General features: G+C 36.6%; 2 protein-coding genes across 3 annotated transcripts; one reads left to right on the forward strand and one right to left on the reverse strand.

Moving 5' to 3' along the window:
- Positions 1 to 336: 336 nt before the first annotated feature.
- ghrhrb (growth hormone releasing hormone receptor b) lies at positions 337 to 38,544 on the forward strand. Of its 2 annotated transcripts, XM_051897082.1 has the most exons (13): positions 337 to 1,004; positions 7,603 to 7,711; positions 15,781 to 15,888; positions 23,263 to 23,363; positions 25,631 to 25,728; positions 25,853 to 25,985; positions 26,794 to 26,947; positions 28,375 to 28,435; positions 28,513 to 28,582; positions 28,885 to 28,976; positions 29,251 to 29,380; positions 31,404 to 31,445; positions 31,535 to 38,544. In XM_051897082.1, the coding sequence occupies exons 1-13, from the start codon at positions 921 to 923 to the stop codon at positions 31,715 to 31,717; spliced, it is 1,365 nt and encodes a 454-aa protein (XP_051753042.1). In that variant the 5' UTR covers positions 337 to 920; the 3' UTR covers positions 31,718 to 38,544. The 2 variants fall into 2 exon arrangements, with proteins under 2 accessions (XP_051753042.1, XP_051753043.1); XM_051897083.1 differs by lacking the exon at positions 15,781 to 15,888.
- Positions 38,545 to 38,605: 61 nt separating this feature from the next.
- On the reverse strand, positions 38,606 to 75,498 carry adcyap1r1b (adenylate cyclase activating polypeptide 1b (pituitary) receptor type I). The gene is made up of 14 exons (XM_051897084.1): positions 75,138 to 75,498; positions 67,282 to 67,461; positions 56,639 to 56,735; positions 51,187 to 51,297; positions 50,106 to 50,206; positions 49,855 to 49,952; positions 48,899 to 49,031; positions 48,350 to 48,503; positions 48,197 to 48,257; positions 48,022 to 48,091; positions 47,819 to 47,910; positions 47,606 to 47,735; positions 47,261 to 47,302; positions 38,606 to 43,229 (listed from the first exon to the last, which is right to left on the reverse strand). Exons 2-14 carry the CDS (start codon positions 67,339 to 67,341, stop codon positions 43,041 to 43,043), a joined length of 1,338 nt encoding a protein of 445 aa, XP_051753044.1. The 5' UTR covers positions 67,342 to 67,461; positions 75,138 to 75,498; the 3' UTR covers positions 38,606 to 43,040.
- Positions 75,499 to 104,277: the final 28,779 nt, after the last annotated feature.

Raw genomic sequence — 104,277 nt, forward strand, 5'->3', positions numbered from 1 at the left:
GGTTTAGGGCAGTGGATATGGTTAGGATTAAATTTTCGATGGGATGTTGTTCCAGAATGAACAAAATATGTTGACCCAGGAACGCGTCTAACTCAGCAAAATCAGTAATAAATGACCTGTAGAAAATCAATAAATTGCATAAATGTCTAGAGCAGAGGTTCTCAAACCTGTTCTGGAGTATCAACAGCCCTGCACATTTTGTGTCCCCTCTAATCTATCACACCTGATTCAACTCATGAACTCATTAGTAGAGACTGCAAAACCTGAAACGGGAGTGTCAGATATAGGGAGACATACAAAATGTGCAGGGCTGGTGGTACTCCAGGACAGGTTTGAGAAACACTGGTCTAGGAAATATATATTTAACAATAGGCTATAATTAATCATATTTTACTCAGTTTAACTGTATTTGAGGAATTCATCATTTTAATTAGAGCTAGGCTACCTGCTGTAAGGTAACAGTTGGTCTACGCTCATTCTCTCGCGACCAGTTTGGCTGGTATTCGGTTAAAGACCTTTTGTTTCCTCTCAAACAGTTGTAATAAAAACCACTGGAAATCAAAGATTATCTAATGAGTTTAGTCACTGGCAGTTTAGCAAGCTGGCGAACTAATTTTTAGCGTAAAGGGGAGGCGCACCATGCCTTCATTTCGCCACGCGCGCCACTCTCCTGCCCAGTGTGTGCTGGGAAGTCACAGCGACAGGTTGTTTACGGGCTGTTATGAGGAAGAGACACATGATTCAATTACAATTATTGCGAGCTTTATAAGACATGTAGGACTGAGCGTTTGAGCTGAACGACAGCGCACAGTATGGTTGGAGACATCGAGACTTCTGGAAAACATCTAACAGAAGCTTCTGCGTTATTTGGTTAGACAGTAACAAACTTCATTCTTTCCCATTATACCGGAGTCCTAATTATGTTTCCCTTCAGAACTTGGTCAACCATAAGACTGGTCGCGGTTTTACTGAGTTTGGGGATTCACCAGAGCATCTGGAAAGCAGTAAGTTATCTATATGAGATCCTGTGCTTTGTACATTTAGCCTATACCAAATATTGTAATATTTTGCTATTGTTATTGTTACCGTGCACAATATACATTGTGCTTTTTAAATTGAGATTCCACAGTTCCAAAATCTTGTTGTTCTGTGCAGTGGTCGTGATTTTCTCATCTTTGATTATAGACTTGATTTTGAAATCGAGAAGTCAGTGCAGTTTGATTAGCCTTTATACAATGTGGCCAGTGGATTCTGTTTTGGGCTAGAATAGAAATAAAAATTTTTTTAAAAAAATTCTAAATGTCAGAAATGAAACGATAGATGTTAAAAGTGTTTTGGCTAGTAGTTGCATAACATGTCCATGGGCTTTTTGTGGTTAATCAATCTCATTGTTGATTAAAATATATGTATAGGGTATAATGTTATAAGTTTTTCACCATCTTTATTCACCTTTTGTGTGACAAATTAATCTTAAAACTACAAATATTCCTAATATGAGGTCTTAAATGCTGTATGCATAACTGTAAGATAATTAAAACATATTGTTTTAATAGCATGTCGACTTTCCTAAAGTATTCCATGGCAAATTTTAGCATTTGCCTCCAGATTCAGGTGAGATTTCCTTGAGATATTTGCATATTTATTTTAGAAGGCACCACTGATGTAGACTGTGTATGCTGTTTGAATGACACTTCACGTTAAAAGTGTTTTATAATGGCCCTGACATTAAAGTTTATTGATATTTGCCTCCAGATTTATGTGAGATTTTATTTTGAGAGAGATTGACTTATTTTAAAAGGCATGGCACTGCACCACTGAATCAGACATCGTATGCTGTTTGAGTTGTGTGTTATAAAAGTTAAGAGTTTATAATACCACTGCTTCCAGATTTAGTTGAGATTTCCTTGAGAAAGAATAAATATAAATAGATATGCACCAAAGATATTTATTTTAAAAGGCATCATACTGAGCTAATGATGTAGATGAAGTGTAATCCATGTCGTTTGATTGCCACTATTTTCTCTTGGGATCAGTCCAGTGCTATATTTAATGTGCTGATGTGTCACAGATGTTGATTTGATTAGCTGTACTGACCTGAGATCCTGGTCTCCTTTTAATGATGTTTTGATGACCATTTCCAGTACAGGAACATTGACATATTTTAACTCAAGTGGCCAAATCAGGTTCCCGTCATGAAAATTAAGCATGCAATTTATGCAACTTATTGACCTTCCAAAAAAAAAAGAAAAAAAAAGTCAAAGTTGGATTGCATTCCAGTTTCCGAGGAGCACAGACCACAAAGAAGAACGCAAATCAATGTTGTAATTAAATGTAGTTGTTGTTGTTTGGTACTCCCTCTAATGATATGGCTTTCCTTCCCTGAATGGATATTCATTTCCTATAATAATGATTCCATGTGTTCATGAGCCTCTTCCTGGGGGCCACTGGATGCTATTTGACTGATAACAGGATCCTTATCGGTCAGTTATTTTTCTTTATTTGTCCTCTCAACATGTTTAACATTTCTGATTAGGTCACCAGAGCATTTTAGTGCAGAGGTTAGAGCGATTGAAGACAACAGGTGTCTGTTTACTTAAGATATTTAGATATGCAGCTATAAAGACCGTGAGAACAAAAAGGGATTTTTAGCTTGTTGCAGCATTTTTGGGTCAATAATATACACTTTATCAGTGCAATGTAATGTAAATTTGTGGGGAGACATATGGGGGTGACCTTGAACAGCCTTTATCAGCAGATGTGCCGTAATTCTTTTTGGCAAGATAGGAGACTTGACTTTATGGGGACCTTTAGTGCCACATGGATGCAATCAAAAGTCCCATGGATAGTAGTTTAATTGAAGTTCTTTATTGCCCAGGTGTGTCACCAGTAGGGTTAGGTATCTTATTTTAACGATTCTGATTCTGCTTATCGATTCAGATTCTTATCAGTTCCTAATTTCGATTCCAATAAGGTTAAAAAAACAAACAAACAAACAAAGATATAATTCACATTTATTCTAAGTCTTATTGCAAAACATTTCATTTATTGCTGAATACCATGATCAAAAATCAACAGGCTAAAGAACACTTACAATTTTGCCTATGGTTTAAAAATACCATGTCAAAAACGACTAGCCTAACTAGCTATTATAAATTTCAAGCAAAGTTAAAGACAAGTAAACACTCAGTAATTAAAAAAGAACAAATTAGCAATCACACAAATAAATACAACTGAACAAAGATACGATTGAAATGGTGTTTTAAGGTATTCAGGTACAGAAACTGTAATCAAATGTAAAATAACACTGCACTTTATAAAGTATACATTACAAATATTACAAAAGTTATTCAGTCAAAATCAGCGAGTGAATTTTCTCTTTTCCTTTGTTTAACGTTATTATAGAGACGGCAACAGGAATATTAGGCTGCTGTCACTTTAAGAGCTGCACGGATCCAATATACTGTTGCACATGTGTTTTCTTTGTCAACTGTTTGTTCACTTAAGACCTAACCGACTGTTAACGAGGATATTTTGACCTTTTTGTGTCTATTTGTCCGTTCAAGTGCAAAAAGACATGGAAGAGAAGTCCGATCAGTATCTTGGGAGGATTGCCTTCTGCTACTTGTACTGAAATTAATACAGATACCTGCGTACCGTTTTGTTTTTGCTTTGAATTTAAATATTCACATTCTTCATCTTATCGCTTGCAGGAAAGAGAAGGTATTTTATCACATTGCTTGATAATTTTACATTATGTTGTCACTGAAGTTTTTTAGACTTCTGTTCACAGTATATCTGGTTACCATGTAAACTGTCACACTGTCCATTTCGATCCAACGTTTAAATGTAACTGAAGTTTTATTGTTGTCATTGTCAGTATTCATTTTCCCATGGCCATGGAGGGGAATCAGAGATTGTGAGACACGTGTTCCGTGGACAGACACTGATACACTATTTTTATATGTATTTATTTCAACAAATGACAACCAAAATCAATTCACTAGAAGTTTGTGAACCATTTAGCAGTTGCTGCATGCAAGTTATGCTAATTCACAAGCTGAGTGAGAGTTGTACTCGGCTCGCAAAGGTAATGTTATTTATTAAACCAAACAATACAAAACCTTCAAGAACTCTCCGCAGTGTGATTACACCCACTGCCTATCACTCAATAAAATAATCAGTGACATTATTAATAGATTTGCTACCCAGCGTCTTCTTTTTACCTCCTCAACCTGCTTTCCTTGGTGTTTTTACATGTAGAAGGGAGGGAAAAAAACAATAAAAACGTCCAGTTTTCTCCTTGAACGATGATGTGAGTTATGGTAATTCTCAATGCAGCAGGAATGACCTACAATGCCCTACAACAGAAAATCAAAATACTGCCCTAAATTCACTAGCAGAAAGGCAGTGGAATCCTCCCAATAAGGCGTCTACACAAATTACCCAGAACTCAACATATGACGTTAACTTCATGTTCTCTATACAGTGTTAGAGGTGGCTTTCTGTGCACACGCTTTGGATGTGTGAGCAGTACAGAAAACAGCATGCAAGTCTTTTTGCGCTTCAAAGTTTAAAATCACAATAAAGTTAAGATGAACGAAGGTCTTACGGGGTTTGGAATGACATGAGGGTGAGTACTTAATGACAGAAATTTCATTTTTGGGTGAACTAACCCTTTAAAATCACTTTCTGTGCATTCACTTTGGATGTGTGTGCAGCACAGAAAACAGCGCATGGGTCTTTTTGCGCTTGAATGGTTTAGTCATTAAAATGCACACAAAGGAATCGATAAGAGGAATCAAAATTTTAATTTTATAACAAGTATCCTGACCTCAAGTAGCCGATTTCAGAATTGGAATCAATATTCGATTCCCAACCCTAGTGACCAGTGCTTCACTCTCACCCACCCTGACACTCAAATGAAATTTGTTGTAGTGCATAGAGGTCTTTCCTCATTATTATTCCCCTCACAGTTTGTGTATGTCCAAGATGAGCCTTGGCCTTGGCTTGAGAAAATGCCACGGAGATTTGTAGTATCTGCTTGGGTTTAATATGTAGATTACGTGCAACTCTTATACATGTGTAGGCAAAGAGGTTATTGTGCATTCATTGGCGTAAAATTTCACTAACCGCAGCAGTTTATCTTGCCAAATTTTCCCACACACATCTCCATTAGTCTTTTGAATATTCAGTCTCTTTTTATAGATACTCACACATGCATAGGCAAACTTGAAAACACGATGCGTTTTTTTTTTTTTTTTCCCAAACCATTTCTTTTTTTCCAATTTCTTCTTTTACACAAATACTTAATTGCACAAATATACAGACAACCAGTCTCATTTTAAAATAATAATAAAAAAAATGTTTTAGGAGAGATTTGAGAATTTATAAAATGTGTGGTGTTTCAATGCAAAAACTTGCATTTTATTCCCTAATAGCCAAAAAGTACTTTACCAAGTACTTTTTTTATGCAAATGTACGAATATAAAAGTAAATTTTATACATTCAAAATAATTTTCTGTTTTATATCTGAGCAATACATCTCAATCTAGCTATTTTTATCCTATACAGTACCACCAAAATGTTACTCTAGTGCCATATTCAGCTCATTTCAGAGTAATCGATTCGTTTACCCACGGATAAACCTTTTTGGGTTTATCATTAGCCAAGAATGAACTTTTAGGGTTTATGATTTACCTCATGTTGGTCAAACCCTGTCTTCTGTCTTCTATGGAACACAAAAGGATCTAATAACAAAAGCAGTCCATTCTAATCTGCACCGCATTTCAAGAATTCCCAAGCCTTATGATACGTTTGTGAGGAACAAATCTAAGTTGTTAATCCTTGAAAATGTTCCTTTTTGACACAGCATTCAAATCTCATTCACATTTAAAAACTTTCTCCAAGTTTGATGTGAATGACATAATTTCTTTGACACTCACGTACAATGTCTTGTGACCAATAGCAACACGTTTCAATGTACTTTCATTGTGCCTTCACATGATTTGGAATAGGAGTGGAATGGACTGCTTTTACTTTGCTTTTTTTTTTTTTTTTTTTTATCATTATTTGTTTAAATGATTATGACCGTATACATTAATCTATGTTAGATATTTATATTGTGTACAATGGTTCAATGCTGAAAAATCCATAATATAATTGGTGGAAAATCACCCCCGCAGTGTTTTGGTGTTTTGCATAGATAAAAATAAATATTTTAATTTTTATTTTCATTTTATTTAAATAATTTTTCTGCTTTATAAGATTGGTGTTTTGGGCTAGGTATTTGAAAGCCGTTTTCCATCCTGAAGATTCAAATTCAGCTTGAGATATGCAAGACATGTTTGAGTCTTTTCTTTTGTTGTACAAATGCACTCTAACTAAACCTGACAAAACTTCCCAAACACATCCACGATGCCTCCTCCCTTATCTTGCCTGCCAGCAGGCGACAGAGGTCACCGAAACCAACAGCGCAACCATCTGTTCTGGTTTTGAATTTGGAGAGAACATAAGCACTAACAAGCACTTGCAGGCAAATAGACAAGCAAACACGCAGATTTTTCTAAACACACTCACACTAGCGTTCTCACTCATTGCATCAACTCATGTCCTGATAACATTCACTTCTGCCTATTAGCCCAGTGAAATGGACATGCACGACGTCAACCACTGGATAAATAATAGTCAACATAGCTGGAATGTTTACCTTGATTTCCATACTGACGTCATACTATTCATTTGATTTACACATAGAGGATGACTGATATGACACACAGACCCCTGAGGCGTCCCTCTAGAATAAATACAACAATTCACGTTTTCTAGTGTTGTTGTGATTCACCATCTCTATTTTCCTTTGGAGATGCGTAGTCTGTTTCAGGAACTTCTGAATCTGTTTCTACTGCTCGTTCCACTGTAACCTCAGGCTTAATCGGATCATTAGCATTCACCCACCTCTGACTCTCTCTCATTCCTCTCAGGAATAAGTGGGTGGCCATTACAGGTCTTTTTTATGCAGCAAAGAGGTGAAACAGAAGCAACTTTTCCTTTTTATGTTGTCGATAAGACAACATCCCACACCTCTTGTAATATAGTTATTCGCTCTTTATTTCTCTATCTCTAATGCATTTAATTGTAGTAAATTATGGTAAGAGAGGCTCAAATTGGTTCAATGGCTGCTTTAGAGATAATGAGATTTTATAGACATTTTGGAGTGTTGCTGGGGCTGATTGACGAGATGTTTCTAAGTCGCAGTGTGATATATATTTAGGTCCTTTAAATAGTTAGCGTATACAATGTATTTTGAATGTTAACCCCATAAATAACTTTCCTCCTTTTGTCTTTTCAAACGTATCTTTATTCTGTGGAACACAAATGGAGTTTAAACAAACGTCCAAGCTGTTAGCAAATAATGTTTGAAAAGAAAGATTTTTCCTGATTTCATTGCCAATTTGACTTAATGGCAAGTGACTTATATTATGAAATTGCTTTTTCACCATCTTTCTGTAATGGGCTCAGCATGTTTATGCGGTTTCCTAATATGTACTGCAGTTAGCGATTTTATTTGTCTCACACATTTTTTTCTTTTATCATCATTTACAGGTGGAAACGATTCATCCAGCATGTGCTCTGGTGGCTGAGCATATGAAGGCTCAAGAGCAATGCATTCGCACACAAAGACAAGAGGCCCACAACAGCAACAATTTCACAGGTGAGCTCACCCATCTGAACTACTTCATTCCTTACTACTTTACATCTCTTTATGTCCTTAATATCTGCTTATTCACTGATTGGTAATAAGACACTTTTCGAGGTGAACATGATTTACAAGAATCTCAGACTAAGAGTGTTTCTGATTCAATGGCGTGCTGAAAACTAGGTTTACAATTTTAAGCATTACACTTTACTATATGGGTCAGGTCAGGCAAGGTAATTATAGGATGCAATCAAGTGTAGAGATTTAGGAGATTAAAGGCAGTAATTCAAACAGAAGCTGTTCGATTCTGGCTGCTGATGAAGGGTGAGGTTCAGCAGAAGGAATAAATAAAACTCCTTTCATTGTACTTTCATTGTCAGTGATCAAAGGATAATGAATCATATTTTAAGCATAATTCTATTCACTAAGGTTTTGAGATACATCATATGTAATATTTGTAGACAGAGGCTTACTGTTTTTCAGAGGTATTGAGTTTTTGTCTTTTCCTAACAGCCTAGTCAACTTTGTCATTTTTCAGGTTCTTCATGGATAAGCATAATATATATATATATATATATATATATATATATATATATATATATATAAATAAGTAGTTTATCAGATTAACGTAGAAGTTGTTTATGATTTAGCCTCTTTGTTAATCTTATTTTGGTGAATGACCACTGTATTCTTGCACTTGACTGTTACAAGATTTATTTTTATTTTTTTATTTTTATTTTTTTTATTTTTTTCTTCCAGCATGTAGTTTTTCCCATTTAAAAAAAAAAAAAAAATTGGTTTTCATTGTTTGACAGAACAAAAATTAAGTATAATCTGTTACGAAACAAATAATGTTAGAAAAACAGAAAATCAATCAATCAATCTATCAATCAATCAGAAAAGGTAGGTAGAAACATCAAACAGTCATGGGTGTAGTACAGATTTTTAAAGTAACATTATCAATTTAATTATCTCAAATTTTCTAAATATTTAGACTTTCCAGTCACATTTGAAAACCTTATGAATTTAGCCCTTACTTTGTTGTACCTTCCATTGTTAAACTGATAAGAGTACAAAGAATATTTATTTCATTCCAAGACACTTCCACCATTTTAAGTTATTCCATATGGACTTCCTCAGAGTATTATGTTGTCTTGTCATCTGTACCACCCTTAGTAAACTTATGAAATTATTTCTATAGACTAGTTTGGACACCCAAATTCTCTTAACTACTAAACGCACACATCAAAACAGCTGGAAAGCTGAGGCGCATTAATATATTCGATGCTGCTTGATATTTAGATTTGTTTATTAAATATAAAAACTGTAAACCCACTGGACATAGCCTTCTGTTGTATAAAACTCTTGTCCGCTGAGTGGCTTTAAAGTCTGAAAGGATTTGAGACTAACAATAACTTATTGTGCTAAACCATTATAAATCCTCATATTAGCCACATGCTGCGTTTGTATGCTCTGAGTAACCTAATTGTGTAGACTTCAAGCAGAATTTCATTATCATTTTTCTCTGTTGGCATTGAAACTATATTTAGCATATATAGTCTCATATAAGATATTCTGAATTGCTCTGAAAACTGATGTGCCTGCATAGGGAATGTCTTTCCAGTAATTTTCACTACCACAATCTGTCTATAAAGATCTGTGATTTTAATGCAACAAAATGATTTTTCTAAAAAGTCAACTGTGTATCTTACAGTTTCGCAAAAGACTCTATTTGGCAGAGTAAGATGTGACTCAGTCGCTGTCTCATACCTGCAAATAAAAGTGAACAAATGGGAATGCAGTCTCTGGTCATGACAAATGTCGATGAGATGAATTCCTTTCTTATATTATGTTTGCTCCACTAACTTAAACTAAGAAATTTAATGGAAATCATTATGAATTTCCAATATAATACTCTGTCAATAAAATAAACCGAATATTTGAACATATATTATATACAGTATTTTATAACAATATTTAAAGTGATACAAATGGTGTAACAGTTCCTGTGGTAATACTGGTAGAATATTGCATGGCTGGAAAGACCTCTCAGCCAATCATTGAGGATCAGAAGTAACTGTTGTAAGAAAATGTAAATGTATATATTGCTGTTTTGTTTATATATAAAAAAAAAAAAAAAAAGCATACTTTCCATTGATGATCATTACAACAGTATCTGTGTATTCTAAAGAAATAAATGATTTAATGATTTAAATAATCATTTTTCATTTCATACATTCAATATCTTATATAACATTAAAATAGACCTATTATGACCCTTTTCCCAAGATGTAATATAAGTCTCTGGTCTTCCTGTTTTTGTGTGTGTCCCTTTAAATGCAAATGAGCTGCTGCTCCCGGCCCCCTTTCCAGAAGAGGGTGGAGCTTTAACAGCTCATGCTTCAGATACTCAACAACAACAAAACTAGAGTATTTCATGCAGCCAAAATGTCAGAAATTGTCAGTAGCGGTATTCAGCTTTACGTTGTCTGAACCAGGGTCGGACACTGATGGAGAGACTCAGGAAGAAGTTACAATTATTTTAGAATGCAACTGGATGTTTCTGTTAGGCTGGCCATACACTTGAAGATTTTAAGCCCGATTTGCACCCCCGAACAATCTGGGGTGCGTTTCCCGAAAGCATTGTTAGTCAACTATGGTCGTAAGTCCCATTGAACTCTATTGGTAACGACCTGTTGGAACTTGCGACCATTGTTCGCTTTGGAAAATGCACCCCTGGATCCAAAAAATCCTCTATTGTATGGTGTCATTACAATTAGTTAACTGCTGCCGATCGAGACAGAGCATCCCCGATCTCAAATCATAAATATCAAACAAGTTTGTAATTTACAACTCTTGATCGGGCTGCCTCTGAAGTGATACCCACAATAGCCAATGAGAGTGAGCAAGCGTCACTTACCGGATGGTTCGTGCTTCTTTAGCTGAAACTTGACAGCCACAAACATGCCACGAAAGTGATTGAGAAAGATCACCCATATTCATTTTTTTTTTTTTTTTTTTTTCTATTTTGTTTTTCACCGTAAAGCAGAATGTGTGGCAGGAAAGCCTGCTGACAATGTCGATTGTCCTCCATTTGTTTTTCTTAAGTCACATTTGATCTCGTGAGTCTCCATGAGATCTTGTGTCACTGTGAATTTGGTGGGTAGATTTTTACCATTATAGGTTGGTTGTTTACCCATACTGTGGACAAACATCTGTGGATTTTATAAATGAATTTTGCATAATAGGTCCCCTTTAACATTAGTTGTTATAATATTTTATAAGTATATAATTTGTTTTAGAGGGCTCTTAAAAGTGTAAAATGGACTTATATTTTCCCTGTCTCCTGCTGGACTAGGCACTTTCTTGTGGTGCCATCAGCCAATTAATGTTGTGATTACTTAATTTCCTGCGGTGGAGTAATTAATCAAATCAATGTTTCAGACGATTGGCTCAAAACAAGCTGGGTGAAGAACTGATAGGGATGAGATGAATGTGAATACTAGTGGATAGCTTTCTTCAGGTATTAGACCTCCCTGGGCTGATAAGCCAGTATTGGCATCTTGTTTCCATCTTGACTGAGTTTGTAGAGCATTGGCGAGTAGGGTTCAGACATATTGAGAGGTTTTCCGGAAGTCAGTACCGGAATCAGTGCAGGTGTAAATGTTGTCCTTGAGTTCCTAATAGAAACCCACGTTGCTCTACTTCCTGCTCCACATAGACTTTAATTAACACTGAGTTTACAGAGGGGAGGAGGGCAGGCGCCATGTCCCTCTTTTGATGTATTACAGAGCGGACTGAGCTTGACACTAAGTTAGAGAAGGCGGCGGCAGGGCAGGACTCAATGGCCACTGCTTAAGGGTCAGGTGGGTGTTCAGTACAATATGTTCCCCTGTATGAATTTACTGTCTATAAAGAATAAGACAGAATAAAAAAAATGAATAAATTATACCAAGAAAATGTTTGTGAAACAGAGAAAAAAAATGTAAACTGTAAAATTTCAGATCCGTCTAACTCAATTTTCTACACAAAGGTTTTATATAGAACCTTAAAGGGTTCTGTCAGATGCTTCCGATAGAACCTTTCAGGGGTTTCCATCATGTCATAATTTTATGGATTTAGTTTCCTTTTTAAATTAGAATTTTGACGCTGCGTCATGGAGTTGATGCTATGGGGAACGGCATCAGCAAGACAGGTGTCTGAAGCATGTGTGCTTGAGTATAAAAGGGTGCCTGCAATACACATCTTCATCTTTTTTTTGTCTTCTCTGCTTTTGTGGCCGTATAGGGCTGAGGCCTGGCCCACAAGGGAGAAAAGGCATAACAGCCGAGACTTCCCTTGCTTTAGGGCAGTGGTTCCCAACCTGTGGGCCGTGGCCCACCAGGGGTCCTCAGTGATCCTCCAGGTGGGCCGCGAGATAAATTAAAATTAATTTAAATATATTAATATAATTCATTAATTTAATTATTAATACATTGCATTTAAATTAAATTCAATTAATTAAAAAATACATTTAAAACAAGGCACCACCTTTCTCGTACGTATTCTGTGATTGTTTCGGTTCAGCCCAGTCTGTTTCTCATCGTGCTGCTGTGAAATACAGACTGAATGGTGGCTCAAAACGCAAACTCTCTCAGTTGGAAAAAGAAAACCAGTGTTGCTAAAAAGGTTTTGATGGATGACGATTGTAATGAAGGTAAAGACGATTACAGTGACATACAGGAGTTGTACATAAGGTATGCGCGAGTCCGCAATTATTGATGCGCAAACAAACTGTGCATGTGCACTCGATTCACTGATCGCTATAACATCGTGTTTCTGCATGAACACAGTTCAATATATATATATTTGCGTAGTTGTCAAAATCAATGTACTGCGAGTGTTTTATAATGGATGCTCGGCGGACAAGCGTGTTTTGGAGAAGTTTGAGAGATGTTATGTGTTATACGTCAATAATTTTGAATGGATCCACATATTTTTTAAATTCAGTCCTTTGGTATCTCCCTGTGTCTTATTTGGTATGGCAGGTTGACTTGTGCTTATTTAAGTTACTGTATTACTGAGCAGAGTAAGTACTTTTAAGTTGTGTGCCGTATTGATTCAGAGAGGAGGTGGGCCTTGGTGTAAAAAAGGTTGGGAACCACTGCTTTAGGGCATAGAAGCTCAGGGATCTTTTCTATTGGAATTATTGGCTTAGGGAGTAGTGCCACTATATGACTCACATGGGATGCACCCATGGAGTTGACACGCTTCTGACTCCGGTTGACTCCACTATGTTTGTGGATATAGCATACACAATTGACTTGACTATCAATTGTGGTAACAGTCTGTTAACTTTGGCTCAATCAGAAATTATATTTTGAGAATTTAATTGACCAAACTGTTGGTGCAATTAAATATTTTAAATTGTAGTAGCAATCATTTGTTTTTCACTGTCTCAAAAGATAAAATGTATTAATAAACAGAAATACATTAAACAAAATATAGACCACATTGAGTTGACATATCACATAACTTTATTAACACAGAAACTCCAACACATGATATTTGATAAATACTTTATTTAAATAAAGGAGGATTTGAATACATTCAAAAAGTTCTCTAAATGTAGAGGGAACTCCTTCAGAGAGAAAAATAAAATAGAAAGACCAGCACTTTGAAAGTATTTTGATATAAAATACCAAAAATTATTCTGCTGATTGATGTAACAGCTAGTGATTGGTTCAGTGATCTGTTGTAGTATATTTCTCCAAATATCCCATGCTTCTCCTTGATTTATCATTCATATTTGAATATTACACTTTTGTGACTTTGCAAAAGGCCATGTTCATTGCTAATATCATTCTTTCAAGCTTTTAAAGACAAGAATGCTTGTTGATTTGAGTGAAGGTAATATGAGAGTTCAGTGGAAATGGCATATTTCATAAAGATCAATACAGTATACTGCAGATTTAGAGTCTGTGCCAGTGCACTGAATGCACACACATTTATCCTTGAAATTATGTTATATTGATTTGTAGTTCTGTTACATAGATAAGTTTGATTGAGTTCCAATAATGACAGCTGACATTCATAAGCATGCATCCAATCTGTACCTGTTGGAGTTTTAGATATACAGTATAGATACCCAGAACCTTCTATAACAGCAGAATCTATATTAAAGGGTGTTTTTATTTATTTTTTATAAAAGTCTTCATATACTTACAACTGTACTCAAAGTCTATATAAAATGTTCATATTTCATAAATCATATTTCATAAATCTCTACTTGTCCTGTCAGGCAACACAGGCAGTCAGATGGCCTGCCCATAAAAAATAAATGTGTAGCTTTTTTCAATGGTGCTTTGAAGGCCTGATGCCACCTCATTAAATGTAAGTATTATCAAAGTCTTTCTCATTCCTGTGGGGACCAGCCCAAGATTCCATAAATGTCTGTGTATGCCAGAGAGTTTCACACTCATTCTCCTATACTTTCCCAGCTCTCACTATGATGTTCAGTCTTATCTCTCTCTCTCTCTCTCTCAAATATTTCTCCATTACTTCATAGGATGTTGTTGGCTGATTGATGTCAGGTGTTGTTATGGACTGATTGTGATCTTTTTTTTTTTTCTTGAATGTGATCAATAAATTATTTTAATAACAGTAAGAAATTTTTACACTATAACAGTTTTCCAGATTAATTTAGATTATCTGGAAGCAACAGTTTTTATTGAGCTTGAATCTGTTTTCCAATGAAATATGTCAGCAGGTATACAGTAGGTCAGTGTTATTTTAGTATTATTTATATACTATTATAGTACATATTTAAATGTTTTATTTTTATATTTTCATTTTAAGTTTTAGTAACTGTATGTGATACTAACTTTGTGATACTTGAGGTTTTTTTTTTAATATTTCAGTATTAGTGATTTTATTGTTTCAATTCATTCCTGTTGTTTTTTTTTTTTTTTTTTTTTTTTGTTAATAACACTGGTGTATGTGTGTATGTACTGAGTATATAGATCTACGAGCAGTGAAAATAAGATCCGTGGCTTAGATATGGCAGTCATATTTATGACCAAATATGATCCCTGTGGCTCTCATTATGCTCAAAGTCCTCTTCGTTCATTCAGCTTCGGTTTCCACTGTTCTCTTAGATTCCTCAGACAGATGCTCACCCGTGAACAGTGGAGATGCTTATCTAACCCTTTTTATAAATTCTATGCGAGAGTGTCTATGCCCTATGTCTGTCTGTCTGTCTAACAGGGAACATTCTCACAATTCTGGAAAGGTTATTTATACACAATTCATGGGACTTTTTTCTTGAAACATTTCAGTTGGACATTCATTTAAGGTTTTTTTTTTTTTAAATGTTATTCGGTTGTTTCCGAATTTTCAGAGAACATTCAAAAGTAACGTTCCAATTGTCATATTTAGTTTATAGACTTGTTTCAAGGACTCTTATTTTGATTTTCTTTTCGCTCTTTGGTTCCTGTGTTCTTTGGGTACACTTACACAACACATGGCGTTACATGATAACGGTATCATTTTCAAAAACTTGCACTTTAAAACCGTTTTTTAGAAGCTTGCGTTTTCAGGCCCCCAAAATGGCATTGTTGTGTAAATGAATGGCCAAAACGTTTTCAGTTTTAGTTGAAAATGGTGTCGTGTAAATGTCCCCGAGTTTCTGTGTTTAGTTCCTGTTTTGTTATATGTGCCCATTTGTTGCTATAGTTACCATTTTAGTTCACCTGTGTCTTATTTAGTTGCTTGTTTACATATAGCCCTCTGTTCTTTGAGTTGTCGGTTGTCTATGTGCTAGCTGTTTCATTTACTTTGACTTTTTTTCAAGAAGAAAATGTTTTTAAAACATTTAATAAACTGGACATTTTGAACATTCAGAGAATATTCGGAAATAACGTTTTCATAACTTAATGGGAATGGTAGCAAAACATTCTTAATTTTTTTTTTTTTTTTTTTTTTTTTGTCCATCCATCTTCCTCATCATTACAAAAGTATCTCCCAGAACACCATTTTGTGATTACTATGTTTTGACAAATATTTTATGTATCTGCTTATTAGTTATTTATTGTTGTGTATCTCAGGGTGTAATACCAACTGGGATGAACTTTGGTGCTGGTACAGGGCAGAAGTTGGACAGGTAGTCAACGTCTCCTGTTCCGAAGTGTCTCAGCTGTTTTCACCCAATCATGGTAAGCTACTCTTATCCCAGGCAGCTACTTTTATCCCCTTTTATTATTATTTGGTATGGCTGTTACCAAATATCAATGAGAAACACAATTTTAGATGAACAAAGCTAATTATTAATCAGATGCAGCTTTATTTTTAGTAACAGTAATACAGAATTTTCTCCATCATACAATACGTTTTAAAATGAATTGTATGCCATTTATCAACACAAGCCATCCAGCATTTAATATTCTAAAATCAATCTAGTTTACTGCAGTGTGCAACAAGTGTCTCACAGCAGCCACCGAGCGAACGCACAGAGTAACGTTATAACATTTTCAACACACTCAAATGTATCTAATATGATAAACAGCGCTGCGTTACCTCATTCTTATGACCGGAAAAGCGGCAGCGGCGCCAGCAACTGTGGCATAATAGAAGTTCCGCTGCTCGCGGCGTGTTGTGCTCGTCTCTCATTAACAATCGCTCCAGCGGCCTCGTTCAGCTCCCACAACACTGGGTTCTGCTCTGCTTCATACTACAGTAACGTTAATAATCGCATCCATGAACGTGATTTCTTCCTGAGTCCTGTCCCGATTATTTTCCACCGGCTGTGAGGTGAAGACCGCATGTCCCAAGATTCTGCGCTCAAACTTGGCGTCATCAAGCTACGCCTTTGTTTTGAATAGGCCTTTTTAGATATAGGGCTGGGACAATACTATTGATGCATCCTGATTTGTGGATCACTTCTGATATTTTCCAAATGCATCGGAAATTGATTCCGAGCTTAGTTATTAACAGCAGATGGCGCTCTAGGCTATTTTTTAACCGCATGCTCAAATGCTCACAAAGAAGACTGCTCGTGCGTTCTACTGAGTCTGACAATGTATTTGCACCTCAGAATTCTTTTATGATGCAAGAGTAATGTAAACAGCCCACTGCAAACACCCTTGTAATTCGCTTCAACCTTTTCGAACTTTAAGAATGATTATTTTATAGAAGGTTCAAGTAGTGTGTGTATGGAATTGGATGGAAGCAGAGTATGTCTGTTTCTAAAGCACGCAGTGCCATCTGCTGTTGAAAACTAAGCTCAGAATTTATTCGACAGAGAATTGCAATGCATAAGAAAAATATCAGAATTGATCCAGAATCATTTCTCGATTCGCGATGCATCGATGTATTGTCCCAGCCTTTTTTTATTACATAGTGAACCTTTACAATCAAAATGTAAGGTTTAAACCAAACCATAAGGAAAAACTAATACATTTGGCTGTAACATATTAGAGTAATTTTTTTTCAGTGCACCATAGGAAATGGGAGATACACATAAGTTACACACATTGGCACTGAAAAACATTTAAAAATCATGAACCCAGAAAAACTACTCCAGGGCTTTTGAGAAATCAATGTAGAGGCTAAAAAAAATCAACACACTCGTGACACAACGGCTATCTGCATCATGCTGTTTTTCCATCCCCCCACACACCTCTGTGAATACATAAGTACACAATGGACCTGAAGATATCTACAGTGCTCTGCTCCAAATCTTGCTGAAAATTTGCCAAGGAAATAATAAAAATATTAAAAATCAAAGAGGGTTAAAGCAGGCATTATAGCAGTAGCTGTTAGCGCTGGTTGTTCCATCTCTTCAATCCCCCTAGGCCAGTGCCTGACATCTCCACCACAGAAAGCAGCAGCGGTCAGGTCCTCACTACTCTGTCTTCCCCCACTGTGGCTTCAGGGAGAGAGACTTGCAGTACATGGTGAACTCTGCTTTATGGTAATGCTAGAAACAGCGGGTGGAAAGAAATCCCATTGGAAAGCTAGCACTGAACCACCCACTTAGCAGGCCTTCAGAATGGCCAAGATAAGTGTAGGTGAGAAGACAGAAGGTTATAGGTTAGCTGTAATGTCAAGTCTTACGGAGGCTTAGTCTAAATGAAGTGCATCATGCAAATGCATACAGAAATATGAGCTTATTTTTAGGCTATTTTATTCATTTTTCTATATTTTCTATCAATCCTCATTAATCTTTTCTTCTTTTTCTTGCAAACATTTTTAAATGGACAGCTCACCCAAAAAATAATCATGATGTATATGATTTTCTTTCTTCAGATAAATACAAACAAAGATTTTATCTGAGTCCATATAATGCTGTTTAATGTCTGCTGCTTTGCTGATGTTTGGAAAAACCACACAGCAACATGATGGTATAACCCTGGTGGATGAATCAATGTCTTTTGAAGCATAACAATAGGTGTGTGTAAGAAAGCGTTCATGAGAGGGATGTTGTGATGTGAGTGCAAGGTGAAGTTCGTGTGAGAAGTGGTGCTCCTTTGTTCTTCTGCATTACATTAGTGCAATGCGCTTATCACGTGTCACAACGTCCTTCTCATGAATGCTCATATGACAGAAGACCGTAAGTAGTGATTTATGGGTTTAATTTATTTTTTTTAAAGCAAGAAGATGAAGTATATTACTTCAAAACGGGAGAAATGTCTTGCAGGGCAGTTGGTCCATATCATATTAGTGTCATCCTTAATTTAGGATCTTTCATAGTTAACTGATAAAATAAATGCAAATTCTATAAAATAACAATAAAAATACTGTACCTGTATAGATTCATTCAGTTTACAGTTAGAATGCTTAGCAACACAACTAATTAAATTACTTGCAGGCCAAAGTTTTAGGCCGAATGTCTTCTGAATAAATGAGGCAAAAACCAAAATGTGTTTTGATTATTCCTGCTCTTTTCTACTATGTAAAAAATGTCTTATTCTTTTCAAATGTGCCCTGAGTGCAAATATGATCAGCATTGTTTGATTTAACCTTGTTGGCAACAGTAAATCAATATTGCATTTGTTTGACATTTTTCCAACTTGCGTAGCTGGCACGAGACATGGAGGTGATTAAATTATAACAGAATATTCATTTTTGGGTTATTTTAAGGTGCACTTTGTAATTGCTCTCTCATTTAAAAAGTTTTATTTTTAAAGAAATAAATAGCATTTTTGAAAAATGTTTAAAATTATGTATGCTCAAAAATCAGTAATCACTTCATGTTTGCTGATGAGTTGAGATTGCATGACCAATACTTTTTTCACTTCTCTCAGCAACCCCTCTGTAATTGGACACTGCACTCACTGAATAAATGAATCATGGATGACTGGGCATTTCTACAACTTAAACAATGACATAACCTCCTTGTTCACAAGGACTCAGTGTAATCAGATTTATATGGTTGACCAGTTTTTTACAGTATGTGTGTCCTAGTGGCAGGTGGCCTCACTACTTCAAGTCCTGTTTTAAAGGGGACCTATTATGCCCCTTTTTACAAGATGTAATATCACCAAAGTCTCTGGTGTCCCCAGAATGTTTCTGTGAAGTTTCAGCTCAAGTTTTGCCCCTATTTGGGTGTGAGCATAAACATGCTGTTTTCGTGTGTGTACCTTTTAAATGCAAATTATCTGCTGCTCCCTGCCTGCTTTCCAGAAGAGGGCAGAGCCTTTACAGCTTCTGCTTTGGATACTCCAGTAACAACGTCTCAGGTTACACATGTAACCATGGTTCTCTGAGAGGGGAACGAGACGCTGCATCCAATGACAACGCTTTGGGGAATGCCTCTGCGTGACTGTGTCTGAAGCATGTGTGCAACTAGCCCAACTTGATTGGTGCTGCGTCACCTTGTGACTTGTGATGGCGTAAGGCAGAAGCTACAAAGGGAAGCCTGCAAAACAGCAGTGTCAGCTTCTGATAGGCTAAAGCAATCCGCTCCCAGGCATGCAGGAAGTATGGCAAGGGGACGCAGCACCTTGTTCCCCTCTCAGGGAACATCTAGGTTACTAATGTAACCCCATTCCCTGAAGGAGGGAACGGAGACGTTACGTTGGACTGACATCATGAGGTCTCGCCTGGGAGCCTAATCACTTCCAAGTGGTAACAAAACAAGCCAATGAACATTGGGCAGTGAGATTTGCATGCCGAGTCACACCTACCCGTACATATAGGTATAAATATGACGTTACTCACCTTATTCATGCTTTGCTGAGGAGCCGAGACAGAATCCCGGCCATTCAGCTGTATGTCAGGGCTATGGTAGGGGGGATGTAACATCTCCGTTCCCTCCATCAGGGAACAGGGATTACATTAGTAACCTAAACGTTCCCATTCAGTCAGTCACGTCTGACGTTACGTCGGACTGACGTCATGGAGACCCTATTGAACGTGCCATAGCCACTGAACTGTTACGATTGAGATGCAGATGCTGGCAAGCTATGGAGTGCTTCTTTACAACTGCTCTCACAAATGTTGTAACCTACCCAGCACCCCAAGTAAGCCAGAGGTGAAGTCCTCCATGCCGAAAGGGATGGAAGGGACAGGGTTTACTGTGGGAGTGGTCGAAGCTGCAGTTCCTACCCCAGGGGAAGAGTCCTGTTCTGAAGCTGAATCTCCTCAGAGAACAGTTCAAGTGACGCAGATCTATAATGTGACGCAACCCCCCCCCATCCTTTTTCTGAAACATGACGTACCAGCTGTAGAACCCGGCATGTCTCTCTGGAGGAGGAATACATTCTATGGCCTCCTTCACAAGTAGACACTGAACTTCTTGTTCCATCACCCAAGCCTGCTCAGGGCCCACCACTGTGGATAACACCGTGTTGAACCTGGGTGGATGACACCTAAATTCTGTATTTCTGAATTCTGTACCCCTTGTGTACTGTACACAGGACCCACTGAGATATGTTTGGTAGCGCTTTCCATGCTGCCAGATAATATACTAGAGGAATCAGCCTTTCGAGGCTCCATGGGCGGCGGGGTTGACCAATCGGTTTCCTGAGGCTCCGTGGAGGAGCAGATGTATCTCGCTCCTTCTGAGAAGGGGGCGCCCTCAGAAGCCTGACCCTGATGTCAGGACCTCTTTCCAGAAGCCTTTTTGGAGAGAAAAACAGTCCTCAGATCAGATATATTTATTTATTTATTTATTTATTTATTTATTTATTTTTTGCCTGTATGAGGAGTTAGGTGTAGATGGCTGGGGCTGCCCCCTGGCAGCAGCCCTCAGGGATCGATGACAGCAAGGGATAAACCTCTGAAAGGCTGCTGCTTGTTTCTTTGCCTCCTGAAACCTCTCTGACTGAGCTTACCCCTCGGTTCATCCACTGTATCCCCAGTGGCTCAGATGCCGGGAGTCTGCGGAGACTCTTATGTTCATTGGTACATCCAAACAAAAAAACAAACAAAAAAAAACAGAACACTTGTAATGTTTATGTGGTGCAGATCCACAGACATTATATCAATAGGTGCTATAGCGAGGATATAATATGGCTAACTGTGTGTGCTTCACTCATTGCGGGATCTGTGCTAATAGGGCAGATCGTCACCAGTCATGGGTGGGGCTTGCCCTTACTGTGATGTCACATTAGGGGGAAGTCTGGAACAGAGCATTTTCAGACACTGCTTCTGATTTAAGGAGATTATAAAAAAGGAGTGGGTGGATTTTTACCATTATAGGCTGGTTGTTTGTACACATTGTGGACACACATCAATGTTCAAACACCATGTAAAAGTGAATTTTGCATAATAAGTCCCCTTTAATACTCTGAACACTGCTTGATAGTCCAGTCAAAAGTCCAAAAAATTCCTCATGCTAGAGTATTTTGCAATCAGAGAGGAAACAACTGATTCTCAGTAATGCTCAATGCTCAAATGGATCATTTTGCACAAATTGACCATCTCCTCCTGAGAATGATAGAAAAGAAGAGAGCATTCGTCTTTAGAGCACATGATTAACTCCCTCGGCACACAGTGTATTAGGGTTTGAGTGGGCTTTAGAACCCAGAAGCTGTAATGTGCAATCACAAGGTTCTCAAGAGAAAGAGGTCTTTGCTGCTTACATTGAACCCTTTTGAAACCTTTTGTTTTTCTGAACAAACAAATTAGTGCTCCCTTACCGATTTTGGTTTAAGTCAGGCTGGCGCGTGTTCTCCTCTTTGTGTAAATATTCAGCGTGTGCCTGTGTTAACGTCCTTTTCATAGACATCGTAAATATTTACACACAAATGAAATTTTGGGAAATTATTACAAAGCACTTTGTTTGCAAGCCCGGAATAAAGATTGACAAATAAAATTAAAAAAATGTTTGGATTTATGACCAGTGGACTAGTGCATCTCTATTTTTTTTATTTATTTTTTTTATTATAGTTCAAATCATTCCGCGGGCCGGATTGGACGCCTTTTGTGGGCCGTATTCGGCCCGCAGGCCGTATGTTTGACACCCCTGGTTTAAGTGCTTTAGTCAAAGAGAGTGCTGTTTTTCAGTGATGATATTCAGTCAGACTAATAACACAACTGTGAATGTGATGTTGTTTTTTGTATAAATAATATATTAAATAATATTTAGTACCTTACATGTTTTATTTTACATAATAGGCCTAATGCAGTTAGTTCTCCGTAAACCGAAACAGTACCAAACATTAGTGAGGTTTTGTTCCTGAACAAATCAGCGTTTTTGAATTAATCGTTTGTGAATGATTTGTTGACTCATTAAAAAAAGACAACCACTTGTTTTGTTGCTGAATGAATCAATGTTTTGAATGAATCGTTTCAGTGAATTACTCAATAATGACTGGATCATAAAGGCCTGCGGTCTAAAACCTACTGCCTTCTCATTTTTTTTTCTTATTTTATCTCTTCTTTTTTCACTTGTTTTTCTTTATGCATATTTAAAAGAAAACCTCTATAGCTTTTTAGTTTCCTAGAAAAAAAGCACATTTCATTTAAATGTCAGGGACTAAATTATCACAGCTGTATTGTTGATTCTTATTGCAGTTTCAAATACTGATTTTGTAGCTGTCTATTACTGTCTCCATAGACTTAGGGGACAATCTCATCTCTTTTTAATATGGCGTGTGTGTCATACAGTAAACCCCATGCTGGAGCAAGCTGATAAAAACATTGTGTATAAACCTGACTGATTTGAGAAATCCATCTGAGCTCTCAATCCACACATCTATATATCATAAAATATAACAAAGGGTATAAGCAGACTAATAAAAACATAATCCCTTTATTGTCAAATGCTACAGAGAAGGAGGACCTGTGGATTGTAGCATAGACCGTGTCATCCTGGTATTTAAGGTTATTTGAGTTGAGCTTATACTGTAGCTTCATAGAACATTTCATATAATTTGGGTTAAAATCTAGGATAAATGAAACATCTGTTTTGATTTTGTGAATAATTCCACTGAAAAGTACTAGGTGTATCTGTCACAGGGAATATAATGAGCAGCTGTTGGTACTTGGAGTTTTCTCAGTTTCTTTTTGCCAAATGATGTATTAAGATGTTGCCTATACAATGTCACAAACTGATCATTATGTTTAACATTATTTTAATGCAGGTTTCATACTTAGGAATTGCACCAAGAATGGCTGGACAGATATCTACCCATCCTATGGGAATGCTTGTGAGATTGTGGAGGACGTGGAATCTGAAACAGAGGTGAAAACTTCATCATTATTATTATTATTATTATTATTATTATTATTATTATTATATATTTTTTATTTTATTTTTTTCCAAAATTCCTTATTTAATTCAATGTGTTACTTGCCTTTTTTTTTTTTTTTTTTCTTTTTTTTTTTTTTTTGTAATTGTTTGTGAAATTTACTATCAATTTCTGAGTGAAAATTATGTCTATACCAATTTTTCTTTTTCAGTGTTAGACATCCTCAAAGAATCTTCCCCATAACCATTCTGTATTTGTACTTGTTAAAGTACTTGTTAAAGTAGAAATACAAAACAAATGCTGTGATCTTATTGTTCCAAAAAATGGAGCTTCTGGGTTTTGGTTTGCTCAAGTTTTCCATCAAATGTAGTTATATACAGTATGTAGTTATTTTTACCCTAATTTCAGTTGGTGTTCACTGGCACGGAAGCAAACGGGCATTGTTACATTTCCAAGATCCTGTCCTGGATTTTTCGCCTCTTATTTGCATAATGTTGAGTGTTTCTTAGCTTTTAAAAACATTGTCTAAAAGGGGCTTTGCACTGTCATGGCTTCACATTCTTCCACGCAAGCGTTTACGCAGCTCCCATAGAGAATGAATCGAAAACGCCTGCTCACCTCGCACCATACATGTACACGTTCAGTCAAGCTTATTTGTTGATCTCTTTAGCAACTCGAAAGACCACTTTGCTTTTGTTAAAGAGTTGATGGGAGCGAATTAAAAATGATTTACTCACCTCAAAGCATAAATATCCTTTCTTCTGCCTGGCAATTCCTTTGTATTATATCTTTCTCTTTTTGTGCCAGAAGACAACAGTGAAATGGTAATGAGAATAGAGACACTACTTGTTCCTAATGTGAACAAACTAATTAACAGAAGTTGAATAAGTCAGATAAGAACATAATACTCTCTCTCTACTGAGTGCTAAATTTAATCTCTACTACTTTAACTCTATATTCATAATGACTTTCAGCTTTGCCTGCATCAGGGGAAGTAGCAATGGGGTTATAGATGCACCTGAAGTATAATTAGTTGCAGATGCTCTAATCCCAGAACAAGCTGACCTGCTTTTAATATTGGCTTTGTCTCAAGACTAAAAAATGCAGGATTCAGAGGTAGGAATGTTTGCATATCATGTTGTCTATTAAGATGCCTTTTATCTGTTTTTGAATTTTGAAGACAGCATTATAAGCATTTCCCCAGTGAACAAATTTTTTTTGAGAACATTTTGCTAACATTCCTATTTAAGTTATAAAAACATTTCTGAATGTTCGCTCAACATTCAAAACATCCAGTTTTTTAATGTTTTGAAAATTCCATTTTATCATTTTGTATTATAGGAACGTTACTATTAAATGTTCTCTGAATGTTCTGAAACAATTAGTAACATCTAAGATAAACATCCAACGAAAACGTTTAAAAAAAAAAATAACTCTGAAAGAAAGCTAGATTAATGTTAATGGAAGAATGTTCGCTCATAACTTTGAGAGAACCTTCCCAGAACGTTAGCCAAAGTTCTGGGAATGTTCTTTGTTAGCAGGGCTTTTTCTGCCTACGATATCCCACAATCTACTGCGTGCAGTTCACAGGTTGGTAACAATAAAAATGGCCTCTGATGGAGCGTTACATTTATTCATAGGTTTCCATTTTTCCATGAATATGTTTAAATAATTTAAAATAATAATACATTTGACATATTTTTATATATATATATATATATATATATATATATATATATATAATATAATATATATACACACACACACTTTTTTTCAACATAACTATTTATATTTGATTGGCAGCTGTATTGAGGTTGTGGCATAAATAACAAACAACAGAATGAAGAAATGCTATTATTTTATCATTAATTTTTAATTCATTTTGCTGCACACTATCATTGGTTGAATATAATCTATTATAACATCCATATTTCAGACCTTATGGTGAGACTCTTCTTTTCCTCATTCAGCCTCATACCCTCTATGATTCATGAAATCTACACATTTAGAATTATTAAAATTGAATTATCAAATTGTCACATTCAGTACAGTGGGACAGTGTATGTAAGAATAGATTTACAAACAATGTACACTGAAATTTGTTCTAATTGTGTGTCAATAAGGCACAATAACAACAAAAATTAACTTTGTGAAAGAAAAATGTTGAAGTGCACCAATCAAATTGAAAAGACTTTGAGAAGACTTTTTCATAATTTTAAAATTGTTCTTTTTATGTTTTATTTTTTCCCCTCTTTTCCAGACCACATATTACTCTACTTTCAGGCAGGTGTACACTGCGGGCTACGCTACCTCTCTGATTTCCCTCATCTCTGCCATCTTTGTGTTTACAGCCTTCAGGTACTGTAAGAATCCTCACTAAACTCATGTAGCCTCACAAAGATCAATAGCAATTTTAATCAGTAAGATTTTTGTGACAATTTGTTGAATAATCTGGCAATCAATTTTACCCTGCCCAAAACAGGAAGTTCCACTGCACCAGAAACTACATTCACATCAATCTGTTCGCCTCCTTTATCCTGCGAGCCAGTGCGATCTTCATCAAAGATGCAGTTCTCTTTGCTGACGAGAATCTGGACCACTGCTTCATGTCAACAGTGAGATTCTCCAACTGTCACAGGCTCATGAAGATTTTATTTTATTTATTTATTTATATATATATTATATAATATATTATTTATATATATATATATATATATATATAATATATAATATATACACGTCATTCAAATGAATGAGCTAATTGCATATATATATATATATATATATATATATAATATATACACGTCATTCAAATGAATGAGCTAATTGCATGCTATTCAACATTTCAAAGCTTATGTTCCCCGTCAGCATTGCGGTCAGTGAACACATTAGGTCACAATGCATGTTGCTGCAGCATCCATCTGGAACAGGTAGAGAACTTACAAAGCTTTATGCCAGTTTCTGTCAGCATAGTGACACTAACTTCCAAAGACGAATGCTCTCTTCTTTTCTATCATTCATTTTTTGCATCCATTTTTCCGCCCGTCAGTATCAGCCGACTCATCGGTGCCTTAAAGGCACACTTTTCAAGATCTGCCTCCGCTAGAACTCAAACACCTTCTTTGAAGTATAAAAAACACTTCTTGCATAGCTAACACATTTCTTCCCCTTGCTCTACGATGGTATTTGTGCTGTTTCTTATCAGAACTACTTAATTTCTCATCCCTAACATTATGCTGTGTTGAAATGTCTGAGCACTGCAACAATATCATACTTTAATTTGCAATGCAGAGGTTTTGAAATTTGCTACATGCTGTGTACATTTTATGGTCTTATATCTTCTGTGGAAAGATATGTCTTCTAAGAACATACAGTACATCTTGACAGAACAATTACAATCTCTAATCCTGTCTTCCTCTTCAGAGCTCTTGCAAGGCAGCGGTGGCTTTCTTCCAGTTCAGTATCCTGGCTAACTACTTTTGGCTGCTGGTAGAGGGAATGTATCTACAGACTCTTCTAGCTTTAACATTTGTTTCACAGAAGAAGTATTTCTGGTGGTACATACTTATTGGCTGGGGTAAGTGGGTACTATAGCAGGTACTTCAGAACATATTGTTATGTTATATGATTAAATATTACTAATTTAGACTACTGGTTTTGGACAAAAGTTTGGAATAATTAAAATTTTTTAATATATTTGAAAGAAGTCTCTTATGCTCACCAATACTGTATTTGTTTAATCAAAAGTACAGTAAAAACTAAATTTAACAAAGCTACATTTTCAGTCATTGCTCCAGTCAACAGTGTCACATGATCCTTCAGAAATCATTCTAATATGCTGATTTTGTGCTAAAAACATTATTATCAGTGTTGAAAACACTGTTTTTTGCTGCTTAATGTTGAATGTACCATTCAAAATTTGGGTAAGTAAGATTTAAAATAATAATAATAATAATAATAATAATAATACTTATTATTATACAAGGATGCATTAAATTGATAAAAAGTGACAAAGTCATTTATAATGTTACAAAAGATTTCTATTTCAAATAAATTTTGTTCTTTTGAACAGCACCAAATCCACATATTAGAATGATTTCTGAAGGATCATGTGACACTCAAAACTGGAATAATTGCTGCTGAAAATTGCCATAATGTAATAAATTATATTTAAAAATATATTAAAATAGAAAAGTTATTTTAAATTGTAGTAATATTTCACAACATCACTGCTTTTACTGTATTATAATCAAATAAATACAGACTTGGTGAGCATAAGATTCTTAATAATTCCAAACTTTTGAATGGTAGTGTATATTATTATATGTGACCCTGGACCACAAAACCAGTCATAAGTTGCACAGGAATAGTTGTAGCAATAGCCAACAATACATTGTATGGGTCAAAATTATCGATTTTTCTTTTATGCCAAAAATCATTAGGATATTAAGTAAAGATTATGTTCCATGAAGATATTTTGTAAATTTCCTACCGTAAATATATCAAAAATTATTTTTTGTAAGTGGGTACACATCGCTAAGGACTTCATTTGGACAACTTTAAAGGTGATTTCCTCAATATTTTGATTTTTTTTTTTTTTTTTTTTTTTGCACCCTCAGATTCCAGATTTTCAAGTAGTTGTATCTTGGCCAAATATTTTCCTATCTTAACAAACCATACATCAATGGAAATCTTATTTATTCAGCTTTTAGATTTCAAAAATTTTTTTTTTTTTTTTTTTTTCCTTCTCTTCTGTAGTGTAGTGTAGTTGCATGATAGTGTGGCCTTGTGTATTATGTTCCATTGATGACACCTGTAGGCATCAGATGGAGAAAAAAAAGGAAAAAAGGAAATTCTGGTATTTTCCCAAGAAATCTCAATCACAAAATTACTGCTCTTACAGAAGATACGAAACCTACTCTTGATAACGTTTCAGCAGAGTAACAAACGTTTTACAATTTGATGACATTTTATTTGTTTAATTCCTCTGTCTGTATCCTCCAGGTCTGCCAACAATAATACTGACCATCTGGGTTCTAGCAAGGAATTTTTTTGATAATAGAGGGTAAGTCCAGATTTATCTGAGTGCTGATTGTGAAAGTGCAGATTCCATACAGATGTACTCATAAATAATCATTGCAGGTGCTGGGATGACACAGATGTTGCTTACTTTTGGTGGATTATCAAAGGACCGATCACCGTATCTCTCCTGGTATGAGTAACCATAAAACACAGCTGATTTGATCATATATATGAGGCCACATCTGGAATACAGTGGAAAACATTGGTTGCAATACTATATTATGAATGTATTTTTCATGTGCCATGAGCACTACACTAAAATTACATATAATATCAAAATGACACACTTTTTCTTTTGCCCTAGTCATCGTGATTGTTTCTTGGATACAAGTATCTATTTGAACATAGTGTGTTGATGTGTGCTGTATATGATCTTTTTATACATCTATTATACAGAGATGCATTCTTGCTTTTTTTTTTTTTTTTATCTAGATCAATTTCTTCATCTTCATAAATGTGATCCGGATTCTTGTGCAGAAGCTGAAGTCTCCAGGAATGGGTGGCAATGATACAAACCACTTCATGTAAGGCCTGAAATGCACACTCAAAGCAATGAGCAGCAATTTAATATAAAAGTGTCAATGTTTGATTCACAAACAATTGTCCAATACTTGTGGATCAGTTGTGCACATGCTACTAAAATAATGCATTATTGTCATGTTGAAATTCATGAGTTGCAAGTATCTGTTTTTTTTTTTTTTTTTTGTTTTTTTACATCATGAACAATTTTTTACTCGCACACGCATGCTGCTTTTATTTACAGCCATCACAGTTGATGAACTTTATGTATACATGTAGGAGACTGGCCAAGTCTACTCTTTTCCTGATTCCTCTGTTTGGCATGCACTACATGGTATTTGCCTTCCTCCCAGAGAACACTGGAGAAAATGCTCGTCACTTTCTTGAACTTGGCCTGGGCCCGTTTCAGGTGCGCACAACCAGCCATCTATGAAATTCACATACCAATGCTCATCACTTGTGGAACTGTCTGATGTACGATGTTATGTGATTACATTATATACATTAATTATATATTAAAGTGCACCTATAATGCGGTTCAATAAAGCAGAGGTTTCCAACCCTGCTCCCTCTCCCATTATTCGCATTAACTCTTTTTCACACAAGTCAAAAAACCACCTCAAGCGAGCGTAAAAACTTTTTTGCAAATTAAGGGATTTTTAATAGAAATTTCCATCACTCGTCTCTGATGCGATGCTTCAAAATACGCATAAAAGCAGGGTGATGGAAACAGCTACTGTTGTATGTGGCCCAAATGAGACACAGCTTCTCTCTTTCCAAGAGCCTAATCTGCTTTGATTGGTCAGATGGCCCAGTCTGTTGTGAATGGTCTACTGCTTACATTGTGTGTTCGAAAACGAAATGCCCATTTCCTTAATTTCAGCTCTGGAGGCTTCCTCAGCACTTGTAGACGCAGTGATAAAGAACAGTAACAATGTCATTGGTTTTACTGTATCAATTTCGAGCCTCAGTCCTCATCCTTTGGAAGTGCATGCAAAGTGGATTTGCTTTGGCAGCACTGAAAACAGCGCCTGCTTGACATGTCAACAAAACGAACCAAATTCTTCCAGGCCTCAGCTACAACTACAGTGTTTGAAGGCAGGTAAAAATTTCACGTTGTTCGCTTACAGCCAATGAAGATCATATGTAGATTCAAACAGAAAGTAATGCTGGGGGACATGCTAAAAGATATTTTTTAAATCTTATAAGATTTTCATAATGTGAGAGACCACAAACATGACGATAAGAAGTCAGATTTAACTGTTTTGTTCCTCTAGTGCAGGGGTCTCCAAACTCGATCCTGAAGGGCCACTGTCCTGCAGAGTTTATTACCCTAATTAAACACACCTGAAGCAGCTAATCAAGGTCTAATTAGGCATTCTAGAAACTTCCAGGCAGGTGTTTTGAGGCAAGTTGGAGCTAAGCTCTGCAGGACCGAGTTTGGAGACCCCTGCTCTAGTGATTGGAGTGCCACGATGTGACTAGGAAAGCACACCACACACTAACAGATTCCATTCACAAACAACCAGAGTCCCAACTGTGAACACATGAAATCTTGCAAAATCTCTCACAGTCAAACGTGACTTTAGAGTAAACAAACATGGCGGATTACGAGCAAGAAGAATTGGTGATATTAGTGTTTAGACTGCTTTTTACAGAAAATTTGCGAAAATAAAAAGAAGGTTTGAATGAAGTTGTGTTATACTTCCGTCAGCTTGCTTTTTGAATTGGTATCATTTCTTCTGTAGAGTGCGTGCGCATTTGTCCTCTGGGTTCCCCCCACACAACAGGATTTCTGATCATTCAACATGTTGAATATTTACGATGTGAGATAGGTGCGGCCCCGACGTTCTTCCGAGCAGATTCAATCACTCTTAACACGCATCACACCACATGAAAATCTGATAAAATAATCTGTAGAACCATAATCGGGAAAGATTTTTGGAAGGGGAGAATTGGGCCCAAAACTGGTCCAATTATCTTGTAGTGTGTGGCTATCTTAAGGCTGGAATTATGGATGACTTGTTTCAGGCAGTTCAGAATCGGTTCTTTCTTTTGGGAGACAATAACTCCATTTATCGTGCACTTTGATCTTTGGAACTTTGCAGACCTTTTAGATTCACAAACAGATATATTACACACCAGATGCAAGGTAATATCCGAAAAAGCATAATAAGGGCACTTTAACATATATTAGCAGCGCATATAATGTATATCACATAATATTGTTTCATAAATTATATTTGGTAAACAATATAAAATATTGGAAATAAATATTGAATGATATAATGTCAACTTATAGCTGCAAAGGTTTTTATTTTATGTTATTATTATTATTATTATTATTATTATTATTTTAAATTGAGCTGTTCTGTGATTTGCTAATGCACCCTTACTGACTGACTGTAATATTGTGTTTCTGTATATCTCAGGGTTTTGTTGTGGCTCTGTTATATTGTTTTCTCAATGGAGAGGTAAGCCACAAGTTTTTCCTAATTGTAAATGTGTGTAAAACAGGAAACATGCTGATTTTAAAATGTTCTTTAATTTGTTTCCATTTCAGGTACAAGCAGAAATAAAGAAGAGACTGTGGAAGTGGCAGACACAAAATTATTTGAGATACAGTAAGAGAAGACGAACCCTCTTCACTGAGAGCAGCACAGTCACACAAATCTCAGTTTTAGAGAAATCCAGCCCTAAGGAGCTGCCCTTAACCGAGTCCCACAACAGTGTGTCAACCGTCTGAAAACAAATCTTTACAATTTCACCTCATTCCCTTTTTCTCTTTCTCTTTCATGAAACCTTTTAACCAGGGTTCTTCAGCTCTGGTCCTTGATGTTCACTGTCTTGCAGGTGTTAGTTTTTAAACCTGATCAAACTCACCTGGCTGTAATTTTCCAGTAATCCTGAAGATCTTGATTAGCAGGTGTGTTTGATTAAGGTTGGAGCTAAAGGACAGGAGGGCCAGATTTGAAGAACCCTGCTCTATGCCATAAGACACAAGGTAAAATTGATTGAAAATGTTAAAATCCATGCAAATTCAAGCATTGTGATAAGGTTATAAAGTGTTGCTAAAATAATCCAAAGATATATTTCTTTTTTTTTCTGCACATTGAGGCAAGCATTCAGCTCTATACTGATAAAAATATTATTTATTCATAACCCAAAAAGCCTTTTCCCTACTACTCATTTAAATAAGATGGTTGGCACTGACTATTTACAGAGCAAATTCCAATGCAGGACAGTTCCCCCAAAATCTCATTTTGTGATTCCCCAACAACTTTCATATATGGAAAAGAGCAGCTTGCTTTTTGTGGAAAATGATGATTGTGTTTTAAATGTGTAGCTCTGTAATTTGTATTTATCACTCCATCGTTTGTCATTTGAGACTTTTGGTCTGCCTGCCTTGAAAGTTGAGATTGCATAATGTGTAGATGTTGAATACAGCTATTTGCCTTACAGTAAACAGACCTCATTTTAGAATCTTCACAAATAATAGCTATCAATTAAAAAAAGAAGGTATTTTTATATTCATAAAGGCATTCTTAATCTTTTATTTTGTAAATTGTGTTTTAAGGCACCATATTGCACAGTGCGCTGGCCCTGTATGTGTAAAGAAATATAACATTTCTACAGGGCTTACAAAGTATTTTTCTTATAGCAGGTATTTTCAAAATATTTTATTCATTATAAATCAAACTGATTTGTTTTAATTAAATAAACCATTGGGATTTGAGAAGGAAAAAAATATTCATAAAACACTAATCAATCTTAGTACAAGGAGACCTTACAATGTAGATACAAATTATAAAAATGATTAATAATCATGATATGAGTATTATGAGCAGTTATAAGTATTACAATGAATAATACTATTTTGAAAATGGCCTATTTAAGAATCCTTTGCAGGGCACACATCTGGAGCACTAGACTGTAAAGTTTCTTGTTTGGTAGAAATGTTATCTGGTTTCATTGTGGTGTTGTTGCTGAATGGATTTGTAAATATCCTTGCTGTATGTAGTAGATTTTACGTGATGTATACTATGTTTGCAGACATTTGTGCTCAGTTATTTGGTGGATTGATTTATAAATATAGTTTCATTAATATTAGTGTTTATTACCATTAATAATAATAATAATAACATCATTAGTGCTTTTATCACAATATGATATATTTTATTTTGCAACATTAGTTTATGTGAAAGTTAAAGGGTTAGTTCACCCAAAAATGAAAATTATCCCATGATTTACTCACCCTCAAACCATCCTAGGTGTATGATCATCTTCTTTCAGACGAACAGATGATTGGTTTTTGTAAGAAAAATATCCATATTTAAAACTTTATAAAGTAAAATAACTAGCTTACGGCCGACGACCATACGCATCATTTTGCGGCGGAGTGAACTCTGACCTGACGCGTGCGCAAGATGAGAGGTGCCGCACGTGATTAAGTTAGCCGTTACGCTTTCTCCAATGGTAAGAGATACATCTCCCTCTCATCTCCCTATAATATACAATCTCTGGTCATACATCGCGTCGGGTTTATTCATTTGACACAAGTCGACTTGGGCAGTATGCGTAAGGTCGTTTGGCGGAAGCTAGTTATTTTAGATCATAAAGTTTTAAATATGGATATTTTTTTTCACAAAAACCCATCGCCGTAAGCCGTATGGATTATATTTATGAGGGATGGATGCATTTATTTTGGGCTTCAATACACGCCCCCCCCCATTCACTACCTTTATAAATCTTTAGAGAGCAAGGATATTTTTGAATATATCTCCGATTGTGTTCGTCTGAAAGAAGATAGTCATATACACCTCGGATGGCTTGAGGGTGAGTAAATCATGGGTAATTTTCATTTTTGGGTAAACTAATGTTCATTTTCAGTCTTTTGTGAGTCTGGAAAGAACATATGTAGGGTATACATGCACACATACGGTATATAGGCTGTATAAAGTTTGAATATACTACAGTAATGTCAGTGCCATAGTGCAATAGTGTTAGTTTTTTTTAAATTGCTAACATACTTTTATCTGTTTGAATCTGTAATCACATTTTCAAAACTCTAAACACATTAGCACAACATCCGTCTGTTGTGACCATACCATTAAAGGTGCAGCATGTAGGATTTCTGTCCGCTAGAGGTCGCTAGAGGCCTATTCAAAACAAAGGCGTAGCTTGATGACGGCAAGTTTGAGCGCGGAATCTTGGGACATGTGGTCTTCACCTCAACGGACGGTGCAAAAGAATAGGGATAGGACTCGGGAAGAAATCATGTTCATGAATGCGATGATTAACGTTATTGTAGTTTGAAGCAGAGCAGGACCGAGTGTTGTGGGAGCTGAACGAGGCCGCTGGATCGATTGCGCAACACACGCCTCACGAGCAGCGGAACTTTTATTATGCGCAGTCGCCACCGCCGCTTCCGCTTTTCCGGTCATGAGTATGAGGTAACGCAGCTCTGTTTATTATATTAGATACATTTGAGAGTGTTGAAAATGATGTTATAACGTTACTCTGTGCGTTTGCTCGGTGGCTGCTGCAAGACACTTGTTTGAGAGACACTGCAGTAAGCTAGATCGATTTTAGAATATCATATTAATAAATGCTGGATGGCTTGTTGATAAATGGCATGCAATTAATTTTAAAACGTATTGTATGATGGAGAAAATTCTGTATTACTGTTACTAAAAATAAAGCTGCATCTGATTATGCTATGTTAGCTACTTCACAAAATAGTGTTTTTCTCTGAGGCATGTTAAAGCATGGTACTCGCAAAAAATCAAGAAAATTAGATTTAAACAATAAGACTAAACGTGTTGAGCTATATAACAATTAGTTTTCTGTCTATAAATATATCAAAACAGTTGTTCCCTTGTCTATTAAAATGTGTAATATATTAAAGCGTCTTTGGTGTTTCCATGGTTTCTACAAAATAAAACCGGAAACCGAGGCAGACCGAGGGTTAACACGGGTATGACGCAATTGACAGGTGACTCCTCACATGACCCGGAGCCTTGGCTAAAATTGCTATTTTCTCACGATTTACAAATAGTTGGATATATTTGGGATATTGTAAGTACTCAAGTGAACAAAATACTGGCCTATAACACTGGCCTAGTGGTTTTTGGATATTTTACTGCAAAAATCTTACATATTGCACCTTTAACACAATTCATGTCATTTTCACACAAAATGCAGTCAGTTAATGTGTTTCTAAAACGCTTAAATTTTCTTTTCATACAAGCTTACCCAATACAAAAATTATGGATCTTTCTGATCTTGTTTACAAATGCTTAAACACAGTATGCCAGAAATGAAGACCTAATGTTCCATTCTTTAAATATAGTATAAAACCACTACTTCTGCAACAAAAGCAGCGCAAAAGTATTGAAAAAAAATACACTGCTCCAAAAAATTAAAGGAACACTTTTTAATCAGAGAATAGCATCAAGTCAATTAAACTCCTGGGATATTGATCTGGTCAGTTCAGTAGCAGAGGGGGTTGTTAATCAGTTTCAGCTGCTTTTGTGTTAATGAAATTAACAACAGGTGCACTAGATGGGCAACAATGAGATGACCCCCAAAACAGGAATGGTTTTACAGGTGGAGGTCACTGACTTTTTTTTTTTTTCCCTCCCTACTCATCTTTTCTGACTGTTTTTCACTAGTTTTGCATTTGGCTAGGGTCAGTGGAGCTCGATTGAGCTCGATTGACATTTGCCATTGAACACCAGAACTGGCAGGTTCGCCACTGGCGCCATGTGCTTTTCACAGATGAGAGCAGGTTCACCCTGAGCACATGTGGCAGACATGAAAGTGTGTGGAGAACGTTATGCTGCCTGTAACATCGTTCAGCATGACCGGTTTGGTGGTGGGTCAGTGACGGTCTGGGGAGGCATATCAATGGAGGGATGCACAGACCTCTACAGGCTAGACAACGGCACCCTGACTGCCATTAGGTATCAGGATGAAATCCTTGGACCCATTGTCAGACCCTACACTGGTGCAGTGGGTCCTGGGTTCGAGTATGCAGGCAGTTCCTGGAGGATGAAGGAATTGATACCATTGAATGGCCCTCATGCTCGCCTGACCTAAATCCAATAGAACACCTCTGGGACATTATGTTTCGGTGGACGCTGCCAGGTTGCACCTCAGACTGTCCAGGAGTTCAGTGACGCCCTGGTCAGATCTGGGAGGAAATACCCCAGGACACCATCCGTTGTCTCATTAGGAGCATGCCCCAACGTTGTCAAGCATGCATACAAGCATGTGGGGGCCATACAAACTACTGAGTACCATTTTTGAGTTGCTGCAATGAAATTTCAGCAAAATGGACTAGCCTGCTGCATTTTTTCACTTTGATTTTCAGGGGTGTCTTTGAATTCAGTCCTCTGTAGACTGATAATTTTCATTTCCATCAAACAATGTGGCATCCTTTCGTTCCTAACACATTACCCAGTCCATATCAGTATAGATATCCAGATATAAAACAAATATACTGAAACAACTGATAAGCATTTTTAAGTATCAGATCACTGAAATATTGAGAAATGGCAGATTCCAGTCTCAGTTGGAGGCATAGTCAGGTGTTGAAGTTCTTTTCATTACATTGATATACAGTAAAATTGGACTCTTTGAATTGTGTTTGTTCAGTGTGGATGCAGAACAACACATGAACAGAGAGAGAAAAAAATAATGTCTGGGCAAAGGAAAGGAATAGATGGAGAAGGAGAGGAGTAGTTGGATCAGGACAAGGGAGAAGAGGCAGGGGAGAGGAGGAAGAATGTGTGCATGAATAGAAAATAAAAAAAGTAATTGTCTGTTTATCTCACAATTATTTTTTTTGTCTCAATTCCTAGTTTATATATGACAATTCTGAGAAAAAAAGTAAGCAATTGTAAGATGTAAACTCACAACTGCAAGAAAAATATTAGAATTGTGAGAAGTCACAATTACCTTTTATACTTTTTATTCTGTGGTGGAAAAAAAGCTTCCATAGTAAAGGCCATGTATGTTGGATTTGTTGTTGATCAATGGCAGCAATTTCATGTTTTCATTTCATTAAAAGCTTCATGTAAAGCTTTTACTACAATGATTCCACTACCACGGTTTCATATATGCAGTCTGCGTAGGGCACTTACTACCAAGGGGACACCATCCCACGCTCTATGGGGGAACCATTAACACCCCACCCCACCCCACCCCAACCCCAGAAAGCAATTTCAATGGATGTGACATCTGAAGTTCTGCATAGGGGACCCATTTGACCAGTGGCTGCCCTGAGCAATTCGGTTACTTTCTTGGTCTTTTTTTTTTCTACTGTACATTCTATAAAGTAATGACTCATATGTTGCCAAGAATGCACACATTCAACACTCAACCAAAAATGTAGAATGGCTTACATGTAAGCATTCTACTTTTACTGCAGTAAAAGGAAACTGAATTATAAAAACAATGGATTTCATATTTTCTGCAGGTAGAACTGAAACATAAGTAATACAGTTTACATAATGCCATCAACTGTTAGTATTTTGACATTCATTGCACTATGATTGGCTAAATGTTCATGTTGGATAGAAAACTAGTGCTAGTGTTTTAACAGGATGACTCAATTTTGAATCAGGTTTGCTATGTTTTGATAGTATATGTAGAAAAAGGTTTTTAGCATTTTGAAATGTAGATTTTGTATTTATTTAACAAAATATGGTTTGGGGCAGAAAATTAACTATTTGGCTAATTGTGTGATGTACAGGTAGGTGTGCTGTTTAGAAGAGTTTAGGGGGAAAAAAAGTACTTTAAGTATTGGTAAATGCTTGTTAGCAATTTTAAAAAAATGTAACTCGGAACAACCCAAATGGTTTTTTTTTTTTTTTTTTTTTTTTTCTATCACATTTGTTTATTGCTTAATCATGTTTTCAGATGAGAACACATTAGGGACCATGGATTCAAAACCATTACAAAAAAAGACTGTGAATCAGGAATAGACCTGGCACTTTCTGTCATTATGATTATAGCATATGCTATGCTAAAATGTATTTATTTATTTTTAAATATTATTGTATATTGTCTTTCTCTGCTTGTCAAAACATTACAGATTCCCGTTCCGATAACTTCTGTAAGTTCTGTTGTCTTAAATGTAAGCGTTGTTGCTACATTCACCAACCTGCCTTAACGTATTCAGTTATCAGATGTGTATTAGTTTTGTTAAATGTTAAATGTGTGGAGTAAATATCTTTATTTTGTGCTTTGTGACATTGTATTCTTGTATGTAAATGGGCACCAATACCATAGGCATTGGTAATGGAACTTTGATTGGAAATTTAGGGTACGTTTACACGACAACAATGTACTAAAAACACAAGTTTGGCCATTAAATGCAACAAAACGTAAACTTTTTATGAAAATGTTGTGTAAATGATCCCCTAAACTGCAACAATTTTGCAGCATTTCTCCTTTAATTGATCAAAGCAGATGCACTTGTTACTGTATATTTCCTCAATGTTTACATTTGTATAAAAAAAAAATCATAATTGTCTTAAAGACGCATTAATACATTTTTAACATCTACATTTGCTGCCTTCATATTTACTTGGATAAGGGATGATTGTTAGAAAATTGCAATATCAACTTTACTTGTCAAAAACATTTAATGATGTTTTAAAATCAATGTACAAAAAATTGACCATACATCCAACAAAACAATTTTACATCACAATCAGTGACATAAAATATGCACAATGAAAAAGAAAAGCATAAAAAGTAAGCAACTGTCCACAAAAGCAAGTTTAGCTGCATTTAACATCATCTAGAACATTCAATAAATCTACTGTCATTACAAATCTCCAAAACCACTTTAATGTTAGTATTCTAAATACTGTATTTCTCTTTTCTGTGATATGTTTGAGTTTAAAGTAAGAAACGCTCAAAGTTTCCACATGTAGTTTGTGTGAAGTGACATTAAGTGTACTATACCCCTCCATTACAAGTCAAATCTCTTAAAACAACATTTTATATATTACATCTAAATCCATAGCTTATTCTACCTACAGTATTAGTTATCATACATTGTCACACAATTTGAATCTACAAGAAAGAAAAAAAAATCGAATGCAATTTCTGTCGTAAAATATAAAACCCCACAGATTTTCATCTCTATACCCGTGTAACACTGACAGTTTACTTCATTTCCCATCAGCCTGTTTTTATGTATATTCTGGTCATCAGTAGTGGAAATCTGCAGTTGTATTTGCAGGCACATGTGCTGAAAGGTCAATAGATTCTGTTGAATGTTGTAAGAGGTATAAAATGTGCAGATTTTCTAGTTCTGGGTAAGTTTGTGGAGAATCTGTGCCAGCACTGCAATCCCACTACTGTAAATGAGAGGTATTAGAGAGCTGTTAGAGCAAAGTATGCCATTTAAAATGGTCTTAATATATTATACAAAAATCACTGTAATAATTAACAGGATATATTAAAAATAGTCATGATGTGTTTTCAAGAAAGTGCACATGCTTGTTGGCCCTATAGGTACAGTAAGACTCACTTATTTTTGTCATTGTGGTATTCTCTTGAAATGACAATATTGCTGTACATCAGTATAATAAGCCACCCACTTTCTTTGTATGCTTTAGCAGACACTAGATCACAGGAAATGCATGCATCGTTTAAAAGGAATATGCAGCGATGCTGCGAACGACACATTTAAACAACATTATCAGCAAGAGCTCTTTAGTAGCAATTCAACTGAAAACTAAATGCAGAATTCTCAATTTTAAAATCAAACTTCTGCGTAGCCTACGTTCTGTGAAATGACACGCTATTTAGTTATTTTGACATTTACACTAAAAAATATTACAAATAATTTCTCTGCTTTAAAGTGTCCACAATGTACAGTATTGCTAAAGCTTGTTTGCTCAGTGCTGTCACATTGAGTAGAGTGTAATGCTAACACACACTGATCATGTCACTGAATTAAAGGTACACCATGTAACATTTTTTCAAACTTAACAAAATTTTAGTCAATACATCATCAATTCTTCTTCCAAAATGTGTTTTTGTCTTACCATGGTAAGCTTATTATAAGTGATATCGAGCACGCTGAACTTCGAACTAGTGTTGTCAAAAGTACAGACCGCGATACCAAGTCGGTACTGAAATTTTTAAAAAAATGATGCTTAGAGCGCTGTTGAGCGGATTCGTAAACACCTCTGATTGGCCTTTGTGTTCACGCACTCATCAGATGTTTCTGTGATTGGCTACAATTATTAACCCATGGGAGCATTTGAAAGCACATGTAAGTGTTTGAATTTGAAAGCGATTTGAAAGCACTTTGAAAGTGGGAGCAGGAGCGTTTGAAAGCAGGCGTCTATCAGCTGACCGGTCCACTGATAGACACCTGCTTTCAAACGCTCCCGTGTGTATCTGTGTGCTCGGTGAAGAGCGTCATTGATGTCTATTTACAACATGTTTTTGAAGCGTTGATCATTGTAGCCAATCACAGACATCTGATGAGCGTGTGAACACAATGGCCAATCAGAGGTGTTTACGAATCTGCTCAACAACGCTTAAAGTGTCATATTTTTAAAATTTCAGTATGATGGTCAGTACTTTTGACAGCACTACTACTAACCGCTTAACAGGAGTCTGTTGGCAAAAAGAGAATGCGACAGAGCTTGTAATAAAACAAGAATCAACATTGGCTTTGCTTTTCAGAGATGAACTAGGGAATTTGAAATGTAAAACCGACTCTAAGATGGCGTTTTTATTACAGGTGGGTAAGGTATTTTATTGAACAGATAAATTGCCATATGTAGCTCTCTAACAGAGTTCATTTTAAAGCATTATCTATTGTGAAGGGTCATATTCATCCGCACAGAGCCGGAGCACAACCAAAACAATGTTCTTCCGCAAATTGCATGCAGTTTTGTTAAAAGTTACATAGTGTACCTTTTAAAGAGACAGTGTTTAAACATTTTACGGTGTTTAAATTGAATATAAAGATTTTTAAACAATTATTAGTAAATTGTTTATTGTTGGCTACTCACAATTCTTTGCCATATACATTTATTGGAATCAAAGTCATTCCATCTTAGAAAAAGATCCCACCTAGACCTAAATTATGTCAGGTTAGAATTCACATTTAAATAATAATAATAATAATAATAATAATTGTAAACACTAATTTCCACTTAGTCAAATTCAAATGCTTAATAATTATAATCTATAATACAGTATATTGTTATATATAATAAATATTGATCATATAAAACATTAAATTATTTTTGACCTTGTGTGCATTTTCTTTTTGCAGTTATTATTTGAAAAACAAGGAATTCTTTTGTAATAGATCTGTTTAAACACCAATAAAAATGCTTCACAAAGGGAGAATATATAAATGTAAACAGTTTCTTACATTGGGGAGAAAAACTAATGTATCATGATCATGTATGCAAGATGTTTGTTTCTTTCCCAAATTCTCCAAATCAGCTTTTCTCAGTTTTTGGAACTGGTTTTTCATATCAAAATAACATGACACGAACTTTTGTTTTTTAGCATTACAAAAAGAAAATAGAAGGCCCATAGAAAGTTATGCCAAAGGGGGGAAAAAAGCTAGCTTGAATTCTCTGAAGGCCTCTTGGTTTGCTGAAGCATAATAAAAGCACTTTCACAGAGGGATGAAATTATATGTTGCAGTTTGCTGTTTTAAAACCAAACAATTGTCTCTTTTGTGCAACAAAAAGGCACTTTGAAGAAGAAAAAAAAACATCTTCATATGCAGTGACATCAGTTGCAAAAAACTGCAAACTAGTACAGCAAATGACGTCTTAAGGGGTCAAATATCCAAAAATTAATCTTTGGAATCTTACAAGTGCTCTATTTGCAAATGCGTTTATGACATTAAATTACAAAATGAGCAAAATATATTATGCGTCAGAAAAGCTATAAGACAATTATCCACTTTCAAACAGTAATGTAAGAGAAATTTAGCATAAAAAGTAAAAATGAATTTATTCATTGATATGAGTGTAAAGATTCATAATTATTTGCTGTAAATTCACTCTATGACAGCTAATAGTCAGAGAAGTGGGGAGATGTGGGTATAGTTTTGTCATATCCCCCCCATATTACCCAGTTATATTTTAATATTTGAGCTTTGTTGCATTGTTATATTCTAACTGACATTTTCTGTATAGCGGCTGTTAAAAAAATAGAAGCACATGAAGTACAAGTGGAATCCACTCATGAAAACAAGTTGAGATACTGTTTTAAGGAGGTTTTAAATGCCAGTTCTGCTTTGCAAATGTTCGTTTTGGAAATAAGTCACATGACTGTGTAAAAGATTTCAACACTGCCCAAGAACCGTCCACAAAGCATGTCCACCAAATAAAGTGTGTCATCGTTTGTCTTTAAACTTGATTTTTTTTTTTTTTTTTTTTTTTCTTGCAATCCTTCATTTTACAGTTACAACTTATGAAATTATTTACATATTAAATTAGTATTGGGAACTGGGACTCAGTTACTGATTAAGCTCCTGTGGTTCCTTCTTCAAAAAATGACTTTTTCATGTCGCACATCCCATTATGATAACACCGGTGACTGTCGTCATCCTGTTCAACTGATATATTTTTTTGTCAATGAAATACTGAGAATCTCGAACTGTCACAAATCTTCGCAGACAGTGAAAAGAAAACATGAGAGACTCTTGTAATATTGATATGTACAAATGTATCCATCTCATACAAGACCTTCAGCTTGCTGGATGGAAACACTCCTAACACTGAATAGCTATGGACTCATTACCTCCCCTTGGCCTGTAATTCCTTTCAGTTCAGATCAAATCCAATACGACCATATCAGAAGCATCCGTGTTTGCTTGGCACACAATAGATCATTGGCTGTGAGCTCCTCAGAGTACCATAGCAAAAGCCTGTCATCTATGGACGGTTGACAGATATTACAGCTTCAACTGACACAATACAGACTTTAAAGAAGATGAAACAGGACTTGGATGTTGATGTAGATTATTGTGTAGCTCTAGTTCTGAGGAGTTTGGTCTTCAGTCTTCATGTGGCTGGTGTTTCAGCCTGCAGGCTGGACATGCGGATCTGTGAGCTGCTCTTGCTGAGGATTGAGAGCTGCGTGCCCCCATTCACGCCACTGCTCGCCAGGGACGGATGCCTGTGCTTCATGTCCACGGCAAAATAGCGGTTCACCGTCCAGCTGCGCCATTTTCGCTTGATTTCCGACTGCACCTTTGGGGAGAAACTTCAGTGGGTTATTAAACTGATTGGATCCTACAAGAGAACATCTGCAGATCTCTTTCTATGCTGGTCATGGACAAGCCTGAATTTTAAATCATCTGGTTAATAATTTACACGTAAGGCTGGTGTAATGAGCACTGCAATGAGAAAGGGCATCCAGAGACATTTCTTTATACAAACAGAATGCATTTTTTTTTTTTAAATTAGAAATCATGAAATTAATATTTTACAATAATTTTATAATAAAATATTTTTTAATAATAATAATTTTATAATAAAATATTTTTGCAATTAAAATATACATTTATGTATTTCACAGACACTTTTATCCACAGCAGCTTACAACAGAGGAAAATAATGTTTTATATACAATTTATTTTTCTAGATTTGCTCACTTAATAAGAATCATAAGCTGAAGTGTTGTAAAATACATAAAGACTGTTTTTTTTTTTTATTTATTTTTTTTTTTATAGGCTTTTTAGACAGACAGATTGAGAGTGACTCTTGAAGGACCAGCACCACATCCTCTTGTACCACTGTTTTGGGAGTTTATTTTTAGTCCATCTCCTACCCTGAATTCCGTTTTGCAAAGAGGGGCTAAAAATGAACTCCCACATCTAACTGCCAGATTCTGGAAGATAAATTCTTCAAACAGTGGTGCAAGAGGATGCGGTGCTGGTCCTTCAAGAGTCACTCTCAATCTATCTGTCTAAAGCAGTGGTCACCAACCTTTTTAAGCCCAAGATCCCTGACCTCAACCTTTATGAAAGACAAGATCTACCTATTGAAGAACTGATAGAAAAAGACAGCCCAGATTGTATTTAGTATTTTTTCATGGCCAATTCAGATTCTGATTTATTTTTTTTTTTACAAGCAAATTGGCCGATTCCGATACTGGTTGCAGATATTATTATTATTATTATTATTATATTATAAACAAAAATATCTAGCTATTTCAAATTAGAGGTAACCACTGCATTTTAATCTCGATCCAAACAAACATGCTACACACGTTGCATGCGCAGTTGTTATTGAAGAATTAAAGCAAAAACAGAACAGTCTGACTTTATTTTTGTTAAATTATATGCTACACACAAAAAAAGCATGAAACAAAAACTCGCAAATGAGACGCAAATTCACTCTCTGACAGCAGGTGGCGCTTATGGAAGAGCAGTGATACAGCGTTTCCTTGGTTACCGCTGTAAACAAAGCAGCACTGCGCTTATAAATAGCTACTTTATTCGGAGGTAAGAGGAAAATAAAATGCCATTGCCATTGAAACTTTTCTGAAGACAGTAAGTTCCCTCCAGAGATACATTCATATTAACCCCTCACCCTCAATTCAATATTTATATTTTCTTCCTATATTTCGAGCATCGTGAACAGTGAGCTGCTCTGCCTGCTACAGAATTTTCTCCTCTTTGCGTCCGTCTTCAGCGTCTCTGGCCTTTGTTAACGGTGGTTAACAGACTCAGGCATGATGTGGACTATTTACCTTTATCAATGTCCAAGTAGCTCCCGAAAACAACAGAAAAATAAGTACTAAAATACAGTACAGACACTGGAGAAATGTAATGTCTTTTTTTTTTGTACTCATATTTCTGCTATTTTCGGGAGCTACTGGGACAGTGATAAAGATCTACCAGTCGATTGCGGGTTGGCGACCACTGCTCTAAAGCCTAAAAAAAAAAAAAAAAAAACAGTATTCATGTATTTTACTACACTTCAGGTTGTGATTCTTATTAGGTGGGGGTCATATTTTAGGATTCTTTACCTAACCTAACTCTCTGAGATCCTGACACCTTGCACTTCTGGAGACTCCATGTAGGTTGCAGTTCTGGAAAATGGTGACGCTGAAGACTAAAGGGTTCCTGATGGTTTCACCCTTAATTCTTATGCAGTTAAAATGTGTCTTTTCTTCACCACATGTTTTTGTCTGACCCTGCTGACCCAGTGAGCATTTCATTGTCCAATGGTCATGCCTTAACTGCAATTTGCATTAGTATTGCATCCTTCTCATGAGCATTTAATAATTTTTGACTTTTTAGTCAGAGTTAAATCTCTTTTTTGGCTCATTTTAGCTGTAAAAGAAAACGTACCTAATAATTATGCACGCCTGAATATAAGGCATTTTTCATTTCCAGCCTTCATGAACAATTATACAGGTGCTGGTCATATAATTAGAATATCATGAAAAAGTTCATTTTTTTTTATTGTAAATTATTTTAAAAAATGAAACTTTCATATATTCTAGGTTCCCTACATGTAAAGTAAAACATTTCAAAAGTTTTTTTTTTTTTTTTTTTTGTAAATTTGTTGATTAGAGCGTACAGCTAATGAAAGTCCAAAATCCAGTATCTCAAAATATTAGAATATTTACATTTCAGTTTCATTAAATGACCATCCCTACAGTATAAATTCCGGGTATCTCTTGTTCTTTGAAACCACACTAATGGGGAAGACTGCTGAATTGGCAATGGTCCAGGAGACAATCATTGACACCCTCCACAAAGAGAGTAAGTCACAGAAGGTCATTACTGAATGGGGTGGCTGTTTACAGAGTGAAATATCAAAGCATATTAAATGCAAAGTTGACTGGAAGGAAGAAATTGGGTAGGCAAATGTGCACAAGCAACAGGGATGACCGCAAGCTTGAGAATACTGTCAAGTAAAGCCGATTCAAACACTTGGGAGAGCTTCACAATGAGTAGAATGAAGCCGGAGTCAGCGCATCAAGAGTCACCACACTCAGACATCTTCAGGAAAAGGACTACCAAGCCACTTCTGAAACAGAAACAATGTCAGAAGCATCTTACCTGGGCTAAGGAGAAAAAGAACTGGACCGTGAACAGTGGTCGAAAGTCCTCTTTTCAGATAAAAGTAAATTTTGCATTTCATGTTGAAATCATGGTCCCCGAGTCTGAAGGAAGACTGGAGAGGCACAGAATCCAAGCTGCTTGAAGTCTAGTGTGAAGTTTCTGAAGTCAGTAATGATTTGGGGGGGCCGTGATGTCTGCTGGTGTTGGTCCATTGTGTTTTATCAAGTGCAAAGTCAATGCAGCCATCTTCCAGGAGATTTTGGAGCACTTTATGCTTCCATCTGCTGACAAGCTTTATGGAGATGCTGATTTCCTTTTCCAGCAGGACTTTAGCACCTGCCCACAGTGCAAAAACCACTTCCAAGTGGTTTGCTGACCATGATATTACTGTGCTTTATTGGCCAGCCAACATGCCTGACCTGAATCTATGGGATATTTTCAAGAGAAAGATGAGAAACAGTCGATCCAACAATATACAGATGATCTGAAGGCTCAATAGTGCCTCGGCAGTGCCACAGGCTGATCACTTCCATGCCACACTTCACTGATGCTGTAATTTGTGCTAGGAGCAAGTCATTTGCTGTAATATGTGCTGCCGACCAAGTATTGAGTGCACAAATGAACATACTTTAAAGAACTTGAACTTTTCTGTTTTGCAAATCCATTTTTTGATTGATCTTAGGAAATATTCTAATATTTTGAGATACTGGATTTTGGACTTTCATGAGCTGTACGCTCTAATCATCAAAATTTAAAAAAAAAAAAAAAAAAAAAACTTTTGAAATGTTTTACTTTACATGTAGGGAATCTAGAATATATGAAAGTTTCATTTTTAAAAATAATTTACAATAAAAAAATGAACTTTTTCATGATATTCTAATTATATGACCAGCACCTGTATAACACTTATAAATGATTAAATACAAAATTAATAGTAGTTATTAAGATTAATGTTGTTTGGAATTGGTAAGATGTGGCTAAAAAAAAAATATGATCAAAAAATCAACGTGCCTAATAATTCTGCATGCAATATATTTTAATTTTTCCAATAGGAATCCATTAGTAAGTGTGGTAACCGGTATTTTCCCCCATGCTAAACCAGAATTAGATGTATCAGTTCATACTCGATGTGAATAACAAGACTTTTTTTTTTCAAATCGCAGACATTATTTTACTTTTCAATAGCATTTATAAAGGACTTACCTCTCCATTGAGAAAGCAGTAAAGAACAGCTACAACAAAACCCTGAGAAGAAAGAAATTAAAACAGTTTTTAAAATAACTTAAAACATAGTAAAATTCTTTGGCCAAAGTTTTAATTCTAATATCTAATAATATAACTTCAGATAAATTAAAGTGGAAAAATTAATACTTTTTTCAGTTCAGACTTCAGACTGACTTTGACCTTACAATAATTAAAATACATACCTAATAATATTAACCAACAGACTATACACAAGTGTATATGATATACATGAAATAAAAAAATGTCGTCGTCAGTGCAAGTATTTGAAATTTCATATCTGAAAGAGCAAAAGTGGGCTTATACCTGAAAAGAACCAAGACCAAGTTCAAACACGAGTCTTTCTCTCTTGCTGACATCTTCTGGCGTGAACGCAAATATGGTATAGTGGATTCCAAATAGGGGAATGAGGAGAAGAGTGGAGCGGGCCAGACGCCTGTCAATCACAAAACACACCAATCATGTGACTCCGCAACTGAATGTAATGGTGCTAATCTCAACAAAATTTATATGACTAACAGATAAATGCTGGACTCATTCCCTCCAATATCGGGAGACTGCAGCTTCTGCACCAGGATTATAATGATGCCAATAAAGAGTATAAAGTTGATCTGTGAGTAAAAAAGACAAGATATATGGTGTATATTTAGTTCTGTCCTGTTGAATCAATACAATAATGCAGTAGCAAAAGTCTTTTGGGATCGAATATTTACTAGCCGTACCATGATAGAAGCGAGAACAGGACCCTTGATCACCCACCAGATGGCAGCATTGTCATTAATATCCCAGCAACTGCAGGCAATGTCAGATCTTTATCCAATATGACCTTTTTTTTTCCATTGATTTATTTACTAAATAACATTACTATAGATAGTATAAATAAATCCTTAATCTTACCCAATGTTATCAAAATGAGCTCTTAAGACAGCCCAGACCGCCACACATATTGTTGGAGTACCTGAGAAAACATGGGCAAATGAAATAAACTTCAGTCATTTCACTTGCAGACACTTGCATATATGTGTTTATGAGTGTAATTTTGGGTCATACCCCATCCAATAATGGTGTACCAGTAGAAGTATCTTTTCTCAGGAAAGAACGTCTCGACAAGCAGAGTAAAGAGATATAAGCCCTCGATGAACAGCCAAAAGTAGTTTGACAAAACACAATAATGAAAAAATACCATCACCGCCTTACACTCCACCTGAAGAAAGAAAAACTTAGGGTGAATACCCGTTATCAAAATAAATTTGCATTTACATAACCTCACTGGATAATTAGTCTAAATCATCCAGATTTAGAATTGGGGTGAGTAAATGAATTTTGATTTTCGAGTGAACTCTCCCTTTAAAAACAGAAGAGCACAGGGTTTCAAAGCACATTTAGCTAGTTGGCCATGCAAAAAGAAACTGAGGTGACTACAGAGACCTCATTATCTGAAGCAAATTAAAGCACACAACAGCAACACAAATGTGTCATTCTGAGACTAATTCCTTAAACAAAGAAATGACATGGGCAACCCGGGATGTTAATGGCCCCATCACCATGACTGCATGGGTATTTGTGTGCGACGTGAAGGGGAGAGAGACTGAGACTCACGGTGTGTGTAAAGCAATGGTTGCTGTCCTCCTCTGCATATAAAATGCCGTCTTTAATGAAGACTGAGACGGCCCTCAGGATGAAGGACACAAACAAGTTCATATGAATGAAATTCCTGGTGCAATGTAGCTTTCTGAGGGTAAAGACAATCGCAATAAAGAAATATTACATTCAAATTCAATAAAAAACGCATCCTATATGTACACTGCCGTTCAAAAGTTTGGGCTTGGCAAGATGTTTTTGAAAGAAATCTCTTAAAGGGATATTTCACCCAAAAATGAAATTCTGTCATCATTTACTCACCCTCAAGTTGTTCCAAACCTGTATAAATTTCTTTATTCTGCTGTACACAAAGGAAGATATTTGAAAGAATGTTTGTAACTAAGCAGATCTCTCCCCCATTGACTACCACAGTAGGAAAAACAAAATACTATGGTAGTCAATGGGGGCCGAGATCCGCTTGGTTACAAACATTCTTCCAAATATCTTCCTTTGTGTACAGCAGTACAAAGAAATTTATACAGATTTGGAACAACTTCAGGGTGACTAAATGATGACAGAATTTTCATTTTTGGGTGAACTATCCTTTTAAGCTCACCAAGGCTGCATTTATGGCTGATCAAAAATATATTACAATTTTGCATAATGGTTTTCTATTTTAATATATTTCTGTGATGCAAAGCTGAATTTTCAGCATCATTACTCCAGTCTTCAGTGTCACATGATCCTTCAGAAATCATTCTGATATGCTGATTTAGTGCTCAATAGCTTACCTTATTAAATAATTATGCCCCAAATATAATTTATAATTGTGTATCAAAATGACTGTTGGTGAAACCTCACTATTACTGATATGCAGGTGTTTTTCTAAACATGTCACACTAAGACACATTCTCTAGTTTCCTCTGAAGCTTGAGAATAGAACGAAAGCTCACGACCTTTTTCTGACCTCTCACCTGAACCTGCAGAGAATGACCATGGCAGTGGTGAGAGACACCAGCGAGGTGCTGTAGCCCACTGTGTACAGAGCCTTTACAGACACATAGTACATGTCCTACAAACAAAGAGAAGAAATGCTAATTACTATCAGCTAATTCAAACATGCCCATCTCTTAATAATGAATATACTCTACACTAAATACAGTAAAAAATTCTTTAGAGATTTCTTTAGAGGCTGAGAGGGTTAGGAAAGGTGAGGGATACTTACTGGACCTGTTCCATTTTCATTAAAAGGGCAAACATCAACGTAGTGAGGGAACATCTCCGACCAGCCATCCTCAGTGCAGTTACGACTCACCTTTCCAAACTCTACAAAAGGTGCCAAAAAAAATCCAATACATTTTTTAGAGAAATTTAGAACAAATAAACATTGTTAACAAGCATGGTTAGCTAAAATGATCAAACATCATTTCCGCTGATCGACGCTCAAATAAATATAGATGAAAAACTTAAACTTAAAAACTTAAAATACAAATTAAAAATGCTGCTCTGGCAATTAACTGAAATAAAATAATTTTACTTTAAGTAAAAATTACTAAACTAAACTAAAACTGAAATCAAAATAAAGCTAAATGGGAACACAACAAAATGATAAAAAATAAAAAAAAACCTAAAATTACAACTGATAATATAAAAATTATCAATTCAACTAATTCAAAACATTAATAAATACTAAATAAATAATACTAAAATAGCACTGTTAAAGGGATTGTCCACCCGAAAAAAATCATTTATTTACCCTCATGTCATTTCAAACCTGTATGACTATCGTTCTTCGGTGGGACACAAAAGTAGATAGAATGTTGGTATCTCAACATTTTCGGTTCCCTTTGACAAATATATACATATAAAAATACAATGGAAGTCAATGGGAACCGAAACCTTGTTTATCAGCATTCGCTTTAGAATATATTCTTATGTGTTCAGCAGAAGAAAGAAATACATACAGGTTTGGAACAATATGAGGATGAATAAATGAAGACAGCATTTTCATTTCATGACATCAAGATTTTTTCATTTCTAAAGAAAATATGAATGCTGAAATTATTTCCAAAGTGTGACTATGTGGTAGCTAAAGTATTCTGAGTGGTTTCTAGTGCATTATGGGGTTTTGGGTAGGTCCTTACTAGCCAAGTCAAAAGAGGCCAACCCTCAATCTTTATGATATTCTGGTCTCTTGATAAGGCCTGATTCCCTCCTTCAGTGTATGAAAAACCTGAGTCTGATTACTTAAACACACAACTCTTCTCAATACACCCCACAATTTGAGGTTTCATTCATGTGCTTACCATCATTTTCTTCACTCATGACTTCAAATAGCTCAGGACAGGGCATCCAAACCACTTGACCAATTTTTGCTGGCTGCCAGCATGTAAGGTTGTCCCACATCCATCGGCAGACTAGAGAATAAAAAATGACATGGAGTATCGAAACTATAGTTGAAATCTCTGCCTAACCAACCAGCAATATAATAAACAATATTATACTTAAAATAAAACTAGTATAATTAAAATAAATAAATAAGTGCTGGGCTAGAATCACAACATTACGGTTTTTACAATGGCTGACACATTTTTAAAAACGGTAAGCACATCATCAGTCTATGTGAGCTAAACTGTGGATCATTTATCACTTCTTTGGCACAAAATACATTCAATGACGACATCTTTCATATTACATGAATACATTTCTCAGACACAAACACCACCAAAACTCTATACCTACAGGCCAATTTGCACGTTTACATACTATTTTCAAAACTGTTTATCTTAATTTCAAAATCTAGCATAATTCAAAATTGAATAAGACAGCAATTTGCTACACTGAATGTGAAATTATGTGCCAAGCTGAAAGTTAGTTAGGAGAGCTGTGTGAAGAGTTTTGAAAAAGTGACCTAAGTATTGAGAAATTTGTCCTAGCAATTGTAAAAAAAAAAAAAAAAAACACTGTAAAGTTTTGTGGTAACTCTGCTTCTGAACCAGTTTTTATTGGGGTATTTACGGCACCTGAGAATAGAACAGCCTAGTTTAAGATATATTTAGGTGTGCTACTTGACAGCCATTCTTATGATTCAGTGAAAATCAGCGCAAATGACACGCGACAAAAATAGACTTCCATCTGCTCCAATAAGGAGATAGATTGTAGGAATTCAATCAAAACAATGCCACAGCATTTTAGCATGCATACAATATAAAATAGTGTATTTGAGGTCTATAATGTCAAAGAAAAGGCTCAAATTTGGTAAATACATATAAATAGAGATGGGTTTTTTTCGATAATTAAATTAATAATTTAAGTTTTTCTAATTAAATGTTAGAAAAATGAGAAACTTTAGCCATGTTGATCTTTATTTTTTGTTTTACTCCCTCTTTCTCTGTCTCTCTTTACACATAATCTAATGACGTCAGCATCACTCTGTGATGCGTTTTTATTGTTTGTTTGTCTATATGAGCATGCAGAACATCTTAGCTTATTTATTTATCCTTTTATCTATTTTTATTTTGGCAATGTTCTTCAATAAATCCCTCATCATTGAGGGAGAAAAGAGAGTTTCTCAGTGAACCATGTGATGCTAAAGCATCTTATCGTCTCCATCAAGGATTAAGGAACCAAAGAGAAATTGTAAAGAGACCATGTGTTTGTGTGTGTGTGTGTGTGTGTGTGTGTGTGTGTGTGTGTGCGTGTGTGTGTTGACTGCTGATCTTGATTTACATGGACAGGACAGCATCTGCCAGCTGTGTTTTTCCTCTGCTGCAAATATTAGAATGTTTTCACAGTGCTTTCAAAATATTACCCAGACATTCAGACTTCATTAAAGGCTAGTCACTGTACAGTTATTTACAGTTTTGGAAATTTTCTGTTTCCATTCCATTGCATCCGTACAGTCTTGCTAGTAAAGCTTACACACAACAGCCTTCACTGCAACCTAATAAACTGCCCAAATGTTTACTCTAAATTACATGCATAAATTCAAACAACGCAAGGTTGACATTTGCTTCTTGGTGGTCTGCGTAAATGTCAAACATTTATAATAACAAAAAGCCAAGCAAGTGTTTTAAACACTCTGCTTCTCAAGCCAAGCACTCAAACATTTTGTCTTTTGAATTATTACAGTCTGCAGCAAAGGTATCCAACAATACTTGCAACACTCACAGAATCAAATGTTGAGTTTATTTCTTTAGGGTTTTTCTGTAGTTCCATAAAAGGAAAATTCTAGAATGGTAAAGATGGAATTTTCTATTCCAAAGCCTTTAGCGTCCTTTCATTTAAAACACGGGTTCAATCTTCAATCTTTTTCAAGCATTGGTGCAGCAGTTCTCAGCCTTTCTGACTCCGAGGGCCTTCATTGTAAAATATGATATTTGAAGGCCCCTCAAGATATTTCTGATATTTCTACTGTAATAATAATTTTATTTAAATTAGTTCAATTAAATATGTATATGAAAGTTTTATATCATATATATATATATATATATATATATATATATATATATATATATATATATATATATATTTCAAGTTCATGCTTTGTTTGTTATGTTTGCCATGTGCTCCCTGTTGTCATGTGATTCCCTAGTCTCATGTGTTATGTTGTCATTGGTTGATTTTATTCATGTGGTTCAGTTCTGTTTTTTGATTGGTTTATTGTCTTGAGTGTTCACAGGTGTTCCTTGTTTGTCATTAGTTTTTCTGTATAAATAGCCCTCATGTTTCATTGTTCTCTTGTGTATGTTTGTTCCCTGTAACCACTGTTTGGTGAGCTCCTGTTTCTGTTCCTGCTCATATTTTCAAGGTCAAGTCAAGCCACGTCTTTGTTTTGAATTTAATTCATGTTTATGTTCAATAAAACTGCACTTGGGTTCTCAACGCTCTCCTCCAGTGGAATCTTTACACTTTCTTAATTCTGGAAGTTTTGCCTGAATGTTTTTCAAGGTTTATTACCAATGAATTTACATGGCTTTTCTAGTCATTTGTGATTACAGTTTTGCAAGACCATGAGAGCTTTGGTTCATGAATAAAAACAGAAGTTATTGAGGGAATGAATTAAAATAAGAAATATGACAAACTTAAAGCTGCAGTCCGTAACTTTTTTTGGTTAAATTATCCAAAATTAATTTGAGCAAGTACATAACCAGCCAGTGTTCAAAACTATCTCATTACCTTAGCCCGATTCACAACATATTTTTATAATAAAATCATACTGGTGGATTTCCGAGGGAAATTCGAGCATGCAGCAGTCCATCTTTGCGTCATTACGTCACACCTGTAAACAGAAAGGAAGGAGTCCCAGCTAGACTATGCAGGATGCTGCTGGTAGCGGATCATTTATAGCCTTTTCTCACAGCAGCTGAAATAATTAAACTCATCATTTTGATGGCGGATTGTAATCCAGAAAGGTCCAAATGATAATTATCAGTGACAACTGGAGATTCACCTGTAGTCAAAAGCAAAAGATTGCGGAGTGGCTACAGAAATTGAAATCTACAGGTAACGCTAATACACACTAAATACATAGTCACGCAATGCTGATGTTCTTAACATTAACAATTTGAGAAAGTATAACAACAATAATAATTTAATCACCATTGGCAGCGCGATTTATTGTAGGCTAATGCTTTTCCCCTCAGTTTGTCAGAACAAAAGTGACAGACATGTTACTTGTTCAGATGACATTTTCCGGTGAAAATTCCTACTTTGGTCATACTTCAAGACTACAATCTGTGATTCCGAAGTACAGTATCCACACCGGTATGGTGACTGACAACAAACATTAGATTCATCCACGCCGAGGAGCCATGCCGATGCACAATGCACGTAAAGATAGGTTCTGCATATCACTGCAATTGCAGGTTGCAAACAGAGATGGCGACAAAGAGGCAAAACTTACAGACAGCAGCTTTAAATCATATTTTTATTCGCTTTAGTGGATTGAAAGATGGAGCCCCTGTTAGATATTGTACTTTAAGCCAGATGCGTAATAACATGCGCCACCTATTATTATTTTATTGAATTTTATACTTTGTCATGATATTTACACTGCAGAGCCATTAAAATAATTATAAGAAATGTACATTTTGCTGTTTAGCTTTGATTGAAGTTATTAAAAATGAGTTTTTGTAAATAATTGATAGACCCCCAGCACTATCATCTCATTGCTTAAAACAAATTGACGTGTATCACTCAAGAGCTGGCACCGAGAAGCCATTAAAGACCGATAACTGTCAAACATTCTTTATTGTCTATCCTGTTGGGTATTTATACAGTATCATTTTCTTTGTAGCAGTGCCAAACACAGACCCAAAGGAGAAACTGGTTAAGCCCATTTAAAAAGGCTGAATAAAGGAAATTGATTAAAAAAGGCCCAGAATTATATTCCAATGCCATAAGCACAGTCCCAAGACAGTATGAAAAGTATATTTAATGTAAGATACTGCTGAGAGATTGTCCTATAAACATACAGTATATATTTTTATGGTTTAAGAAATTAATGTAAATAAGCATTATATCCATGTGAACACAAACAAGCAAAGCTCATTGGGGATGCAAGGATTAAATTTTTTCTTCCAGGAATACATTGCAATGCTCACGCAAAATGACAAATCATGATTTCTCTCCTGAGGGCATCTTTAATTACTTGTGTAAATTAGACACAGATGCGTGATTAGATAAAAGACAGGGCTGTTTGTCTTTGTTCTCCAGAATCTTCCAGAAATACAACACATCGTAGGCATTCCATATTGTAGGAGAATTTCCGACTACTTATGAAATAAATACATGATACAAAAAGCCAATGATCAAATCAGTGCTTATTTTCAGCAGCTAAAAATAGGTAAAGTAAATTAGGCAAAATAATGGGATAAAGATGTGTGAATAAGCTATTGTAGCCCACACAAACCACCAACATTTATTTGCTTTGCAGCACTCCGTTCCCTAAGTTTCAGCTTATAGCCTAAAACTGTGGGTAGCTCTAGTTACATGTTAATGCATGAGTCCATTCCCTAAGGACAGCTCCTTGTCAAATCAAAATGTCAGTATTTCATTACTGACTGTGATTGTGACTGTCCAAAGGATTATGATCAATGCCACGTGCAGACAGCACTGGAGGGGTGTCGGAGTCAGTTCTGGAAGTGCTCTGAGCTTATGATCTTCCCCCCATTTCCTGCGAACCATCACAGTGTCTTAAATTCTTCAGCTTAGTCTGACAGCATTAGGTTTAATTCCGTCACCCATTTATTTCAGATCACTTGTTAAATCCCTAATCTAAATTGAAACTCATTTTAAAACTTATTTTAAATGTTTATTAGTATAGCTATGAATAACTGCAAGCATGCTATATTTAGATGACTAAAACGGCAGTTTCTGGTTTATATATTGCTTTAATTTACAGCTAAACACTAATAGCTTTGCACTAAAAAGCATTCATGTGTGGCTCTTCAATACAACTGAAAAATGTGTGGATTGAAATAGTAAATATGCATCATGTACACACAGTCTGACAAATAAGAAGTAGCAGCTCAACATAAACATGAGCACATCACCAAGACACACACAGACTCGCACAATTGTTTGTTTTTTGATCGTGGTGAGGATTGTTTTATTAGAAAATTTATACAAATGTATTTAAATTGAATACATAATTAAAAATTTCCCTGGGTGACTTCTTGAGAAAAATTTTTCTCTAGTCTGAACTATTGCTAGGTAAATACACATACTGTACACTTAAATGTTTGAAGTTCTTACCTAATTCAGGTTCACTGCTGGGGTCATCCATGACCATCCTTTCCATGCACTTCTCTTTTTCTAACTGAATGACACAGTCTGGATGCATGCAGTAGATCTGAAAGATGTTTAAAACAGAAGTGAAGTGAGTGAGTGAGTGAGTGAGTGAGTGAGTGAGTGAGTGAGTGAGTGAAATGTTAGACACAACAGCTGTTCAGTGTGTGCATCCTATATAGAACATACTTTTAAATGGTCACAAAGTACTTATTCAGAAGTAGTACCTGTATGCAATTTCAGATGCAGATGTTGTTCCCTGAGATCTGTGTGAAATCAGTCCACTGGTGAAACAGAACGTTATGGGAGGGTGACGCTCCGCTTCGCACGCTTCGCACGCTCCGCACGCTCCGCACGCTCCGCTCCCGCCTGGCACTCTTTTGAGGAGGGTGCTTAGGCTTGCGTTTCTAGCAGGTCTGGCCCCACTGCTGCCTCTCAAACAGGGCGCAACAAAAGGAGAGTGTCACTTCTTGTGCCCCCCCTTACAAAGCTTGGGGGTCGGGACGGCACTCTCAGCTGAAGCCTCCTAAGCAGAAGATGGATCTGAGGGCCGTCGTTCTTGGAAAGAAGGCTTTGGCAAAGTGGCATCAGACTTCTGAGGGCAGGCCCTTCTGGGGTTCACACCTGAGGTTCACAACTCAGCAAGAAGTGCCCATTCCTCCTCGGTGCCCTCAAGAGGACGTTCTACCAACCCTGCCACCCTCTGTGCTTCGGGAGCCAGGTTCCCTCGAAAGACTGGTTCCCTTAGTAGACCATCTGACAGTGTGGGAACTTCTGCCAAATGTGTCACAATGGATCCTGCAGACTATAAAAAAGGCTACAGAATTAAATTTGGGTCTCAGTCGACTCGGTTCAACAGGGTTCTGTTCACAGTGGTAGACCCTGAGCAGGCTCTGCTAATGGAAATAAAAACTCTCCTGGGCAAGGAGGCCATAGAACGGGTTCCTCCACCTATAAGAGAGTCCGAGTTCTACAGCCGGTACTTCATTATTCCAAAGAAGTGGGGGGGGTTGCGTCCGATTTTAGATCTGCTCTATCTGAATCGTTCAGGCAAGTAGCTCAAGTTAAAAATGTTGACTTTAAAGCAGAACGTGACTCAAACCAGATCGTCCTGTGGTCTCAGGGGAAGCTGCACACCCTGAAAGCAGTCTACATTCCTAGGTACCAACATCAGGGAGCCAGACCTGTTGAGGCAAGGGCTGAGGGCCAGGGAATGGAAACTGGCAGGTGGGTGTATGGAGGGTGTTCACCAGGTGGAAGTGGACTTGTTTGTTTTTCAAAATACGACACACTGTTCTCTCTGGTTCTTCCTCGTGCATCCAGCCCTGCTGTGAGGGAGCCTCGGCCCTGTCTGCATGCATTTCACCTCATTTTTCTGCTCCCTGGACTTCTGGAGAGAGTCCGCCGGGACAGGGTCCGTCTATTACTAGTAGCCCCGTTCTGGCCGGCCTGAGTGTAGTTCTCGGACCTTGTGTCCCCTCGACGGCTCTCCCTTGGAGATTCCAGTCAGGAGGGACCTTCTGTCTCAGGCAGGGGGCGGAATCCTTCACCCCCACCCAGAGTTGTGGAAGCTGTGGGTTTGGCCTCTGAGGAGGCCCAACTTCCAGACTCCGGCCTCTCAACTGTGGTTGTTTAGATCATACTTTACTCTCTCCACAAGGAAACTGTACGCATTGAAGTGGAGGGTTTTCACTTCATGGTGCGGAATTCAACAGTAGGACCCAGTTAACTGCCCGGTTTGTACAGTGCTGGAGTTGCTGCAGGATTGGTTTTCCACAGGGTTATCCCTGCATAAGGTGTACGTGGCGGCCATAGATGCATACTACTTTCCCTTTGGGTGGTATATCCCTGGGGAGAAACCCATTGGTGACACGTTTCCTCTGTGGTGCTTTGAGGCTAAGGCCTAGTTGAAACGGTGTCATATAAATGGCCCCTAAGAAAGGACTTCCAGCATCCAAACAGACATTAACCCTTTCACAGCTAATTTTAAAATATTCTGGTTGAGCCCCCAGCATGAGTTTTTCAAGGCGACCGTTATTTAGAACTTATCACTTTATTGTTTTCATGGCGATGCGTCATTGCTTGTCATGTGACACTGCAGCCACAATAGTGGTGTATGACTGATGTTTTGCTATTATTTCATTTCTCCTTTTTTATTCAAAATATTCACAAACTTGTTATCGATACCATGAAATATGTGATATTCCGATTATCAAATATTTGTAAGTGAATGTGTTTTGTTGCTTAAACACCTTTTATAATGATCACGTTAGTTGAGCTATATGCGCAATGGGCGCTGCCATGTTAGTTTGTGCCGCAGTTCAGAGAATCGCATCTGTTGGATTTACAACACGTGAATTCATCCACTTCTCTTGAAATGCATGAAAGTAAGTGGCCGGTGAACTGGGAGAAGAATAGATTAAAATTTACAGTTACTTACACCAAGTGTATCTGATATGAATAAAACACGTCATCTAATTATGGATGGATGGAAAGGATTATTATTGCTGCTTCCATAGACATCAGTGTGTATTTTACAAACTATAAATGTATTGTTTTGTTAGTACTTATGTGTATTTAAATGTCTGAAACCAGCCAAGACACGTCAAAGGGTTAAGCAAATGGATAATTGAGGCTACCTCTCTTGCTTATAAGGTCTCTGGTCAGCCCTCACCTTTGGCTGTCAGAGCTCATTCAACTAGAAGTATGGTGGCCTCGAAGGCCTTTTTGTCAGGGGTGTGCCTGCAAGATATGTGTGATGTGGTGGGCTGGTCCTCTCCACTCACATTCATAAGATTTTATGTTTTGGACCTGGGCCCTGCTCCAGTAACCCTTGTTCTCAGAAGGGAACAAAATGCTGTCGCCCTGCCATACTTCCTGCATTCCTGTGATCGACTTGCTTCGGCTCATTAGAAGCTTTCCTGGTCATGATGTCACCTGCCCGTGACGTTCTGTTTCACCATTGGACTGATTTCACACATGTGCTTCAGACGCAATCACGCAGAGGTGTTCCCAAAGTGTTAATACTGTGACGCAGCGTCTAGTTCCCTTCTCAGGTAACAAGGGATAAAGACGTTTTCCAGTATGGCTCCGTTCACAAAGCAGGGGACCGCCAAGGAATATGGTTGTGATTGTGAGTCCGAAAAATTTACAGGTGTGAGTTTGCTTATAGAATGTGGTTGTCACTCTCATAAATAACTGAACTGTGCATGTCCGTAAAGGTATAAAGGTGATGATACATGGGGCAACTTTTTTAAGCAATGTTGCCAGGCAATGTTGCAGAGCGATGTTGCTTGGGCACTTTCCCCGTTGAGAATGGGAAACAAATTTCTATCTGGACGCTTTAGATCGAAATTTATTGCCTATTCTCAATGGGAAAGTGCCCAAGCAACATCACTTGGCAACATTGCCCGGCAAAATTGCTCAAAAAGTTGCCCCGTGTATCATCAATTTGTAACAAGGCTACTAGAGATGATGCAAAACTCTTAAAGAGTCCCAGTGTTATTCAAAAACTGTTAAATACACATTTGAATGATCATTTTGCCTAGCATCACTCACTTGCCCTTGTCAGGGCACTGAACAGATAAAGCTTAAGGATTCTGACAGTACTAGATTGCAGTTTGATGAGCGCAACATTGACTTATTACCCTGGATCAAAATTAGACTTGGCAGCCATGTATACAGATATATCGTGTGAGAGTTGTGACTTAGAAACCTAAAACATAAACACATAAACCTAAAACACATAAATCACAGACATGGCATCTTTTTTCGTTTTTTCTTTTTTTTTGGAGGGAGCACCAGTGGCAAAAATACTACAAAAATATTACAAAAAAAAAAAAAAAAAAAAAATATATATATATATATATATATATATATATACATATATATATATATATATACATATATATATATATATAAAATATTATCTGGACAGAAACTACTTATTAATAATTATTAATTAATTATTTTAATAAATTAATTTGTTATTTATCTCAATTCCTGACCAGTGTTTTAAAAGCAGTATAAAAGAGCAATAATCTCAAACTTTTTAAAACTATTTTTCCTGAATCTTTCCACAGAGCACCCCTTGCGGGCCCCTGACTCATATTAGATTAATGTCTAAACCTCTGTAAAGCAACACTTCATCCGTCAAGAGTTCTTGTATCCTGCGATGATACATCAGAACTGACAAGGTACAAGGTTACTAAATAAACAATGACAGCAGCCCAACAGCAACCAAACACAGTATATACAAATAATAAATCCAATGCAGTTATTCCATTTTAAATTACCATATGTTTAAACCTGCTTCAAAATTCCAGACAATAAACATCATTCCACTCTAAGTGTTAAATGCATTTATGAGACAGCATTCATTATAAACACAGTTCAAGTTCTAGATCTTTTAGAAGAGCTCAGAGGGAAAATAAACACATTAACTGCTTTGAATATAATTATTAATCTTTCATTGCTGCTGCAATGTTTTCTCACAACTGTTCTTTAATTTTGTGTAAGGAGAAAAAAATGATATTCATATAAACTTCCCACTCGTAGCAGTTCTTGATTATTGCTAATCTTAAACAGTTTTAAAATAGAGACAATATTACACACACCCACACACAGCACACAGACATTAAATATCTTCAGCCTAGGGTCAAATGACATTCTGAGCCAATCTAAACGTGTGCTCTTTCTTATCTCTCCCACTCAGTGTATGCTTTAAGAAATCACTCTTTCCTCCTTCATGTATTACCAAGCCATTCATCTTATATCTTTGTAGAAAACAAAATTGAGTAATGTTCCATGGTAGCCTACATACTTTTCTTCACACAGAAGGTAGTGTTCTCTATCCAGTTGAACATTTACAACAAATACAAATTCATTTTGACTATATACTGTTGTCAGTTAGAGTACATCTTGACACATGTATCCAAACTTTGCTGATGGATATGTGTGCAGCCTTGTTTGTTGTTGTCAACTAGGTTACAGTTGTGCATTTACAATCGTAGTTAAGGCCTAGGTTTACAAATGTTTATGTATTAGAGGTATTGTTTGACTTTGGGATAACATTAAAGGCCAAAGCAAAATTCGAGCGAAAATGAGAGGTGAGGACACAAGTTACATGACTTGACTCAAGTCTGAATATTACACTTAAAAATATTGAAGTAAAATATTACTTGATATATTGGATTTGGTTTTGACGAGGTGTGTGCGCCAAATTAGGTGTTATTAACAGGGATTTTAAGGTGTGGTTGCTTGGTGATTTTGTTTTGGAACCTTCAGAAAACTTTAACTCGATTTTCCTCAAAATTGACTGACTCTATCGACATCAAACAGGTGTAGCGCAGTCATTTGTTCTCTGATTCCAACAAATCATACCTCATTTAAAGGTTTTTTAATGGAAATTATGAAAATAAACAACTCATTTTTGAAAATTTGCTCATTGCGACTCATTTTGCCAGCATGGGTCACAAGTGATCCCATGATGGGAACCCCTAAAAGGTGAAGTGCCTGACAGAACCATTTAAGGTTCTATATAGAACCTTTTCTTCTTAGAGTGAGATCATTTCTTTTTATATAAACTGTCAATGTATGTGAACAGAGGACTCAAATACAGAGAGTTCGTGAGCAGAGACACACATGGGAAAAAATATAAAGGACAGTATGGGAGCTCTCAATACAATCACCAGTGGACACACAGACTGTGGAGACCACCCAAGATGCAGTGCCCAATGGGATGGGGAACGAGATGAGACAGTGAACAGCGAGAGAACAACCTGCTGAGTTACTCCTCATCTAAGCATCCTGGGCACAGTAGCAATTAAAGGTAAGACACAAATCACACAGAACAGTCCAAACAACTCATGAGACGAAGCACAAATTAACTACTGACAACAAGAGGCAGACACAGTAGGGAATATAAGGGAAAAGGGAACGAGCGACAGGTGAGGGCAATTAGCCCGTGATCCGCACACACCCGCACTGCTAAGTCAGCGCTGATTGCCCAGGCCACGTGTTGTAGAAAATGACAGGAAAGACAACAGGGGAAGCCAATAATGCACCCTGAACCATGGCAATAAACACTTCAAAATTGATCATACAATCTCCAACATAAATAATTCCAAACAAAGCAAAAGAGTATCTCCGAGCAACACACAGTGGTGTTTCACTACTGAATGAATCTGGGGTTTTGGGCCGTGTATCTTTTGGTCATTCGTTTTTTGATTTAGTTTTGAAATCGGAAAATGAAAAAACGGCACCTTTTTCTTTTTTCTTTTTTTTTTCAAACAAAATGAAAAACAAGAATTCATCTTGATTTTTCGTTATTCGTTCAGGGGTAGAAAATGAATAAACAACTTGAATATTTGATCTCAACATGTGGGCGGGAATGAAACACCCCTTTCCGCTGATTGGTCAACCAAACATTAAACCGTGCCGTCATCAGTTCTTCCACAGTTCAGCGCAGCAGAATAATAGTCCTTCGCTGCGATGGATTCTTCTCTTTCTCATCAAACAGCCAGACTAACGAATGGCTTGACTATCGAGGCAGAGCCTAGACAAGGCTTTCTTCTGTGTGTCCATAAATTCAGCAACTTACGCGTGTTTATCTCAGAAATATTATCATTATACTAGTTTTTTCCAAGATATAATAATTTACTTCGCACCTGCACTCACAACTACCTAATAACCAACACTTTTGGCACACTGCCTGTTTTATTATTGCTGACCACCTATCAAAATCCGGGACAGCACAGAGATAAGGTAGTGAAGCCCAGACCAGTATCAATTTAAGTCATCATACACAGATGTCATAACTTTTTTTAGGCAGTATGCTGAGATTTTGACAATGGATGAACTTGAAATAATATAACAGATATGAAAAGAAATGACATCGTATCATAGTTTATGTTCACAGCACATCTATTATAGTTATATTATGATTTTTATTCATACAACACTTTACACAGATGGATATCATAATGTCATTATCACAGAGAATGGTTGATACTGGTCTGGGCTTCACTATATCTCTGTGCTGTCCCGTGGTTGCGCAGCATTGCCACAAATTTTGATAGGTGGTCAGCAATAATAAAACAGGCAGTGTGCCAAAAGTGTTGGCTATTAGGTAGTTGTGAGTGCAGGTGTGAAGTAAATTGTTATTTCTGAGATAAACTAGTATAATAATAATATTTCTGAGACAAACATGCGTAGGTTGCCGAATTTATGGACACACAGAAGAAAGCCTTGTCTAGGCTCTGCCTCGATATGGTAGCCTATGTGTCAAGCCATTTATTCACACACCTCATACAAGTAGTCTTGGGTTCAGTACCCCAGTGCGCTCCCAGATCCGCATGACAGCTTTCACATTAACAATTTTTCATGCGAACCGTGCCTCGTTTCGAACTAAGCTGCCAGTGTAAAAGCACCACTAAAAAGCGTTTATACATAATGATATTTTTCATCATGCATGCATGACCCCATTTCAAAGGGATTTTTGTATTTATGAAAAACCATAACAGATCCCCATGTTTAAAAAAAAAAAAAAAAATCCATCAGCAACTGGGTACAATACACATTAGATTTAACAGAATATGAAATTAAGTTATGGTACATAATAAACTAATCACTGTTGAAACTCTCCCTAATACTGCTGATTTTGAACCCCTGAGATTGTAGTTAGTGTGATAACTGGTCTCAGAGCACTGTGCTCCTTGAAAACATGAGCAAAATTTAATAAACTTGAGCACCTGCATTAATATTCATGAGGATCCTGTAAGTTCTCACCCCTCACCCTGGCTGCAACACAGAGCTGATTTCCATCATAAAGAGACTACACAATTCACTCCTACATCATGACAGCATGAAATTCATACAAATAAGCAAATCCATAAAACTAGTTCATTCCCAGTAAGCTTCTTTATTTCTTTTTTACTCCTGCTCTTTTTGCTGTCAAACTGTACTTTTTCCTTCCCTTTTTTGTCCCCTCTCCTTCTGCACTACAAAAGAAGAACACATTCATTTTTATGGAACTGAAATTTGTTTATGTTTTGGAAGTGATTTTTTTTGAAAGTGTGTGAAATGAACTTATTCTGTGTGTGTGTTCTTCAGTATGGCTATGGCTGTCGGGGAAAGTAACATGCCACATATACACTCAACTAAATGACAAAAAAAAAATTATAGTTGTCTTATTTATCTATAATTTGTAGTTGTTTATGCATATTAAGGGATATAAGTTGATAGGAGTTGTTTAACATACATACTTCAGCTTTAATGAAACACCACATGTCATTTCATGCTGGAAACATGTAGAGGGAAATAGAAGAGAAGAGGAGATACTCAATGCAAGTTTTATTTGTTTTTCTCCTATAATAATCCCATACATTGTTTCACCTCAGAAATCCCCAGATTAACTGGAATTGGAAGGGAAAAAAATGACAGTACTGTGGGATTAGTTGATGTCAGTAGGGAAACTCTTTTCTTTTAAGCTTAGATTATCATGAGTATTAACATAAACAAGGGAATCAAAATCAAACCTAAACCTTTTAAATCTGCATTTTAGAATTTTGTACAAAAATTATATGTATAGGGGGAAAGCGTTATTAGTTACAAGTTACTAGTGATAAATGACTTTCTTGACAAAATAATTCCTTTAAAAAATAATAAATGCTTTGAATCACTTGTTCTTTGACTCAATTATTGAGTAAAACAGACTTTATATTTTAGATTACTTAATATTTAGATTTTTGAGGCAGTAGTCAATTAAAAACATTTGTGAAACTAAACGCCAATGTATATATATATATATATATATATTTTTTTTTTTTTTTTTTTCTATCATGACAACTCTGAAGATTTTTTAGCATGTAATGGATACGACAATGTTAATGTATTTGGTCTTTGGCGGAATAGATCTGCTATGCTGCTGCTGCTGAATTGCTGCTGCTATTGATTATTGCTTTTGTTGTAGATTATTGCTGCTGCTGCTGCTGCTGCTGCAGAGCAAATACAAGAACTTGCTACTGCCAGTATATACACTGATACACTTTTGTGCGTATGTAAGACATACTGCTACTGCACAAATAGCATATATATAAATGACCCATAGCAGATCTATACAGGTGGAGCTGGGGAAGATATAGGGTTGAAAGAGGAGCTCTGAAAGTGTACTGCAAACTGCTATAGTGAATGCTAACCAGCAATTTAAATGTTCTGAGCAGCAAGCTCATTGGCTGCAGATGTAACATGACATGAATCAATCAACTTGTGCCAAGTAGTTATCGCTGAGAATAGTTTGCATTAAGGACCCAACAGCCTGCGCCATCTAGAGTTTCATGACAGAACTAGGCATATATATATATATATATATATATATATATATATATATATATAAAGCAAAATCTAGGTCATTGCATATTCATGGCTTGCATACCATATCCCTATTGTGCATAGTATCTTATATTTTTTGTATTTTCAATTGTATTTGGTATTGCACTCCACCTAATTGCTCAATTGTCATTTATAACATTTTCTTTTTGTCTTTATTCATTTGTTAATAATAATGAATGCTTCATTTTGTTTTTAGTTTTTGCATGTTTTTGAATGTTTTTGACGTTCTTTCAACACTAATATACCACTAATATACCAACTAATATACCAGCACTAATATATACCAATATATACCAATTATCACTGTAAAGCTGCTTTGACACAATCTGCATTGTAAAAAGCGCTATATAAATAAAGGTGACTTGACTTGACTTTAATAAAAAGTCACTGGTAAATATTTCAAAGCAGTTTTTTTCAACAGAAGTAACATTGTTTATCCTGTAATGGTCATATTTAAAATGGCTAACTGACACAGAACAGGAGTATAACCTTTTGCAAATGTTCCATTGCAATGTCACTGCCAGCTTTTAGTGTTAACATAAAGTGAAATAAAACAGCATGGCCTTTGTTGCTTGAGGTACTCACTGTACCATAACTGTTTTAGCCCTTGGACAGTTTACATTTGGCCTGTCTGGTGCCAGTGATCATTGGATGCCAGGAAGCATCTAAGTGCCAGTGTGTATGTGACGTAAATTGCCCTTGGACATTTGTTTCTTCTCAGCTGGAGGCACAGACAGTAGACCAAAGAGAGAATGGCTCTTCATGTAAACAAAGATGGCACTTCTCCCCTCAGTTACAAGAGGGTACCATGTGTATGAAACGAGCAGTCATCCAGGAAACAATAAATGCAGCTAAATTTGACAGATTGCATGTGGATTATTTGCAGAAAGCAATAACAAGAGAAAGAGGATGAAAAAGGATGTGCAGGGGTCTCATTTTCTCCCTCAGACTCCACCCTGCTATAAATTTCTCTCACGCTCAGTCTCTCTATTCCTCCTTCTCCCACACGGTCTCTGACTCCTTCAAATCTTTCCTGTTCTGTTCTTCAGAATATTTCTTCTCTGAAGCCGTGTATATCTCTCAGGCTAGTCAGTCTTAATTTTACAATTAGGAATGTATTGTGCTTTTCAATTCCATCATGTTTACTTTCATTCAATTCAGGTCTATTAATAAAATGCATCTGCCTTGTTTATATAAGATAAAATATGCACATAGCTTACCAAAGGGATAAGGATGACTGCTAAAAACAGGTGCTGACATTTTCTCACTGTGGAAGCCATTTTGTTTGGAGCACTGATGCTATTATATCCGTCGATCAGCGGCAGAGGGGAACAACAAAGTGCTGGTTGATAAACAGGTTCACTGGAAAACTGCTGCAGTTCATCAAATCATCATCAGATCTGAAAAAAAAAAGTTTTAGATGAGATGCTACTGAGAATTTAGTTCCTGCTTAATCCAGTTTATGAGGCATTCAATCAAACCGTGTCAAAATGTCAAACCTTAAGAGCTTTGTAACCTTGTGTGGACTTATAGGTAACAGTTCACTTATGTGAGGTTTTCCTCACTAGTGAAAGTAATTTCAGACTCAGACTAATCTGCTAACCAAGACACGGGTAATGAAGTGCTATCAAGCAAAAAAGAAAGAGCAGCTCTGGGTGTTTCTTCAACAACGGACAATGTCCCAGGGACTAACAGATTCAATTTGAAGGTAATTAAAATTGTCTTAGAAACTTTTTTCCATGGTCTTTATGCTGCCTTCATGTGCTATCAGAAATTTGATAATTCCCTCTTCTGAAGTCGTGATTACAAGCTCATCGCATTCAAGTTTCAAAATGGGAGGGAGTTTATGTGCAATTTTTAACTAGAAAACTCGTATTTACGATAATTCCGAAAGCGTGTGAAGGCAGCATTAGTCTCATTTATTTTCAAATGCCTTTTATGTATTGTTTTACACTACCTGTATTTCCAGACACGGGTTTTCAAAAGGCCATAATCATAAAAGTATTGCATTTAAAAAACAGTGATCATGTTAACATCAAGTAAAACAATTCTACACAATTTCACTATAATTTATATGCATTTACAAACAATTAAGTGTAAAAATGAAATCATTTCCATCACAATCAACAGTTTTACCAATAAACAAAATTACATCCAGAGTAATTTAATTAACAAATTACCAAGGAGACAAAAATCAAGCATAGCGTTAGTTCTGGCAGGTCACATCGGTCAAGCTCGCATCAGCTGACTCTCAGGTGACTCACGTCTACCTATAAGAATAAGACGCCTATCACAGCATCCATATATAAGCTCCTTCAGCATTATCAGCAGCTATCACGTTTCTCAGAAGCAAATTACCCTCCTCCATCCCCAGCTCCTCCTTCTCTTCCAGTCAGGATTTGACCTTCTGATTCCCCTTTGAATCAGACTAATTTCTCGAACATGTTGTACATTAAAATATTGACATTAATGACATCTGCAATACATTTATGTTGGTTCTGTTCTGTTTACCCTAAGGGGGTTATCACTGCTCTCCCTGCTCTTATCCATGCTAAGCTGACAACAAGTCACCTGTCTAACAAGCTTTCGGACGCAGCCTTTGTAGAATCTCATACCTTTTCATACTATCTGCTTACACCCCACTGATGGTTACGTTTAGGGATGGAGTAGACCTTTATGCTTACTTTTTTATAAAACTTGTATGTTTAAATGTGAATTGCATTATATGAAATTCATACTAAATCACTACCTTGTTAAATAGTTATGTTTTCTCATGAGATCGGATTGGTTTTTCAACAACTATAGATATATTACACCATGCATGCAACCAACTACACTGACCACATACAGTATATGTGTGGACTGTGGAGCGGAAAAGATAGGGCATGTGATTGTTGTTAAGTTGTTTATCCAAAAGGCCTGTATCATAGAGCACAGCCTTATGACGCAACTCAGACAACTGCACGGTATTGCTTAGGGATAATTGCTGATTCAATTCTGTTCAGCACAAGCACCAATCTCATGAAGGCAGGGGGAGGAAGGAGCTATAGGGGAGACTTTGGTACACTCAGATGGGAGAATGAAAGAGATAAAGAGAGCATAAGTGTGATGGATGGTTGGATGGATACGTAGCTGAACGGAGGGCTGGGGGGAGATAGGGAGGAACGAGTGGAACAGCTGCTCTGGAAACTGCTCTTGCTGTAATTAGTGGGTATAATGAAGCTGACTGGCTGAGAACTCCCCCAGCGATGCCTCAAGATCACACTGAGACATTCTAGACGAGGAGGTTTGCAAAAACAAACATGCACGCATGCACAAAAAAGTGATATTTATAGTACGTTTTCGATAATGGAACAACCTTTCATGCTCGCCAAACAGAATAACATGCTCATATAAGGGCAAACTTGTGTTTTCTTATCCCATTCATTAAGTAAAGTGGTAACAAAACCCAACTTAATGTCAAAACATCCAAAGAAATATAGGTGGGGGAAAAAATCCTTTTTACAATGAATGTCATCTCTAGGAATGTGTGTATGTGAAAGTGTAGGTTTGTGCATGTGTTTCCACTGCCTTTGAAGTGTGACTATAGGACTCAGTGGGTGATAGCATGGCAGTATTTGCACGTGTGTGAGTGTCAACATTCCAGAGTGTGTACTCAAGCTATCAGAGGCCACAGAAAGGCTGCATGTCTAAACACTTTTCCTTTGCACACTCCCGAGGGCACATTTACCACAGCAAATCTTCTCCACAAAAAGGCATGCCTTCACAATTAGGTACAATTAATTCTACTGACAGGACAACATATGAGAAGTGAGCCATCCTATTTGAGGGATATATATATATATATATATATATATATATATATATATACACACATATATTGTGTTGAATTTTATATATATTATATACATTTTTCAACTGTAGGTTTTTGAAATAATAAATCAGTCCTATGTAGTCTAATACTCATTTTCCGCAGAATAGATACATGATACCAGCTGTGCTTTCTTGCTCTCTCATCTCTCCGACAGCGAGTTTACACACAAACCCTCCTCCCCTTACTCACTGGTTTCATTTGCTCTGGATGAATATTGTCGGTGTTACAGGGCTTGAATTTCGGACTGCACGTATCGCGCATAATTTTACTCATTCCTGCAGATTTTGTGCTCACACCTAAAGCTGCCTCTCAGTACTAAATTGAGCTATTTTTCGCTGCTTATTGCACTTAAACAGTCAAATACACACAAAATACTGTCAAAATGCTGGTCTTGGTGAGTATTCACCTAAACACAGTCAGTTACATTTTAAGTGAACGTAAACAGTGAAAGTGACAGCAGACTAATATTCCTGCTGCCAAATTATGAGATAATATTAAAAAATATCTATATGGCTGTGTTTCTCCATGGTATCGATGTCAAAATTGTGGCCAGTGAAAATGCTGAGTGGCTAGTAACTTTGGAAAACCACTAGCCACAGTGGCTGGTGAGCAAAAAAATTAATGTCAAGCCCTATATATATATTATATATATACACACACACACACACACACATATATATTTATATATATATCAATTGCATTGCATTTTTTACTTTTTGACAATATTATGCTGAGTCTTAACGTTTAGAGGTCAAACACTGCTACTGACAGCTTGGCTAGCTGAAGGACATACTTCAGGGACAGGTGGCACTTCATAGCCTACAGTATGTGACAGATTTAGTGCCATGCCTCAAGCATTTTTTCTGGCTTTCAGGATTATGACATCCAATGCAATTTCACTCAATTCTGGGGCAAAATGTGATTTATTTTCACATACCATTGCAGAAGTAATGACATTTGATTTTGTATATGTGTTAATAACCTGTTAATAACCTCTCTGATTTGGTACACATTCTGTTTTCAAATTATTTTGAATATGTTGAATTAATCCACTATATCATTCATTTAATACACTATTAAAAAAGGGGGTTGGTAAGATTTTTTTTTTTCTTCTTTTTTATGAAGGAGTCTCTTATGCTCACCAAGGCTGGGCTGCATATACTTGATCAAAAATACAGTAAAACAGTAATACTGTGAAATAATATTACAATTTACAACAACTGTTTTCTATTTGAATATATGTTAGGTGATTTATCCTGTGATGGTAGAGCTGAATTTTCAGCAGCCATTACTGCAGTCTTCAGTGTCACGTGATCCTTCAAAAATCATTGTAATAGTTGCTAAAGAATTATTTCTTATTATTATAAATGTTGAGAAAAGAAAAAAAACATTTCAACATGTGTTGTTTAATATTTATGTAGAAACTGTGATTTTTTTTATTTAATTTGAAATGTAAATATTTTTTATATTTTTATATTGTGATGGAATTTTTAAACTAATCATAATTAATTATGAACTAACATTTCTTTTTCCTACAGGCCTAACAAGATAACTTTGAAAATAGAGAAATAGTCAGTAGGACTGTGTTGTAACAATGGAAAATTTTGCTGTGCTGGCTAGACAGCATCCATTCAGATATAAAAATGTTTTGACCTATTGAGTTATCAGTGAACTATTAACCCTGTAATTTTTGATGACTCTGTGATTCAGTTGTTCTAATCTAAATTTACTCTGCCAGTAAGCGTGGCAGAGGAAGTATGATGTTTTTCTCGAATCTGAACCAATCATATTAAGACTCAAGGCCAGTTGTTGACTTGTAGATGCAGAGCTAGAGTATAACATTGATTTAGCGTAGTCGCTCGGGTGTCGACTATGAGACGCCCCAGTTAAACTTAAGTCAGGTGCGAAGGGGAAAATCTACCACAATATATTTAAATATAATATGCAAAAGTATTTACTGTCACTTTTGCACACAAAAAACACAGAAAAAAAAAGAAAAAGAAAAACACACTAACCCCAAACTTTTGAACAGTAGTACACATAGTTGTGGAAGGAAGGCTGGAAGTCACTATTTTATTGTTTGAAAAAAACATTAAAAATCCAGAAATTCAAGTACAAAATTATTGCGCTACATTTCATGTTGGTGTAAACAAAAACAAGGCAATCCAGCTCTCCCCAAGCTCCTGAGGCCAGTGGTCCAGCTATTACCACACTCCAAATGACTTTGCAGAGGTAATAAGGCATGTCAGTCAGACCAGCTGACAACCCTGGTTTTCACTCCCCACAATAATATCTATCAAACGCACTCACAGCGCAAAGACACCACAATGTTGCAATGTTCCAATATTACTGTATAGCTATATTAGATCTGCCCTGCTCCACTTGCTAGTGGTCACTGGAAGCTAAAATAATTTGTCACGCCACCACTCACAATATGTCCAGACAGGTCATACTGTTTACGAGGTAAGGATTTAGTGTGTGAAAAGAAAGAAAGAAAGAAAGAATATGGATGGAAAAGAAAGGGGATATGCAGTGGATATATCCATTTTCATCCAGGAGGATGGATGAAATCTGTCTCACATGCATAATAAGATGGATCTCTGGCCTCATTTCTGCGCTGAATATTCCTCATAAATCTCATTAGAGTGTGTTAATGCCACACTAGGCTGACCAATCGTGAACTAAGTCACTAAAGTCTGCACAGCTTAGATTGTCAATGCTTGTTTGAAAAGGAAGGAGGGGGATTACCATTAGCATATAGACATATTTCTTTCTTTAAAACATATACATTGCATAAATCAGGAATTATGGAATTTTGAGTCTCTCTTTCTCCCTTTCTCCTTTTCTCTCAGTACAAATCACAAGGGATTGCATGGGGTGACTTCAATTACTGTGCCATGAGCCCTCAGGTAACAAAGTGATTTGTTATTATCAAAGCAGCACTGTAGTGTATGTGCACAAATCATTTAAACAGGATGTCAGCAGCTGACAGCAGGCTAGCAAAATGTAGAATTTATGCCCAATGTCAAAAAATGCTGAACACACAGAAAACAGTGAGGTCAACAAAGCTGGCCTGTCACAAAGTAGAGTGAATTAAATGTGTATATATCCAAGTACATTTATGCCCATTTCTGCTTGTGTGTGTGGCTTTATATGAGATACACATACTACAATACACACTAATGGCCGGAGACATGCAATCAGCAGGGACTATTCAGTACTGGTGTCTCACTGCTGGATTTTGCAGGGCTGATTCAGTGACCTGATCTCATCCACACATGCATTTTGATATTTGCTCAGGATGTACATATATATATTTGTTCAGAATGTACATACATATTTTGAGCTGCACATTTTTACTATGATGAACATGCACAAAGAAGCAATGAAAAAAATTAATGCATGCAGTGTTTCATAAAGTTATAGGCCTTTTTACTGTTTGCAGAAATATAGACCAATCTTTTATGTAGTCTAAAAGTGATGCCATAATCGGTAAAAAATTTCAATTTTTCTTAAATGTCACATTGACTGCAGCTCAGAAAGGCCTGCTGTGCTAATACCCTGCCTCTTTTTGGGACGTGTTGAACTGGAGTCTCAACTAAATATCAAACACACATATAAACCTGTTCATCTTCAATTCTTATTTCATTAGAGGTGAGTGGTTGTAACTGAACACCATGGTGCAATTTTTAATGGTGCACTAGCAGAAGCACACAGAACTAAACTAAGTGTAAAACTAGTTCATTTGTACATACACATGCAATATAATAACCATGCATGGGTTCTGTTTCAAAAGACATCCAAGACAAACTAGAATGGAAATGAATCCCGATTTAACAGTTACAGAAGCTCTGCAGTGGATATTTTTTATTCTCTAACACAAACAGGGAGAGGAAAGAGGAAGGGAGGAGACAGAGAGAGACTAATCTCCTATTCACTCCAGTCAAATCAAAGGTTTGTTTATGCAGAGTTCATTATTTATTTATTTATTTATTTATTTTATGCCTTTATTTATGTAATAAGACTTTAAAAAAAAAAAAAACGGCAAAAAAAAAGTTGATTTAAAGGTGGTGTCCATGTGTAAAAGGTGACTTCACACAATGGCAAATTAATTCTGACACGAAAAAAGAAAAAGTATATAATAATAATAAAAATAATATGGAAGATGATTAAGGGGAATATATATTTGTTTAAAAATGTTTTATATAGTAAGAACAATAAACACAAGATGTCTGTTGTTTAGATATTTTACTGGAAAATGCAAAAAATACTGCTTTTTTGTATTGCTCAGGCAATATAAATTAAAAATACATAAATATAAAGGCAAAACACATAAATTCAACATGCTGAATGCAATATTTCAAGTGTTGTAGCCTATATTAACAATTTCTGCAATATCTGCATTACATGAAATGGACATAAACTAATAAGACTACATATATTCCGCTATAAATTGGTGCCATTTTATGGCATAATCATCGCACTGTTGGGTGTGGCGTGGGTATAGCAATAAGGCTTCAACATTTATAATTTATGTAGAAAGAATATAGTCAAAGTATTGTAAGTCAATGACTATAAATGCAGCAATAACGTGCAAAAGAAATCATCACTATACGGTGGACGAATTTTGATCTGTTGAATTGTACAGTTAAAGCATTTATTGGCAAATGACGCTTTAAGTTGTGTTATTCATGCAAGCTTTCTTACTAGCGTGTTTAAATAACAACATGTGCAGCGATGTGTCCTTAAAACGGTGCAATGTTGGAAGCTGGTTTTTGTTTTCTTTTTCTTTTTGTGCTTTTAATGCTTTTGCCTTTAATATATGGAATGCACATTACACTAAAACGATAAATGTTCGAATTAACAATTCGTGCAAACCGAACTCCCAGCTGGCTACTTGAAACATACAGTAGGCTAAACCGCAGACCGTCTTCAACCCACTCTCCAACCCACCCCATTAAATAGCATTTCGACCACCAATTCCATAGTAAAATGCATGATATAAAAACTGACATATAAAATGGCTGTATTTCCTCCATAATTCTTCCATTCGAGAGCTATTGATCCGTAGGCTACTGTACATTCCATTTCATTACAAGCCAGACCACTAGATAAGGAATGGAATTCATTTCAATAGAAAATTTACTATAATGGTCACTGCAGGAATGGATAGTAGGCTATACAATGAATCATGAACCTTACCGTTCCACGATGCAGAATGCAGAGTGTCTCGCGCTGTCAGTCACAGGCGTTCTAACTGCTGCGGCGCGCGGTGGTGCACAAACATTCCCTCAAGACGCCCCGAAAAACTTCTACGGACAAGTAGTCTCTCTCTCTCTCTCTCTCTCTCTCTCTCTCTCTCTGGCATAAACGAGGGAGCGGTTACCGCTCTTACACACGTCTAATTAAGGCAATGAATGCAAAAGAAAGCGCATACATACATAGAAAAGCAAAGGTTTGAAGTAAAGGATGCGGTCTGGATATAACTCGCAGCTCTCTATATTGTGTTGTAGCACTCCGCTGCTGAGCGGTTATCCGCGCAGACTCACAATGATCCCTGATATGCGCTGCGCATTTAGATGAACCCCCTCAAACACCCCAACTCTCTCTCTCTCTCTCTCTCTCTCTCTCTTCTGTTTTAAGGCTACAATAAGTCGTATAAGTCGTATAAATCGAGGTCAAAGGAAAGTCAAAGGTGTGAGTAGATCTTGAAAGTATTATTTTTACACGCACATACATATAGGCCTAAATATTTCAACAAGTCTGAGCAGTTTGAAAACAAGAACACGTTCGCGTGAGGAGGTAACCATAGCAACCATTCGCGAGATTCGCGGCGGAATGCTTTCTTTTGCATCGGGCGGTGGTCTGACAAAACGATCTGTAATTATTTATCAGTTTATTATAAAAAACGAAAACTCATAAAATGATAAATACATAAAAAATTATTTAGTATGAAGTATTAAAAAAAAAAAAGTCATTTGTATTTTGTTTAAAAATACCAATACAGCATTAACCTTTGTTCTGTGCACTCTGATCGGTGAGGTAAAGGATTTGGCTATTCAGCTCACGCTTGACCCATATCCGGAGACAGCCGCGCTGCAGTACAGCTACTCCAGAAAACGCCTCAGGACCCTGGACAGCGGCCGATGAAACATTTCATCGATCATGTTATGTCATCCACAGCGTTGGAAGAACCTGTGGTTAATAAAATTCCCAACATTTCAGACATTTTAAGATTTTATATTGCGTAATACAGTATGCTGCAAGTTACTATCCAAGACTTCCGGATTCAGCAGACCAAACTTAAAAATATAATATAGGGTTCATTTGCAGATGTGAAATCTAAATACTCTAATATACCCTAAACTTCTTCCAACTCAATTTTCTTTAGTAAGCCTAGTTAAATTCTAAGCTATCAAAAAAGTTCTACGAACAGATTGTAGTCTGTAACTTTAGCACCTTTTTTATAAAAAAAAAAAAAAAGTCAAGGTTACAAATAAACTTTTTCAATTTTTGTGGAGTTTGATGTGAGTGAATATAATCAAATGCAATTTGAGTGAGATTTTTACAGTGCAATCAACATCAGGAAGTCTACATTTAATTAATCAGATTTACTTTAAGAAGGAAAGATAAGGAATAAAAAAAAAACATAGTGATAGGCAGTAAGACATACAGTAGAAAAAAAAAATCTCAACCGAAAGACTTGTAAAGCTATTTGCACTCAGATTTGACACCATTCTCTAGCCTTTCTTCTCTATCATGTCTCAATCTCTGAGTGTCCACTTCTGTCTTGTCCTCCTACACAGCCAACTAGTGATGAGTCAATCTTCAGTTGCTTTAGTATGAGAGACAAAAGTGAAGTCATGGCACATAGCAAAAAAGAGATTGTCTCCTCAGTGCATAGATGAAGCTGTCTCTGCCTCTCAGAGTGACAGGGATGCCTGACCTGCTCTGAGAGGGTGGATGTCTGAACAGAACCAACAATGTGGCAGACAGTTCCTGGGAAGCTGTCTCTGCCTCTCGGAGTGACATAGCTGCTCAGTTTGGAGAGTGCAACATTTTCTGTCACCCTCTGACATCTTATATGGTTAATCTTAATTTATCAACATTAGCCATTAGCCATGACTCAGTGTCACATTTTCTCCCTTCAACACATAGCACAAGTCACTGTAAAAAGGACCTTCAACCAACGGGTTGAAGGTCAAAATTGCAGTTTCAATGCAGCTTCAAAGGGCTCTACACGATCCCAGCCAAGGAATAAGGGTCTTGTCTAGTGAAACGATCTGTCATTTTCTAAAAAAATATATACTTTTTAACCACTCGTCTTGCACTAGCTCTGCGATGTGCCACGCATTACATAATTACGTTGGAAAGGTCACGCGTGACGTAGGCAGAAGTAGGATGAAAAACTCCATCTCATTTTCTCCTCCAACTTCAAAATCGTACGACATCGTTGTTTTACCTTTTTTTGTAAAGGCCGTTTGACTTAGTCTTTGCACGTTCGCTTTGTAAACACTTGCTCGGTACTTTCACCTATGTCAAGGGTGATTACGCAATGCATGGCACTCGCAGAGCTAGTGCAAGACGAGTATTTGTGGTTAAAAAGTGTATAATTTTTTATTTTTTTTAGAAAATGACCAATCGTTTCTCTAGATAAGACCCTTATTCCTCGTCTGGGATCGTGTAGAGCCCTTTGAAGCTGCACTGAAACTGCAATTTAGACCTTCGACCCGTTGTACCCCATTGAAGTCCACAATATAGAGAAAAATCCTGGAATGTTTTCCTCAAAAATCTTAAATTCTTTTCGACTGAAGAAAGAAAGACATAAACATCTTGGATGACATGGGAGTGAGTTTTTTTTTTTCGTTGGTGCAACCAATAAATAGCATTTTTGATTTTTAAAAGACAATTAATTTAGGAAAATTCTTTTAGCATTTATTTATTTATTTATTTATTTATATATAAGTTTGTTTTTTGTTTATTTTTTTTATTTTTTTCAGTGTAACTTGACTAGGTTAGAATTTTATTGAACTAACCATCAAAGTTAATCATCACTTTAATTTATTGTTATTGATTATTTATTGCCTATTACAGTATGTAAAATTTTTACACCTCATCAAATCCATGCTGCCAAATTAGAAACATCAATTACTGTTAGTTAGCAGTGCCTTTGAACGTGACATTTCAAAACTTTCAAGAATATTTTCAGTCCTCAGCTATTTATGTGTATTTGCTCCTTTGATGCTCGCCTTAAATGTCTTCTCTTTTTTCCTTCATTCATTGCTTTTTATTGTGAGCATGGATGCTTTCTGAAAATTCATATCTGCAATGTGGATATCTCTCTATGATGCCTCATTGAAAGGTGGGAAATATTATGGTACCGTGTGGTTACCACGGTAACAGGCATTTTAGATGTGAAGAAGCAGAGATAGCTGAGTAGTGTGGAAAAAGGAGAGGGGCTGAGAGACAAGCGGTGTGTGCTTGTGAATGTTAGTGTATAATAGCAACAACAGTAGTCAAAAGAGAGTTCTGCTGGGTTCACAGAAAGCATGTTTAAGTATTTTGCCTTCATGACCCTAAAAAGAACGAGAGGTCCTAGATGATAACACATTATGTTACATTAGTGAACTTCATGGCTGATCTTTTTAATGTGTGATGCTGTCATGCAGCAGCTGTTTGAACGGAAGTCTCTTCTAGTCTAATAGCTGGTGGCTAGAGTTCATTCAAGCCCTGTTTCTTGGCCCTCAAACAGCCTTTGATTCCTGCAGTAAGGCCCCTCAGGCTTTGAAGTTCACTCAGGATCCAAATGGATTTGAAGTGGACACTTCGTCGGCAGGGCAATCTAAGAGAGTGTCAGTGGTCAAATGGCCTCTGTCTTATTGGCACTTTGTATGCTTCTCCTTTCCTCTTTATAATGTTACAGCTGAGCATTGTTATGTTTAAATTTTTTTTCTTTTAAAAGAAGATTTATGGTTGTGAACACTATGGTTTAAACACATATTGCTCAAGGGTTTGTTTCATAAGCTTAGACTCTACGATAGTTCAGTGGATGCCAGTAAATGATGCAAGTAAATGTCCACTATCATTATCATTATATATATATATATATATATATATATATATATATATAGGCACTGAGCTGAGTTTATTATGAAACGTAAGACAAAAATGTTTTCGGAGATGAAGAAATACATGTTATCTTTTGTTTTGGTGTAAATTAATCAGGATCATCATTTATCCAAAATTAAGTTTGTGTGACCGTGGGAGCGGGAACATGTGTGACATAGCCATGTGCACTTACCCTTACAAAAAAATAAGTACTTTAAAATCATTTTAAGGATACCTAAGTAAAGTTGAAGTATATTTTTTAGTATACTTTATGTAGTAAGTACTAATATCATTGTGCTAGTAGTATACTTGTAAATGTATGTAGCCTTTAAGTCAAGTATACTTGTAATTTTATGTAATGTAAGTTTAAGTATATTTCTGAGAAGTACATAAAAAGTAGACTGAAAGTATACTTTCTTATTTTTAGTTTAAATTAAGTATCCTAACAGCACACTTGAATAAACTTCTTTTTTTATAAGGATTACTAGATCAGCTCATTCTAGCGTTTAATGCTGAGGAGGCTACAAGCCTGAGAAGGACTAGACTAGGAAGAAGCCACACTAGGATGCAGCCTTGAGAAGCACCCTAGATCAGGGGTGCAAAACGCCACAGGCCCACAGCCTTGCAGAGTTTAGCTTCAACCATAATTAAATGCGTATGTGTTGGAGCAAGGCTGGAACTAACTCTGCAGGGCTTTGGCCCTCCAGGAACTGAGTTTTGCACCCCTGCACTAGATGGATCCTTCAAAATGAGCTGAACGAAGGGTGCAAAAAAAATAAAGGCTACCTTTCAAGGATCCTTCGGCGGCGCTTGAGAAATACCCACTGAGTGAGTCATTGAATCATTCACTTGAAGGATCAGTTCAACAACACTGATTAATTCAAGAACAAATCACCACTACTGTGCTGCTCAGAGAGGTGCAATTTTGATTTCCCTTGATGCTGTTTGAAAGTATTTTCATTGGTGGAGCTAAAAGACACAACAGAGGCTAGCTGGAAATATTGTGTCTAACGTGTAAGTTACTTGACATCAACTTCTTGTTTATTGAACCGCTGTATATAAGCAATGTTACTCACTGCCACGATCCCAGTTCTGTTTTGTATGGACTCTTGCACCACACTAACTTTTGCACTTCACCCCGGACTACATTTCCCATCATCCATTGCACTGATTATACACACACCTGCAGCCAATCACACACCCTACATAAGCCATGCACTTCCTCCCTGTCACTGCAGAGTATTGTTTAGTGTTTATGCTGTTTTGCTTAGCTGCTTTACGGAGCCAGTTCCCAGTCCTTGTTTGAGTGTCTAGTTCTAGTCTAAGTCTTATCTCGTCTTGTTTTCCGATTGCCTGTTTTCTGATTACCTGCCTGTCTTGGACTTCTCTCTCGCCTTGCCCTTTGGACTCTGTTTGCACCTGTCTTGGACTATTGCTTGTTTCCCCTTTATTATTCTTTAGCCTAGCCCTCTTGGATATTGTTTACCACAGAACGACCATGCTTCTCCCTGGATTACTCTTCGGTCTTGCCCTCTATATACCTGTATGCCATTGTCAGACCCTTGGCTGTTTTGACCATGTTTTGGAATAAAGCTTTGCATATGGATCCGCACGCCTCCCATTGCAGTCCCTCCGTAACACTCGCATTCATGCTGTTGGTCTGTCTGAATATCATTAGCGTGGCTCTGATTACCTGTGGCACAAGTCTGGAACAGAGCAGCAAATCTCTTGCTCACGAAATATTGATCTGTATATTACCAAACTAGGGCTGTCAAAACCAAGCATTAATTTTTGTCATTAATATTTTGTGTTAAATTTTATTTTAATGCAATTAACATAGCATCCGTTTTTTAATCCATTCTCAGGCATCCTTTGGCTAGTGTTACAGTAGCCTATATGATAACACTATCTGGGTTTCGCTCACCAGTTCCGCAAAGCTAGAGAGAGCGACCGACTGAGGCTGGTCTTATGATCAGCCAGTCATTCATTCAAATGCTATTAAAACATTTAAGCATAAGACACTCAAATGTTCAAATGAAATTATTAAATCTTTGAAGCCATTGTTAGTAATTTAGGTTCTACTATTCTGTCACTTTTTTGTCTATCCTCCCAGGATAAGTGTAGTCAGAAAACAATGCCTTGCACATTGACTTCGGTGAGACTCTCAGCAGCCGAGCTGAATTCTGAAGGTATAAAACATTTCTTTACATGTATATTTATGTGTGCTCCAGAGAGAGACAGAGAGGGAGAGAGAGAGGAAATCAGGTATAAATACTACACCATATACTACTAGTAGTATAAATAATACTAGTTTCTGTAGACAGAAGTGGCTCAGGTGGAAAACCATATGTAGCGGACAGAGACTACTTATGTTTAAACATGCAAAAATAAGCATCTTAGTTCTCTGAGACTATTGGCGTTGTCATGGAAACAGATTCCACCTTAAAGCTGGGTTGTGGAGAGTGAGAAAGGGGGGGGTGTTTGATAAGAAACATTACAGTAAAGGAAGATAAAGTAAAGAGGTGTTTTTATAGTGTAATGGACATTATACAGCAACATATCATTTAGTTAGAGAAGTGGAAGTATTGCTTAATGTTGTTTTTAGTTACTGTCATCAGAACGCAACAGACCACATTTTTGGCCCTGTATCAGGTTGGTTTGGTCCTATATACTATAGGGATAATAGAATAAAGTTCAAAGTAATCTGAAAATCCTAAAAAGCCTACCTTGACCTTGCTCTTGTTTATTCTCTTACTTGGAGGACCATGTTTGTCTGCATGCTTCTGGAGCAGCTCTACTCAATGAAAATATATATAGGCAAGAATATCCTGGATGAATCCTCTGGCCAGAAATCATTACAAGACTAGTACAGACCTGAGAAAGAGAAGAAAGAATGCAAGTGTGCAGTTTAGAGATGGGCAGGATGCATGTCAGCAGGAAAGAGATTAGACAGAAACCTGACATCAGTCCACATAGAAACTCTATTTTTATTCTTTCTTACAGCAATCTATTTAATCTGTAATATTGCTACCAATATGGGCTCAAAAATATGTAACAGTTGAAGGAGAAATATCTGTTGAAAATGATCATTTGGTTTATTGTAATGTAAAGTACAACCAAAATTTACAAGACATTTTTACTTAACTCACTCAAAAGGATGTTTTAAAAATATGTATATCGATTGTTACTGAAAGCATCCGTTATTTTAGGAGAAGGTCGAATTGTGCATACACATACTAAACCTGATATGACCATGGTGAATTGTGCATTAAATTATTACTGATGTTACATTTATTGAGTGATACAAATTATCCCAGCTCTCTCCTACTGTTTATTTAAGGGGGTTCTAGGTACAGTAGATCGTAAAGAGAGGTATGCATTTTTGTTTTGACTATGTAAAGGGAAAACATTTCTACATAAACATAAATGGTTACACTTTATTTTATGGTGTCCTTGTTACAATGTAATTATACATCTAAGTATTGAGTGCATGTACTTGCTATGGGGTTAGGATCAGGGTTTGGTTTTGGGTTATTTGCATGTAATTATGCATCATTTACTGTTATTATTAGTATAGTAAGTACATGTAACATTTGTAACAAGACACTGTAAAACCAAAATGTGTTACCATATAAATAATAAAAATTAAACTTAATTTAATACATTTATAGTACCCCTATATTGCAATTTGCAAAAGCCATGAAATACAAAGTTCTGTCATGAAACTCTAGATGGCACAGGCTAATAGGTCCTTTAACTCAATCTGCTTCGTAATCACATCATTATCTATAGGACACAGCTGATTGGTTCCTGCTGTATCAGTAGACAATGAGCTCGCATGCTCAACCTTCAGATTTATGGGTAGTATTTGCCTTAGCGGTGCGGCGCACTTTCAGAGACCCTCCACCTTCCCCAGCTCCGCCTTTATAGATCTGCTATGGGTAATTCATGTACACTATATTGTACAGCAGCAGCATGTCTTAATTGCTCACAGTAGCATGTCGTGTATGTATTGGCAGTAGCAAGTAGTGTTGGGTGTAACGCGTTACTGTAATTAAATTACTTATCCACTGAAAAAGTAAAGTAAGGGATTACTGTTCATTTTTAGGTAATTTAATTACATGTACGTATTGCGTTACATACTGTAAATTAGTTCAAAAGTTCTGTATAAATCAATATTGAATTTAAAATCTAAATTTGTTGTCTAAAGGTAAAAGTAAATGCTGCCTCTTTAAAATCGTTAGCTGTAGTGCAATTGCGCGTGAGTTCTCAACTTCGCACCAGTTGGCTGTGTAGTCGCTGTCTGAAGATGTCGGCAGAAGCGAGTGGCTGTTTTGCAGAATGGAAATATTCCAATTACTTCACTTTTTTGACACAGGTAGGCAAGAACATTACGGTAAAATGTAAGCTATGTCCTAGGGAGAAAAAACTGCGTGTGCTCTCTGAGAGACAGTCTTCAGTCATTGCGCTCTCAACCAAAATGCACACACATAGCCTGCCTCTCGCAAGTGTCAAATTTTCACGGTTTATTACACATAAACGTTCAAATACACACACAGTTATGTCAAAATGCCCGTCTTGGCGTATATTCGCGTTGGTTATGTGAATGTGAACAGCATGTGTAACAGCATATTGTCTCCGTCCATTAGGTCTTAGTGACAGCAGCCTTTAAAACATGCTACTGTCTACTATTGGCTGTCTGTATTATAAATGATAATCAAACAACAAAATAAAAGCTTTAATAAGGATTAATCTATATTTAATTTATACAGTTATGACTATGCAGAGTTATTTTATATTTGATTATTCAATTTCTGTGGTATTTTTACTTACTACTATTAGACCTACCTGGAAAAAAATATAGCATTGTTTTATTTGTATTTTTATGGTATCGAGTGGTGGTATCCGTACCGACTACTAGATTTTTGGTATAGTGACATCCCTATTTGTTACAAAAAAAAAAAGTTAAGTATTATAAAGTAAATAAAAGTATTATAGTATATGTTTTAATAAAGTTAAAATGTTTTAAAAAGCTGTAAAAGGCTAAACTATTCCATGTTTGACTAAATTATTAAAAGAGTTTCCTTTCTATTGTCTATCCGGTCAAGGTTTATAAGGATTTTAAGAAGTAATTAGTAAGTTACTTATTGAGTAATTAAATTACTTTTCAGGCAGATTTATTAGAAAAGTATTTTAAATACAACATTGATGATGTAATTACTAATTAGTAATTAATTACTTTTTTGAAGTAACTTACCCAACACTGGTAGCAAGTCCCGTACTTGCTTTGCAGCACCAGCAATAAAAGCAGCAGCAGTGTAGCAGATCTATTCCACCAAGACCAAACATATCAACACTGTCCTACACATTACCATGCCAAACACTCCAAGAGTTGTCATGACAGAAGTTATTTTATTGGTGGACACTTGTGCGATGACCCAATGTGCTCTTGTTCTTTTATTACTGTAAAAGGGTTACATGAAAGTGAATATATTGCTTAAAACGTTTTATTGATGAGGTCAGTTGTTTGTATTGACCCTGCTTTATTAGTTCCTCATTCTCTAGTAGACCAACCAACCGAGACAAACACACACACACACACACACGCACATAATTACATTAGTGAGGCCACTGTGACCTCCTCACATACATACATACATACAAGTAATTGCTTTTTGAGAGGAAGAGAGAAATATTTCCATCTGTATCTCTCCTTCCTGTTTTTCTTCCCTCTCTCCCACCTCCTCATTTTGATTAAAATTCAGCCTCCCAGTCCCCATAGAAACTCAGCTTTACAAATACATTCAATTTCTTATTTCACTTGTTCCTGGAAAAAAAATGATCATGGGGTGATGATCTTAGAGGGATGCCAGGGGATATTTTGAATCTGACAGTTTGAACAATGCTACTCTGGCCCACCAGACCTCAACTTGTCACAGCAAAGGCTGTTTAGAACAAGTGAGCTGTCATCCTAATGTCTGCGTGTCACAGTCTATGTGAACAGTGAGCAAAAATAAAGTAGAAAACTGAACACGAGAAGAAGGGCAGTAGATGGCAACATAACATTTTTTTTAAAGAAAAACCAGACTCATTTAGTATAATGATCTATTTAGAGAGATGTCTGGTTGAATGCACTTACTGTTTTGACAGCAAGGTTGCAAATGAGGGTGAAAGAAAGGACAATTGCGTAATGCCATTGAGATTGGAAAATGAGGAAAAATATTGCTTCTTGCATGTTAATGACTAACAAATCACCTTATTTTTAATTTCTCCTGTATTTTTATGGTGTCTTGTAGTCATCAATACACATTTTATCTGAAGCGAAATACAACAGCCTACTTTAGTTTGCCAAATAGCTGCCCTGGAGCATGCCGGCATAAGGCAGCTGGCTCAAGGGCACAAATTGGACGTAGGTCAGAAGTGGAATCAGTAATAAGCTCCTGAGGATGTGTGAAGTAGGGCTCGGTATCTCCTTCAGTCCCTGAGAACCTGCTATTTATGAGTTAGCAGACCAAAACTTATAAGGCTACCCATGTTAAAATATTAAATATGGTATGTGCTCGTACTATAGGGACAGTTCAGACTTTATTTCTTCTGCAGAACACACAAAAAAATATATATTTTAGAATAAAGTTTTTGTCTGTAAAGACAGTGGGGACCAAAGCAAAGCTAGACCCCATAAAAAGACCTATTCAAAATAGCACTGTACACATTTCTCAGTCTGACAGTATACAATTACGACACAATTAAAGTGATTATTCTGTGATAAAGCATGGGATTTCTCCTGAGATTTCTACACAAAACGCAGTACACTCATGATGCACTGCATAATGAAAATGAATACTGAATAATGACTCTGAGCATAAAATTAATTAATTTTTTTTATTACAGTTTTTCTGATTTGCTAAAACACATTTCTTGAAATTTTCTCTCACTTTCTCAAAATAGTAAACACAAACCACAAAATTCAAGCTACACTGTCAAAACCTTTGACTTGACTTGCTAAATCAAACAATTGATTCAAAACTATATTATCTTTACACAAAACCAAACTCTGTCGTCAGATGACACACAAAGCCAGCCAATGCATGAACACTACGCAGCAATCATTACACACTACATAAATAAATGAAAAACACTACACTCTGAGCAGATTAGGGGAAATATATATATATTGATTGTAAAGTACTTGCACATTCCTGCACTTATCAAAACTTAAACACAAAGAAAATCTACAGCAGATTTTTTTTCTCCCTCTCTTTTTTTTTTACAGTAGGCTAATTTGATTATTGTCAGTCATTCATTCTGCCTCAGCATCTTGCCTCTGGGCATGGTCCAGCCACAGGGCTTCATCTACATGACAGACAATCCTCTCCCTTGCTAAACAATGGGGAAAGAATCCTTTAGCATGCCGAATCCAACCTTGAATAGATTCCACTCCTATGTTGTCACACGCTGCATCCATTGACTGGAGGAGATTTTCCTGGGTATAAGGGTTTCTGTCATATACCTTCCAGCGCCATGCTGAGAAAAATTCTTCTATAGGATTGAGGAAGGGAGAGTATGGTGGGAGGCACACATTTATAAAACGTGGGTTATTGGTAAACCATTCACGAATTCTTGGACCATGGTCGAAAGTTCACATTGTCCCAGATTACAAAATACACAGGATGCTCTTCCAGCTCATGACCTCTCTGCTCACGTCTGAGCAGAGCATCCTGTAGAGCATCCAGAAATGGCATAAGATGGCCAGTGTTGTATGGTCCTAAAGTTACATGCTGGTGGAGAACCCCAAAGTTGCTGATGGCAGGACATATGGTCATGTTGCCACCACGCTGCCCAGGCACCTCTAAAATGGCACGTTGACCAATAATGTTGCGACCTCTCCTTCTCCTCTTCGTGAGATTGAACCCAGCTTCATCCAAGAAGATGCATTCATGAGGCCTCTCCATGGAGTCCAATTCAAACATTCTCTATATACAGAGAAAAATAGACTAAAATTACTTTACGTAAATGACATAGCATGCCAGGCGTCATGCCTCTGTATACATGTGCTGCTTACAGTTTTTCTTGATTGCTTAACTTTTGAGGCCTGCGTGCGTGTCATTCTGGGTCAAAGTGTACCACACTTCTAAACGTGTTTTGTGACTGAGAAAGTGTTTACAATTTTGCAAAATGGGTGATTCAGATTTGCATATTGTGTCTAACCACAGGAACAGTGTTTAAAGTTTTGCCAACTGTGTGATTCATTCAATAAAGTTGTTTTGACAATTGACATTTTTGTTTAGAAATTGAGGTTTAGTGTTTTAGCGAATCAGAAAAACTGTAAGCCAGACAGTAATTGCGACTTTTTATCTCAGAATTATGACATTTTATCTCTCAATTTTGACTTTTTTTCTCACAGTTCTGACTTCTATTCTCACAGTTCTGACTTTTATTCTCACAATTGCGAGTTATAAAGTCACAATTCTAAGATATAAACTCGCAATTGCGTGATATAGTCATAATTGTGACATATAAACTCGCAATTGTGTGATATAAAGTCAGAATTCTGAGATATAAACTTGCAATTGCGTGATATAAAGTCAGAATTCTGAGATATAAACTCGCAATTGCGTGATATAAAGTCATATAAGGTGATATAAAGTGTGAGATTGCGTGATATAAAGTCAGAATTGCAAGATATAAACTCACAACTGCATGATATAAAGTCAAAATTCTGAGATGTAAACTCACAATTACGTGATATAGTCACAATTCTGTGATATAAACTCGCAATTGCGTGATATAAAGTCAGAATTCTGAGATATAAACTCATAATTGCGTGATATAAAGTCAGAATTCTGAGATATAAACTCGCAATTGCATGATATAAAGTCACAATTCTGAGAGCCTATGAAATTGCAAGAAAAAAAGTCAGAATTGCGAGAAAAAAAGTTTCACACAATTGTGAGTTTATATCAGAATTAAGTCAGAATTCTGAGAAAAAAGGTCGCAATTGCTGTTTTAATTTTTTTATTTAGTGGCGGAAATGGGTTTCCATAGTTATTGCACATTAACCATTAAGTAAAACATTTCACATTTACATTTGGTTGCATCTGCACATACATACCCTGTAAAATTGTTCTTCAAATTGCCATTAACATGCACTGGAGAAGACAGGAAAATATTTCACAGCTGCAATAAGTTTACACTTGAGGGTTTCAGAGACCACTTTTGTTTTCTAATTTGGTTTTTTCAGTAGTGAAAGCATTGCAGCTGTGTCCAATTATTGGTCCATTTGCGCTTACAGGAGGTTGTTTATTGTCTTGTACAGTGTTAGGGTCATGCACGGGTAATAAAAACAATGTATTTATTAAGAAGTTCATCGGGAGAGACAAAGGATTGTTTGGAAGCTTATATGCAGTCTTCTATTTGAAACGCACATTTTTGTTGCTTTACTTGGTGTGCTGTGCTTTAATGTGAGCTGTTGTGATCTCATTATCCAGTTCTTTGAACACAACACAAAATCAATTTCCTCTCTAGGATTTTGGAGAACTCGTTCATGGGTCTCCCCTACAAACAAAAGGTCAAACATGAAAGCATATTTAGGGAAAAGCACAGCATTAATAGATTAGATCTGTAGTAGAATGTATGTGGATTCACAGATGTTGCTGATGTTTCAGTGATCTAAAATACAGAGAAACACTCATCCAATCAAAGGGACATTAAGAAGTAATTTCCCTGTGCGCTGAAGATCAACTCTATGAGATTTGCCTTGAGTACAAGAGGAAATGATAATCAATGTCTCTGTTAAAATATAAATTGTTATATGGGGATTTCAAAAGACGAAGCAAGCATCTAATAGCATTAAGATGAATCATAAGATGTTGAGGATCAGAAGATGCTGCATTGTGAATGCACAAGCTTTTTCCATGTTGTTGCCATGGAGATGTTCCTTGAACACCGTTCTTCGCCTGTTTATTGATTAGTTGCCCTATCGGTGCCCTTGTCGCAATGTGAATAGGACAGTTTTTCTTGCACCATTCTATAATTCTTGCTGCATAATTCAATATTAAAGAATATTGTGGCATATAATCATGGTTTAAGAATACTATACTATGTAAATGAATCTTTGAGACAGCTGGCTGACTGTCAGTGTTGTTTTAGCAAGCTCAGGGCTGCAGAGAGAAATGAGCTTCTGATAGGTCATAAAATATAGCTACTATTAGAACATAAGGAGGGCAGTAATTACTTTCTTTGTTGTGGTGATTGACTGTTTATTGTGCTGTATTTCTCTAAGATAAAAGCGGCTATTTACATGGAACACATTTTTGCATTTAAAAACATGAGACAGGGCAGTGGAATGAAAAAATTTAAAAGCTGAACTTAAGCACTGTGTCTTTTCACACTGAGGACAATTGAGGGACTCAAACACAACTATTAAAAAAGGTTCAAACATTCACTGATGCTCCAGAAGGAAACATGATGCATTAATAGACGGGGGGTGAAAACATTTGGAATTTGAAGATCAAGGTAAATTGTATTTAATTTGTCTTCCGGGAAACATGAAAGTATCTTCTGTTGCTTCAGAAGGGCAGTACTAAATGAACAAAATGTATATTTAAACAAAGTAAGAAAAATTTGGACATCTTCATCCTGTTCAAAAGTTTTCACCCCCCGTCTCTCAATGCATCGTGTTTTCTTCTGGAGCATCAGTGAATGTTTGAAACTTTTTTAATAGTTGTGTTTGAGTCACTCAGTTGTCCTCAGTGTGAAAAGATGGATCTCAAAATCATTCAGTCACTGCTGTAAAGGGTTCAAATATGCAAAAGATGATGGAAAACTGAAGAATCTGCAGGACCTGGAGAATTTTTCTGAAGAACAGAGCTCAGTTTAACTGCTCAGAACAAACAAGGGACTCATGAACAACCATCACAAAACAAACAAACAGTCATAGATCATCCAGGTAACCACACACAGTATTAAGAATCAGTGGTTCACATACTTATGAATGGGATTATTTTAACAAATTCATCTATTTTTTTAGACAGGCACAGCCAGAGTCGTTGCCTGAGTAGCATATGTAGGGGCGGAGGCATCAAGAAAGGGGTGTGATCCTTTTGGGTAAGGGCATGTTTGTTTTGCTGATTTCAAATATCAACAGCGTTTACCAGAAATTGCTTACTGCACCTTTAAAGCTGCAGATGACAAAACTGCAGCAGGCTCATAATAAATAGACCAATATTGTGCACTGGCATGGATGCTATTATAGTTATAGTTATTGTTATAGTTATATCTTTATAGTTATATGCCTACTAAAAAATGTGTTTTTCACACTTTTCCTGCCTTCAAACTCTGCTTTCAGACATTCCAGAGACCATATTAACCCTGAAAATCGTTTTGTGAGCATTTGTGATTCCGTGTGACACAGTCCACTTACTAATTAGCCAGTAATTGACCTTAGTCTCACAATAGTGCCCCCATTACTTGGGCCCCACATCAGGGACAGGGGGGTGTTAAGGGCTACAGACGAGATCTGCACTGTCAGAGGAGGCCCTGGCATTTGGATAATTGCTGTCAAATCTAATTAAAGTTTCTCGTTTGTACGATGTAGAACCACACAGGGGATTTTGCAACTATTTCAGCTCTATTGCCCACTTAAACACTTTTCTCTTACACTTACACAAAGTAGGTTTGTTTGTGTGGTGTATTCTTTGCATTTCCTTGATCAGAGGAAATAGTTGAGGATAATGCATTGCATTGGAATTAATCTAATTGTTATAATGGACAACAGTAGGTCCATTGGAGGGCTGAATCCAGCATGCTTGCTTTTCTAATTGGCCATCACTATCCATATGAATAAGAGAAATAAAGTGATTACTATGTGCATTAGAGTTTCCTTGCTGAGCACCTTAGAGTTTATTGAGATACAAGGACCCTTGACTTGACAACACTGACTAAAAGTCTCACAAAAGAAGAAGAAAAAAAATCTGGGAATTTGAGATTCTACTGAAAAGGTCAGGAAATGAATTTTGATTGACTGAAAGGGAAGCAACTCTGTGGCTGTCTATTTACATAGTACAAACAGATTAACAACTACAGACAGCCCTGTTGAAAAAAACAGCGTATGCTGGTTAGGTATGTTTTGAAGCATGGCAGCTGGTTTGAGTTGGTTTAAGCTGGTCAAGTGCTGGTCCTAAGCAACTAGCTCCAGCTCAGGACCAGCTTAAACCAGCTCATGACCAACTAAGGACCAGCATGAACCAGCTCAAACCAGCTGCCATGCTTCAAAACATACCTAACCAGCATATGCTGTTTTTTTCAACGGGGAGCTGGCACCACACACTCTTAACAATAATATTGCAGGAATTTCCATTCACCTGAAATGTAATGAAGTAATTAGTAGGTAGAATTATGGGACTCAGACAATGATTTCTGTGTAATTGTGTGAAGCGTTTAAAAAAGGTTAAAGCACAATTGTGCCAATAAGACTAATAGAAACAATGTAGCTCTCATAGAAATGAACTCTTCCTGTTAATGACTGTTTTAATCAAGAGCCATTTGTGAAATACTAAAGCCATATAACTGTTACCAATAACTGTACCAGTCTTAACATTCACACCTACACATTTTCCACAAAGAGTGGGGTGGGGTGTGCATTATTTTAATAGAAACCAATGACCAGGAATGTGGTAATTGAGAAACTGATGAGTGTGAATGTGACAGAGCCTAGAAGACACAAATAAAGCATCTAACAACACGACGTGTCATCTGTATCGCTTACTGCATGTTCCTGTGGACACGGACATGACCTCTTGCCATCAGAAAATTGTTGCCATTAACAATGTGTTGCCCTGAGCAACACTGGCAAGTGAACACAGCCCATTTATCTAGTCTCTAGAGACAATGCAGCAATAAGATGTGTTAAGTTGTGTGTTACAAGAGCGAGGACACGACACGTGGCTCTGTTACAGAGTCAGGGGTGAATATAGAGAGACATATGCATATTAGACATTCACGAGAACGTGTGCCCATATAATCTTAGTGTAAGTGGTAAACAGATTTGGCTTGCTGTCTGCTATAGAGGGGCTCGGAGAGGATATTCTACTCGAGCTCCGATTGCCCCCCTATAACAGGCAAAATTGTACAAAAAGGAGGAGGAGGGATGCCAAAAGAACAACAAGAAGAGGTAAGATGCTGGTTTTATACCTTGGTATTAATTGGAAGATTAGATGGCCGTACTCCTCCTGAAATTACATTTATTAACTTCACTTAATATTATACTAGAAAACAAATTCAAGAGTTAAAGGGTTAGTTCACCCAAAAATGAAAATTCTTGTGACAAAAGATTTGTAAAGCTTCAAAGCTTCATGAAGCAGTGTTTTGAAATCACCCATCAAGATATTGTTGAATAAAGTTGTTATTTTGTTTTTTTGGCACTCAAAAAGTATTCTCGTCGCTTCATAACATTAAGGTTGAACCACTGTAGTCACATGAACTGTTTTAAATACGTCTTTCGTAGCTTTCTGGGCATTGAAAGTGTTAATTGTCTTGCTGGCAATGCAGGCCTTACTGAGCCATCAGATTTCATCAAAAATATGTTAATTTGTGTTCCGAAGATGAACGAAGGCCTGGAACGACATGAGGGTGAATAATTTTGGGTGAACTAACCCTTTTATGTCTAGAAATAAAGATGTTTAATATGCAGTTGAATTTAGCCTATGTATTTCTTTTTCATAATTTGAACTAAGAACAGGTGAAGAACTAATTAGTAACTATGGAAACTAATAATGACCAGGAATGCAGGCAAAACGGGAACAGGGAAAATGAAACATTGTATAGTATTTTTGTATTGTGTGGCCGTAAACATTTATGACATAGCCATGCACACTTACTGGACCATCTCACATAGTGTTTAATGCTGGGGAGGACTCTAGCCTACAAGCCTCTGAGGACCATTAACATGAATATAGTCATATATATTTCATACAAACAGATAAGCTGTACATGATATAAGACGTGCAGCAACAAAAAGTCCCAAATTTGTTCAGAAAATGGCAGGAGAACATGTATTCTGAGTCCTTATGTCAGGACAGCTTAAATCTTAAAAATGCAGGTTACACTTAAGCTTACCACATAATTGAAAGAAGAAATGGAGTATCACACTAGACGTGTGAAGAGAATGGGATGGAAATAATAAAGAGTGATGAAAAGGGAAAGAAAATTAAAGGGTAGAAAGGAATGCTCGACAACACACACACACACAGTGTGACAGTGATGTGAAGTTACTGCTCAGTCTCATTGTGAATTGTGTTGGTCATGCCTCATAATTCACTTCGGCCTGTCTAAAGCCCAGCAGAGTCAGAGGCAGCTTAATAGATGCAGGGCAGCAGGGAAGGCACCATTCATCTTCCCAGATTACCAATGAGAACATTGCACTTACACACTGTGGCACATTCTTTTATATGGTTGTATTTAAGGGACTCTGTAGTACACCCATTTTCACCTACAGTAACCTAACTTCATACAGTTATAGATATCATCGGGCTGAACAACTTTCACACTCTAAGTCATACACCAGCCCAACAGGAAGTTGGCTATTATGGGTTTGAAAAACACATGCTCTGGAATTTGATATACTTCTCCTAGGGGATTCATCCGATCGCAACCAAACTCAGTCAGCATGAAGTCAATGCTAAATTGCGAGCAGATTTTTGATATTTTGAACGATTTGGTCGTGGCGACGCAACAAATTTAAAGGCAAAAAAAAGAGAAACAGGAAGTGTGTTATAACTTCTGCATACATTGACCGATTTTGATGAAACATCATCTGTGTGTTCGTTGTAGGAGACTGATCACATGAATGTGACTATTGTGAGTCAAAGTCATAGTACCCCCAACTGGCAGCAGGAAGTGTGTCACTTTCAAAATGCTTTGAAATCGCCCTCTTATTTTTACCTGATTTGCTTCAGTCTTCAAGAATAATGTCAAGATATTGCAGATGTACACCAGGATTCTTGATATCTCAAATACTGTTGTCATGGCAACGCGTCAAACTTTAATATTATTTTTGGGTGTTTTTGAGACTCTTAGCATGCTTCAAATTGCATGAAGCTCGAAACTCACATCAGAGTTGTCAGCTAGAAGACATGGGCAAAGCCTTAGAAATGGGCGTGGAGGATGGGCTCTATAGCGCCACCTTTTGTCTAAAGTTGGGGGTTAGTTTTACCTACAGTGACCAAACTTGTCATTAGCATAAACCAATCATTAGCTCCGACCAACAGGAAGTCAGCTATTTTTGGTTGAATGTGGATTTTTTTTAACCAAGCTCTGAATTTTTAACTACTGCTCTGTGTCATATGATTCACAACAAACTTTCTCAACATGAGGCCAATATATTAAAGATGCTAAATTGTGAACGGATATTGGATATCTTAAACGGTGTTGCAATGGCAAGGGATTAAAGTAATGACAAAAATGGAAACTGGAAGAGTCTCATATTTTGTAAATAATTAGTTATACATCATTTATTTCTATATAAAATAATACAAATATTATAAATAAACACATTTTATTCTATTTTTTCATTAAAGCAGCATTTTTAAGTTAAAATAGGCAGATTAGTGCCTAATCTGGTTTAAGTAAATAAATAAACTCAAATGTCATACATAGTATAACCACTAAATGGCAGCATATGTCATTTTTAAAGTTGAGAAAACTTGGTGAGAACACTGTTTGCTGAGAACACGGCTTTCAGGTATTTTTTTTTTTGATGGTTTAGACGGTCTGTATCGAGGATTCGCTTATCCGGTCAGACTCAGGTGTCTGCACAACGGAAAGATTGAACTGTTCAACGACCCAAAGTCAGCCAAGGCTTTCCTGGGCTCTCCGGACGATTAACTTTGACTTTTGTTTGAGATCTACAACTTGATTTTTAGGAGGAAAAAACTGACAATTCCATTGGACATATACGATATACTCAAACTCAAGTTTAAATCTTTAATTTCTGTGTGCTTTTGCCTGCATTAAAGTATAAGAAATCCCTTAGGCCTTGACTTTTTCTATACACGTTTGAACAGCAAAATAGAACATTTGTAGGGCATTCATTTGTAGGGCACTGACAACATAGTTTTATAATTAGGTTAACTAGGTTGGTTAATAATTGGGTTAATAAAAATATAAAAAGACCTTGAGATAAATACTGGACTTCCGGACTTATGAATTTTTGACCTGCAAAATATAACTTTGCACTCATTTGAAAGTGACCTATGACATCCTATGACATGATATTCACCTAAATTTAAATGATCTCATGAATGTGGCTGTTGTGGCTTGTGGTCAAAATGGCACCAGCTGGCTGCAGAAAATGTGACATATTCAAACGACTTTGATATAGTCTTTTTACATTCACCCAGATGAAATGCCTATTGCCTCATGCACAGTTTCCCTGCAGCTACCGGGGTGACGGTGGCACCAGGGCTTGGGCCCGTCATCGCTGCATGCAGCTATATTTTTGTTTTGTTTTGTTTTGTTTTGTTTGAAGTGATGTAGTCTGATGCCGTGAGCCTATTCACATGGCAGGAAAAAAAAAAAGATTCTTCCGAAATGTCACAGTATCCATGAAATCTGGTCGCTATTACTGAACTGTCACCACTCACTTCAGCTCTGGTGTTTATAAAACACTGTCTAAATATTTTAGCTGGTGTGAGAGGAGACTTATGGTTACCATTGAAAAATCTATGTGGGTTTACATTGGACATGTTATCTTAATTGTTCTACAGAAAGCTCAAATAAATCTCACTATTTGTGTATGTTTTTGCTACTCCTTTGACATCTCACACTGACACCCAGAGGTCATTAGGTCACTGTACTGTTGGTCACTAGTAGTAACATAATTGGTGGACTGTATAACTGGCCATAGCGTTGTCACAAATGAGATGCATTTAAATAGCAGCAGATCATAATGCATCATATTAATGCTGACCATTACTAATAAGAATTTCCATTTATTTTTATATTTGTTTGCTGTATGTGGACAGACATACAGTATTATACTGTATAGAACAGTGAAATCACTTAGTAACATTATCGTCTCCATTTTGTCTCCATTTAACTACAACACCAGATCACAATGCCAGAGCTCCATTGATTTCACTTGCCTTATTGAGGCGCACATTTGCATAAAGTTTAACTTTTCTCAAATTGCTCGTATTGCTTGTATTGCCCACATTGTGTCTTATGTCACCAGAAACGGTCACCTCTCATTTAATATTAAAGACTTCCTGTTGCTTTGCCAGTGGCAATTGTCAGTGGGAACACCCCTTTGTTTATTAGGTAGTGTATATAAGGTAATCTAGTAAAAACACAAACTTTTTTTTTATGTTAATGGGTTTTGTTGTATTTTGGGATTTCACCAGTCCTCCGAGACCTTTGCTAATTGAGAGTCTGATGTTTAGGGTACAACGGGGCTAAAGGCACACCTTAAGAAAAATGTGCTTTTCACTACTCCCACAGTGTATGATTGCATAATATTTTACTAATGAAGCAACAGATTTTCTGTGAAAATAAATCATAAAAGTGGTTTGTTTGTTTAAAAATCTTATAAATGTATGAGGTGCCAAGGTGGGCCTTTTACCCCTCATGGGATAAAAGGCTCACCAGCATGGGGCAAAAGGCGCGCAGTATTTATACAAATACTTTAGCTTAAATAACTATCAGTTAGTAAGTACATACAAATGATATTAATTTAAAATATGTATAGCTTACTATATAGTGCATAATAAAACAAACTGAACATTTTTTTCACTTGCTAAACTGTTAGTTAATTAATAATAATAATAATAATAATAATAATAATAATAGCCTATTAAGTGAATAAATGAACACAATTGACATATTGATACATTCTTTTTATAAATGAAATATTTGGACATTTAACACTTAATTTAACATGTAGTTACATTAAAGATGATTGTGAATACATGTAGGGTAAGTGCAAATGCGTGTATAAACCAAGCTATTAGGCTAATCGGGTATCAATATGCTATGATAGTACATAAGCAGCGACATAAGTAGTGTTTTGTGATTTAAAATGCGATTTATAAAACAAATGGAAAACAAAATTATTACAAAACCATCCCTAATAAGCAGACATAAATGGTCATTATAACATAGTTCAAACAGAATTTATCATAACATGATTGTAAACAGGCACTAAAGAGAGTGCCTATGAAAAGCCAATGGGATCGCTTGGGGTCCTAATGAAGACCCGATTTCGAGGAGGACACAATTCGTCACCACACTGGCAAGAACAAAACAGGACAATCTCACGTACTGAAAATGTCAGAAACTGTCAGTAGCAGTGTTCATCCTTATATGTACGAACCAGAGTTGAACAATGAGACTCAAGAAGAAGTGACAACATGTAGAATGCAACAGGACATTTCTGAATGGTTACTTGATGAATTTATGCAGTTGCTGTGGAAATAACTATCTTCGATTAGCATCGATTAGCATGTTCTGTCATGATAATCTATAACCACTGTACAAGTGCTAATGTTGGAACTGTTGTTCTCACACACTGCTGACACACATTGGTGTTCAAACATCTTACAAAAGTGAATTTAACATAATAGGTCCCTTTTAATATATGATATTTTACATCTGAATCTAACCATACGTCATGTCAACAAATGGAAAAATCAGCCAGCTATTAACCCCAACAGCAGGAGCGCTTTTTACATCAAATACCATATGTTTTGGAAAGTGCTGTGGCAAGTTTTTGTGCCATCTAGTGGTTTTTATTGGAGAATAAAACGAAATGCGCCTTTTACCCTGGTGTGCGTTTAGCCTCGTTGTACCCAAATACTTATTTTTGTACATTTCACAAGTTACTAATGGAGGAAGTTCAGTAATTACCACAATTGGTTAGTGTAACATTACAGAAAGAAGACAACAAACTCACATCATCAGAATATGTTTAGTTATGTTTAAAAAGGAATATACCATTGACTCCCAATAGAGAATTAAACCCTCGGTTTCAGTCTAACAATAAATGTTCTCTCTTTTCTAGAAAGCATATTTTCTTCATCCCATAATTGTGCCTCTTCCCTCTCTCTTTATCTCTTTGTTCCTCTTTCCATGCCCTTGAAACCACTCATAATGCAGTAATGTCATTGACCACGTATAATCAGGGGAGAAGTGGTCTCTCATATACACAGCACATTAACTCCACTGAAAAGATTATGGAAAGGAGAAGAAACAAGATGATTAGAAAGATTCTACTGGATGGGCAGAAATAAGAGGAGGATGAATGAAAGAGGTGGGAGAGTGGCCTGTGGAATCCCGTCTAATAAAGACACACAAACACAGTCTAATGAGGCAGCATCCGATGCATGCCGGCTGGTTATGGGTCAACATCAGTTTGCATACATTCCACCAGTCTACACACTACATGAGTGCCCAAAAAGGCTAGAAATGAATAGCTCCATTTACGGTAAGACAAAGATATGAAGGACAACACTTATAGCCCTTTTATACCGGGGGCCCAATGCTGTTTAGAGTAATTGTTTGTTTGCATGCTACAATTAACACCTCTCATTTGCTGCCTAAACTTCATGGTAAGTTTCTAGAATAATGGATATCAGTGTTATTTACCAGGTACTAAGTAGAGAATTAAGCACTTTGTGGATAGGGGAATGCACAAAGTATAGAATTATATATACAAACGCACTTGAAGGTGTCAGAGATAAGCTGTTTGTGCATATGCTCCAATGTGTTTAGAGGTAGTATACAGTAGACAGTATACAGTCCATAGATAAAGTGAAATTGAAGATATAGGGGAATTTTGCAATTAAAAAACATTTTGTTTGAAACATTGTGATTAGATTGTAAAGTGGGATGTTTCAGAAACGAGGGAGAGTTGGATCCAAAAGCAACAAAAGACATTTGTTAACAAACATAACAAAAGTAAATCCAGGCACAAGGACAAGTAGACAAAAACAGAGTAAATCCAGACAGGAGGCAAAACACAGTAAATCCAGACAGGGCAAGGCAAGCAAAACAGCTCTGAACACAACACAAACATAAACATCCATAAAGGACAACACCAGACCAAAACTGGGGTATAAATACACAGGATAACCAGAGGCCAACAAGGGACAGGTGTGGGCAATGAACTGCTATAGAAACTAATGAGAGTAACTATGGAAACAAACAAGGCAGCTAAAGCCGGGTGCACACTGTGCGATTTTGGCCACGATTTGGTCGTCGAGACAAATTTTGAGAATCCTACAAGATTCCTGTAATCCTAGGCTAAAATCTGTAGTCTTTGATCGCTAGTTTGACATGTTCACCGAGCGTGATTTTTTTTCCCAAACGGTTCAGCGGAAATCCCCGCCCTGAAGTTACAGTGATGGATAGGTTTAGGGATCAGGGTTGGGTGTAGGCAATCGTTATTGTGATTGACATGGCCAATGAAATGTTTAGAATCGGCTCCAGGGCAGGATTTCCGCTGAACTGGTTTGGGGAAAAAAAATCACGTGTTCACCGACAGCCGATTAATGACCGTTGCGATCAAATATTTCCTCAGACGAAATTCTGGCAGTGTCAGAAGATTTGGCGCACAGTCCTGCAGTGTGACTTCTATGACAAACGTCAAATTGATAAATAAATTGTTTTTCAAGACAAGCCGTGATCAAAATTGACGCTAGATATGTCTTTGTTAGCCACCATTTCAGTCCCGTGTGTAATGCAGCTCACAGTCACCGAACGTGTGTGGGTTAATGATGTAAAACTCTGAACGAGTTTTCATGTGCGTGTCCGTTTTTAACGCGTCTTGACTGTCGTACAGTCTGACATAAATGACGACTGAGATCCCACAGTGCGACATGAGGATCAATTTCGTACAGTCTGACAAGCAACAATTGTAAAGGACTGTTATAAATCACACAGTGTGCGAGGAAACAAACTAAACACAGGAAGTGAACACCAGGAACACAAACAGAAAATACATAGAAAAGCACACAACAGGGTAAACGAGACAAACAGGAGGTCCAGGAGGGTGGAGGAGCTGAGGTGGACCAGGAGAGGGATGGAGGACTTGGAAGTGCTGAGACCACCAGACTTGGGACCACTAAACTAGGAGGCGCTGAGCCCAACAGACTTGAGACCACCAGAAAAACTTTCAGTGCTGCTCGAACCGACATTAAACCTTTGCTGCTGGAACCAATTGTCTTGGCTTCCCATACTGTGTTGTTGCGCGCTCCAGGACCACCGGGCTGGAGTGCGCTGAGACCGCCGGTCTTGAGAGTTCATTCTGTTCAACCATTGTTCATTTTTGTTTGGAACTATTTTTGTTGGCGGAGAAAAAATAGACAACGTTACAGGCAATATTGTGTCTAAAATGTAACTTACTCAGTAGTACCTTCTTGTTTAATGAGCGATTGTATAAAAGCAGTGCTTACAACCAAATCTCGAATAAACTCAGAACAAAAGCATTCTTATCTTGTGTTATATTGCTTAAATAGATAATGACATAACATGTTCTGTATAGTATGAGTCCAACAATAATAGAAGCTTAAATTTCCACTTTTGAAGCCCCTTAAATTTTGAAGCCAACCATTGGAATAAAACAATTTGTACTATTTTGAGTCAGTCCAAGTTCTGGGGTTTTGCACAGCTTGTCACAGGGGTAGAGGACTCCTGCTCAGAGGCCATATGTACGGTTCTGGAGCATGGTAGAGTGCTCACTGTTGGTGGCACTGTTTGAAACGTAACTGGATGAGGGGAGACCGAAGCATGATGAAATTATTGTCTCTACTGTACTGACATCAGCATGTTCATATAGTATACCTCACCCTCATTCACTCAATTGCTCAGTGCATAGATCACCATGACAACTTTAGCAAAGTCTCGCCTGTCTCTCACCTGTTGGGAATGTGAACAGAAGGCTCTAAAATGGAGCACTCATCATGATATAGCTGTTACCAACCTCAGTCCCGGTAAGCATGAAAGCAACGCATTTGATGTTCCCAGAGATTTTATAAGGAAGTGTGTCCTCTTTTAAATATCAATGCACTACTGTAGTTGAATTTACTTATAGAAGCTTCTGTGATCTCTAATCAGGTCTCTTGACTGGCAATCATGGTTGAAATGTAGAAACGGTAAAGTGCCTCAGGGGAGGAATTATGTGAAAGTGACTCCACCATTCAGTCTAGTTGAGATATCCTCCGAGGTTGGTGTATTTGTGTAACTGCATTTGCACATGCACAAATAACTCCTTGTCCAAAGACATTTGAAAATTCAGTGTTGTGTTATTATAGCCCTATCATCATTGTAGCTATAACATAATCAAATAAAGGACGCACTGAAATTAACATAAACTAATAAATGCTTTAGAAGTATTTTTAAGTGTTAGTTAACTAATGTAATTAACTAATGTTAACGAATGAACCTTAAAGACCTTATGCACCAGAGAATATATATAGAGAATATATATAGTTCTATATAGCTTGTTTGCAATCACATAGTTCTGATGGGGCAGAAAGTAAAAAAACAGAATGAAAGACAGAGGAAAGTCCGTATTGCAGCGGTTTAGACACTATTTCGAAAGATATAAACAAAAAATCACCACTTATGTTAGACGTGATCCTTATGTTATGAAGAGGAGTGGTTTTTCTACTGAAATGAAAGACTTGCCTGCCATTGAGGCAGGAGATATAGAGAATGTGAAGCTGCCGTCAGGCCGTGTTGAGTTCTAGTCTGGTTTGTTTATATCGCGCTGCCTTTCTGCTAGTGAGTTTCGTGCAGTATTTTTATTTTCTGTTGTCATTGTGGAAAAATGTCGCCACTGATTGAACCCACTGCCACTCAATAAAATAATCACATTGCTAAGTGTTTTTGAAAGTTTTATATTTTGTTTGGTTTAATAATTAACATTACATTTGCGAGTATGACTCTCACTCGGCTTGTGAATGAGCATAACTTGCACACAGCCACTTCAAAACTGTTCATAAGCTTCTATGGGTTTGATTTTGGTTATCATTTGTTGAAATAAATACAAAAAAATACAGCATGTCGGTGTCTGTCAGTTGAATGTGACCCTCCGATTCTCCTTCATGGCCATATGAGAAAGTGAATATTTACAAAGAACATTAAAACTACAATTACATTTACACCCTTCCAACAAAGAAATGGATCAACTTCTGCCAGCTTGTTGAACACATTTTTTTATTTGGACATTTTCTACCATGATGGCTGAAGCAGCAGTGCGTACCCAGTATGTGACACTGTTTTCACGGTATCCAGATCAACATTGTGAACGGAATACAAAACTTTAGTGAAAACACCAAACGATCATGCAATGGGATAAAATAGCTCTTTCCTGCAAACGGCACCATGAAGAATGTGAATATTTAACCAAGTCAAAATCAAAAAAGGTATCCATATAAATTTCAGTATCAGCAGACGCAAAACGCTTAAAGGCGACAACTCTTATAGTTAAAAAATGATAAAAGTAACATAAACGATAAAACCTCCTTGTGGTTTCTCAGTTTGATTGATTTGAGCAACCATAAATTACGCACAACATATGAATTTTGAGTTTGTAATAGTGATTTCTCTATAGGAAAATCACTTCCTGCCCTCCAGCTGCATTTTGCACCACAGCAATGACGTCATGTGCCTATTGTAAAGTTTTCCTTTTTTTTTTTTATTTCTGTTAACATTTATTTTATTTCAACTAACAAATTTTTTATGGTTTTATTTTTAGTTAACTATAATAACCCTGTTTTGAACATGGCACAATATAATCAGCCATACTGACTATGCACATAGGCTACTGTACCATAAGTAGAAAAGTCATGACATATGCAAATAAATTTTTTAAGGCTTGCTGGTCTTAAAAGAGAGCAAAGTTCAGAGAGCAAATGCTGTAAACACTTATTCTGCTTTTAGCCACAGTGTCAGTGTGGCAGCATTTTGCTCTTCGACCTGCGTCTCCAAGGTGCCCCTCTCAAACTGCCAGTCGCTAGCAGGAGAAGCCAGGCAAGGCACTGTAGCGGTCAGACCCCCTCCCCTCACCAGCAGCTGATCGTCTGTCAGCCAACAGCATGCTAAAATGCAAGTACAAAAGGGAGACCCCACACCCACAAAAAAAAGACACTTTATTTTAAACATATGCGAAAAAAAAATGCATTACATGCAATGCAATGGATTTTTTTTTTTTTTTTTTTTTTTTTGCGTCAAACACGCTAAATATTGCTATAGGTCTACCTTATAGCTAAAGAAAAATTAAAATTATTAAAAAAAATAATAATAATAAATAAATATAATGCAGACTCTAACAAAGAATTTTCACTGTGTCCTTTATTTAATTTTGTTAAAACCAAAACAAACTTTCTCCAAATAACATCATCAAATTCAAACTCTTACGCTCAGGGTTAGCATTCTTTAGTTTTTCTTTTTAAAAATACTGGGTTATTTTATTTATTTATTTGATTTGACTTGAATTTAGTGGGTGAATTGGTGTTCAAGAAATACATTAGGACAATGCGAAGACATGCTGCCCTCTAGTGTTAGTTTGGGTAATATTTGACTCCTGGTAACAGATATGTTAAAACTGAAATGTATAATTTTGCCTGTTAAAATACTTTATCATATCATCATATCCCAGCTTAATAAGCAAACGCAGTCACAATTATTTATTTATTTGAAATTTTGGTGATTATATTGCCTCCGGTTTATGTATGTATGTTTGTATATAGCCTATGTATGCATTTATTTATGTTTGGTGATTTTATTCGCTCCAATTTTTATTTATCAAATCCAGGTTCCACCTGTACATAGTAAACCAGCCAAGTACAGCATAGAAATGTACTTCTATGTCAGGTCCTTCAAGGCCTGGAGCATGTACACTAAATGTCTTTTTGTGATGGGCCAGACAAAAACCAGGACATGCGATCCTTGAGGTGACAGCTCCAGGGACTCAACATTACTTGAGACGACATTTTCACTTCACTTCCCCTTAGCCAGGAGCTGCTCTGGATAACAGTGTCTGTGATGGTGACAATGTGTAAAACATGCCTGAAATCCTACTGAAACAAAAGGTCCTATACAGGGACACTCTACTGCCATATAGTCAAAAAGATAAATAAATAATAAAAATACAGGATTGTCTTTTGAGCACATTTTACAGGGATGATATTCTATCTAGGGTGGACATTTAACCTATGGTCATTCTTTTTCTGTTTTG

The sequence above is a fragment of the Ctenopharyngodon idella genome, chromosome 6 (assembly GCF_019924925.1).
Source record: "Ctenopharyngodon idella isolate HZGC_01 chromosome 6, HZGC01, whole genome shotgun sequence".
Taxonomy (NCBI): domain Eukaryota; kingdom Metazoa; phylum Chordata; class Actinopteri; order Cypriniformes; family Xenocyprididae; genus Ctenopharyngodon; species Ctenopharyngodon idella.

Coding starts and splice junctions, on each gene's coding strand:
- ghrhrb (XM_051897082.1), top strand. CDS start 921: ATGTTTCCCTTCAGAACTTGGTCAACCATAAGACTGGTCGCGGTTTTA. Junction 26,948..28,374: donor GTACATACTTATTGGCTGGG/GTAAGTGGGTAC, acceptor TGTATCCTCCAG/GTCTGCCAACAATAATACTG. Junction 28,583..28,884: donor CGATCACCGTATCTCTCCTG/GTATGAGTAACC, acceptor TTTTTTATCTAG/ATCAATTTCTTCATCTTCAT.
- adcyap1r1b (XM_051897084.1), bottom strand. CDS start 67,341: ATGGCTTCCACAGTGAGAAAATGTCAGCACCTGTTTTTAGCAGTCATC. Junction 49,032..49,854: donor GTCATTCTCTGCAGGTTCAG/GTGAGAGGTCAG, acceptor CTTTACCCTCAG/AAAGCTACATTGCACCAGGA. Junction 47,736..47,818: donor AATGAGTCCAGCATTTATCT/GTTAGTCATATA, acceptor TGTGATTGACAG/GCGTCTGGCCCGCTCCACTC.